The sequence below is a fragment of the Lissotriton helveticus genome, chromosome 3_1, assembly GCF_964261635.1.
Source record: "Lissotriton helveticus chromosome 3_1, aLisHel1.1, whole genome shotgun sequence".
NCBI classification, from domain to species: Eukaryota; Metazoa; Chordata; class Amphibia; order Caudata; family Salamandridae; genus Lissotriton; species Lissotriton helveticus.
In genome coordinates, this window is record NC_136061.1 from 526250759 (window position 1) to 526394937 (window position 144179).

The following is a 144179-nucleotide window of genomic DNA, read 5'->3' on the forward strand; positions in this document are numbered from 1 at the left end:
CGGAGGCCCCCGAGGGACGGTGTGATGGCGCGGACTCGGAGGGGGCGCTTGGCTCCAGCTCCCTCCCCAAGTCGTGTTCTCCTGGTGTAGCCTGAGATCGCCCCCGACATAGGTGGCCGGCTCCCGGGATCAAGCGGAACTTTTTGCCTTTTGGTAACTCTTCCATTCTTGACCTTGTCCCACAATCCGTTTCACCTAAAGACACGCTGTAGTGGGGCGCCCCTTTACCATTTCAGTTACCATTCCGCCCGCTTTTGCTACACTGTGCCTCTTCCGCTATTCAGCTGTTTACCGCCCGCTCTTTCGACTACAGCGTCTCGCTCACCATGTAGTTGAGTTGCTCCCGCTCTTGCGGTGCAGCGATAGCCGGCTGCCACAGTACTCTCAAAATGGCGGCCGGCTCTTCAGATTTGGGCGTGGTCCACTAAAATTGCCCTGCGACACCTTGGAACTCGGACGCTTGTCTGCTAGAGATTGGGCTCCATTCTCGAAAGCGTCCCCTCAGCCTTGAAGATTCTACAAAAGTCTTGGGGGCCCCCGACTCCCGCAGGCTTCTGGTGGAGAGCGGCTAGCATTATTGCTCGTCGAATGGCCACGACGGAGCTACGAAATGGTGGTGCTCTCATGCTAACGCCAGCTTCAGTCTGAAACATCCAGAAACACTGTAGACTACCAATTCGATCAGTTCCGGTAGCGCCCCAACGTGACCCGGTAGAGAAGAACTAGCCCTCCCCTCTTTCACTGATGGTTCTTGTTGCCTGTCCCTTCTGTTGTCATTTAGCAGAACTATTTAGCCTGCTGAAAGGGGTTGTGTTCCGACCGCTGGTTGGTGGAGACATTTTGACTATATTCTAGACCTGCGTTGTCGCGTAATGCGTCATATGACGCGCCGCGTTACCGCATCCGGAAGTGATCCGGGGCGCGACGCGCAGCGCGTAACGTAAGCATAACAGGTCATATGACTTGTTAATAAAACTTTTCATTGGTTCATTTTACTTTTCTTATTCTAATGATGCTTTCGAACATTATTTTTTCTTAAATATATGTTATAATGTTCCAGGCTAATGTACTTTCCCGGAAAATTTACAACTGTCCTGCAAGTAAAATATATTCCTTTTTCGAGAAAAAGGGCGTTTCTTCGTCCCATGACGGAGCCGTTGAGCAAAAGAGGGTCGGCCTGCTGTCTTAGTCGCCGATACGCCTGAATATCAGATTCTTATCGATCACTTTATGTTGCAGGAGTAGAAAACACAACAGCCCTTGACCATTTATCTTTACTGCGTTCCTGCGTATTATACCTTTTACCCTTCATGTAATTGGACTGCTTTATTTCACTTGCCTTTTACTGATTCGAAAACAGTGACTATTATTAAAAACTTTACCAATGTATATACTACTACCATGTTTTCTTTTAAAAACCTTTATTGTGAAAATGTCATTATACAAATACGGGCCTATAACCACGTGGGCTGGCCACGGAGCAAACTGTTATCGTATATGATGAGTAGACATTTACACTGTAGAGGAACGTAACGGGCGGGCCATTAGGTTGCAAGAACTAAAGTGTCTAACAGTTGCGGAATCGGTGGACGTACATTTTATAATTAAAATACGACAGGGCCACTTATAATAAAATTATCTAGATATACATTTGCGGGCAAGTACCATGGGTGACGTTAATTCGAACTTTCAATAGTACAGTAATCAATAACACATCAGAACTTAATATCAATAGGGATATCGAAATATTCAATCTATTCTCGTCCCCGCCCGCCATGTGCTTCAAAACTGCATACGTATCTCGTGATATCAAGGTTGTGCAACCAGTACACAACAAGGAGTTACGAGTCCCATTTATTCCGGCGCCATTTTGGGCGAGGACGGGCAGGTCCAGGATATAGTCAAAATGTCTCTACCAACCATCGACTATGATGATGTTCATATGCTGTATTTATTAGAGTAACACTCATCTGTCCACATGAAATTAATTTGCCACAATCTAAACATGTCATTTTAATCTTTCCAAAGTTCTTCTAAATATTTGGGACCGTTTCCTTTGCCTCTGATTCTGTCAGTGCCACTTCTTTGATGAATGTACTGGCAGGTCGGGGGTTCTCCTCCAAATCTCTCTTTTATGCAGCACTATAATTAATCGGTGCCACCTCTCCATATGACGATGCATGGTATAGTTACCATAACTATATATTTTTTTCGGTTCCTCTGGAGAGTACATCGTGGCAGATGAAGCGTGTAACGTACCGGGCATTTACCTTTTTTTGCATGTAGAGGAAAGGAAAAAAAATTCGAGCGTCCGAGTTCTAAGGTGTCCCAGGGCCATTTTAGTGGACCAGGCCCAAATCCAAAGAAAAGGCCGCCATTTTGAGAGTCCTCTTGCAGCCGCCTGTCGCTGTAGCATCAAGAGCGGCCGAAACTCAGCTGAATGGCAACTGAAACGTTAAAGGGGCGCCCCACTACAGCAGACGAGCCTCCACCTAGGAAGGCCCGTTCACGCCTTTCCCCCCCCCCCCTTCGGGCACCCCACACCGTTATTCGGAGCAGGATTGTAGGATGGCCACACCAGTACGGCAACTTGCTAGACACCACCTCGGTGCCTACCGAATCTCAGCGCCTTGTGGTGTCTTCTATTCAGAAAACATTGTTGTGCTGCCTTCGACCTATTCGCCGCAAGTGCGCACGCAACTCAGCTGCATAGCTTGCTAGACACCACCGAGGTGCTAACCGAATCTCAGCGCCTTGTGGTGTCTTCTATTCCAAAAATATTGTTGCGCTGCCTTTGGCCCCATTCGCACATCGGTCCGCTACTGACGCCATCTCACAGGCCAACGGGGCGCCCCACGCCGACTTTCAGCATTGTAGGATGGCCACACCAGTGCGACAACTTACTAGACACCACCTCGGTGCCATCCGGATCTTGGCATCTCAGCGCCTTGTGGTGTCTTCTATTCAGAAAATATTGTTGCGCTGCCTTTGGCCCCATTCGCACATCGGTCCGCTACAGACGCCATCTCACAGGCCAACGGGGCGCCCCACGCCGACTTTCAGCATTGTAGGATGGCCACACCAGTGCAACTTACTAGACACCACCTCGGTGCCATCCGGATCTTGGCATCTCAGCGCCTTGTGGTGTCTTCTATTCAGAAAATATTGTTGCGCTGCCTTTGGCCCCATTCGCACATCGGTCCGCTACTGCCGCCATCTCACAGGCCAACGGGGCGCCCCACGCCGACTTTCAGCATTGTAGGATGGCCACACCAGTGCGACAACTTGCTGGACACCACCTCGGTGCCATCCGGATCTTGGCGCGTTGTGCTGCCTTCGGCCTATTCGCACATCGGTCCGCTACTGACGCCATCTCACAGGCCAACGGGGCGCCCCACGCCGACTTTCAGCATTGTAGGATGGCCACACCAGTGCAACTTACTAGACACCACCTCGGTGCCATCCGGATCTTGGCGCATTGTGCTGCCTTCGGCCTATTCGCACATCGGTCCGCTACTGACGCCATCTCACAGGCCAACGGGGCGCCCCACGCCGACTTTCAGCATTGTAGGATGGCCACACCAGTGCAACTTACTAGACACCACCTCGGTCCCATCCGGATCTTGGCGCGTTGTGCTGCCTTCGGCCTATTCGCACATCGGTCCGCTACTGCCGCCATCTCACAGGCCAACGGGGCGCCCCACGCCGACTTTCAGCATTGTAGGATGGCCACACCAGTGCGACAACTTGCTGGACACCACCTCGGTGTCATCCGGATCTTGGCGCGTTGTGCTGCCTTCGGCCTATTCACACATCGGTCCGCTACTGACGCCATCTCACAGGCCAACGGGGCGCCCCACGCCGACTTTCAGCATTGTAGGATGGCCACACCAGTGCAACTTACTAGACACCACCTCGGTGCCATCCGGATCTTGGCGCGTTGTGCTGCTTTCGGCCTATTCGCACATCGGTCCGCTACTGACGCCATCTCACAGGCCAACGGGGCGCCCCACGCCGACTTTCAGCATTGTAGGATGGCCACACCAGTGCGACAACTTGCTGGACACCACCTCGGTGCCATCCGGATGTTGGCGCGTTGTGCTGCCTTCGGCCTATTCGCACATCGGTCCGCTACTGACGCCGCCTCACGTGCCAACGGATTTTCTACGCTTTTTATACCCTATGCCGCATAACAGGTCATGTGACTTGTTTATAAAACTTTTCCTTGGTTCATTTTACTGGCAACTGAAACGTTAAAGGGGCGCCCCACTACAGCAGACGAGGCTCCACCTGGGGAGGCCCGTTCACGCCGCCCCCCCCCCCGGGGCGCCCCACGCCGTTATTCGGAGGGCGGCAACTTACTGGACATCACCTTGGTGCCATCGTTCTGCTGCCTTGGAACTATTTGCACAACAGACCGCTACTGATGACCCACCCCCCGCGACGCCCCACGCCGGATACCGAAATCAGTGCGGCACCCAGGCAACATCACCTGGGTGCCGTCCAGAAATCTGGACGTTGTGCTGCCTTGGGACTATTCGCGCAACCGACCGCTACTTCCTTCTTTTTGCCTAAAAATGTTTAAATGTTTTTACTGTTTTTGTTTTGTTGTATATATTTATAAGTTATTAAAGTTTTATAATCCTACTACTTTGTTGGAGTGCTATATATTTTTAATGTGACACATAATTGTAAAAACTTTGATGTACAAAGAGTCATCCCTGGAATCTTCCGCTTCAGGCTCGGTCCCCTCCCCAATCACAATACAGAATGGTTTTCAGATAGTAGGAACGCGTGTGGTGTGACGGATCTCATCGGGTGTGGGCCTTGATCTACTATAACTCCTTTGAAGAGGGGTAATTCTTTACAGCTGGGGCCATAAACTACATCTGCAGGGCTAGCTGATAGCCTGGGACCGGCCTGGACAATCGGACACAGAGGAAGAGGAGTGTCAGAGGGTGCGGTAGTGAATAGGGCGAAAGGGAGGTGTCGGGCGGGCACAGGGTGTGATTCTCAGGGAAGAGCAGCGCAGATGGGGGGAGGTTTATTGCCCATGCATAAGACAGAGAGCGGGGGTGTAAAGAACCAAAGGTGTCCCAAATCAATGGACCGTATCGTCCTTTTACTGTGTCAATATTGAAAGACAGCACACCATACTATCGCCGCGTCGACCTTGTTGATTCTTCTTGTTTTCCATGCACTTTGAGTAAAATTGATCCTGTTGATTCCTCTTGTTTTATCATGTGTTTTGAGTAAAATTTTAATGAATTGTAATGCTTTTAAACTATTGTTTTTATATGTATTGTAAGTGGATGATGTAATAAATTCAACTCGAACTTTTTACCAACATATACTTTGACAAGTTTTATTATTTTTTGTTATGTTATAATTATTTGTAATGTATTAATTTATTGCAACTGTCCCTGGCTGATACTGTTTTTTGACGAGTAGGTTATAGAATTCTGCCTTTCCCTCCGATAGTATGGTGTGCTGTCTTTCAATATTGACACAGTAAAAGGACGATACGGTCCATTGATTTGGGACACCTTTGGTTCTTTACACTGCGTTTCTTCCCCCCAGTACCTATAAAATCCTGTGAGGGGTCCTCCTTCCTTTTCATTTTAGAGAGCGGGGGTGACCAGTGCCTGGGGGAGATGCTTGCGAGGGTGGGGAGCCATGCTAAGGATCGACAGCGTGCAGAGAGTGGGTCTGGTCAAGTCATCTAAAATGGCTGCCGTGCACGACAAAAGTGTGGCATTTGAAAAAAGGCAAGATGGCGCAGACAATGTTTTTCAACACTTCCTGATTTCCTTCGAATCGAACGTTAACAGACGTTGGGGCCTATTACCAAAGTTAAGCGATATTTATCCCTAACGATGCTTAGCAACGAATTTTTTACCGCTAAGCATCGTCAGAAATTATCGCAGATAAACCTTGCTATTATCAAGGTTTATCGCAAATGCGATAAAAAACAGCCGCAATGCATTAATATCGCTGAAAAGTCAGCGATATTCATGCATTACCGAGCTAATGCTCTTAGCCATGTTATCCACCTCCCATTGGATAACATGGCTAAGAACTGCTCAGGGCAGGTGTTACTTTTTGGAGATATTCGCGCTTAGCGCGAATATCTCCAAAAGTTGGTAATAGGAGATAGCGATGTTAGCGACTGTTTCCAGTCGCTAACATCTTGGCATGCCCACTTTGCATGTCATTAGTGATAAATATCACTGACATGCAAAGTGGGGCCCAAGATGGTCGCTATCTCCTACTAGCGGTCGCTAACTGGTGTTAGCGACAGCTAGGTAATACGGAGATAATTTTATCTCCGCTTTCTTGGCTTTTAAAGCCAAAAAAGCGGAGATAAACCCCCTTGATAATATGCCCCGTTATCTCTCCCACACTACCGGTCCCCCTGGGCTTAAACGCCGAGATGGTAGGGACTGCATCCCGTGAAGATAGGCCGAGACGTCACTCAGCAGAAAAAAAAGTAAAAAAAAGTCTATAAACATACAATAAGTTAAAAGTCAATCATTCTTCATTCCTTGTAGTACGCTCCCCAGTCCGCTTCCCGTTACGCTAACCGGGCGCACCCCACCCAAAAAAGATTTTTTTTTGCCCCGCGAAGCCCTTTTAAAGCCTCCACATCAAACCTATGGGGTCAGGGAGGATCTACTATGCCCCCTTATGGTCATTTGCCCCTTCGCTTTGGCCTCCTCTTGTCTCTCGATCCTACCGAGAGACAAGATGGCGGCCGCTACGGACTGTTTGGAATGTTCACAGACGCCGGAGAACCAATCACCTTCGCTTCACAAAGCTCCGTAACGCGAAAAGTACGCGAACTGGAGCGCTGCCCGTTCCGCAGTTACAGATATATATCTTTTTTTGAACGTTAATTTCTCAAAATCCACTGGAGCACATATATTGAGACCTAGCAAAGGCACATCTGGCTACCAGTCCCTACAATTTTGCCAAGTTTCGTGCAAATCCATTCAGCCGTTCGATTATTATTATTTTTATTTTTTTTTGCCCCGCGGGGCCCTTTTAAAACCTCCACATCAAACCTAGGGGGTCAGGGAGGATCTACTATGCCCCCTTATGGTCATTTTCCCCTTCGCTTTGGCCTCCTCTTGTCTCTCGATCCTACAGAGAGACAAGATGGCGGCCGCTACGGACTGTTTGGAATGTTTACAGACGCCGGAGAACCAATCAGCTTCGCTTCACAAAGCTCCGTAACGCGAAAAGTACGCGAACTGGAGCGCTGCCCGGTCCGCTGTTACAGATATATATCTTTTTTTGAACGTTAATTTCTCAAAATCCACTGGAGCACATATATTGAGACCTAGCAAAGGCACATCGGGCTACCAATTCCTACAATTTTGCTAAGTTTCGTGCAAATCCATTCAGCCGTTCGGGCTAAAAGTGAGGCCAACCGCCCTATGGAAAACTCAATGTTAAAAACACGTTTTGGGACCCCCCTTTTTTCTCGGCCCCCCCTTGACGAAACCCCCCCAAATTTTCAGGGGCTACTCAGAAACAAAATGTTCAATTTTCCTGAAAATTTCAGCCAATTCCGTCCACAAACGCCAAAGTTATTAGACATAGAATTTTCAAAAATCCCATAGAGAAAAAAATCCTAACTATATATACCTACTGGCGACCGCCAGTAGGTAATATTCACTGAAAAAACCATAGGTTATAGACCATATATAGTTAGGAATTAGCATTTACAAAACCTTGAAAATTCACTGAAAAAACCATAGGTTATAGACCATATATAGTTAGGAATTAGCATTTAAAAAAACTTTTTTTACTGACACAAAACCATTGAAATTCCATATATAGTTAGTTGTACTAACTATATATCGCGCACCCGCAATCCACTGCTGATCATGTCACATATTACATCATTCATGACATGGTCAGTGACATCACTGATGACATCACTGATGACATCTCAAATGACATCACTGATGACATCACTGATGACATCTCAAATGACATCACTGATGACATCTCAAATGACATCACTGATGACATCACTGATGACATCACTGATGACATCTCAAATGACATCACTGATGACATCACTGATGACATCTCAATTGACATCACTGATGACATCACTGATGACATCTCATTTTACATGACTGATCACATCACTGATGACATCATTCATGTGATAATACGATGAACTTCTTCAGACTCTAATATAACCTTATATACACTCAGTGTAAATAGACACTCACAGACTGTCACTCATCCATGGAGTTACTCACACACCTAGTCAGTCATGCAAAGAATCAATCACACCTCCATTTCCTCAACTATGCAGTTATACACACCTTACGTATTCAAACAGATACTAACACATATTTACTCTCTTATACAATCCCTGATACAATTTCATAATGATCCATACAGCCACTCACACATTCACTGCCTCTTATGCACAGTTATTTATATATGTCAACTCTCACATGTACTGTGTTTTACATATGTTTTTACTTTGACATGTAGCACTGAGATATACATTCACTCACCAATACACTCATGCACTCAGTCAACCACCCATAGAGCTGTTTCCACATGCACTTTTGAACCCATACATCTAGTGAAGCAACTGCTCACACATCTATGCACAGAGTCATACACCTCTCAACCATCAACACACACACTCAGTCTCCCATACAAATACTTGGGCAACCAATCAATAACCCATATAGTTACTCATATAGCTACTGATCAACACATGCGGCAGTTTACAGAACAACAGACTAAATGATGCACAAATTAAGACAGTTTAGTCACTAACCCATGCACTCAGTGAGACATATTTAATCACTCACTCATACAGTCAGTCATGCACCTACTAAATCCTTCATCCAGACACTTATACATCCACTCATTCTTCAATATGTAAGACATATTTAAACTTTACAGAAACATAAAATCACTGGATGTTGTTATCAGTGATGTCATCAGTGATGTCATTTGAGATGTCATCAGTGATGTCATCAGTGATGTCACTGACCATGTCATGAATGATGTAATATGTGACATGATCAGCAGTGGATTGCGGGTGCGCAATATATAGTTAGTACAACTAACTATATATGGAATTTCAATGGTTTTGTGTCAGTAAAAAAAGGTTTTTTAAATGCTTATTCCTAACTATATATGGTCTATAACCTATGTTTTTTTCAGTGAATTTTCAAGGTTTTGTAAATGCTAATTCCTAACTATATATGGTCTATAACCTATGGTTTTTTCAGTGAATTTCATTGGTTTTTTAAAAGCTAATATCTATAGCTGTAAAATGTATTCTTCTTTAAATCAAAAAATTTATTTTATATGTTTATTATTTTTTTTTTTTATTATTATGTTTTGGTTCGCTCCCGGTTCGCGAACCGGGAAGCTTCCCGTTAGCTCAATGTGGTGCCGCGACCCGGTCCGCGAACCAGTAAACGTTCCGTTTGCGCAACTGCCGCGTTAGAAATCAACATCGTGACGCGTCGCGGAAACGCGACGTATCGCGTTGTCGCGTAATGCGTCTTATGACGCGCCGCGTTAGCGCACCCGGAAGTGCTCCGGTACGCGAACTGCGGCGCGAAGCGCAGCTCCCCGGAAGCGATCCGGGGCGCGTTCCGCAGCGCGTAACTTAAGCGTAACAGGTCATGTGACTTGGTAATAAAACTTTTCATTGGTTCATTTCACTTTTGGTTTCCTAATGATGTAAGGCTAGGTCATGTGACCTAAAAATAACACTTTTCATTGGTTTAGACCTATTTGTTTTCCAAAATGATGAAAACCCCTCCTTCTTTCTTCACTCTGACTTTCATCTTTGTGAGAGGAAGACCCTTTGTGATCACTGAGCAATGGCTTCATTAGTAGCTTCAGCTGGTGCACCCCCACCACCACCACCACCTCCTCATAGGAAGAGAGGACCACCTCCACAGTTCATTACCAACACAGAGGAGGAAGAGGATGAAGAAGAGGAACAGGAGATACAGGAAACACCATTTTTACAAGAGGAGCCCCGGGTATCTCATCATAAAACTAGTTTCATTTGGCAGTTTTTTTCATTTCCTGAAGGACAGAAAAAAGTTAATGCTCGATATGTGACGTGCCTGATATGTAAAGAGGACTTATCTAGAGGCACAGAAAAGAAGTATAGTTACGGCAACTATACTATGCACCGTCACATGCTGAGGTGGCATCCACTAAACTACAGCCGGACAGAGATGCGTGACCTTCAGGACAATCCACCAACTCCTGTGGCCAGGACATCGTCACAGGTATCACTGTCGGGGCCAGAGGCACGGGAAACCGTGCCAAACATTCAGGACAACTTTGTCCATATGAAGATTACCTGTTTATATTGTGGTACATTGCTCTCATGTGCCAATATGAGCATTAACGTAATAAACAGAGCATTTGAAAACCACAAGTGCTCTAAACGCCCCAAAAAGTAAAACATTTTTTGCTCCTGTTGAGCCCTTTCCAATGCCTGTTTTTTGTTGTTTCCCCCCAAAAAAACCAAAAAAAACATAAAACTGTTCAAAAAAAAAAAAAAAAAACTTTGTTCAGAAAAAAAATATATATATATAAAACAACAAAAACATTAAAAAAAAAGTTCTTTTCAGAACTACCTTCCCTTTATAAAAAAAATTGCTAGAATGTTTAGCACTCTGGCAAGCTCTATTTCTTTTGGTTCGCTTTCCGGTTCGCTCGCCGGTACGCGAACCGGGAGCGAACCAAAAATTTTTTTAAAGAAGAGTAAGTATAAGGGAAGTAAACAGAGAGTAATGTTAAAACAAAGACAGCTATAGGGACTAAACCAGAGATACTGTTTAATAGATTTATTTACCGAAGAAAAGATGGAAGAGGGTATAATTGTGAAAAAGAAAATAGATAAGGAAGTGAAAGAAAAAAAGGAGAGTAGAAGAATAACAAAGAAGAGTTTCTTAGAGAATGTGAGTGAATGTTCAAAATAAGATTAAAACATGTGGAATAACAGAGAGAAAAAACAGAAAGCAGAAAAGAAGAAGTAACAGAAAAGGAATAATTGAAACAGCAAAGAAATGTAAATAACATAGGGGCATATTATCAACATAGGCAATAAAAGTTTCGCAGCTTTTATTGGCAGAAATGTGTCGCTAAAGCCGCTTTTGCAGCAGAAAACTGCCGCTACAGCCGCTTTTGCAGCAGTTTTCTGCCGATAAAAGCAGCAATAATTTTATTGGCTGTGTTCATAATATGCCCCTTAGTGTGCTTCAACTACACAGAGAAAGCATAATGAACAAGTAGTGAAAGAGTGATCAGTCAGAGACACTAAGAGTAATAGAGACGGAGTGAGTGAACAAGAGTGAGGAACTATGAGGAGAGGGACTGAGAAAAGGAGTGGAAGGAGTAGAGTAAGTAAGTAAGTAATAGAGAAAGGAATGAGGGAAGTAGCAAAGGCAGGAATGTTAGGGTTAAAGAAATGAAGCAGTGGAACTACTAGTAGTTAAATGTGATAGAAATGTAACGAAAAGAGTACAAAACATTTACCTTATAATTGTCGTTAACTTAGTCACTTGTTATTTTTATACTTTCAATCTGTGAAAGAGAGAACAAACAAACATTTGAAAAATATTAAAACATGTATTTAAAAATTAGAAAAGACAAGGGAAAAGATTGAAGGACAAACAGTTTTTCAACAACTTTGACACTTACAGAAGCGTCTGCTTCTCCAGGCCCCCTACACAGTCCTAAAGATATACATTTTAAACTAACAGTATCTTGATGCAGATGAACTGAGGCCTATCTTGGAACATGGTGCATCTTTTGCACTGCTGTTGTCTCACAAAAGTGACGCAATCGCAGCGCAAAAGAGGTGCACAATCATCATAAAACTGTTCCTAACATTTTAAATGATTGTTTCAGGATGGCAATAAGGTGTGTCCTATCCAGACGTTTGTTTCAGGTGAGGCCTACTCAGGGTTGCAGATCAAATTTAGCCTTGTTGAAGAGTACAGAGGAGATAATACATGTGCAGGGCAACCAATAAAGTTCAGACTTCCTCTGTTTCCCTGGAGAGGCCTAAACTTCATCTGCACAATTTGATTCGTAATGTTACGAAACACAGGTAATGTAACTTGATTCGGGTCGTACAGCAGCGCTTTTATTACTAGATCTTAGCGCTGCTTTCGACACTGTGTCCCACCAGATATTGATCCAACGCCTAGAGGAGGCTGGAGTCTCTGACACCGCTTTGGAGTGGTTTCGATCATTTTTGTCTGATCGAACCTTTAAGGTGGCGATATCTCCAGGCCAGTCTACCATCTATCCCCTGGAGCTTGGAGTCCCGCAGGGCTCTTCGTTGAGCCCTACAATGTTCAACCTCTATGTGAAGCCGCTAGCTGCGGTCGTCAAGCAGTGGGGTCTGGTCATGACCTCATATGCGGACGACACGCAGCTGGCGGTGACACTTAGTGGAGATCCTGAGGTGGAGGCTCCAAGATTCCGGGCGGGACTTGTGGCAGTAGCAGGCTGGCTTCGCACCAATTGCCTACAGTTGAATGCCACCAAAACTGAGGTGTTGGTATTAGGGAAGCACGCCGAGCTATGGGGAAAGCAATGGTGGCCACCAGAGTTGGGCGTCACTCCGATTCCAGCGTCCGGAGTGAAAAATCTGGGCATCTGGTTAGACCCTGGGCTCTCTTTTATGGAACATACAAAAAGGACAGCCGCCACGTGCTATGGTATCTTGCGGGGTATAAGACCAGTCTTGAAATACTTTGATCCCCCCACCAGACAGCTAGTGGTCCAGGCGTCGATTTTATCCCGACTGGACTACGGCAGTTCGTTGATGTTGGGGGTGAATCAGGCGGAGGCCTCTAGGCTCCAGAGGGTACAAAATGCTGCGGCACGAGCCATCGTAGGCCTCCCTAGACACTGTTCGGTGTCAGGTACCATCTCGGCCCTTCACTGGCTTCCGGTCAGACAGCGGATTAAATTCAAGGTGCTGTGTCTGGCCTTCAAAATCCTAAAATCCTCCTCGCCGCCGGCTCTTGCTAACCTACTCACTCCGTACATCCCTCTAAGATCATTAAGATCAGAGGCGCTGTACTTGGCAGTCTGTCCCCGCTTTAAACTGAGTAGAATGGGCGGCCGCTCATTCCGGGTGCTCGCAGCGGGGATATGGAATTCGCTTCCGGTTTCTATTCGAGCTCTTAATGACCTGTTCGCCTTTAGGCAGGCGATTAAAACTTTTCTGTTTCCTGTTTTTTAATATTCTTCCGTTTTAATATGTGTTATGTTATAGTACCTGCCAAAAGCGCCGGGACGCCCCTTTGCTGGGGCAGCTGTGCGCGATAGAAATATAATTAACATAACATAACATAACATTTGAAAAATATGCAATTTCTTTTGCTCATTTCACAATCACATCACTTGTGTTTCCTTTGGTTAGGTATCTCATTATGCAGATGTAGTCCAGCATATGAAAGAGTATGCACTGAATGCAACAACTTTGACACTTACAGAAGCCTCACCTTCTCCATGCCTCCTACACAGTTCTAAATGTACATCATAAATACAAACAGTACAGAATTAACTATACATGTTAAATGGTTTATTTTTGCTGTTCTCAGAATGTATCAAATTTCACTAAAAACAGTGACTTGAAGGTATTCATCATATAACAGCGGGGAAAAAAAAACACAATCAAAATGATTGTGTTTAAAAAACCCATATAACATAACCAATCAGAAATCAAAACTCCTCAAAAGTAACTTACTTTCCATGACGTCGAAGGATGTCCTATGAACAGCTTACACTCGGTTGTGCTGTTTTTTCAGCCCGCCACTTTCTGAAAGAAAAGCTCCATCGTTTTGAAAAATATGTTACATACAATAAATGACTTCTCGCTCTCTACCACACGTTTCCTCAAGGCCAAATCGTGTAAGAGCCATTTATAACTCTTGGAATTCTTGTAAGCAAATCCCGTCATTTTGTATTTCCGCAACTTTCAGAAAGAAAACGTTCAAGATCACTTTCACAATCCTAGACTAGTAATATCTTACCCTTTTTGCTCACTCATGTTCTACATTTTCTATGACACTGATACTGCTTACTATGAAGCAGACTTACACTACCTCTATGACTACTACAATTATTTAATTCTCTACATCACTTTTAATCACAAAGCAATATAAAACAGTAGATAAAATTATATCAACCCCTAGAATCATTATACGCCAGTTACCTACCCTAAATTCTCGTTTCTGAAAACAGAAAGTAAGAATATTTTTTAGTAAAAAGGCAACATTGTATCGTAGTCAAATGGCAATAATTTCCGAAACAGCACATTTTTTTACATTTTCAATAACCTGTGTAATAAGCGGATCTTGTCAAATAACCATCATGCAATATAATAGCTGCAGTTACAAATCTTCTTCCTAAAATCAACGACTGTGTAGCCACAACATTTGTAATTAAAGTTGAAGACTTACTTTCATCAGGTTTATATAATTGGATTTTTAAAATGACATTATAATCAAAAGTTTGGACCAATAATCTAGACAGCATTGCAGACTTACATTCCCTCTACTCCATGTTTTGATTGGCTGCTTGAATTAGCTTATAAAAAGAAACAGTTTTTCTGAACTCATTCAAAGTGCAGTTATTTTTCCATGACGTCAAGTGTTATGGTAAGAAGACCGTTTGCTTTGGGAAATACTCTGTTGTCCTTCAACTAATCTGTGCCCACCACTTTCTGTAAGAAAATCTTCTTTTTTTCCAGGAACTATTGTCTCTGTACTACACTTATCCTCAAGGCCAAATCGTGTAGGAGCCATTAGAACCTCTTGAAATTCCTCAGAGCACATCCCGAGATTCTTTCCCTAAAATTTTGGTTTTAAAAACACCAGGTAAGAATTTTTAAGGTCATACGACAATTTATTTTTGAAAGTTAAAACAGAATCGTTGCAGAATGACCAGCCATTTCTAGACTTTAAATAAGCTGTGTAATGTCCTGATGTTATTGAAGGACCGTCATGATATATAATTGCTGCAGTTACAAAAGTCCTTCCTGATATTGACAACTGCGAAGCTACAACATTTTTAATTAAAGTTGTCAATTTTGTTCCATCAGCCCTACATCGTTGGAACATTAAAATGACATACTGGCCATATGTTCGTATAAATAATGTTGACATCATTTCAGATTTACATTGGCTACACTCCATGTTGCGATCAGCTGCTTTTACTAGCTTATTAAAGGACACTGATTTACTGTCTGGCAAAGTTAAATATATAAATCTTTCTGAGTCTACACTAGTAGTACTTGATACCCTACAGTTCTCGCAGTAAATGTAAATGTAGTATACTTGTAAATGTAGTATACTTGTAAAGCGCACAGCTGCCCCAGCAACGGGGCGTCCCGGCGCTGTATAACTCTGGGGAACCCGTCCTGGCTTTCCCTGTGGGATGGTCCCTTGCTGGGAGTCCCCAAGGTGGAGCCAGGCATCCCCGAAATTGGTGGGGCCGTTGTGGAGATTAGGCAAGCTAATGCCCAGAGTTGCCGAGTGGAACCCCTGATTAGAGTAAGCACCGAAGCGAGAATTATCGAGTCCGCTGACCAAGGTCCACGACCCTGCCGCGTCGGGAATTGAACCCTGGTCCCAGGCTGACTTCTGCTCTCAGGCCTGCCGCCTCTAACCAGTGAGCCACACTACTCCACGTCATGCTGCCATTGATAAGAAAGCCCAAACAGGTGATCTACATCTACACCTTCAGCATGCAATACATCAAGCATATACATTAAAAACTCCTGACAATCTTGCTGAATATTTTGAGAGAATTGTGTTTGACCTGAACATCTGTCTAACAGATTTCGAATTTCAGACACACTTTCTATTTTTGTTCTATCAGTGCTACATTTCTCTAACACAGAATTTAACAAACTGCAAAATCTGTGATCCGAATTGACCACAATCTCTTCTTTTACATTTTCTAGAGAAAACAAAACACGAACCACTACATTAGCATAGCAGTTGACACCAGAACTGTTTTCAAATTGAAAACCAACAACATCTTCAACAGAATCCTTTTTCTTTCTGCTTATAATTTCAGGTTCATCAACTTTTCGTCTTTTTGGTACAACCTCCCTAGTATTGGTCACATTTCTTCGTTACCGGCCTACCACACGTTTCTCAAACAAAGGATATTGAGGCAAATGTGGCGCATACTCTCTTCTTAACCTGTTGTATTCCTTAACACAATCTAGATCCGCACAAATGTTTGTGACATCACACTCAATCAAGTACAATCCCGATAAAGTTCTAACTCGTGACAATGCCACATATGCCATACCCTCCTTGAACACAGAACTGCCAATATTCACCAATGCACTGTCTACACTTAAACCTTGTGATTTATGGATTGTCACCGCATATGCCAAGCAAACAGGAAACTGCTTACGGCGAACATATAAGTCTTTTACAAGCAACAATCTAGCAGAACAACGACCAATTAGCTGTACTTCCTCAATGCCATCAAATTTAATTTTTAAAAATTCAATTCCATCTCTATTTCTGTATTTCACAAAATCAACAACATTACCCATTGATCCATTTACCAGACCTCTTTCAACATGTAAATTCCTTCTTAAAATTATACGGCAATTTAAGCACACATTCAGAGTCTTTTCAAAACCTGCAGTTTTAGATATAGTCTTCTCTAATGAATCCAATTTTGTTTTCAAATTCTCAGACAAAATAATTGTTGATCCCATATGCTCTACTCTGTCAATAGCTTCCAGTTTCACAATCTCTTGGTTTTCTAAATACAACATTTTGTTGTTGAAGATGGCACATTCTGCAAGAGTTGGCATCAAACATATTCCAGATTTCTTCTCAGTAATTTTCTGAAAAATATTCTCAGGCACAACGTCTTGTTCTGGATATAAATTTGACAGTAAACGTGCATGTAAAGCTTGTTTCCCATGCTCGGTCACTTTTCCAATTCTAACATCTTGTAGAATATTCTTGTAAACTTCATCCTTTGCCTGACGCATATTTTCATGCAGTTCAGCATAATTGAAGTTTAACCATATATTGACGTTGCCAATGCTCCCTAGGCACTTCCTGGTATCTTCATGCGTGAGCATTTTGAACACAGGTTGTCCTTTCACTGGTGTCAGCTGCAGAAGATCTCCGAAAACAATGATGTGTTTGCCACCAAATAACACATCATACTCTGTTTTAAGAACTTCTTGCATTCTCAAATGCACAAAGGCAAGCATGACATTGGAAACCATGCTTACTTCGTCAATGATAAGAAGTTTCATTTTCCTCAAGACTCTTGAAACTTCACAACAAGCATCTCCAGATAACTTGTGGTATTGTAATTTGTTATCATGCTCCACTGGCAGCATCAGTAGACGATGCAAAGTAATACCTTCAATGTTATGTGCTGCCAGTCCAGTTGGAGCGGTGACAACACAAGACAGCGATGACTCAGTCCTTTCCTTCAAATAACATGAAATTGCTTTAATGAGGAAACTCTTTCCAGTTCCCGCTTCTCCACTCACGTACAGTCGGACAGGCTTCAACGATGTACATGAGCACTCTTTCTTCTCATGACTTAATCCATGATCAATTTGCTTGGTAACTTCGTCATATATTTTCCTCTGCTCAACGTTGAGTTGTCTTTCCAAGTCTTCTAAGTTAACCGCATCCTCCTGAGCATGTGCCATGGCTCTTTCCACTTCATTCATGGCAGTGGCAGCTTCATTTTCGATAACAGGTCCTCCTAGTGGATCCTGACTCAATGAAACAGAACTCTGACTGTCCTGAGAACTGTCTCTGGCAATCTCGGCTGCAATCGTTGCTTCCTGCTCGATTTCCGCATTCAACATTTCTACATATTTGGGAAAAGCAGGACATTCTATGGTCTCCTTGGCGGCAGTGAAAGAGTCTTCATAACAGAGGAAATCTCCAAGCAGTTCCTCTTCTGCACGCCAAGGCTTGAAAAGTTGCAAAAGTGCTAAATAGAAAAACTCCTTTTTTTCAGGAGATTCGCCACTCAATTTTCGATGGTTTACCAAGTGGCATTTTCTTTGCTTGACCAGACATCCCTCACTTCCAATTACAGCATACACTCTTTTATCAATATCTTCTTTGATGTTCCTCTTGAATATGTAATTTTGTAGAACCTCATACAGACAAACATTCTCGAGGTGACTGCTTTGATTTGGATAATATGTATCCAACATGTTGGTCTTCAAAATGTCGGTACTGTTTGGCTCCTTTTCCGCCAAATACTCAATTTCCCGCACAGGTTTCAGAACTCGATTACGCGTTGCAGCAAGACCAAGACTCGCTCAAACGATACTCCTAGATTTGGCATAGAGACTTGCTGAAGACAACCGGTCAGAACATTCGTAAGCTCCGATTTCTCGATGCGACAACATCTTCAGACTGAAACTGTACAACTTCTTACTGAGGCTCTTTTCATGGGAAATGTCCTCCCACATATCCTTCAATTCTGTCTTTTCTTTTTTGGTGATGTAAGATGTCACATACCGAGCCACAGCCATACAGTTATCAGCCACAAACTGTATATCCATGTTAGCATTCCACATGGACAAAATCACTGGGTTGTAGTCGTTGATGTACTTGGACTCTTCGTTCCTCTTCAAATTGTATGTGTTTTTAGGTGATTTCCTTGTCACATTATGTCGCAGTGAAGACATCAAACTGTTCACTCTTCCTTTAGAAATCACCGGTCGTGGAAAGGCGAAACGACATTTGGTGTAGAACTTGTCCTTGTTTCTGAATTTACGACGACAGTACTTTCCGCAACGATGGCTTTGGAAGCGTAGAACTTGTTCTCTTAGGCTTTTGTCCTCCTTTGCGTTTGGAACAGCACATGTAGAATACTGTTCTATGAAACTCATCACTAAGTCATCCGGATCTGTTCCAAAATTGGGTGCATCTTTGATCCACAGCAGCATATGTATATGAGGAGCACCTCTTGCTTGGTACTCCTTTCTCCAGAAGAAATCCAACACCTCTCCAAGAGGTGGATTTTTCTTGTTCATGATGAAAGATATCATAGCTTCAAATCTATGATTGAAGTACCTGCATAAATTCACTGGATCCAAAGAGCACAGTTCTCCGGGTGTCTTGAATTCGATGTTTTCGATGTTTCCATTTGCCTCTCGTAGAAATTCAAGTAAGTCTTCCCAGCCATACTCGGCATAGCTCAGAGTGAGGAACCATGTGGGAGTTCCTAAGTTCCTCAGCATACATTTTAAATCACCATGACGACGGTACCAGTACTCATTAGTACCACGCTGACACGCCATGAGATTAATCAGGTGACAATCCAAAATACTGTCTTGGACATTGACTTTATCCATAAAGTCACTTGCCGAGATGTTTTGCATCTGTATACCACTTTTCAAGATGTGGTTCACTGCATATGACAGTCCAGACAGATCGCTTTCAAACAGGAGATGAAAACAAATAGGGAATGCATTGTCGAAACCTAGCATCTTCTGCATACAATCGTAAAGACCGGAATTCAGAAGCAGGAATTTGATGAGGTCGCTCATCATATCTTCCTCCTTGACCTGTTGGAAATAGCTGTGGGAAACCCCGATCTTCCAAACTTTCCTCCCAGACACTAATGGGACTCCCTTTGGCTTGTTTCATTTGAAACAACTCAATAGCATTCCCCATGACTTCCTTGGAATGCAAAGGATGAACACTATAATGTTCATATATTTCTTCACTTTTAGAGGGTTCTACTTTCTCAATTTGACCAGCACACAAATCGCTATCCTCTTCCTCACTTACTTCCTCTTCTGCAAAATATACATTCTTATAGTACTTATTATTTTTTTTCAAATACAATGTTGCCTTTTTGAGTTTCCTAACATCCACTAAATCTTGCCATATTTTTTTATTCTTTGTCGGAACCCCATTAACTAAGATAACCAGAGGTTCCTCTTCCACTTTTTCTACTCCAATTGTGTTAATGTTTTTCTTCAAATCTAGAGGCAAATAAACAACTCTTCCCTTTAATCCTCTCTGTAAATCTGATGGAGGCAATTTCCCTGTCTTTGGCTCCATTCTTACAATAGCCCGAAAGGGATGGATACTTTGAATCAAAATAGATTCATAAGTATTTAAATCCTTCAATTCAGAAGGAATCTCAACCAATTCCAGATTATTATGAACCGCTCTAGCAGGCATCTGGTTTTGATTTAATTTATTACAACAATAAGTACACACACGTTGATCCGATCCCAAATCAAAACAATTTTCTACCATCAAGTATGTAGCGAAATCCTTCCATTCACTATTATTTTCCCTTTCACTTTTTGCATATAAATCCACTAACTTAGTCTGATTCTTATAATAAGTGCGTCGACAACACACACAAGTGAAATTAGGCCTCTCACTTGATTTCACCTGAAACGTGGCAATTTCCTACTGAAAATTATCTGTATTGGAAACCTGTACACTATCTTCCACATTACCCTCTTCTTCTGGGTCAATTTCAACATTCTCCTCTTTACTTCCAAAGTAACAAAACTCGATTTCTTCACACATATTCTTCACATCTATTTCAGAACCATGCAAAAGAGAAGCGCATAATTGTTTAAGCATAACTGCTGGACTCTTAGCATAATACAACATTCTAACTAATTTCCTCACTTTATTATGATGCACTGCTAGCATCCTGAAATGATGAAAAACACTCTGGCATACTCTCCTGGAAAGACAAGCCAGTGAATGGCCATGCAAACCTGTCACTTCTCTCACTCTGCAAGGATCTAATTCTTGCAACAACTTCATTTTCTGCTTCAAACTTTTCTTATTAAATGTCCGTACAAAATCACAAAGCAAATTGATGGAATCCTGTCGCACACTGCAAATACTACTACACTTCCAGGTGTACACAGGTCCCTTAGGACGTCTTCCTAAAACCTCATTACCTAACATCTCTTCTGCCTCTGTTGTCACAAGTTTTTCTTTTTCAACTGGACAACCATCTTTCACCTCATAAGCTCGACCGCTGGTGTCAACTGCATGCACCAAATCATTATCCTGGAAATAACTCTCCTCATTGAAAAATGCCTCACAACTTGAACTATGCATCCATTCTCCGGAAAAAACTTCACAAAAATTACTACGATTAACTATTCTCTTCCATCTATTATTTCTTTTGAAATCATAAATTGCCTTGTTTAGCTTCCTAATTCTATTGATTATCAAAATAAATAACTTTCGTTTAATTTCAAATGCCTGATCAATAACTTTCTCAACTTTTTTTTTTCTCTTATAAAAAAACACTTTCTGTTGACCTTTCTTAATATTTTATTAACAAATTGCCAATTATCCTGTTGCGGAACATTCGTTTACGAATGTCCCTAAACTGTTGTTTCCTTCTACTATCATGCACAGAGTTATCTCTTGCTCTAGCAGTAACATTTTTGATTGGCCTTTCCTTTCCGTTTAAATTGCTTCTCTTTTTCTGGACAAAAACATTTTCTGTAGTACTACTTTTTTTTCTAGAAATGTTTCTTATGAATGTTTTCGTGGTCTTACCCGGTGCTTTCTTGGTGACTTGACGATTTTTTATTGTAGAGGACTGCTGCTGTAAATGATGGACCTGCTGTCTTTGACGTTTTGTAGCCTTTCTCATTCTCTCTTTAGTTGGCATTCTCAAAATTTGAAATGATCTGCAGTTGAATCTGTGGTAAAATATAATAAAAAATGTTATTAACCACTATTACCAAACACTAAATCAATAACAGTCATCAAAAACTTAACACACTACTTAACATTTTTACATATAATATTTTTTAGTGCTTTGGCAAATTTAGAATACAGAAATAGCAGAAAAGAAATGGAATTCTTCTTCATTTTACCTGTCTTGTTTTATATGTGAATCTGATCTAATTTTATGAGCATATTTTAATATTTTATTGAAGACACTACACATAACCTGTTTTTGAAGGTGTGTTTAATTTAAAATTAAACAGTTTACATTTTTACTTTTCATTTATTGTAAATTTTAAAAATAAATGTTTATAGTTCCATAGGCTCAAGCAGGTCAGCTTCCCACCCTATGTCATACAATTCTGACAAATCGGCATCCTCATCATATTCTTCATCATCCTCAGGATTTAAATCATCCAAGGGATCTACTTCCACTGACGTTTCAATTACAAGTTCAATGATGAGGTCGAGATCAACTGATTGCTGATTGTCACTCATGTTGATGTTGTCGTTATCTTTAAAGAAAGAGAACAACAATGAGATGTTGCAGAGTAAGAGACAAATCTCAGAGATTATAATAGTAAATTTGTTTAACAAGAGTAACATTTTGCAGCTATTATTTAGCCATGTCCAGCGATGCTGAGGAGGTGAGGCCTATGTCCAAGTTTTCAGTGAACAGGACTCATCTCTTCTTAACCTTGGATAAGCCTCACCGACTCTGTGTCCCCTGCTCATACTTAAATGTACAGGGGCAGATTTATGCTAAGTGGTGCATCCCCACGGATGCACCAGTTAATGTGCACCGCTGCTCTGCCACCCATAGTGTGCCGTATTTACAATGTGGAGCACCATTGAGCAAAAACAGCACAGATGCGTCACGCATCTGTGCCGCAAAAGCAGCACATTGCAGGAATCACGTCATAAGCGCGTCATGTCTACTGCAATGCACAGGAGGAAGCCTCACATTGCATGGTGCATCACTTCTTATGCCTGTTTCAAACAGGCGTAAGGATTTGATTCAACAATGCTATAAAGCTGACTCAGTGAAATCTTCTAAATTTCACTGTGTTAGTTTTACAGGGCTTTCATGCAAATTAATGCATACCTTGCAACAAAACACTCATATGAAAACTGACGCAGGTTTCATGTGGCACAGGACTTAACAGCATGACACATCTGCCTAGATGCATCAAGTTGTAAATATGTCGCCACATAGCAAATGTTTTGCACCGCCGCTGTGTCACAAAAGTGACGCACAGTGACGCAAAAGAGACATACACCTATCATAAATCTGTCCCTAACATTTTAAATGATTGATTCAAGATTACGATAAAGTGTGGCCTATCCAGAGGTTTGTTTGAGGTGAGGCCTATTCAGAGTTGCAGATGAAATTTACGCTTGCTGAAGAGTACAGAGGAGATAATACATGTGAAGGCCTACCAATGAAGTAAGTCATATCCACTTCACTCTTGAACAAAGGCCAGACCTTTTCTGTGTCCATGGACAGACCTAAACTTCATCTGCACAATGTCATTCGTAAACTTAGGAAACACAGGTGATGTAATTGAGAAATGTGGAGTTTCTTTTCCTCATTTCACAATCACATCACCTGTGTTTCCTTTGCTTAGGTATCTCATAGTGCAGATGGACTCTAGCATATCAAAGAGTACACATAAGTTGAGCAGTGTATACAACAAATTTGACATTTACAGAAGATTCAGCTTCTTATCTTGTTGGAGATGAAATGAGGCCTGTCTTGCAACATGGTGCATCTTTTGCATCACTCCTGCATCGGTTTCATGTGGCACGGGACTTTACAGCATGACACATCTGCCTAGATGCATCAAGTTGTAAATATGTCACCACATAGCAAATCTTTTGCACTGCCGCTGCGTCACAAAAGTGACGCACAGTGACGCAAAAGAGGCATACACCTATCATAAATCTGTCCCTAACATTTTAAATGATTGATTCAGGATGACGATAAGGTGTGACCTATCCAGAGGTTTGTTTAAGGTGAAGCCTACTCAGGGTTGCAGATGAAATTTACGCTTGTTGAAGAGTACAGAGGAGATAATACATGTGAAAGCCTACCAATGAAGTAAGTCATGTGCACTTCACTCTTGAACAAAGGCCAGACCTCTTCTGTGTCCGTGGACAGGCCTAAACCTCATCTGCACAATGTCATTCGTAAACTTAGGAAACACAGGTGATGTAATTGAAAAATGTGGAGTTTCTTTTCCTCATTTCACAATCACATCACCTGTGTTTCCTTTGCTTAGGTATCTCATAGTGCAGATGGACTCTAGTATATGAAAGAGTACACATAAGCTGAGCAGTGTATACAACAATTTTGACATTTACAGAACATTCAGCTTCTTATCTTGTTGGAGATGAAATGAGGCCTGTCTTGTAACATGGTGCATCTTTTCCATCACTGCTGCATCGGTTTCATGTGGCACGGGACTTTACAGCATGACACATCTGCCTAGATGCATCAAGTTGTAAATATGTCACCACATAGCAAATCTTTTGCACCGCCGCTGCGTCACAAAAGTGACGCACAGTGACGCAAAAGAGGCATACACCTATCATAAATCTGTCCCTAATATTTTAAATGATTGATTCAGGATGACGATAAGGTGTGCCCTATCCAGAGGTTTGTTTGAGGTGAGGCCTACTCAGGGTTGCAGATGAAATTTACGCTTTTTGAAGAGTACAGAGGAGATAATACATGTGAAGCCCTACCAACGAAGTAAGTCATGTCCACTTCACTCTTGAACAAAGGCCAGACCTTTTCTGTGTCCGTGGACAGACCTAAACCTCATCTGCACAATGTCATTCATAAACTTAGGAAACACATGTGATGTAATTGAAAAATGTGGAGTTTCTTTTCCTCATTTCACAATCACATCACCTGTGTTTCCTTTGCTTAGGTATCTCATAGTGCAGATGGAGTCTAGCATATCAAAGACTACGCAGAAGGTTACAACTGTATGGAACATGGCTATGTAAGTCAAAAAATCAAAATCTAAATTTGCCAAGCACACATGGGGGCGTATTTACAAGGACCTTGCACCACAGGGAAAGGTCTTAAATTAAAATGGGAAAAATAACATCAGAGAGACTCAAAGGCCTTATAAATATGCCCCAAGCAACCTATGAAGCTCTAGCATTACATATCAAGAAACCTAATTGATTTCAAAAATTGTTTTTAAACACATCATCGAAATAAATTATATACCTACATTCATCAGGAAGTGACTTAAAATGCCCTAAGACACATGAAAGCGTTTTTTTAAGCCCTTGCTCCATTTTTAGATCACTTTTAACATGGCTATGTAAGTCAAATAATCAAGATCTAAATTTGCCAAGCACAGATGGGGGCGTATTTACAAGGACTTTGCACCACAGGGAAAGGTCTTAAATTAAAATGGGAAAAATAACATCAGAGAGACACAAAGGCCTTATAAATATGCCCCAAGCAACCTATGAAGCTCTAGCAGTACATATCAAGAAACCTAATTGATTTCAAAAATCGTTTTTAAACACATCAACTAAATCAATTAGATACCTACATTCAAGGGGAAATGACTTAAAATGGCCTAAGACACATGAAAGCGTTTTTTTTAAGGCCCTTGCAACATTTTTGGGTCACTTTTAACATGGCTATGTTAGTCAAAGAATTAAAATCTAAATTTGCCAAGCACAGATGGGGGCATATTTACAAGGACCTTGCACCACAGGGAAAGGTCTTAAATTAAAATGGGAAAAATTACATCAAAGGAAGTCAAAAGCCTGGAAAATATGCCCCAAGCAACCTATGAAACTCTAGCAGTACATATCAAGAAACCTAATTGATTTTTAAAAACGTTTTTAAACACATCTTGTAAAGAAATTATATTCATACATTCATGGGGAAGTGAGTTAAAATACCCTAAGACACATGAAAGCATTTTTGTAAGACCCTTGCACTTTTTTTGCATCACTTTTAACATGGCTATGTAACACAAAGAAACAAAATCTATTTGTAAAACACTTGACACAAAGCAACATTTTAAATACACAACTTTCTTCATAATTTTCTCCCTAAACCATACTATTCGCTACCTAAATGAAATGAATCTTTTCTCACCTTAGCAAATACTTTATGAGTTTCAAAACAGTCTCAGAAACACACCAAATTGTCTTTAGCAGAGCAAAAGGTATGCACTCCAGAGTCTGCAGCTATGAAAAGCACAGAAATGCTGTAACTCATCACACATATCTCTCATGTCACCCAATCAAAACTCTTCCCTCACTTTTTTCAAATCAACACCCTTCCCCCCTCTGGCCTTTCTGCCTTTTTTGCATAGCAACCACCTCCTGAAAGACCTCTCATGTTTGCAAGTTCACACAACAATGTTTCAATTGAACTCTGAACTCTCAGTGCACCTGCGTATCCAGTGCAATCTTCCATTAAATGATTTTTTCTTGACCATTCAAATTACACCTTTCAAACAACACATCCATGCACCCTAACTTTCTGTTTTCAGCAATCAAAATCCACCAATCACTGCTACTGCTTCCTTAACACAGAAACTCCACAGTTTTTTTCATTTTAAACTCTTATTTTTTCAACTCCCATTTCATTGCCACACTTCATCTGACTGCAGCAGAACCTCCTCTCACCATGTTTTCTGTCTGGATTGTTGGACATAGTTACATCTACTGGGCTCAAAGGTATGCTGAGAACAGAAATTTACCTAACCTCAATTTACAAGATGTGGAAATTAAGTGGTTTGGCCACAGAGGATTAAAATGTCACCAATTGATACCATTGGTGAAAACCTTTATGCATTTGCCTAAACCTGACCTGTTAATTGTGCACTGTGGAGGAAATGACTTGGGCACTTTGACTGGTGTAGGTCTGGAAATGCTTTTAAAGGACACCTTTGAGCAATTGATGGCACTTTTTCCTCAAACTGCCTTGGTATATTCAAATATATGCCAAAGACAGAAATGGAGGTGGTCGAACCAATTTTGTCCACAAATTGAGAAGTCGAGGAAGCATGTAAACAAATCTGTTTCAGCTTACATGAGAGACCATGGAATGGGCTCCATGTACAACAATAACTTGCGTTACTACATGCAAGATATCTACAGAGGAGATGGAGTTCACTTCTCAGATGAGGGCAACAGAGTTTTCATTTTGAATTTAAGACTGTGCATTGGTACCTACTTATAAGTACCTAAATGTACCATAAACCCAAAAGCTCTTCTCAGAGCTACCCTACATCTGATCACTCACAATTATTATTTTACTTTAACTTTTTTCACAAATTTTCAACAAAGTACGCTCCCCGGAGCGCTACCCGGTACGCGAACCGGAAGCTAACCAAGGGAAATTTTTTTAAAATTTTTTTTTTCCCGCACATATGGGCCTCCTCAGCCACCCTCAGAAAACCTAGGGGGTCAAGATACGTCTACCGTGCCCCCTTCTACCCATTCTGAACATTATTTGCCCTCCATCTTGTATCTTAATTCGACCGAAACACAAAATGGTGGACTCCCGTAACGCTGCCGGTTCGCGTACCGGGGCGCTCACCGGGAAGCGCTCCATCAAAAAAAGTGGGAAAGTAATTTACAGAAGAAACCCTGGAGACACTTTCACCAAATATAGATTAGCTCATACTACATACCAATCCCTACCATTTTCACAAATTTGGTTGGAATTCCATTTAGCCATTTAGCCTGTAGACCTCTCTAAATACCCTGAGGTAAATTACTTCACAAAACACATCTGAAGTGTTGGAATTGACAACCAATTAAAATGTTACTTTCATTTTCTATTTTTTTTTACCTGACATTTGATTGGTTATGTACCTAAAAATATATAAAGGAAGAGAAGGAAACACAGCCATTTTGACTACTACTTCCTGGTGTACATTTCAATAGGATTTTCACTAATAACTTCAACTTCTTTTGAAAGGTAAGTTGTTATTTTAAAAACTGAAGTATATTGTGCACTTTAAGTTAATATGGTAAACTTTTTCTGATAGTTATATACTATCCCTCTGTAGTAGTTATAGATTTAGATAGACTTCTCTGTTATAGTTATGGATGGACTTAGGCTTCTCTTGTATAATTAGGAATTTACTTACGTTAAATAACATACACTTTTTTATATTCCTACTTCCACTCTGATACTATACACTGCCCAAAGATAAATTCACTGTTAAAAACTGCCTATCTAAAATTAATCCCAACAGTGCCCTATCTCTACTAATATATATTTTTTTATGCAAATTTCAGACAAAATGGAAGGCGAACAGAAAGTTTCATTTGAAATTGTCCTTGCAGAGACCAACCAAGAAATCATTGATCCAAATGACATTAAATTTATGGATGAAACTCGGGACCAAGAACTACTGCAATGTGTGCAATCAGTAGATGTCCTCCTTGAAAATGAGGACATTATACACACTCAAAAATTACAAGCTATGTTCAATGAAAATAACGACATTTCAGACAGTGAAATGTTAGACATTTTATTAAATTTTGAAACACAATCACAATAATAAATAATTGCTTAAAAAATAAAGAAATAAAAAAAAATCAACAAAACAAACAATCAATTAACATACAATATTTGAAAAGTCTATCATTCTTTTTTCCTTATAGTACGCTCCCCAGAGCGCTTCCCGGTGCGCGTACGGGGCGCTCCCCACGCAAAAAAAACAAAACATTTGTAAATTTTTTTTTGCCCCGCGGGGCCCTTTTAAAGCCTCCACATCAAACCTAGGGGGTCAGGGAGGATCTACTATGCACCCTTATGGTCATTTCCCCCTTTGTTTTTGCCTCCTCTTGTCTCTCGATCCTACCGAGAGACAAGATGGCGCCGCTCCGGACTGTTTAGAATGTTGACAGACACCGGAGAGCCAATCAGCTTCGCTACGCGAAGTTCCGTTACGCGTCAGGTACGCGAACCGGAGCGCTGCCCGGAGCGCGCTTACAGATATATATCTTTTTTTGAACGTTAATTTCTCAAAATCCACTGGATCACATATATTGAGACCTAGCAAAGGCACATCGGGCTACCAGTCCCTACAATTTTGCCAAGTTTCGTGCAAATCCATTCAGCTGTTCAGGCTAAAAGTGAGGCCAACCACCCTATGGAAATTAACATGGGAAAAACGCGTTTTGGGACCCCCCTTTTTTCTCGGCCCCCCCTTGACAAACCCCCCCAAATTTTCAGTATCTGCTCAGAAACAAAATGTTCAATTTTCCTGAAAATTTCAGCCAATTCCGTCCACAAACGCCAAAGTTATTAGACATAGAATTTTCAAAAATCCCATAGAGAAAAAATCCTAACTATATATACCTACTGGCGACCGCCAGTAGCTAATATATATATAATATTTTGTGCCATAGTAGGTTAGCAGTGTGCGGCTAAATTACATATCATGTGTATTGACGTTATGCAACCCACTGAGTTATCCTTGTAATGTGTAAGCTTTAGTTAGTGAGTGTTACTCCCTTTTGTATTTTGCAATCCCTATTAGGCTGTGTCCAAACTAGGCCCTGTTATTCGTTTTGCTTGCTTCAGCCGAAGACTGTATTTAGTTATTATTTTCTCTTCTGTACAAGGTTGCCTTCTGATTTACTAATAAATAGGCCTTTCAGCCCTTGCATACCTATCCTTGTGTGTAGCTCTGCTCCCACGTTAGGAGATGCTGAGACACGGCACAGAGACCTTGAAATCATGATAGTGTGTACCCATATAGCAGATGGTAGTTCATCCTTCTGTGCCTCCTTTGTTCACGTCTGGCCTAAGCTTGTAACTTTCCACTTTGGGAGTGGTTGGGGGTTCTTGGAGGAATGGTTACGTGGTACAAGCTGTTGGGGGCCAGTCACTCGGCAGACATTTTAGGGTGCAGTTCAGATTGGACTCCTCTGCAGAGTATTGCTAATAAACACCTGTTTGTATTCTGTACTGTCTGACTGACTCTTCATTGTTTTGGAAGGCATATTAGATTGTTCTCAGCAACCTGGATACCTTCCTTGAGTTTGCTATTTTTTTTATTTTTCCCTGATATATTTACTTGTGCTCGTGGCTGATAGTAGTAAAGTGTATTGGTTTTTAATCATGATTTGATTTTTATTCTGCCTCCCTGGTGGGCCACTCACTAGTAATTATTTTATTTATTTTTTGGCTGACTCTCATAGAGTTCCTGTAGGCCAGGAATCTTCAAACCTAATGTCAAGCCCCTCTGTGCAAAATATGTAGGGGCCAGGCACCCCTACCATCCTTCCGCAGAGGTGGATCAATCTGATGATTAAGAGACTTGGGGCCTTATTTATGAGGTCTTGTGACAAATTTGCGCTTCCGTTGAGTCACTTTTTGAGATGCATCGGCGGCGTAAAACACGCCTCTTGTTGCGCCCTATTTACAAAGTGATGCTTCTAAGCAGATACATCCTTTGTAACCCCCTGCGCTACATTATACCTGCATCAAGTATAATGTATGCAGGGTGGATGTTCCCACGTAAGCCTCGTAGAAATGAAGCAGTGAAATCTACGAGATTTCACTGCGCCACTTTTAGGGTACAAACGCGTCAATATCTTACACCTGCATCACAGCAGGTATAAGACTGATGCAGGCCCCATGTGAAAGGACACTGCTGGAGTTGCGTCACTTTTGTGACACACTCCAGCAATGCGTCACTTTTGTGCCTACATATACGTCAGAAATAATGCCGTATCTGTAACTCCTTGCAACATGATGCGTCATACAGTAAATATGACGCATCCATCATGTGGCAAGGAGGACCGCTGCTTTCATGCAGCGATGCATCACTTCTCATAAATGAGGCCCTCACTATCCAACCCATCCAGGCCCCCTCATGAAAATGGTATCCAGAACTCCTCTGCTATTCTGAACTTCCTGTACAAAGTCTGTAATGAACGCTGCAAAATCACATGCAAGATCAAGCCGAAAATATCTCACCTAGAAAACACTACAAAACTGCATTCGGATTCTTTGCAATCTATCTCCATTTCCTCTGCTAAATATCATCCACACCCCACCTGCAAATGCCTAGCTAGGTTCACTTTTACAGAGCACTCTGCAACCCATCATTTACACCACCACTTTAGTGCGTCATCCACAGCCATTTTACAAATCCACATCAAGATCTCCTGTTAACAGCCCCTTCTAAAAGGTCCTCTGTTGCTGGTGAATAAAACAGGGTAGGAAGACACCCCTTTCATGTTCAAAGTGACTGACCTCTGAACACCATAATTTCCACTCCTTTTCTGAGTCACCCAAAGCTTAGCTCCATCTCGCTGATGCAGAGTTGTTAGTGGGAGGATGGATTTTTGGTGCATGGGGGCAGGGGACGAGAGGGATATGGAAGTGGGAAGAACAGGGTTTAAGGAAAAATAATGACAGGGCCTTCAGCATGTAACAAATGATTACAAGCAGTTTAAAGAAGAGTGAAGTGAGAGGGGTGCTGCTGTTTGCAGGATCTCATCACAGACCTGTCCATGTGCCCCTTTTAAAGTTGGTTCCCTTCTCTAAAAGCTCACATCTAGTCCTTGCTTTCTGAAATCTCATTCATTTTTCCCTCAGAGAACAAAGCTTAGTGCTGTTTAGAAAAGCTGCTCATGTGAGATTGCTGAAAGAAAAGCTCAGTACCCCCTCTTTACAGGTCTGTATCCCATTAGAAATCCACATTCAATTGTGAACAATCACTCTATGTGCACTCTTGAAATTGCCACCCATTCCCATTAAAAGTCTTATTCAATACCTTCATTTAAAGCCATTGCCAATGCCACCTCTTCAGATCCATAATTGATAAGTGTTCCAAGCCGATTTACAACTAGCTCAGACATGCCAATGCACCCAATTCAGATGGGTGACGTCTGATTTCTGGAGCCAAAAATGGCTTTCTTCTGGCTGGCACCTAACTGAAATTGCCTCTGCTTCAATAGAAATCAAATGGAAGAAATACATTCTCCAGATTATTACCTTTATTTTCTTTAAGTCTTCCACTTTCCTCTTCTAAAATGTTGACATGTATGCTCTTTTCTGTAGGGATTACAAGGTGCTTGGTTCTTCTTCGGAAGCTAAGGCCATTTTGGAGCATAGTTCAATCCGGCCACCAGCACCCTCCAATCCACCCATCTGCCCCCCAGAGTGACACAGACTTAGACGCCATGGCCTCAGTATCCGAGCTGTCTTGTATTTACGCAGCTCCTATCCTACAAGACGACAATGTTCCTGTCACGGAAGACAAAATCAATGCCATGATTAAGGCAGCAGAAATGTTGGTGGAACCTTTAGGCCTGGTCTCTTTGCAAAGGCTCTTGCTAACATTGACATCAGAAGCCTGATCTGCAATGTAAGAGATGGTGGTGGAGGTGTCCCGGCAGCTGGTGCTACAGCTGCTGCAACAACTGCTGCTTCTCCTGCTGAGGAAAAGAAGGAAAAGTCTGTAAAAACTGATGATGACATGGGCTTTGGGCTTTTTGACTAAACGGACATTAATAAGACCTTTAATAAAGTATGCTAGCAGACCCCAGTCCACCAGATTTTTCATCTGCGTCCTTGCACTTGTAGTCCTTGTTTTATAATTAACTAAACAAGACTACAAGTCGCAGAATGCAGAGAATACACTTTTCAACAGTTATCATGCATGGGGTTGGCAAGCTTGATATTGCCCATCTTCGCATTTTATTTGTTGCTTTGCTTGCTGGTGCTACAGAAGACACACACTGTATTGAGTTTCCTGAAGGAACCAGCTGACAGTAGTCCTCTACTACTAAGTGCTTCTGCTACTAGTGCAAAGTGCTGACTGTTAGTACTAAGAAGAAGGCCCCCAAAGCAGGAGGTTCTCCAGGAAAGAGACCAATGGAGAGGAGAAGAAGCAAATTGCCAATTCCACCACTAACATCCTTTATCAGGAAATGTGACATAACTGCTGCAGCCTCCTCTCAGAAGAAAGATGCTAAAATTGCTGCATCTATGGCAACACCACCAAATCCTAAGACCATGTCTCTCAGGGCTGCAGTGACTGTAGTAATGGAGATCAGTGAATCTGAATTGGGATTGTCTCAGCCACAAACTGCATCATCACAGGAAATTAGACAGCAGAAGCTGCAGTCAGCACCAGTTCTACTGGATTTAGAAGCAGAAAAGGTGAGTGAGGTTGTTGCTGAGCAAGATATTTTTAGCACGACTACTCTATCCTCAACAGCTTTAAAATCTCCAGCAAGGTAAAGAAAGAGTACTCCTGTGTCGTCTCCAAGCCCCCTTCTGATGATCTGGATATGGGTTGGACACCAGATGAGTCTGAGAAATAAGGGGGAAAAAAGCTATCTTAAAACCTGGAAAGTGAAGAATTTGTTGATGATTACGATAAGCTGGTGATTATCAGTGTGTAGAGTGGTACAGTGGATGTACAAGTCACCTCTGTTCAACCTACTCAGGTTCATGTTGTTCCAGCAACACCACCAGCTCTCATATATCGCCCTAGCCACCGTCCCACGCTATCACAGGACCAGAGCAGGTGGAAGATCCTTCTCCTACCTAGCAGCCAAGCCCTGGGTCTAACTCCCACTTCACCCCCGACGGAGCATAATACTGCACCAGTTCAGGAAGAACCTGAAGACCTGGCTCTTTGGCTGACCACAACTCAGCTGCCCATCCCCTCCCCTAGCACTTTGAGACTCTCATGCATGAGTAGTGCACTTCATAGACACTGACTGATTGATTGATTTACAGGAACCCAGAAGCCTGGAGTGCCCACCACCCCTACCACAACTGCAACATGCCAAACAACAACAGCATACCAAACTAGCTTCACCTTTAGTTTTTCAGTATTTGGCATAATACAAAAGCTCTCATCTCCGGTTTGGGACTTATGTATGATTATCCCACATGAGGATAACATTGCAACATGCTCTGTTTGCCATAAGACTTTTTTGTGGTAAGCCAGGGGGTAAAGCGGTGGACTTTGGTGAGGTTAAATTTACTATTCCAACTCCAATCCGTGGAACAGTAGAAAATGTGTTGCAGATCAGAGGGGTTACATTTACTATTCCCACTCTAGTCTGTGCAACAGTAGGGAAAGCACTGAACTCCAGTCATGTTAACAGTCGGGAAAGTGTTGGATTTCGGAGTGGTTACATTTACTCTTACCACTCCAGTCGGAGCAGCAGTTGTGAAAGGGTTGGACTTCAGAGGGGTAAAATGTACTATTTCCCTCTACAGTCTGTGCAACAGTGGGGAATGCATTGGAGAGGTAAGAATTACTATTCCCAATCCAATCTGTGCAACAGTAGAGAAAGCGTTAGACTTCGAAGAGGTTGCATTTACTATCCCATTTACTATCCCAGTCTATGCAACTTTAGGGAAAGTACTTCACTTCAAACACATTATTACTTTATTAACTTCCTAGCATATGCCCCTACAAACCCAGCAGCCATCACCATATTACTACAAATATTAGTACACAATTTACATCATTACTAATCAATTAAATAATTATTAATACATTAGTTAATTATCATTACTCAATTATTACTTAATTACCCCCAACCACATACCTCTACAAACCTAGCAGCCAGCATCTAACATATAACTACAAAATATAAGTATTACCCAATTTGTGTAATCAATAATGAATTAAACAATTAATAATACATTAATTAATGTGTTCATACATTTTTACTTAAGTAACTTCTCATCCTGTGTTCCTACAAATCCTGCACCTAAACTATAGCAATACATATAATTATTACACACTTTACATAATTCATAATGAATTAAATAATTAATAATGTTTTAAAAATGAATTGTTAACTATTACTTAATTAACTTTCCATCCTATACCACTACAAACCCAGCAGCCGACACCCAAAATATAACACAAAAATATAATTACACAATTTACATATTTAATCATTTATTAATGCATTTTTATGACTTATTTCACTCCCCACCCTATACACCTACTGCCATGCTGCTCACCTGCTTCTTCTCCACGAAGATGATGTTGGGCCACCTATCTCTAGGGTGGCACCTGATCAAGGAACTAAAACCTTAAAGCCAACACCAGGTGGGTAGCAAAAAAATAAAGAGAGACCTAACGCGTCTTCAGGGGCAGCTATTGTCTTCTTGGAGAGACTGTGTACATCTCTTCAGTTCTGGAAAACGTGTTCATGGTGTGTGGATAGTTGTACAGCATGGTGAGTTGGACTGCAAATTATAAATGGAAATGTTATACAACTTGGCCATTCAACATCCCTTCAAAATTATGAAATAATTATGAGGGAGCACTTGCATGCTAATGCTCTGTTGCCGCACAGACCTCACAATAAACTACAGTGCCTCTTGGAGCTACAGCACTCCCAGGAATTCACAGATACCATGTATTGCCAGGAAACGATACCCTTTGTTATTATACAGTTTTACCTAACTATAAATATGTCATTTCACACAGATCAATGTTGGAAAGTACAGAAAAGCACATAACACCAGTCGCATGTAGTTTCTGCTCATTAATTTTATGTAAATATATCATGAATTGAATGTCTATCATTGCGCTTCAATTTGCATCATTAACATCCTTGAGAGGGAAAACGATCACAGGACGCAATAAAACACATCCCCAGCATGTTACAAAGACACTATCAACAATGTCTCAGTATGAGCCAAAAATTCAAACAATGTCTAGAAATTTAGCAGAACAATATTCGGCCTTGTAATTGCACAATACCTAAGAAATACCCATGTATTTGTAGAGCCTGGTTGTCTGTTTTGTTAGTTTGAGCTTTTGTTAGTGCACTAACATCATGTACGGTACATAACCATATCCTTTCTTTCTCTTTGCAGGTACAGCAATCATCGTTTCAGGAACAAGAGACCACTGTGTTGAGAAAAGACATTGCTGGTATCACAGGAGGCAGAATCGGGAGTCACAGGTGAGTTGCAGGTGAGTTGCGGTGCTGGAAAAACTCCACAGGATACTCAAAGGTATCCGGGAGGTTCAGGTGAGTGGAAAACAGAAGAACACTCTGTTGTCTTCAGCCAGTAAGTAGACCAAGCACTGGCTATCCCTTTGGGTGCAGTATAAATACCTAAAATACAGTGAGAGGGGCCCCACAGAACCCAAAGGGGACAGGGCACCACATTTGACACAATGTCATGTGTATAATTCACTTTGGGTGCATAAATGAAAAACATTCCACATCTACTCACATACATCCAACGAGAAGCATCAGGTGCAGAAATTGACAGGATGTTTTCCGCTTACATGACTTGCTTTGTAAAGTCGAATAAAGCTACCTTTGACAGGATATCAAAACACTTTTAGATTCAAATTAATAAAAAAGTTCCTTATCACAAGTACATCAAATTAAGAATTGCTTAACTCTTGGAGCATGCAAAATTCATAGTCTAAACATATACAAACTGGAAAGGACTTTAAAGAGATCTCATTTGTCATCAATGCATTAATTTGTAAAAATACATGAACTCAACTTAATACAAACAATCTATTCTTTGTCACAATGTAGTTATAAACACTACAGTACAGTACAAATTTAACAACAAAACAAGGCGTTGACTCGTTTTGGTGGGTTTTACAAAAATGTAACCACCTTCTTCCGGACAAACACTAATATTTTCTCCTTTCCAAATTTTAATCGTAAAACCGGTCAAAAACTCGATGATGCGCTGTTTTTGATCAGGCGTGAATTAGCCGCGAAAATCACTATGATCTGTTTCAGAAGTTTCTGGAGGACAATTTTTTATTGATTGTAAAGTGATATATATAGATGTAAAATGTCTTCCGCGCCTTATCCTGCAGTTCTCAGTAGTCTTGTTTTTTAAATCAAAGCCTGCTATTAAAACTTGTTCAGGGAGTTAAACAACTTCCCACAGTAACTTAAGTTCGGCTGGGGACTTGTGACCGTTAGTCATTCGGAATGGCCCTTCGCTTTTGGGTCCGCATGTGTATGTGGTTGACTGGATACTGCGAACAAAAACTATTTATATTGCTTACATGCAAAAAAACTTGTCCTCTAGAATCACACGAAACAGGTCATAGGTGATTTTGCGGCTAATTCACACCAGATAAAAAACGGTGCCTCATCGAGTTTTTGACAGTTTTTACAATTAAAATAGGAGAGAAGATATAAGTGTTTGTCCTGAAGAAGGTGGTTCTGTTGTTTTAAACCCACCGAAACGCATCACCGCCTTGTTTTATTGTTAAATTTGTACTGTACGAAACCACATTTTGACAAATTAATGCATTATGTTGAGTTTATGTATTTTTACAAATCTTCGAAGTCCTTTCCGATTTTTATAGTTTTTATATTATGAGTTTTGCATGCTCCATGTTTTTAGCAATTCTTAATTTGATGTACTGGTGAAAAATAACTTTTATATTAAATTGAATCTATAAGTGTTTTGATATCCTGTCAATGTGTGCACCTGTTGGTTCTGGTTGCATGTATGGGAGCAGATGTGGAGTGTTTGTTGATTTATACACCAAAAAGGATTTATACACTTGACATGCAGTATAAATACCACTTCAATTCCCAAGATGGCTAACATACACTTGTGCTCCAAAATCGAACAAGATTTGGTGTGGCACGCTGCAGCAACATGTGTCACAAGCCTGGCCCCTAGGGGAAGCATGTGTAAATGTATGCATCATGATTTCCTTACCTAAATGAGGTAGTAGCCAGCCTGGGGAGTATACACCAACATAATAATGCCATGTTCAGTGACTAAATGGCCTAAAGGACTCAGGGGATTTCACCAATTATTTTAAGAGTCCCCTCAGGGCCCATTGAGAATTAAGTTGCCATGAACAGCCATGGAGGCATACTGATATGTGCTCAGTCTTGAAAGCCCACAGCACACAGGGCAACACGTAACAATTAACAATTATACACATAGTAATAGATACAATTAAAATATGAACTAAAGCACATTGCGGTAGTTCAAAAACAATATTGTTTACAACTATAATATTGAAAATGAAATTAACAACAACAATATTCTTAACAATGATATTTCTTACCTGGAAAAAACAATATTCTTGACAACTATATGTCTGCACAATTATATTTTTTCTGATATTTCTGTGTTTTGATATTTACAACTTGATATATTTTGTCCAAATACTATATAAGCTGTACAAATCTATTAATGATTATGTAATTCAAAGGCAAGGAGCTGTAACTGCTAAAGCCATGGCAATAGAGGTTGACAATAGGGGGCTACTAGAGTACCGGATACAAATGCTATCTCCATTTGAGAATATGACACCTGAAGTCAGCAAAAAATATAGTACCAGAAGCCAAGCAATCCCATTGTTCCACCTGCTACAAGAACAGTTGAAACATTTATAGCACATGTTCACCAATGTGAATGAAGAAGCAGCTTCTTTGATGAATAGATTAATCCTTCAATTGGACACTGCTCAGAGGCTGCAAAAAGAGATTGTATTCTCCAAAAAGTACATCTGTGCCACAATACTAGTTCTATGATACAAAACACAGCTGGCCTTTTTCATTCCCTCTTACTGAAATGGATGTCTTAGTTTACAAGACTTTGATCATTAGTAAAGCAATTGGGATAGAAGAAGAATTACTGCAAATTGTAGGGTTGGGCAGGATTTCTGAAGTACAGCTTTAAAACTCAATACAGTGCAGTGCTGGTGGCTCTTAGTCTCAGCAGCAGCCAGCACCATTGGCAGTTGCTCCAAAAACTACAGCAACAATTTAACAGCACATTTCTGCAATGAGTTGGTTTTGTTCAGCAAGACTTAAGTCAAGTATAGAGGTTCAGGCACAGCAAGTGGCGGCACCGATGACAGTTCAGAAGATGATGAGCCAACACAGGTGTGCCTGGAAAAAAACATTGATCTATTGGTATGGCAAAAAGGCACAGTGGAAAGAGCTCAGTAGGTTTGCACTAAATTATCTTCCACATACACTAGCCAGTGTTTCATAAGAGCGAGAAGGACCAGTCCGGCACCTGTTCATGTCAAACGTTTATAGTGCTCCAAAAACAATAAAGGATGACAATGGCAACTGGTCTGACATATTAAGTTTGACCAGTTAGTATCCTCTGGACAAACTATATCTTCTAGACTAATACATCAGAATTTGAATATGAGGGCTGGTTGAAAAAATGCATATAGATGTATAATAGGGAAGGGCAGTAAACTCCACTCCACTGGCGGAGTTAGTGGAGTTCTGCCACTCCGCTTGGAACACAGAGTTTGGCAAAACTCCGCCATCCTGCCAGTGGAGTGGAGTTTACCCTAGTATCAGCAATCCTGCTGTGAGGGACGTGCTTCTGGCAACAATAGGCGTTTTGTCCCCAACAACTCTCTGCAGCCAAGGGGAGTTCATCCCCTAACCAGTAGTGCACCAGAAGACTCCTTTTCAGAGTGGTTGAGGAAGGGGGCAGGCCTCCAATGATGTCTCAGAGATAACACTTGTGGGTACAGTAAGGGTTATTGGCCGCCAATGACCCTCAGCAGCAAAGGGGACTTCCTCTCCCACCCTTCAGTGTGCCATGAGGACCCTTTCCAGAGTGGTCGAGAAAAGGGATGGGGTCTATGATGAGGTCTCACCTCAGCAACTCCCCAATCACAGTGGGGGTGACTTAATTGTGGCAACAATAGGGGTTCTTGGCCCCCAACGACCCTCAGCAGCCAAAGAGATTTCCTTCCCTAAAACAGTAGTACCCCAGGAGGCCCCTTTGCAGAGGGGTTGGGAAAGGGAGCGAGCCTCCGATGATGGATCTGCAACCGCACTGTGGAGGACTTACTTGTGGCAACAATAGGGGTTCTTGGCCCCCAATAGCCCTAAACAGCCAAGGGGACGTCATCCCCCAACCAGTAGTGCGCCTGGCGGCCGCTTTGCAGAGTTGTTGAGAAAGGGGGCAGGGCCTCCGATGACGTCTCAGCAATCCTGCTCTAGGGGAATTACTTCTGGCTTCAATACAATAGGGAGCAACAGAGGGAAAATGCAGACTAGGCAGCACTCCACTCAAAATTATAAATATCAGCAATGAGACCTAGTCTGCTAAGGCAATTATTTTCTTAACTTCATGAGTCGGACTGAAGAGTATATTTTCTTCCTCCACAACAACCCTTTTCCTTTTATTGGTACTGTCCCAGCTCAGAGTAGACTTACATTTTTCATTTAAAAGAACCAACCTCTGAATTACCAGTCACCGTGTTCAAAGGAAATACCCCATACTGTCACAGGTGTATATGTCACTCAAATATACACCCTTACCAGTTGTGTGCCATGAGGCCCATTTGCAGAGTGGTTGAGAAAGGGGGTGGGGCATCTGATGAGGTCTCAGCTCAGCAATCCCACTATGGGGTGCTTACTTTTGACAATAGTGGTTCTTGGCCCCCAACGACCCTCAGCATCAGCCGGACTTCTTACCCCAACCAAGAGTGCACCAGCTGCTCCTTTGCAGAGTGGTGGAAAAAGGGGGTGGGACCTTCAACAACGTCTTAGCAACTCCACTGCAGGGGACTTACTTGAGGCAACAATAGGTTTTTTTGGCCCCCCAAAGACCCTTAGTAGCCAAGGAGACTTCATTAGAAGTGGCGAATCAATACTCCATCCGCTCACGGAACTCCACAAAATTTGGCAGGTTTTACAGCAACTCTGCAGAATTCCATGGAGTCAAACTTACACAGAAAGCATATTGCAAATAATAATTGAAATAGTGTTGCCTAGGATCCGTGGCACAGACAGTCAAACAAGGAGGGCATTGCAAATATTAGGCCCTGGCTCTCTGAGCGGTGAGAGCTGAGGAAGACTGATTTAATCTTCTGTTCAACCATTGACTTTAAAATTAGTAAATAGTGACTGTCAGCTGAAATGGAAAGACTCAGTATATTAAAGATGAAATTAAAGAACAATGTCTTTTATTTTTGCACACCACAGTCCATCTTGTCGGTACAAATTTTGTTCTGTTGTGCTACAGCTTTTCGTTGAATCCTGCTCCCAAGATAGACAGCGTTTTTTTAACTGTGTTGGTCCTCCCTCCTACATTTTGTAAGCCGTGAGTAACACAAATTGATTAGATAACTTGGAAGTCTGGGGGCTGAAGGACTGTTTTGCTTTTGCTAACTGAATTGTCATTTTCCTTCCACAACAGATGTGATGGGCTCATAAAATTGATGAATGTTGTGTTTGTCTTTCTCACATTTCCCTACTTCCCCCTACCCATCCATTCATAAAAAACCCTAACCCTTTTACCCAAGGTTGTGGGATCAGTTGAGTTTTGTATTAATCTCGACCATCAACACATTTTCACACTTGGTGGGACAGGAGTGGGTAAAGAGATGCCAACTATTTCAGGAGGTGGTAGTACCAAAATTGACGTTTCCCCATACCATCTACTCCTACCCAGGAATAACAGAGACTTCATACTGATGTAGAAATAATTTCTGTAATGTCCACGGATAGGAAGTGTACACTTTCCCACAAACTACATGCCATGAATGTGTACTCTAGTGAAGTAATTTTCTACTGAGCACTCCTAACTCTTTCTGAGACATGAGGCATTCATAAATAAAGCTTACTTTAGTAAGTAACTCAGCACTCGGAGTCTCATTTATGAGTTTTTGCCATCGGGCAGCTCCGCAGACCTTCAAGCAGCGCTGCCCAAAGCCAAAAGGAAAAAGGCAGATATGGCACTTCCTATTCCTTTCCCCTGCCCTGGTGTACAATGGACTGCTGTACGCCAATGCAGGCACTTTTGCACCATGGTGCAAGGGTGCCTGTGTTGCGGGATGATTATTTTTGTACAGGAATGGAAACCTACCTGCACAAAAACAATCACAAGAGGCTTTTTTCTCTTTCTATGTGTACTGCATAATGCCACACATATAAAAAGGAACAATTAGGAGAAATAAAGAAATTTCTACTCATTGTGCCTCCCTCTTGCCTTCCCTGGGGAGGTGAATGTTTTTGACGCTGCCTCAGAGGTATGTTATCTCGTAAATCTGGGGCAGTGTCAAAAGTCATGGATGTTACTGGGCACTCTCTCAGCAAAACCCATTGCATGCCAATTTAAAACATAAAACTTTGTTAAAAGGAATGATATTCACAAGGCAACATTAAGCCAAAACAAAGGGGCCTAGTGCTGTTTGGTAAATATGGTGGTCGCGGGCTATGAGTCTCCAGGCAGTGGCTGCGGGGCTGAGGATAAGAGGGGCTATTGGAATATTGAAGCCAAGCGGGTAGGGCAAGGGCAGTAGTAGTTATTACTGGCACACGGAGGGTAGGTGCTTCTCAGCATCATCAAGCAATGGTGGGAAGGTTGTGTTTGATGAGGTCACTCATATTATTATAACATTGTTTGCATGGGGGTTCTGGACTGGATGAGGTAAGGTAAGTAGAGTAGTTACCAACACTTTGAAAGAACGTTCAGATAGGAAAATATTACAATCTTAAAAGAGGGAGGTGATGGACAAAGAGGAACAATTGGTTTCCAATGGGGCAGGTGTGGAGAAGAACACCCTACGTAAGGTGGTGAGCCTCAGCAAGGCCTACCAGTGCTAAGGGTTCTCCCTTCTCTGCACAGAGTCCTCAGACCAATAGAAATAAGTTGGCACAGAAGCTGGAATAGAAAAGACAGAGTTTATTAAACCTCATGAGGTGGAACTACATTCACACAACACTCTTCGGTAGTGTATGAGGTAGCACACTGACTGGAAGGAGCTTGGTCCTTTTATACCCACAAAGGGGCTCAAATGAGGGTGGTACGAGGTACAGAATGCTGGTTTCAAATACATAGAGAGAGTGTGCTGGCAACAAGTGGGAGGGGCTGACAGTTAGCTAATTCTTGTGGACACATCCTGACAGTTACAAGTTGGGGACAGCTGCAAGCTCAACTGAGCATGTGCAAAGCAGAAGAGGCTAAATATATCTAATCTATAGGCAGATTTCAAGAGCAGTTGACAGGAAGGTAGGACAGAGCACATTGCGAGCACATGGTAAACAAAATGGCTGCCAGAAATACAAAATGGATTCCACACAACTGACAAGATAGTCTCTAAATACAAGATGTCTTCTGCTAATGCTTAACCTAACCGCTGCTAAATTACAACATATGTAATCGCTGAGTTGGTGGCGCTTCCTCTTTAACTGTGTGTAAGATTACTTAATCTAACGCAAAGACATATACTCAACATAAAGAAAAACCCATTGACTTAAGTTAACAAAATTAAATGAGTAGAAGAACCAACAATAGACCCACGCCATCACCCAAACTCAAAGTATCCCAACTGTCCTTCCTAGCCTACCCTCCCACAATCACCCCTCTTAAAAATTGGTTTCCTGAGTTTCCACCCAGCGGAATAGCTCTGCTGGCCATGCTTTAGTACACTCAGGACATGCACAATCCTATTGAGGATGACAAAGTCAATGGTGGTGGAGGTTGGGTGGGCTGGTTTTGGTGGCTGGGGACCTCAGGTGCCTGTGGTGGAGGTGATTTTTGAACAAAAGGGGAGTGTGGCCCTGTGGACAGAAGTGGGGAAGGGCCCAACTATGCTTTTCAAAAAAGAACAACCCACACTTCAAAATATTTCCAAAAAGTATTATTCTGATTGAAAGGATACACAAAAACTAATATGTTTATCTTGGCAATTAATTGCACTTTTTATTCATGTTTTTTTAGAAAAATACTGTTTTTTTGCGAGAAAGGACAATATCCTTCACAAACATAGCCAGACAATCTTGCTGTCTTAGTTGTACTCAAACATATATACAAAAAGTGAAAAACATACAATCACGAATAATTACATTTCACAAAACATAACATTCAAAAAGAACGAAACAGGTGAGAAATATCAAGTTCTGTCCAAATACCATCATAGAAGTATTGAAAAATAAATACAGTGAAATAAATTCTGATTATTATCAAAGAATAAGATTTGTTCCCCTTTATCTGAGGAGCGTTTCAAGAGGACTTAATCCCATTTGCCGACGCGTTTCGAGTGTGGGTTCCTTGTACCCCAACTCTCATCAGGGCCAACTTAATTCTTTTCTCAACCTTTATCCTATTGATAAAAAAGACAAAAATAATTTTTCGTACTTATTAAAATTGCTTCCATCAACCTTAACAGGCTCTACGTTTTATTACAACTTAGCCTCAGAGGTCCTACCTCAAAGCCGTGGAGGTCGAGGTCACTCTTCAAACTTGTAAATGCGGCTGTGTGCACGGTTCTAAAATGAGAATCGTGATGCGTGTGTCAATGCAACACATTCTACATTTGTTTCTCATAAGATTCAAAGGGGGCAAAAGCAGGACGATCATACCTGCATGTCCGTCCCACAAAACACGGGTATGTGTAATGTTCGTCAAAAACGAATTTCAGGGCACCACTCGTATAATTCAATTATGTTTCTTTCTGTGAAAAGAGTAACCGGGTGACACCATTACGGTTCTCCTTACACAATTTTTGAACAATCAACTCTAGTTGTCCCAGCATATTACCGCCACACTCACCGTGAGCTGACTCACGTTGGTCGCAGTGTCTCGTGCTAATCCAGGGAGTCCCTGTGAGTTCACCACTTGCTGTGAATCTAAAATGTTGAAAACATCGCGTTAGGAACGCTCTACCGATGGAAAGGCTTGCAAGCGTTTCTATCCTGGACTGTATCTAACGCTTACCGCTGTATTCCATATGCATTTGTCCAAAAGCACTCTTCCTTTGTGGTTCACCAGTCGTGATCAGGCAGACTGTTGTCTGTCACGTACTTCAAATTTCCTTAACCAATCAAAGACGGTGTATCCAGGGAAGTGCATTCTGGAACTTGTAGTGACTTGGACAGCTCGTATAAGCTTCTCATTAGAGTCTGTTCAGCTCACTCATGGAATTGAGTCCTTGACTAATACTGTCAAATTTCATTATTAGATATGCTTCCTTGCGAAGCAAAGCTTGTTCAACATTTGGTGATCTATGTCTTGGATCTATGCTTGCAAGAATAGTGCATGTGAAGTCAGTTTCTTTATGGTTTTGGGCCACAAAGTGTTCAACCATGGGAGCATTAGGTACTCTTTTCTTCAATCTTGACCGGTGCTGAGTGATTGCCAAGATAAACATATTAGTTTTTGTTTATCCTTTCAATCAGAATAATACTTTTTGGAAATATTTTGAAGTGTGGGTTGTTCTTTTTTGAAAAGTGTGGTGGAGGTGATGGCATTGCCAGTGACCCTCCGGCTGGTGGCCCAAAGAAGCCTCCTCCTGCTCGAGTGCCACTATATAGTGGAACTCCATCACAATTGCTTTAAAATTTGGAGGTGCAGGCAAGTGACCATGTCTCGCCAGGAGAGTGGCTACAGGGCAGGTCCTCTGACTCATCTGGCAGTATTATCTAGATTATATAAAGAAGAACATTAATTGCAGTACTCAATCCATTGTAAATTAGTCACAGCAAAGCTGTTGCCGTAGGGCCATTGATATTTTTGAGATGTGATTCTTCGTCATAGCAGTGGGTATATGTTTCCCACAAAGCTCCCAATTACAAGTACATATTGGCATTGATGAGTAGGTCACATTTAATAAATGCTGCACAATGTACTTGACTAATTGTAACATGCAACATTTTATGAGACATCCTGGAGGCATAGCATATTTTTTGGGGACAGCTATTGGTGTATCATCTCAAATTCCAATAGCCCTGGTCATATTCTTCCTACTATAGCTTGTTGCCAACCCTGAAAACGACTCCAGAATGAATTCCACACTACACCCTCCACCAAAATAATGCTCTACAATACTATTTCCATTGTTTATGGGACATGTAAGTAGGGTAAGGTTAGATAGCACAAGCACCAGGCCTTTGGACAGGTTTATGTATGTTTTGGTATGGACTGACTGGTTGACATATACTAGTGGGCTTATTTGTATATTTACTGGCGGGTAGACAATGGATCATTAATGAAGCCAGAAAAAAAAGTAGCCTAGGCAAAAACTGTGGGATAATATTTGGCACACACCGAGATTGGAAATCAAATTATGAGCTGGGTGATAGGAAGAACTGGCTGGATAATAGGGGAGAGGTCACTGACCACTGCACCTTTTCTTCAATCAGAAAGGTAGGAAGGATGAAGTGGGATGTTTTATCAAAGGATAGCTAAGTGAGCTTTGAAAAAAGGGAGGAATACCTAAACGAATGCTGTAGTTGTCATTGAGAACGGAAAGGGATTTACCGCTTGACCCAGCAGACACACCTTACACCTATACTTGGTGGTGGTCTCTGCCTTCCATAGTAGAAGCCTAGTGTACTTCTGGTCCCCTAGATAAAAGCGAACATATTGAATATATTTATGTACCTGCTGTACGTAACCATCACATTATTTTTACAAGTTACGAAAGCCTATATCACTAAAGTTGGGTAATTAATTACCTCATATCTACTAATATAAAGTATTACTTTGAAAGATTTAATGGACCAAGTAAGAAGTCAACCATTCAATGCCATAAAATATTTTTCTTTCGTAATGTTGGTTGGGACATGGGTCAAAAATGATCAAAAAAACAAAGGTCAGGATATGATGGAAATGGAAAGGACGTATGGTGGTATGCATCTTGCCATACTGTGCTGTTGTGGAACCTTGTATGACAAGACATCTTGTTGGGGGCCAGGATATTGAAAATAAACGGAGCTCCATAGTGGGTGCTTCTAAATGGTATTCACTAAATGATGGTAATTAGGATATTGAATGGTTTTATTTTTAATTAAAAATACCTGCTGGGTAGGAATGCTATGCTTTATTACGTCCTCCAGACTGCATGATTAAAAAGAGAAGAAATGTACAGCGTATGTGTGCATTTATTGACCCTTCTTTCTACATGGTCCTCATGTTTCAAGCCACCATTCCCTGTGGCTTTCATCAGGACCAAGAATTACATTAGCTGATACCACTCCTAGTTAGACTATCAAAAAACAATGTGTAGCATCTTATACTGCAAATACACTTTTCACCTACTTGATACACGTTTCACCTACTTGATACTATTTTGTATTTTGTAATATATAATGAGAGAATTAGCATGTCATATTATATAGCACATTTATGTGAAACAATATGTTTCACAACAGTATGAGAGGCATGGAAGGTCATGCCTTTTGCCTAAAAAACCTAGCGATAGGTAGGAAAAACGTAATAAAGTGTTTATGTGAGCACATTGATTAAAACAGTGATGACCGTGTGATTGGGACCTCAATTGCAACTGACACACTACACAATACAATATATGGATGGAAGACATTTTATATATCAAACATTTTGGCCAATAGGTCCTCAGGTGGCAAGCCTGTAGTCACACTCAGTAAAGACAGAGCAGTCAGCACTAGCAGGAGAAAGGGAAGAACCCCATGATGAAGCATGCCACCATGGGGTAACCCTGGTTGGTGAGGGTTATGCAAAAAAAAACATGCACTTTTTTCCCTGTGGGAGATTTAGCACATAATACAGAGTAGGGATTCAGTTTTTTTATATATATATATATATAAAACTACGAGGATGGGCCCACCCAGGATATTATTATGTATTTCTTTGATGTTGTTCATGGTAACCATCTTTGGTATGCATCGTTACTATGGGCTGTTTGCTAAATAATGCCTTCAGTCAACCTTCATAGTGTGTAAAAAGTATACTTAGGCCTGTGTTCCTCTACATATTACCAACAATCTTCTGTTGCCACAAGAAGACATTTAAAAGAGGGGTGAGAGAGGTTATTAAAAAGGCTGGAAAAGGAATGCACAGACAGGAGGAAGTTAGAAGCTACAACTGGGGGAATATAAAAGAAAACACACGGAATGAGGTTTTTGTGCTTAAAGCAGAGACTATTATAGATAGGGATAAGTTAGAGTATACAGAAGACCCTAACGCATACTTGTTTCGCGACAAAAATATTCAATCAATCAATGAGTATTTGTAAATCACGGCTTATCTCCTGTGAGGGTATCCAGGTGCTGGGTGCTAGGCCTAGTCAAAAAGCCAGGTCTTGAGTCTCTTCCTGAAGCTCAGGGAAGAGGTGTGGCGCCGCGGCTAGGGCGACTGACTCCGGAACCTGGGGGCTCATGGTTAAATCCCCGGAACCGGCGGCAGATTAGCCTAGCACCATGTGACTCTGGGCAATAGCTTGCTTAATCTTCCCGTCGGCCCCCCGCGCCTGGAGACCCTTACGGGTGATTGTGCGCTTTACAAATTTGGATTTATTTATTATTATTAAAAAGCCAGGTCTTGAGTCTCTTCCTGAAGCTCATCAGAAAGGGCAGTGATCGGAGGTGGAGAGGGAGGGTGTTCTATGGCTTGGTGGAGAGGTGGAAGATTGAGTAACCGCCATTGTGGCTATGGCGCATGCACAGTGTCTGTGAGGCAGGTGGAACAAAGGGTCCTAGATGGCTAGTAGAAGTTAAGGCAGTGTCGCATGTATACTGGTACTTGGTCATTTAGGATTTTGTAGACATGCGTTAGTACCTTGAATTTATATCTATTCCGGACAGGAAGTCAGTGGAGGTTTCTTATTCTCAGGTGTTGCGTGATGTTGGTCCATTTGAGCAGGTTGAGGATCAGTCTGGCCACTGAGTTCTGTGTTGTCTGAATCCTTTTCATGTGTTCCGTGGTGGTTCATGCATACAATGCATTGTCACAGTCCAGCTGGCTGTTGATTAGGGCTTTTGTAGCTGTTTTTCTTGAGCTTTTGGGAAGCCATTTGAAGATTAATTCTGGAGGACAATAGATCAAGGGGTAATGCATCTGGCCATTGCAACCCAGTACTTTCTATAATTTTTGCCAAAATGTAAGTTTGAGAGTACCATTGTATTTCTCAAATAAACCTGCTGAATGAGGAAGATTTGCTGCATGAAATTCTTGCTTGATGTGCAGACCATCGCACTCCAATTGGATCACCTTTGCTCTAAAGTGATTTACGTTGTCACTCCAAATCAAATGAGGCACCCCGTAGTGCGGGAAAAACTGATTAATAAGCCTTCGCCGTCGCCATGGATGTGTTTTCTTTCTTTGGATAGGCCTCAATCCAATTACTAAATGCACAAACAACCACTAGCACATTTTTCAAATTATTAACTTGTTGCATCTCAATATAATCCTTCTGGATTACCTCGAAAGGGAGGGACGGTAGTGCAAAATTACCAGGAGGTGTAGGGGTATCTTTTCTAGGAATGTGCTTCAAACAAATCATAAAGTGTTTCACCAAATGGGCAGCAACCCTTGGGATAATGCCATTTTTCCACACAGGATCCAATAACCTACAAATTCCCTTGTGCTAATATGAGCCAGACCATGTGCCATCGTAACTACAGGATATACATATGTATCGGGTAACATCCATCTCTGCTTCTCGGATTTGCAGCCAGCACCCTTCGTCATCTAAACGCTCTGTACTCTGCTGCCACACTGCCAACTCCTCAACTGTTGCCTCACTCTGTATTACACTCTCTAGCGAATTTACAAACATAGTAACATCTGGTACCCATTTATTAGGCCCTGCCAAAAACATTTTTGTCATTTTTGATTTGGCTGTCTCTTTTGCTATCTGATCCGCAAAAGGATTCCCCCTTCCCACATCATCAGTAATTGCTTTATCGGCACTACACTTCTCTATTGCCAATTGTCTGGGAAGGGTCAAGGCTGTCAAAAGCCTTTCTACCAATGGACCTTTCTGAATCTCAGTGCCATGTGAAGTCAAGAATCCTCTCTCTGCCCAGAGGCATCCAACATTATGGGCCACCTCGAAGGAATACTGGCTGTAAGTGTAAATATTGACAGTCAGCCCGTCACTCAATTCACATGCTATCAAAAGGGTTATCAGCTCTGCAGCTGGCGTGGATTGGTAAAGCATTTATAGTGTCTTAACTACAGTGTGCAGCGTGGTAATAGCATACGCTGCTGTAGTGGTGCCATCTGACAATTTGAAACAAGAACCATCGACATATATTTCCCGTTGTGTATCAGTTAAGGGAACATCAGTCAAGTCTACCCATTCCTTTATCTGTTCTTCAATACGAAAGAACCAATCATGAACATCTCTGTCTTCATTTTCTATAGGGAGGGGTAGTAACATGGCTGGGTTCAGAATGGCACATCTTTTGGTAGAAATATGAGGTGCAAATAGAGTCAATTCATAGCCAGTCAGGTGAGCACTGGTAAGGTGCTGCATCATTGTCTTGTTCAAACGTACATCCACGGCATGGGTTACCATTACTGTGAGATCATGATTAAGAACGAGCTCTGCCGGTTGCCGAATAGAGACTGCAACAGCCACCGCAGTTCTTAAACAACTCAGGAGGGCTCTGGCGACAGGGTTAAAAATGGCAGAAAAGTAAGCACACAGCCTCAGCTTACCTCCAAAGGCTTGTGTTAACACAGAAAGTGCACATCCAGTCATTGCGTGTTCGTACACCACAAAAGGCTACTTATAATCAGGCGTACCTAGCATAGGTGCAGAGCAAAGCACAACTTTTAATTGTTCAAAAGCATGCTGACATTCATGCATCCAGGGCAAGGCTTCATGCACTTCTTTAGTTGTTAGGTGAATCAAGTGCTGTATTAATAAATAATAAGCAGGTATCCAATGTCGACAATACGAGGTGATGCCTATGATAGCATGCACATGCCTCTAAGTCACAGGCACTGGCATCTTAACAATGGCAACAACTCATGCAGGTGTCAGCCTCTGACCCTCCTTCGATAGTGGTGACCTAAATAGGTGACCTGCTGTTGAAAATATTGGAATTTAAAAAGGGACACTTTATGTCCTTTGTTTGCCAAATGCTTTAATAATTTAACTGAAGCACCCCGACAACCCTCTTTGGCATTGGAGGCTATCAAAATGTCATGCACATACTGCAATTATACATTACCTGCAAGGAGAAAGAGAGAGTCGAATTGACTTTCTAAAGCCTGGCTATAAATACTGGGACTTTCAGTATACCCCTGAGGAACTTTACAGAATTGGAAGCTCCTACCAACCAGTGCAAATCCAAAAAGATACCTACAGTCTGGATGAATAGGAATACTAAAGAAAGCATATTTCAAATCAATCACAGAAAAGACTTTGGCGTGGAAGGAATCATCATCAAGAGAACAGTAATGTCTGGAACCACCGGGAACTGTTTATGAACCTCCTGCAGATCAATCACAAAGCGATAGACATCCGGATACGCTTCAGGGGAATCCAAAGGTGCCTTCTTAAGAATAGGGAGAATGGGGCTATTGCATACATTCGCTACTGTCCCCTCAACCACCCCCGAGTTGATCAGGTCCTGTATAATCTGCATTAAAGTCTGTTCCCCAGCATGTGATATTTTGTACTGGGGAATACGAGGGAACACAGGGTTATCCTTGACCTTCATAGAAACTGGTGATATCTGTAACAACCCCACATCCGTATCCCCTGCAGCCCATAATGAGGATGCCACATACTTAGATTCAACAGGAAGTTGTGCATTCTTTGCCAACCACTATTTTGCACTAACCACATTAGGTCCAAGAGACATGTAAACACCACCCAGGGAACAATAAATGGTAGCATGCAGCTTTTTCCACAAATCCTATCATATTAGATTTTCACGCCAAATTTACCTTCAACAAAAATGGGGAGTGCACAGTAAAAGGTCTAACAGGCAAAGCAAGAGGTTTGGAAATGGGGCTACCTACCGAAACATTATTAATGCCAGACCAGGCTGCCCTGCGGACTAGCAAAAGAGAAACAGAGCTATTCATTGTATCCACCTAATATTTCTGGACGGAACAATGCAAATCTCCTGTGACATAAGGACCATGCCAAAGTACAGGAATTTGGACTGGTCCCTTTCCCTGTCCCTGGCTGTCCCACCATAGGACATCCCTGCAGCTTCATTCATTTTATAATCATCATGATAGTACTGCCTTCCCCGGGGTCATCAAAATAGTTATGATCAGAATGACCTCTTGAAGATGCACCTGTGTGAACCTCATCCCGATAAAATTCACCATGGCACCTCCCACTTGAACCACGCCCTCAAGGTGCTGCAATTTTCTGTAACAACTCTGGACACTCGCTTCGCCAATGTCCCTCCTTTTTGCATGCACACTGATTCTGCCCTTTGGGTGTACCACCTCTACCGGCACCGTGCGACCTCTGAGCTGGACCAGTGCCTCGTCCCCTACCAGACCCTCTTATGACCTGCTGCAGCAACACCCTTGTTTTCAAATCCTTACTCTTCTTTTCAACCTTGTCCTTTTCCTCATTTGGTCGATGCTCATAGTACTAGGCCATACTCTATATCATCGAAGGGGAGATGGTAGTCCAATTGTTCTCCGAAGCTTGCAACTTTGTCACAATCACCGGAATCAAATTCATAACAAACCTGTTAACAAACAATCTAACAACACCTTCGACTGACAAATCCTGCCCACTGAAATTCAAGAACACCCCTTTAAATGCGAGTAAAAAAAATCAGACACACTCTCCTCTTTCTTTTGATGACATGCCATCAGCTTATCCCAATCTACTTGTCTGGGTGGGATAAGAGAATGCATATAAGTGATGATACGATTTGGCAAAGCCAGAATCTCAGTCCTAGATTTTTCACCGGGTTTCGCTCCTTATCCCATGCCTTCATCTCATCGCATGTGCTTCCCAATTTCACCCTGTGATCCTATGTATGCACCTGCTGCCATATATCCTGCGGCACCAACAGCCAGAAAAACATCTCAATAACTGCTAGGGTCAGAACTGACAAGGATACATCCTCTTTTAACTCTTTATAATACTCCGTAGGGTTTTTCCTAGGATCTGGTAACAGACTCTTAAGAGCTAGCACCTCACTTCTCTTCCACGGGGTATAGACCCACTGTTCCTGAAAATGAGCCACTACCCGTTGTTGAACCACATCTTCTCTCTGGTTACGCTGCTCTGGAATCTCAGGATGAAATCTTTCATCACACTCTGTATATTCTCAACACTATAAATCGGACTCCAAGCCCATTGTGCTGCCTGATTTGTAACCATCCTTTTTTCCTCTTCACTCACATCAGATCGATTCAATACCCGCTCCATTCGCTCCTGTGCTTCCACCAAATTCCCTCCATCCGAGAGATACAGATGTAGGTGACAGTGTCAGCAATGGCTGTGTGGTAGGTGTAGGTAAAGGAGGAGAAACATCAGTGGAAATAGCAGACACTGCGAGGGTGCCTGCAGTCACCACAATCGCAGGTTTCAAAACCGGAGGGGAGACAGATAGGGCTGGAGCCGAAGCTCTGGAGTCTGCAGAAATACCAGAGGAAGGTGTAGGAGCAATTTGGATCTGAGATGATGGAACAGCAGGATATATTCTCTACGGGGCATAGGGAGGTGGGGGATGAGGTTCCAGCAAATCCTCCACAAAAGGATCCTCATCCACTCTAACAAAATAAGACTTATTACATTTTAATCAAAATTTCCTATCTGCACACTCAATTCCCTTTTCGGTTAGTTCTCTATCATAAGCTACAGCTTTCTGAACCACTGTTTGCATTGCCTTCTTCAAGACTCCTTCTCGGCTTGTATACACCTCTGCTTAGTTTCCTTCTGCCATACCTACAAAGTATCAAACATCGGCTGCCATAATGTACAAAACAAAATAGGGCAACTACTGTGCTTCATATACATCTCAAAACTCGGAGTACCTTCTGGAGGAGCAGGCTGCCTTTCCTCCAGCCATTGCTCAGCAGAGCAACAGCGGCACCCTAAGCACAACACTTTACTCCAACAAGGCATCCTAGCATCAGACACTTTCACTGTCCACGCAATCAACACACACACGCAATAAAAACACACAAGAACAAAGAGCTCTCAAAACAGTCTTCAGACTGCTCCAAGACAAGTCAGTCCTCAGACTGCACCAAGACAAGTCAGTCCTCAGACTGCACCAATACAAGATAGGATCTAGCCCGAGGCCTGTTCAAGAATAAACCAAATTCAACAAGTGGCCTAGAAGAGCGCTCAAAAATGCTCAGTATCACAAGGGTCCAGAGCCCCACCAAGGTATTCATGACGGGGTCGCTGTAACCAAAAATCAAGATGAACTCACCTGGTACACACAGATCAAACAAGATTATTTTACACTGCCGACTCTTCAGAACAAACAGTCAGATCAAAGGATTTTGCCTTTTCAGGACCTCAGTCGAGATGTCCACTAGACAAGTAGCTGCCCGATCAGACAAGCAGGGCAGCCACGAGAACCAGGGTCAATCATATGGGTATCCCCGATCCGCCCATCTGACTGGACGCAATCCCAACCCCACATCTCGATGACGGTCGGGATGGGCAACCTGGTGGAGTCCCTGATTGGGTGCCGACTGAAGGAACTGACCCAACTAGGGCCACTCGGGTCACTGTTGACCTCCTCTAGCCTTCCAAGAATGAAGAGTTGATGACGCAGTAGAGAATACAAGCAAACTAGTTTATTCACAAAGTACACTGCAGTGGAGTCCAATCTGACAAGCCTCCTATGATGGCTGACGTGGGACTGGCTCTAACAAGCATAACATTACAATTTGTATGTTGCGGAGACCAGAAAGACCCGCCTACTATGGAAAACTACTGGTAGATGTCGTAATACAATGGGGATACAGAACATAAGTTTCGATTCCACAGCCTTGTAGAAGTTATCTAATGCCCAAGGTTGTCTGGTTTATCCTCCCAACTAGAAAGGTGGGAGAAGGCCTCCATGTTACAGAAAAGGCTTGCATTAATGAGCAAGATTCAGCCTTTAAGAAACAAAACTTACCAAGGACCATTTATCGTGAATGATCAAGTAACACTTTTGATTATAATACAAAAGGGTATCTTCGAAAGCTAAAATGATGGCACGGATGTCAACCCAACTAACGTAACATCTGTACTTATTAGTTTCATACGCATACAGCGAGAATATATTATGAAATAGCTACATAAATGCTAACATAATATCAGGCAAAATATGAGTAATATGGCAGTAGTATATTTCAATTCAAACTGCGTATGTATAACTGCTCACGGGCAACAACATGTCCCCATGTCCCCGAGAGCCCACTGGCCCCCCAAATGGCAGTCCCAACACCTCTGCCCTCTCTACCTGGACTATCGAGTAGTTCTATGGAGACTCCTTGCCCCACCAAGACTCGGGGCCTCCGTCGAGGTTCCACCCCCGGTTAATGAGCCCGATCAATCGGTCCCCTGCATGGCTTCTCCAAAGATGCAGAGAAAAGGAAAATGCCCCCAAAAGTGGGGCGGTGGGGCCAACGGTCACTCCAGCAACTGCCCACTACCTTCCAGGGCAGCTGTTACCCTGGCCACATGCAGTGACACTGACTGGGCTCCTCACCTTACTTCTTTACTCTCCTATGGGTGAGGGGGAGCACTCCTTCACCCCTGTGGATCGACAAAAGAAGCTCCTGCTCACATCATTGCAGCGTGTCTGGGATCCTTTTGGTTTCCCAAGACTTCTGTGTCCTGGCCCCAACAGGAAAGACTCAGGTGCCTCTTCAGCCACATGGACAACACGCTGAATGCCTCTCCTCCTGCAATGCAACACGTTCTGGCGATGGGCACATCCTGACCTATGGTTCTGCTCTCCCTGCACGGGCCCCGCCGACGGTCAGGCAGAGTCTCCGCTTGAGTACTGGCCTGCAGCTGATCACGGAGCAACTGCAGCTCCCAGTCTTGAGCCCACCATGCAATACACAACAGGCAGGCACAAAGACACATAGCAAACACAAATGCCAACTTCTAAAAGTGGGATTTCTGAAATAGTGATAATAAATCTGCGCACACCACCATGCAGCATTTATCACCACTATTTCAAACATACCAAACTTGATCACGCTACTCCTCTGAAATCAGGAATTACCACTGAAACATATATCAGGGAGTCCCCAATGCATTCCTATCAGAGGGCAGCCTCACAGTAGTGAGAAACCAAAAAGGCTGTAGGTCACTATCAGGACATGCCATACAGTTATGGCACATGTCCGACCTTTTACAAAGACTGCACCCTGCCCATAGGGTAGCTAGGGCCTACCTTAGGGATGACTGATATGTAGTTAAAATAGAGTCACAGATGTGGCACACACTTTGTGTGCTTCTTCATAGCGGCAGTAAACTGCGTGCGCAGGCCCTTCAATGGCAGAGGCCTGAGAAAGGTTTAAAAGGTTACTTTGGTGGGTGGAGCATGCAGTGCTGCAAGCCCACCAGTAGCATTTAATTTACAGGCCCCGGGTATATGAGATGCCACTTTACAAGGGACTGATATGTAAATAAAATATGTCAAACAGATGTAGACCAATCTTACCACGTTAACCATAGAGAGCACATGCACTTTAACACTGAACAGCAGTGATAAAGTGCCCTCAGTCCTAGAACCATCAACACCAGACCTGAAAAAATACCAGTTGGTAGGCAAAAAGTTCAGAGATGACCCTGCAAAAAGGGGCAAATCCAACACAATCCCCTTTCAGCCTAAAGCCATGGTAGACCAATCAATACCTTGATGGGCTTCCTTGCTTGGGGCGATAGAACACAGACGTAGTGCTGCAACTACAATGGCACACTCCATTTCTACGCCAATCTGAACCCATGTGGGTCCCTCTGTGTAAGCTCTCGGGACCAACTAAACTACCCCACTGGGACTTCTGAGCTGTCCACGACAAGGTCCTAGGCTATCCAGATGTATCAGGTCCTTGCCATCTCAGAGAGTGGGAGGCAGTAGCCCCAGGTACATAGTATCCATTCTTCACTCTACCTCTCATCAATGTAGTTCTAAATTTGCCACTGATCCTCCAACCCAGAGTCTATACCGTGAGGCTCTCCTTCCCCTAACCCTCCTTCTGGGGTTCTACACTCTCCTCCTATGAGAGGTACCCTCAGAACCTAAAAATGTCAGGAAGCTGGAATCAGCCCTCACACATAATTCTCCCACCAGTTCTGAACTTCTGCCCTGCAACTGGTCTATCAACCTAGGATCATCATCTAAACTAGGGGTGGGCGTAGTGTGGGTAGTGGGGCTACGCGAAGCTACGCAAAGTGGGCGAGAAACTACGCCCACCTGCGCACTTCGCGTAGCCCCACTACGCGATGCATGCCCCCCTCCCCTACATAGCTAAATTTAATTAAATGGGCCCATATAAATAAATAAAATACACTTACCTTGTCCGCGGCGTCCCGGGGCTCCCTCTGCTCGTTCACGGCGCCATCTTCTAACCAATGTGCATGCGCGGGCGGCCGCGCATGCGCATTTCTCGCGAGAAATTTATATGGGCCCATTTAATTAAATTTAGATATGTTCGGGAGGGCGGGAGGGAGGCTGGTGGCGGGCAACTTCGCTAGGCCCAAGGAGTGGGCGTAGTGTTGCCTACTTCGCCTACTTTGCAAAGGGCGAAGTAGGTGACACTACGCCCACTTCGAAGTTGCCCGCCCAGGGTTAATCTAAACCCTCAGGTTGAACGGGGGTCTGAGGTGAGGTTTCCTACTCTTGCTTTCGAGAAGCAAAGCAGTGTTTGCTATGGCAGGCAACAGATGCTCTCCCGCCATGCCATAGCAAGTGGCAGGGGCACCGCGGGGACATTGCAGGAGCCGGCCCCGGGTGATGGTGGTCCCCAGGGAATATCTAGGGCTCCAGGAGGGGGGCCACATGGCCCCCATCTCAACTGATTAAAGCCCCAGGGAGGTATTGGTTCCCAGGGGTCCACAACGGACCCCCGCATTTCAAACAACAGTGCTCCGGGGAGGTGGTTGTCACCAGGGCAGTGTGAGGGGCTCAAGCCCCCTCACACTTTGTTTTTGAAAGGAGTGGCAGTCCCCAGGGCTGCAGGGGGGGCAGTGTGGCCCCCTCATTTAAATCATGTAACCCAGGAGAGGTGGTTGTCTCTGGGAGTTGGGGGTCCCCACAAGGGCCCGTCGACCAAAATAATTGAAAGCAGCCCCCTGGGTTTGAGGGGTCCATGAGGCCCCTGCCCTAAAATTCCATTCAGCAGTTCGGGCTTTAGCCGCAACAAATGTTTTAATGGAAATTAACAGGGAGAAAATGTGCTTTGGGACCCCCCTTTTTGTCGACCCCCACTTTACAAAACTTTCAAGAAATGAGCTGACTGGAGCCAACCATTAGTTTTGACAACTTTGCAAAGATTTGTCAAATTATGCCAAAGATGTTGGCAAATGGAAAAACTTTTCCAATGGAAACCATGGTCCTAACTATAACTACCTACTGGTGACTTCCCGTAGGGAATATATATATATATATCTAGATATATATCTATATATCTAGATATATATATATTCACAGAAAAAACCATAGGTTATAGACCATATATAGTTAGGAATTAGCATTTACAAAACCTTGAAAATTCACTGAAAAAACCATAGGTTATAGACCATATATAGTTAGGAATTAGCATTTAGAAAACCTTATTTTACTCACACAAAACCATTGAAATTCCATATATAGTTAGTTGCACTAACTATATATCGCGCACCCGCAATCCACTGCTGATGATGTCACATATTACATCATTCATGACATGGTCAGTGACATCCTGATGACATCACTGATGACATCTCAAATGACATCACTGATGACATCACTGATGACATCTCATTTGACATCATTCTTGTGCTAATACGATAAACCTCTTCAGACTCTAATATAACCTTAGATACACTCAGTGTATACAGACACTCACACACTGTCACTCATCCATGGAGTTACTCACACACCTAGTCAGTCATGCAAAGAAACAATCTCACCTCCATTTCCTCAACTATACAGTTATACACACCTTACTTATTCAAACATATACTAACACATATTTACTCTCTTATACAATCCCTGATACAAGTTCACAATGATCCATACAGCCACTCACACATTCAGTGGCTCTCATGCACAGTTATTTATATATGCCAACTCTCACATGTACTGTGTTTTACATATGTACTTACTATGACATGTAGCATTGAGATATCCATTCACTCATCAATACACTCATGCACACAGTCAACCGCCCATGTAGCTTTTTCCACATGCACTCTTGTACTCATACACCTAGTGAATCAACTGCTCACACATCTATGCACAGAGTCACACACCTCCCAGCCACCCCCACACAAACTCAATCTCCCATAGAAATACTTGGGCAACCAATTAATAACACATATAGCCTCTCGTATAGCTAATGATCAACACATGCAGCAGTTTACATCACAACAGACATAATGATGCACAAATTAAGACAGTTTAGTCACTAACCCATGCATTCAGTGAGACACATTTAATCACTCACTCATACAGTCAGTCACGCACCTACTAAATCCTTCATCCAGACACTTATACATCCACTCATTCTTCAATATCTAAGACATATTTTAACTTTACAGAAACATACAGTCACTGGATGTTGTCATCAGTGAAGTCATTTGAGATGTCATCAGTGATGTCATCAGTGATGTCACTGACCATGTCATGAATGATGTAATATGTGACATCATCAGCAGTGGATTGCGGGTGCGCGATATATAGTTAGTGCAACTAACTATATATGGAATTTCAATGGTTTTGTGTGAGTAAAATAAGGTTTTCTAAATGCTAATTCCTAACTATATATGGTCTATAACCTATGGTTTTTTCAGTGAATTTTCAAGGTTTTGTAAATGCTAATTCCTAACTATATATGGTCTATAACCTATGGTTTTTTCTGTGAATTTCATTGGTTTTTTAACAGCTAATATCTGTAGCTGTAAAATGTATTCTTATTTAAATCCAAAAATATATTTTATATGTTTATGAATAATTTTTTTTTAAATATTTTTTTTTCTTCGTTCCCGCTTCGCGAATCGGGAAGCTTCCCGTTAGCTGACCTTGATGCCGCGAAATAGACCGCGAGCCGGTAAACGTTTCTTTACCGCAAGTGCCGCGTTAGAAAACAACATCGTGACGCCTCCCGTCCGCATGACGTTTCACGTTGTCGCGTGATACGTCATATGACGTGCTACGTTAGCGAACTGTTACGCGAAGCGAGTGCCAAAGCGCAGGTTTCTGGAAGCAAACCGGGAGGCCCTGCAAAGCGCTTAACGTAAACACAGCAAGTCATGTGACTTGGTAATAACACTTTTCATTGGTTCATTTCACTTTTGGTTTCCTAATGATGTAAGACTAGGTCATATAATCTAAAATGAACACTTTTGATTGGTTGAGAACTCTTGTTTTTCCCAAATGATGAAAATCCCTCCTTCTTTCCTCACTCTGACTTTCATCATTGTGAGAGAAAGACCCTTTGTGATCACTGAGCAATGGCTTCTTTAGTAGCTTCAGCTGGTGCTTCCCCACCACCTCCACCACATCCAAGGAAGAGTGGACCATCTGCTCAAGTTGTAATTCAACAAGAAGAAGAAGAAGAGGAACAGGAGGACGAGCACGAAGAGAGGCAGTTTTTGCCTGAGCAGCCCAAGACGTCTCACCGGAAAGAAAACTTCATTTGGCAATTTTTTTAAATTCCCAAAGGTCAGAAAAAAGTAAATGCAAGATACGTAACTTGCCTTATATGTCAAGATAGACTGTCCAGAGGGACCGACAAAAAATACAGTTTCGGAAACTACACAATGCATCGCCATATGACTAGGTGGCATCCTAACAACTACAGTGCTGCACAGTTTCGGAACGACCTAGATAATCTCCCTATTATGGCCAGAAGATCTGTTGTACCGGAAGTAACGGGACCAGAGGGCAGGGAGATGGTGCCAAATATACAAATGAGATTTGGTGAAGTAAAACACACCTGCGTATTTTGCGATGGATTCATTTCCTACGGAGAAAGAAGCATCACTCTGATCAACAGAGCTATTGACTATCATATGCAAGTTTGTCCGAAACGCCCAAAATAATAAATACTTCTTTTTTTTGTTTTGTTGCTCCTGTTGAGCCCTTTACAATGAATCGTTTTCATTGCCCCCTCCAAGAAAAACCCCAAAAAATATAAAACTGTTCCGAAAAATTCAAAAACAGTAAAAAAATGTTCAGAAAAATAAAAAAAAAAGTTATTTTCAGAACTACCTCCCCGTTATTAAAAAATTGGTACAATATTTGGAACTGTGCCAACCTCTATTTCTCTTAGTTCGCTTCCTAGTTCGCTCGCTGGTACGCGAACTGGAAGTGAACCAAAAACAGTAAGTATAAGGGAAGGAAACACACACTTATGTTAAAAGAAAGACAGCTATAGGGGAGTAAACTAGAGATACTATTACCCATAATCCACTGCTGATGATGTCACATATTACATCATTCATGACATGCTCAGTGACATCATCAGCAGAGGATTGCGGGTTTTTTGGCAACATGCCTTATCCACGGTTTAATAACGCTGCCTTTTGCTTTATATAAGTTTTCAAATTGTATGAAATATATACCAATAGGTCTTTATGAACCTTTAGGTAGTGCTTTTGTTCATGAGGTCTGGTCGCTTCCATACACATACAGATGTTTCAAAGATGATCAAGAAGTTTATCTGAATGGAGAGGAATGCACTGAGACGCCAGATCATTCACTAATGTGTAGGCACATACAGTTACACGATTCATGCAACAAACACCGACCAAATATGGCTTGCGTGTTGCAAGGCACGCCAGTTCCTGCTATCATCCCCACGTTCAAGTTGTTGGAAAATGGTAGTTATTTGATGCTCAATAATGAAGATTGTTCTGAGTTAATTAAAAGTATTCCTTTTATCGTAACAGTAAGTGAACGGGTTATTTGCTGCAGAAATGTTCTATTTCCTCCCACACATGAACATAGGGAGTTTTCAATCTGGCCACAAATACCAACCTTGGGACACGTTTCAACGGCATGGCAAGAATAAGAGCTCTTTTGTCTCAGAGAGAGGTGGCCTTGAGTTCGGCCCGTGAAACTTTCGTACTTCACATAGCGAACACCCGTACACAGGTTTGCCTTTCAATTTCAGCAACATGTTTCCGACTATCTTTAACGCATCCTCCACAAAATCCCTGGCACACTTTTTTAAAGTTGTTACCAGTGGTCTCGTGACTTCATTTGAGAAAATCTTTGGAGTCATCCCTGCTCCCTTTCATTGTATTTTCTGCACTCCGGTTCGTGGATTGGCATTTTTACTTGCATTACCAGCGGACGCTCTTGTGCTTTTTTACATTTTTAAATATGGATGTCCCTCCTATGCAACCTCCGACCCTGCAGCTGCTGACACTGTTCCGCAATCGCATGCTAGAATATTATGGCACAATGCCGTTGGCGATATTAAGCACGGCATATGGATTATCTTTTCGGTTCTCCTACTTCACCTGTGTCCAGCCTGTATTTCACTGCCTGACCTGTGATTTCGATTGGGCCATTGATTTGTGTCTCTGCGGAGCGGTTTCTCCTGACGTCGACTTTAATCAGCTGATGACTCCTATCATTACTCACGAGTTGATTTGTCCTGGCGAAAGGATTATGGCTGTGGCATTGATGCATGGACTACTTGGTCCCTGGAATTTACTGGCGGCAGCACAGTCTTTCTTGGAACACAGCTTTCTTGAAAACCCACCGAGCTGTCCTCTGATGGTGATAGAGGATCCGGTGCTGGGAGAGCACGTATGTTCTTTTCCGCTTTTAAATTGGATGGCTGAACTGTTTTCGGATGAAGACGGTGACTTCCTATTGGAGGCTGTTGCAGCTTATTTTGCATACACAGTTATGTCATAGACCTTTTTCATGTTTGATATGCTGAGTACTAGCATTTCATTGACAATTCATTGACTTATTTGTCAAGTTTTTATTATTTACCTTGCCTATTGGCTTAAGACTCGATAAAGTACTTGGCTGTTTTATTTTTCTTTAGCATTGAATTTTCCTAGTTTTTAATGCTTTACCTTGCGGACCGTCCACATATAAACTTGCAATCTGCTCTCATGAGATGGCACTTCTATTATCTTATTCAGTTCGTTTCCGGATCATGAGGAGGTGTCATCTAGGTCCTGGATATCTTTACACCGTGTTAAGTTAGCATGGGCTCATTACCGGTTTAAACGCCATTTTTCCTTTTTTGCAACTTCTGCACACGACACTTAGTTGTTGCTTTAGCTTTCCACCTAGTAGTTCATCGTGGTTTACATGAGAATAATATGTTATTGGTCTACTATCTGCTTTACTTGTTAAACTATATCTGTACAGCGAGTGCTAAAGTTTCAAGAACAACACGATACAGAATTGTTATGAGGTCTGATCTCCACGACTTCATACTCATAACATAAGTGCAACTTCTGCCAATTCTGGGCATGAGGCGGGTTTTATATTGCTTTGCCGAACACACATACACAACAGTTGATGCGGTTCACATGAAGAGAGAGCTGGTGTATGCTGATGTGATTCCTTCAAATCTAAGACACTAAAGTATGGGCACGCCCTAAACCAACACAAAGAGACCTTCTTAGCAAATAATATAATATGTGTATTAGGGAGGGTGAGATATAAGCAGCCGCGGGCCGTGGAGGGAGTTACGATGGGGCAGGGAGGCGGGGAGGGGGAGAAGCAGGGTGGAGCCCTCTCTACCTTGCCCCTCCCCCTCCCCGCCTCCCTGCCCCACCGTAACTCCCTCCACGGCCCGCGGCTGCTTATAAGTGTTGCTAACTCTTATTCATTTACAGCATGTTAACATACTGTCACCATTCGCTTTTTATGTACTAGTAACTATGCTGGTAATTTTGCTACTGATAATATGTGTACTTGTATTCTCCACCCTGCTTCTCCCCCTCCCCGCCTCCCTGCCTCACCGTAACTCCCTCCACGGCCCGCGGCTGCTTATAAGTGTTGCTAACTCTTATTCATTTACAGCATGTTAACATACTATCACCATTCACTTTTTATGTACTAGTAACTATGCTGGTAATTTTGCTACTGATAATATGTGTACTTTTATTATCTAAGGTACTACGCCTGAGAAGACGGCATTAGTAAATAAACATTTCAAATACACATCTGTTCTTCTTAACTCCATGTTCTGGTTTCTAAGAAATCTATAACGACCGACTGTTCATGAGTTCCACGTATCCTGAGGTACTATAAGTTCATATTCTGGATTGTCTAAACATTGAGAGTTTGTTATATCCAATGTGACACTGTACCTAGCTTGCTAAATAGTTTTTGATTACTAACGTGAGTTTTGGGACACCCTAATTCGCCGAGGTTCCAATCCTCTGTCCACAGTTCTGTGTGAGAACAGAAACCCTGCGACAGGGGCACCCCCGACCCTTGCTGGAACTTCATCACACTTGCGATACAACTCCAGCAATGCGCCACCTTTACGGCACAGATACATCACGCATCTGTGCTGTTTTTGCCCCATGATGCGCCGCATTGTAAATGCAGCACACCATAGGTGACGGAACAGCGGCACAGAATGACTAACACATCCCTGGTGATGCGCCAGTCATCATAAATCTATCCCTATGCTTCTTATCTTGTTAGAGATGAACCGCCATATGTATCATCAAAGTTATTTGCATTTCCTAAATAGCGAACTTTAAGGAATAAATAGCGGTTCTTTACCATTCCTAGTTTGCGATGAGCTATTTGCTAATTAGCCGAATGTAGCCCAATGAAGCCCAATGTAGCCCAATGTAGCCCAAAGATGGCCGCCAGACACACAAAAAAACAAATGTAGCCCAAATATCAGCCAGATGTAGCCCAACTATAGCCCAGTGACAGAATGACCAATCAGCTTCGCAAACCTCCGTTACGCGAAGCGGAGCGCTGTTACAGATATATATCTTTTTTTGAACGTTAATTTCTCAAAATCCACTGGAGCACATATATTGAGACCTAGCAAAGGCACATCGGGCTACCAGTCCCTAATATTTTGCCAAGTTTCGTGCAAATCCATTCAGCCGTTCAATTATTATTTTTATTATTTTTTTTTGCCCCGCGGGGCCCTTTTAAAACCTCCACATCAAACCTAGGGGGTCAGCGAGGATCTACTATGCCCCCTTATAGTTATTTCCCCCTTTGTTTTGACCTCCTCTTGTCTCTCGATCCTACCGAGAGACAAGATGGCGGCCGCTACGGACTGTTTGGAATGTTGACAGACGCCGGAGAACCAATCAGCTTCGCTTCACAAAGCTCCGTTGCGCGAAAAGTCCGCGAACCAGAGCGCTGCCTGGTCCGCGCTTACAGATATATATCTTTTTTTAAACGTTAATTTCTCAAAATCCACTGGAGCACATATATTGAGACCTACAAAAGGCACATCGGGCTACCAGTCCCTACAATTTTGCCAAGTTTCGTGCAAATCCATTCAGCCGTTCGGGCTAAAAGTGAGGCCAACCGCCCTATGGAAAACTCAATGTTAAAAACACGTTTTGGGACCCCCCTTTTTTCTCGGCCCCCCCTGGACGAACCCCCCCCAAATTTTCAAGGGCTGCTCAGAAACAAAATGTGCCATTTTCCTGAAAATTTCAGCCAATTCCGTCCACAAACGCCAAAGTTATTAGACATAGAATTTTCAAAAAACCCATAGAGAAAAAATCCTAACTATATATACCTACTGGCGACCGCCAGTAGGTAATATATCTATTTATTACCTACTGGCGGTCGCCAGTAGGTATATATAGTTAGGATTTTTTCTCTATGGGATTTTTGAAAATTCTATGTCTAATAACTTTGGCGTTTGTGGACGGAATTGGCTGAAATTTTCAGGAAAATGGAACATTTTGTTTCTGAGCAGATACTGAAAATTTGGGGGGGGTTGTCAAGGGGGGGCTGAGAAAAAAGGGGGTCCCAAAACGTGTTTTTCCCATGTTAATTTCCATAGGGCGGTTGGCCTCACTTTTAGCCCGAACGGCTGAATGGATTTGCACAAAACTTGGCAAAATTGTAGGGACTGGTAGCCCGATGTGCCTTTGCTAGGTCTCAATATATGTGATCCAGTGGATTTTGAGAAATTAACGTTCAAAAAAAGATATATATCTGTAAGCGCGCTCCGGGCAGCGCTCCGGTTCGCGTACCTGACGCGTAACGGAACTTCGCGTAGCGAAGCTGATTGGCTCTCCGGTGTCTGTCAACATTCTAAACAGTCCGGAGCGGCCGCTATCTTGTCTCTAGGTAGGATCGAGAGACAAGAGGAGGCAAAAACAAAGGGGGAAATGACCATAAGGGGGCATAGTAGATCCTCCCTGACCTCCTAGGTTTGATGTGGAGGCTTTAAAAGGGCCCCAAGGGGCAAAAAAAATAAATAAAAAAAATTGTTTTTTTTGCGTGGAGAGCGCCCGGTACGCGCCCCGGGAAGCGCTCTGGGGAGCGTACTATAAGGAAAAAAGAATGATAGACTTTTCAAATATTGTATGTTAATTGATTGTTTGTTTTGTTGATTTTTTTTTTATTTCTTTATTTTTTAAGCAATTATTTATTATTGTCATTGTGTTTCAAAATTTAATAAAATGTCTAACATTTCACTGTCTGAAATGTCGTTATTTTCATTGAACATAGCTTGTAATTTTTGAGTGTGTAAAATGTCCTCATTTTCAAGGAGGACATCTACTGATTGCACACATTGCAGTAGTTCTTGGTCCCAAGTTTCATCCATAAATTCAATGTCATTTGGATCAATGATTTCTTGGTTGGTCTCTGCAAGGACAATTTCAAATGAAACTTTCTGTTCGCCTTCCATTTTGTCTGAAATTTGCATAAAAAAATATATATTAGTAGAGATAGGGCACTGTTGGGATTAATTTTAGATAGGCAGTTTTTAACAGTGAATTTATCTTTGGGCAGTGTATAGTATCAACGTGGAAGTAGGAATATAAAAAAGTGTATGTGATTTAACGTAAGTAAATTCATAATTATACAAGAGAAGCCTAAGTCCATCCATAACTATAACAGAGAAGTCTATCTAAATCTATAACTACTACAGAGGGATAGTATATAACTATCAGAAAAAGTTTACCATATTAACTTAAAGTGCACAATATACTTCAGTTTTTAAAATAACAACTTACCTTTAAAAAGAAGTTGAAGTTATTAGTGAAAATCCTATTGAAATGTACACCAGGAAGTAGTAGTCAAAATGGCTGTGTTTCCTTCTCTTCCTTTATATATATTCAGGTACATAACCAATCAAATGTCAGGTAAAAAAAATAGAAAATGAAAGTAACATTTTAATTGGTTGTCAATTCCAACACTTCAGATGTGTTCTGTGAAGTAATTTACCTCAGGTTATTTAGATAGGTCTACAGGCTAAATGGCTAAATGGAATTCCAACCAAATTTTTGAAAATGGTAGGGATTGGTATGTAGTATGAGCTAATCTATATTTGGTGAAAGTGTCTCCAGGGTTTCTTCTGTAAAATACTTTCCCACCTTTTTTGATGGAGCGCTTCCCGGTGAGCGCCCCGGTACGCGAACCGGCAGCGTTACGGGAGTGTTTCGGTCAAATTAAGATACAATATGGAGGGCAAATAATGTTCAGAATGGGTAGAAGGGGGCACGGTAGACGTATCTTGACCCCCTAGGTTTTCTGAGGGTGGCTGAGGAGGCCCATATGTGCGGAAAAAAAACATTTTTTTTTAAAATTTCGCGGTTCGCGTACCGGGTAGCGCTCCGGGGAGCGTACTTTGTTGAAAATTTGTGGAAAAAGTTAGAGTAAAATAATAATTGTGAGTGATCAGATGTAGGGTAGCTCTGAGAAGAGCTTTTGGGTTTATGGTACATTTAGGTACTTATAAGTAGGTACCAATGCACAGTCTTAAATTCAAAATGAAAACTCTGTTGCCCTCATCTGAGAAGTGAACTCCATCTCCTCTGTAGGTATCTTGCATGTAGTAACGCAAGTTATTGTTGTACATGGAGCCCATTCCATGGTCTCTCATGTAAGCTGAAACAGATTTGTTTACATGCTTCCTCGACTTCTCAATTTGTGGACAAAATTGGTTCGACCACCTCCATTTCTGTCTTTGGCATATATTTGAATATACCAAGGCAGTTTGAGGAAAAAGTGCTATCAATTGCTCAAAGGTGTCCTTTAAAAGCATTTCCAGACCTACACCAGTCAAAGTGCCCAAGTCATTTCCTCCACAGTGCACAATTAACAGGTCAGGTTTAGGCAAATGCATAAAGGTTTTCACCAATGGTACCAATTGGTGACATTTTAATCCTCTGTGGCCAAACCACTTAATTTCCACATCTTGTAAATTGAGGTTAGGTAAATTTCTGTTCTCAGCATACCTTTGAGCCCAGTAGATGTAACTATGTCCAACAATCCAGACAGAAAACATGGCGAGAGGAGGTTCTGCTGCAATCAGATGAAGTGTGGCAATGAAATGGGAGTTGAAAAAATAAGAGTTTAAAATGAAAAAAACTGTTGAGTTTCTGTGTTAAGGAAGCAGTAGCAGTGATTGGTGGATTTTGATTGCTGACAACAGAAAGTTAGGGTGCATGGATGTGTTGTTTGAAAGATGTAATTTGAATGGTCAAGAAAAAATCATTTAATGAAAGATTGCACTGGATACGCAGGTGCACTGAGAGTTCAGAGTTCAATTGAAACATTGTTGTGTGAACTTGCAAACATGAGAGGTCTTTCAGGAGGTGGTTGCTATGCAAAAAAGGCAGAAAGGCCAGAGGGGGGAAGGGTGTTGATTTGAAAAAAGTGAGGGAAGAGTTTTGATTGGGTGACATGAGAGATATGTGTGATGAGTTACAGCATTTCTGTGCTTTTCATAGCTGCAGACTCTGGAGTGCATACCTTTTGCTCTGCTAAAGACAATTTGGTGTGTTTCTGAGACTGTTTTGAAACTCATAAAGTATTTGCTAAGGTGAGAAAAGATTCATTTAATTTAGGTAGAGAATAGTATTGTTTAGGGAGAAAATTATGAAGAAGGTTGTGTATTTAAAATGTTGCTTTGTGTCAAGTGTTTTACAAATAGATTTTGTTTCTTTGTGTTACATAGCCATGTTAAAAGTGATGCAAAAAAAGTGCAAGGGTCTTACAAAAATGCTTTCATGTGTTTTAGGGTATTTTAACTCACTTCCCCATGTATGTATGAATATAATTGATTTACAAGATGTGTTTAAAAACGTTTTTTGAAATCAATTAGGTTTCTTGATATGTACTGCTAGAGTTTCATAGGTTGCTTGGGGCATATTTTCAAGGCTTTTGACTTCCTTTGATGTAATTTTTCCCATTTTAATTTAAGATCTTTCCCCGTGGTGCAAGGTCCTTGTAAATATGCCCCCATCTGTGCTTGGCAAATTTAGATTTTAATTCTTTGACTAACATAGCCATGTTAAAAGTGACCCAAAAATGTTGCAAGGGACTTAAAAAAAATGCTTTCATGTGTCTTACGCCATTTTAAGTCATTTCCCCTTGAATGTAGGTATCTAATTGATTTAGTTGATGTGTTTAAAAACGATTTATGAAAAAAATTTGGTTTCTTGATATGTACTGCTAGAGCTTCATAGGTTGCTTGGGGCATATTTATAAGGCCTTTGTGTCTCTCTGATGTTATTTTTCCCATTTTAATTTAAGACCTTTCCCTGTGGTGCAAGGTCCTTGTAAATACGCCCCCATCTGTGCTTGGCAAATTTAGATCTTGATTATTTGACTTTCATAGCCATGTTAAAAGTGATCTAAAAATGGAACAAGGGCTTAAAAAAAACGCTTTCATGTGTCTTAGGGCATTTTAAGTCACTTCCTGATGAATGTAGGTATATAATTTATTTAGATGATGTGTTTAAAAACGATTTTTGAAATCAATTAGGTTTCTTGATATGTAATGCTAGAGCTTCATAGGTTGCTTGGGGCATATTTATAAGGCCTTTGAGTCTCTCTGATGTTATTTTTCCCATTTTAATTTAAGACCTTTCCCTGTGGTGCAAGGTCCTTGTAAATACGCCCCCATGTGTGCTTGGCAAATTTAGATTTTGATTTTTTGACTTACATAGCCATGTTCCATACAGTTGTAACCTTCTGCGTAGTCTTTGATATGCTAGACTCCATCTGCACTATGAGATACCTAAGCAAAGGAAACACAGGTGATGTGATTGTGAAATGAGGAAAAGAAACTCCACATTTTTCAATTACATCACATGTGTTTCCTAAGTTTACGAATGACATTGTGCAGATGAGGTTTAGGTCTGTCCACGGACACAGAAAAGGTCTGGCCTTTGTTCAAGAGTGAAGTGGACATGACTTACTTCATTGGTAGGCCTTCACATGTATTATCTCCTCTGTACTCTTCAAAAAGCGTAAATTTCATCTGCAACCCTGAGTAGGCCTCACCTCAAACAAACCTCTGGATAGGCCACACTTTATCGTCATCCTGAATCAATCATTTAAAATGTTAGGGACAGATTTATGATAGGTGTAAGCTTATTTTGCGTCACTGTGCGTGACTTTTGTGACGCAGCGGCGGTGCAAAAGATTTGCTATGTGGCGACATATTTACAACTTGATGCATCTAGGCAGATGTGTCATGCTGTAAAGTCCCGTGCCACATGAAACCGATGCAGCAGTGATGCAAAAGATGCACCATGTTGCAAGACAGGCCTCATTTCATCTCCAACAAGATAAGAAGCTGAATCTTCTGTAAATGTGAAAATTGTTGTATACACTACTCAACTTATGTGTACTCTTTGATATGCTAGAGTCCATCTGCACTATGAGATACCTAAGCAAAGGAAACACAGGTGATGTGATTGTGAAATGAGGAAAAGAAACTCCACATTTTTCAATTACATCACCTGTGTTTCCTAAGTTTACGAATGACATTGTGCAGATGAGGTTTAGGCCTGTCCACGGACACAGAAGAGGTCTGGCCTTTGTTCAAGAGTGAAGTGGACATGACTTACTTCATTGGTAGGTCTTCACATGTATTATATCCTCTATACTCTTCAACAAGCGTAAATTTAATCTGCAACCCTGAGTAGGCCTTACCTTAAACAAACCTCTGGATAGGCCACACCTTAATGTCATCCTGAATTAATCATTTAACATGTTAGGGACAGATTTATGATAGGTGTATGACTCTTTTGCGTCACTGTGCGTCACTTTTGTGACGCAGTGGCGGTGCAAAAGATTTGCTATGTGGCGACATATTTAAAAATTGATGCATCTAGGCAGATGTGTCATGTTGTAAAGTCCTGTGCCACATGAAACCGATGCAGCAGTGATGGAAAAGATGCACCATGTTGCAAGACAGGCCTCATTTCATCTCCAACAAGATAAGAAGCTGAATCTTATGTAAATATCAAAATTGTTGTATACACTGCTCAGCTTATGTGTACTCTTTGATATGCTAGAGTCCATCTGCAGTATGAGATACCTAAGCAAAGGAAACACAGGTGATGTGATTGTGAAATGAGGAAAAGAAACTCCACATTTTTCAATTACATCACCTGTGTTTCCTAAGTTTACGAATGACATTGTGCAGATGAGGTTTAGGTCTGTCCACGGACACAGAAGAGGTCTGGCCTTTGTTCAAGAGTGAAGTGCACATGACTTACTTCATTGGTAGGCCTTTACATATATTATCTCCTCTGTACTCTTCAACAAGTGTAAATCTCATCTGCAACCCTGAGTAGGCCTCACCTCAAACAAACCTCTGGATAGGCCACACCTTATCGTCATCCTGAATCAATCATTTAAAATGTTAGGGACAGATTTATGATAGGTGTGTGTCTCTTTTGCGCCGCTGTGCGTCACTTTTGTGACGCAGCGGCGGTGCAAAAGATTTGCTATGTGGCGACATATTTACAACTTGATGCATCTAGGCAGATGTGTCATGCTGTAAAGTCCTGTGCCACATGAAACCTGCGTCAGTTTTCATATAGGTGTTTTGTTGCAAGGTATGCATTCATTTGCATGAAAGCCATGTAAAACTAACACAGTGAAATTTAGAAGATTTCACTGAGTCAGCTTTATAGCATTGCTGAATCAAATCCTTACGCCTGTTTGAAACAGGCATAAGAAGTGATGCACCATGCAATGTGAGGCTTCCTCCTGTGCATTGCAGTAGACATGTCGCGCTTATGACGTGATTCCTGCAATGTGCTGCTTTTGCGGCACAGATGCGTGACGCATCTGTGCTGTTTTTGCTCAATGGTGCTCCACATTGTAAATGCGGCACACTATGGGTGGCAGAGCAGCGGTGCACATTAACTGGTGCATCCGTGGGGATGCGACACTTAGCATAAATCTGCCCCTGTACATTTAAGTATGAGCAGGGGACACAGAGTCGGTGAGGCTTATCCAAGGTTAAGAAGAGATGAGTCCTGTTCACTGAAAACTTGGACATAGGCCTCACCTCCTCAGCATCGCTGGACATGGCTAAATAATAGCTGCAAAATGTTACTCTTGTTAAACAAATTTACTATTATAATCTCTGAGATTTGTCTCTTACTCTGCAACATCTCATTGTTGTTCTCTTTCTTTAAAGATAACAACAACATCAACATGAGTGACAATCAGCAATCAGTTGATCTCGACCTCATCATTGAACTTGTAATTGAAACGTCAGTGGAAGTAGATCCCTTGGATGATTTAAATCCTGAGGATGATGAAGAACATGATGAGGATGCTGATTTGTCAGAATTGTATGACATAGGGTGGGAAGCTGACCTGCTTGAGCCTATGGAACTATAAACATTTATTTTTAAAATTTACAATAAATGAAAAGTAAAAATGTAAACTGTTTAATTTTAAATTAAACACACCTTCAAAAACAGGTTATGTGTAGTGTGACAGGTAAAATGAAGAAGAATTCCATTTCTTTTCTGCTATTTCTGTATTCTAATTTTGCCAAAGCACTAAAAAATATTATATGTAAAAATGTCAAGTAGTGTGTTAAGTTTTTGATGACTGTTATTGATTTACTGTTTGGTAATAGTGGTTAATAACATTTTTTATTATATTTTACCACAGATTCAACTGCAGATCATTTCAAATTTTGAGAATGCCAACTAAGGATAGAATGAGAAAGGCTACAAAACGTCAAAGACAGCAGGTCCATCATTTACTGCAGCAGTCCTCTACAATAAAAAATCGTCAAGTCACCAAGAAAGCACCGGGTAAGACCACGAAAACATTCATAAGAAACATTTCTAGAAAAAAAAGTAGTACTACAAAAAATGTTTTTGTCCAGAAAAAGAGAAGCAATTTAAACGGAAAGGAAAGGCCAATCAAAAATGTTACTGCTAGAGCAAGAGATAACTCTGTGCATGATAGTAGAAGGAAACAACAGTTTAGGGACATTCGTAAACGAATGTTCCGCAACAGGATAATTGGCAATTTGTTAAAAAATATTAAGAAAGGTCAACAGAAAGTGGTTTTTTGTAAGAGAAAAAAAAAGTTGAGAAAGTTATTGATCAGGCATTTGAAATTAAACGAAAGTTATTTATTTTGATAATCAATAGAATTAGGAAGCTAAACAAGGCTATTTATGATTTCAATAGAAATAGTAGATGGAAGAGAATAGTTAATCGTAGCACTTTTTGTGAAGTTTTTTCCGGAGAATGGATGCATAGTTCAAGTTGTGAGGCATTTTTCAATGAGGAGAGTTATTTCCAGGATAATGATTTGGTGCATGCAGTTGACACCAGCGGCCGAGCTTATGAGGTGAAAGATGGTTGTCCAGTTGAAAAAGAAAAACTTGTGACAACAGAGGCAGAAGAGATGTTAGGTAATGAGGTTTTAGGAAGACGTCCTAAGGGACCTGTGTACATCTGGAAGTGTAGTAGTATTTGCAGTGTGCGACAGGATTCCATCAATTGGCTTTGTGATTTTGTACGGACATTTAATAAGAAAAGTTTGAAGCAGAAAATGAAGTTGTTGCAAGAATTAGATCCTTGCAGAGTGAGAGAAGTGACAGGTTTGCATGGTCATTCACTGGCTTGTCTTTTCAGGAGAGTATGCCAGAGTGTTTTTCATCATTTCAGGATGCTAGCAGTGCATCATAATAAAGTGAGGAAATTAGTTAGAATGTTGTATTATGCTAAGAGTCCAGCAGTTATGCTTAAACAATTATGCGCTGCTCTTTTGCATGGTTCTGAAATAGATGTGAAGAATATGTGTGAAGAAATCGAGTTTTGTTACTTTGGAAGTAAAGAGGAGAATGTTGAAATTGACCCAGAAGAAGAGGGTAATGTGGAAGATAGTGTACAGGTTTCCAATACAGATAATTTTCAGTAGGAAATTGCCACGTTTCAGGTGAAATCAAGTGAGAGGCCTAATTTCACTTGTGTGTGTTGTCGACGCACTTATTATAAGAATCAGACTAAGTTAGTGGATTTATATGCAAAAAGTGAAAGGGAAAATAATAGTGAATGGAAGGATTTCGCTACATACTTGATGGTAGAAAATTGTTTTGATTTGGGATCGGATCAACGTGTGTGTACTTATTGTTGTAATAAATTAAATCAAAACCAGATGCCTGCTAGAGCGGTTCATAATAATCTGGAATTGGTTGAGATTCCTTCTGAATTGAAGGATTTAAATACTTATGAATCTATTTTGATTCAAAGTATCCATCCCTTTCAGGCTATTGTAAGAATGGAGCCAAAGACAGGGAAATTGCCTCCATCAGATTTACAGAGAGGATTAAAGGGAAGAGTTGTTTATTTGCCTCTAGATTTGAAGAAAAACATTAACACAATTGGAGTAGAAAAAGTGGAAGAGGAACCTCTGGTTATCTTAGTTAATGGGGTTCCGACAAAGAATAAAAAAATATGGCAAGATTTAGTGGATGTTAGGAAACTCAAAAAGGCAACATTGTATTTGAAAAAAAATAATAAGTACTATAAGAATGTATATTTTGCAGAAGAGGAAGTAAGTGAGGAAGAGGATAGCGATTTGTGTGCTGGTCAAATTGAGAAAGTAGAACCCTCTAAAAGTGAAGAAATATATGAACATTATAGTGTTCATCCTTTGCATTCCAAGGAAGTCATGGGGAATGCTATTGAGTTGTTTCAAATGAAACAAGCCAAAGGGAGTCCCATTAGTGTCTGGGAGGAAAGTTTGGAAGCTCGGTGTTTCCCACAGCTATTTCCAACAGGTCAAGGAGGAAGATATGATGAGCGACCTCATCAAATTCCTGCTTCTGAATTCCGGACTTTACGATTGTATGCAGAAGATGCTAGGTTTCGACAATGCATTCCCTATTTGTTTTCATCTCCTGTTTGAAAGCGATCTGTCTGGACTGTCATATGCAGTGAACCACATCTTGAAAAGTGGTATACAGATGCAAAACATCTCGGCAAGTGACTTTATGGATAAAGTCAATGTCCAAGACAGTATTTTGGATTGTCACCTGATTAATCTCATGGCGTGTCAGCGTGGTACTAATGAGTACTGGTACCGTCGTCATGGTGATTTAAAATGTATGCTGAGGAACTTAGGAACTCCCACATGGTTCCTCACTCTGAGCTATGCCGAGTATGGCTGGGAAGACTTACTTGAATTTCTACGAGAGGCAAATGGAAACATCGAAAACATCGAATTCAAGACACCCGGAGAACTGTGCTCTTTGGATCCAGTGAATGTATGCAGGTACTTCAATCATAGATTTGAAGCTATGATATCTTTCATCATGAACAAGAAAAATCCACCTCTTGGAGAGGTGTTGGATTTCTTCTGGAGAAAGGAGTACCAAGCAAGAGGTGCTCCTCATATACATATGCTGCTGTGGATCAAAGATGCACCCAATTTTGGAACAGATCCGGATGACTTAGTGATGAGTTTCATAGAACAGTATTCTACATGTGCTGTTCCAAACGCAAAGGAGGACAAAAGCCTAAGAGAACAAGTTCTACGCTTCCAAAGCCATCGTTGCGGAAAGTACTGTCGTCGTAAATTCAGAAACAAGGTTCTACACCAAATGTCGTTTCGCCTTTCCACGACCGGTGATTTCTAAAGGAAGAGTGAACAGTTTGATGTCTTCGCTGCGACATAATGTGACAAGGAAATCACCTAAAAACACATACAATTTGAAGAGGAACGAAGAGTCCAAGTACATCAACGACTACAACCCAGTGATTTTGTCCATGTGGAATGCTAACATGGATATACAGTTTGTGGCTGATAACTGTATGGCTGTGGCTCGGTATGTGACATCTTACATCACCAAAAAAGAAAAGACAGAATTGAAGGATATGTGGGAGGACATTTCCCATGAAAAGAGCCTCAGTAAGAAGTTGTACAGTTTCAGTCTGAAGATGTTGTCGCATCGAGAAATCGGAGCTTACGAATGTTCTGACCGGTTGTCTTCAGCAAGTCTCTATGCCAAATCTAGGAGTATCGTTTGGGCGAGTCTTGGTCTTGCTGCAACGCGTAATCGAGTTCTGAAACCTGTGCGGGAAATTGAGTATTTGGCGGAAAAGGAGCCAAACAGTACTGACATTATGAAGACCAACATGTTGGATACATATTATCCAAATCGAAGCAGTCACCTTGAGAATGTTTGTCTGTATGAGGTTCTACAAAATTACATATTCAAGAGGAACATCAAAGAAGATATTGATAAAGGAGTGTATGCTGTAATTGGAAGTGAGGGATGTCTGGTCAAGCAAAGAAAATGCCACTTGGTAAACCATCGAAAATTGAGTGGCGAATTTCCTGAAAAAAAGGAGTTTTTCTATTTAGCACTTTTGCAACTTTTCAAGCCTTGGCGTGCAGAAGAGGAACTGCTTGGAGATTTCCTCTGTTACGAAGACTCTTTCACTGCCGCCAAGGAGACCATAGAATGTCCTGCTTTTCCCAAATATGTAGAAATGTTGAATGCGGAAATCGAGCAGGAAGCAACGATTGCAGCCGAGATTGCAAGAGACAGTTCTCAGGACAGTCAGAGTTCTGTTTCATTGAGTCAGGATCCACTAGGAGGACCTGTTATCGAAAATGAAGCTGCCACTGCCATGAATGAAGTGGAAAGAGCCATGGCACATGCTCAGGAGGATGCGGTTAACTTAGAAGACTTGGAAAGACAACTCAACGTTGAGCAGAGGAAAATATATGACGAAGTTACCAAGCAAATTGATCATGGATTAAGTCATGAGAAGAAAGAGTGCTCATGTACGTCGTTGAAGCCTGTCCGACTGTACGTGAGTGGAGAAGCGGGAACTGGAAAGAGTTTCCTCATTAAAGCAATTTCATGTTATTTAAAGGAAAGGACTGAGTCATCGCTGTCTTGTGTTGTCACCGCTCCAACTGGACTGGCAGCACATAACATTAAAGGTATTACTTTGCATCGTCTACTGATGCTGCCAGTGGAGCATGATAACAAATTACAATACCACAAGTTATCTGGAGATGCTTGTTGTGAAGTTTCAAGAGTCTTGAGGAAAATGAAACTTCTTATCATTGACGAAGTAAGCATGGTTTCCAATGTCATGCTTGCCTTTGTGCATTTGAGAATGCAAGAAGTTCTTAAAACAGAGTATGATGTGTTATTTGGTGGCAAACACATCATTGTTTTCGGAGATCTTCTGCAGCTGACACCAGTGAAAGGACAACCTGTGTTCAAAATGCTCACGCATGAAGATACCAGGAAGTGCCTAGGGAGCATTGGCAACGTCAATATATGGTTAAACTTCAATTATGCTGAACTGCATGAAAATATGCGTCAGGCGAAGGATGAAGTTTACAAGAATATTCTACAAGATGTTAGAATTGGAAAAGTGACCGAGCATGGGAAACAAGCTTTACATGCACGATTACTGTCAAATTTATATCCAGAACAAGACGTTGTGCCTGAGAATATTTTTCAGAAAATTACTGAGAAGAAATCTGGAATATGTTTGATGCCAACTCTTGCAGAATGTGCCATCTTCAACAACAAAATGTTGTATTTAGAAAACCAAGAGATTGTGAAACTGGAAGCTATTGACAGAGTAGAGCATATGGGATCAACAATTATTTTGTCTGAGAATTTGAAAACAAAATTGGATTCATTAGAGAAGACTATATCTAAAACTGCAGGTTTTGAAAAGACTCTGAATGTGTGCTTAAATTGCCGTATAATTTTAAGAAGGAATTTACATGTTGAAAGAGGTCTGGTAAATGGATCAATGGGTAACGTTGTTGATTTTGTGAAATACAGAAATAGAGATGGAATTGAATTTTTAAAAATTAAATTTGATGGCATTGAGGAAGTACAGCTAATTGGTCGTTGTTCTGCTAGATTTTTGCTTGTAAAAGACTTATATGTTCGCCGTAAGCAGTTTCCTGTTTGCTTGGCATATGCGGTGACAATCCATAAATCACAAGGTTTAAGTGTAGACAGTGCATTGGTGAATATTGGCAGTTCTGTGTTCAAGGAGGGTATGGCATATGTGGCATTGTCACGAGTTAGAACTTTATCGGGATTGTACTTGATTGAGTGTGATGTCACAAACATTTGTGCGTATCTAGATTGTGTTAAGGAATACAACAGGTTAAGAAGAGAGTATGCGCCACATTTGCCTCAATATCCTTTGTTTGAGAAACGTGTGGTAGGCCGGAAACGAAGAAATGTGACCAATACTAGGGAGGTTGTACCAAAAAGACGAAAAGTTGATGAACCTGAAATTATAAGCAGAAAGAAAAAGGATTCTGTTGAAGATGTTGTTGGTTTTCAATTTGAAAACAGTTCTGGTGTCAACTGCTATGCTAATGTAGTGGTTAATGTTTTGTTTTCTCTAGAAAATGTAAAAGAAGAGATTGTGGTCAATTCGGATCACAGATTTTGCAGTTTGTTAAATTCTGTGTTAGAGAAATGTAGCACTGATAGAACAAAAATAGAAAGTGTGTCTGAAATTCGAAATCTGTTAGACAGATGTTCAGGTCAAACACAATTCTCTCAAAATATTCAGCAAGATTGTCAGGAGTTTTTAATGTATATGCTTGATGTATTGCATGCTGAAGGTGTAGATGTAGATCACCTGTTTGGGCTTTCTTATCAATGGCAGCATGACTGCGAGAACTGTAGGGTATCAAGTACTACTAGTGTAGACTCAGAAAGGTTTATATATTTAACTTTGCCAGACAGTAAATCAGTGTCCTTTAATAAGCTACTAAAAGCAGCTGATCACAACATGGAGTGTAGCCAATGGAAATCTGAAATGATGTCAACATTATTTATACGAACATATGGCCAGTATGTCATTTTAATGTTCCAACGATGTAGGGCTGATGGAACAAAATTGACAACTTTAATAAAAAAATTTGTAGCTTCGCAGTTGTCAATATCAGGAAGGACTTTTGTAACTACCGGCCAATTTCCCTGCTCCCTTTTCCGGTTAAAATCATGGAAAAACTGGTCACCCGTGCTTTGTCCAGCTTCCTAGAAGGGAACAGCTGGTTGGATGAGACGCAATTCGGTTTCCGCCCAGCGCATGGGACCGAATCTGCGTTGGTGACCGTGCTAGACAATCTGCGGGCGCGAGTCGACAGTGGTCGGGCAGCATTCTTGGTGCTGCTCGACATGTCGGCCGCGTTCGACACGGTCAGCCATCCCACCCTGATTTCTAGGCTGGAGGAATGCGGGGTCAGGGATAAGGCCAGGGAGTGGTTAATCTCCTACTTGGACTGCCGTCAGCAACGGGTTTCGTTACCCCCCTTCAGTTCAGAGGAGCGGAGAGTGGGACAAGGAGTACCGCAGGGCTCGGCCATCAGCCCCATACTCTTTAATGTCTACCTCCGCCCCCTAGTCCAGCTCATTAAAACCTTTGGTATCTCTGCATGCAATTATGCAGATGATACCCAGCTGGTCTTCTCTCTGGAGGGACAGGACGCAGTCACACTGGAGACTTTCCATCGGTGCATGCAGGCGACAGCAGACTGGCTCCGGTTGAACTCGTTACAGTTCAACGGAACCAAGACGGAGGTTTTACACTGTTCCACTGATCGAGTTCCTCGTGACCTCCCAGTAGACTTCTGGCCTCCGTCCTTTTCAGAGACGGTGTCTGCGGCACAATCAGCGCGCAATTTAGGCGTCATTTTTGGGCCTAACCTGCAGTTGGATCTACATGTGAATAAGATCTCTTCAACATGTATGATGCTGATTCGTATGCTGCGCAAGGTCCTTCCTCTCCTCCCTGTGCAAGCCAGACCAGAAGTAGTGCGTTGTACCATCCTAAGTCGACTTGACTATTGTAACGCACTACTTCTGGAGGCCCCGGTAACACTCTTGGGCAAGCTGCAAAGGGTGCAAAACATCACTGCTAAACTCGCCCTTTCTCGCCCCTACCACAGCTCTTCCACGGCAGCACTGCGAGAACTTCATTGGCTGCCAGTTCATCTACGGGTGCGCTACAAAGCAGCGTGTATCGTGTTTAGGGCCATTCATGACCTGGGCCCCATTCCTTTGCGGCGAATGTTTGCCTGGTATTGTCCTTCTAGAGCGTTACGCTCCTCGTCATCCAGACTATTGGTAGTCCCAAGATTCCAGAGAGTGAGGATGGGGGGCCGCTCTTTTAGAGTAGCGGCAGCCAAACTCTGGAACTCTCTGCCTATATCCTTGAGAAGCCTTGGAGATCTCCTTTCTTTTAGAAAGGCTCTGAAAACTCATCTTTTCCCAGGATAGGCTGAGCTACTGTTTTCACTGAGTATGGGTCAAAGCGCCAGGATGCCCTTGGTGGTGACAGGTTGCGCTATATAAGTATGCCACAATAACAATAACAATAACTGCAGCAATTATATATCATGACGGTCCTTCAATAACATCAGAACATTACACAGCTTATTTAAAGTCTAGAAACGGCTGGTCATTCTGCAACGATTCTGTTTTAATTTTCAAAAAAAAATTGCCGTATGACCTTAAAAATTCTTACCTGGTGTTTTTAAAACCAAGATTTTAGGGAAAGAATCTCGGGATGTGCTCTGAGGAATTTCAAGAGGTTCTAATGGCTCCTACACGATTTGGCCTTGAGGATAAGTGTAGTACAGAGACAATAGTTCCTGGAAAAAAAGAAGATTTTCTTACAGAAAGTGGTGGGCACAGATTAGTTGAAGGACAACAGAGTATTTCCCAAAGCAAACGGTCTTCTTACCATAACACTTGACGTCATGGAAAAATAACTGCACTTTGAATGAGTTCAGAAAAACTGTTTCTTTTTATAAGCTAATTCAAGCAGCCAATCAAAACATGGAGTAGAGGGAATGTAAGTCTGCAATGCTGTCTAGATTATTGGTCTAAACTTTTGATTATAATGTCATTTTAAAAATCCAATTATATAAACCTGATGAAAGTAAGTCTTCAACTTTAATTACAAATGTTGTGGCTACACAGTCGTTGATTTTAGGAAGAAGATTTGTAACTGCAGCTATTATATTGCATGATGGTCATTTGACAAGATCCGCTTATTACACAGGTTATTGAAAATGTAAAAAAATTTGCTGTTTCGGAAATTATTGCCATTTGACTACGATACAGTGTTGCCTTTTTACTAAAAAATATTCTTACTTTCTGTTTTCAGAAAAGAGAATTTAGGGTAGGTAACTGGCGTATAATGATTCTAGGGGTTGATATCATTTTATCTACTGTTTTATATTGCTTTGTGATTAAAAGTGATGTAGAGAATTAAATAATTGTAGTAGTCATAGAGGTAGTGTAAGTCTGCTTCATAGTAAGCAGTATCAGTGTCATAGGAAATGTAGAACATGAGTGAGCAAAAAGGGTAAGATATTACTAGTCTAGGATTGTGAAAGTGATCTTGAACGTTTTCTTTCTGAAAGTTGCGGAAATACAAAATGACGGGATTTGCTTACAAGAATTCCAAGAGTTATAAATGGCTCTTACACGATTTGGCCTTGAGGAAACGTGTGGTAGAGAGCGAGAAGTCATTTATTGTATGTAACATATTTTTCAAAACGATGGAGCTTTTCTTTCAGAAAGTGGCGGGCTGAAAAAACAGCACAACCGAGTGTAAGCTGTTCATAGGACATCCTTCGACGTCATGGAAAGTAAGTTACTTTTGAGGAGTTTTGATTTCTGATTGGTTATGTTATATGGGTTTTTTAAACACAATCATTTTGATTGTGTTTTTTTTCCCCGCTGTTATATGATGAATACCTTCAAGTCACTGTTTTTAGTGAAATTTGATACATTCTGAGAACAGCAAAAATAAACCATTTAACATGTATAGTTAATTCTGTACTGTTTGTATTTATGATGTACATTTAGAACTGTGTAGGAGGCATGGAGAAGGTGTGGCTTCTGTAAGTGTCAAAGTTGTTGCATTCAGTGCGTACTCTTTCATATGCTGGACTACATCTGCACAATGAGATACCTAACCAAAGGAAACACAAGTGATGTGATTGTGAAATGAGCAAAAGAAATTGCATATTTTTCAAATACATTACCTGTGTTTCGTAACATTATGAATCAAATTGTGCAGATGAAATTTAGGCCTCTCCAGGGAAACAGAGGAAGTCTGAACTTTATTGGTTGCCCTGCACATGTATTATCTCCTCTGTACTCTTCAACAAGGCTAAATTTGATCTGCAACCCTGAGTAGGCCTCACCTGAAACAAACGTCTGGATAGGACACACCTTATTGCCATCCTGAAACAATCATTTAAAATGTTAGGAACAGTTTTATGATGATTGTGCACCTCTTTTGCGCTGCCATTGCGTCACTTTTGTGAGACAACAGCAGTGCAAAAGATGCACCATGTTCCAAGATAGGCCTCAGTTCATCTGCATCAAGATACTGTTAGTTTAAAATGTATATCTTTAGGACTGTGTAGGGGGCCTGGAGAAGCAGAAGCTTCTGTAAGTGTCAAAGTTGTTGAAAAACTGTTTGTCCTTCAATCTTTTCCCTTGTCTTTTCTAATTTTTAAATACATGTTTTAATATTTTTCAAATGTTTGTTCTCTCTTTCACAGATTGAAAGTATAAAAATAACAAGTGACTAAGTTAACGACAATTATAAGGTAAATGTTTTGTACTCTTTTCGTTACATTTCTATCACATTTAACTACTATTAGTTCCATTGCTTCATTTCTTTAACCCTAACTTTCCTGCCTTTGCTACTTCCCTCATTCCTTTCTCTATTACTTACTTACTTACTCTACTCCTTCCACTCCTTTTCTCAGTCCCTCTCCTCATAGTTCCTCACTCTTGTTCACTCACTCCGTCTCTATTACTCTTAGTGTCTCTGACTGATCACTCTTTCACTACTTGTTCATTATGCTTTCTCTGTGTAGTTGAAGCACACTAAGGGGCATATTATGAACACAGCCAATAAAATGATTGCTGCTTTTATCGGCAGAAAACTGCTGCAAAAGCGGCTGTAGTGGCAGTTTTCTGCCGCAAAAGCGGCTTTAGCGACACATTTCTGGCAATAAAAGCTGCGAAACTTTTATTGCCTATGTTGATAATATGCCCCTATGTTATTTACATTTCTTTGCTGTTTCAATTATTCCTTTTCTGTTACTTCTTCTTTTCTGCTTTCTGTTTTTTCTCTCTGTTATTCCACATGTTTTAATCTTATTTTGAACATTCACTCACATTCTCTAAGAAACTCTTCTTTGTTATTCTTCTACTCTCCTTTTTTTCTTTCACTTCCTTATCTATTTTGTTTTTCACAATTATACCCTCTTCCATCTTTTCTTCGGTAAATAAATCTATTAAACAGTATCTCTGGTTTAGTCCCTATAGCTGTCTTTGTTTTAACATTACTCTCTGTTTACTTCCCTTATACTTACTTTTGGTTCGCTCCCGGTTCGCGTACCGGCGAGCGAACCGGGAAGCGAACCAAAAGAAATAGAGCTTGCCAGAGTGCTAAACATTCTAGCAATTTTTTTATAAAGGGGAGGTAGTTCTGAAAATAACTTTTTTTAATGTTTTTGTTGTTTTATATTTTTTTTTATTTTTCTGAACATTTTTTTATTTTTTGTATTTTTTGAACAGTTTTATGTTTTTTTTGTTTTTTTTGGAGGGGAAACAACAAAAAACAGGCATTGGAAAGGGCTCAACAGGAGCAAAAAAAAAATTTAATTTTTGGGGCGTTTAGAGCACTTGTGGTTTTCAAATGCTCTGTTTATTAAGTTAATGCTCATATTGGCACATGAGAGCAATGTACCACAATATAAACAGGTAATCTTCATATGGACAAAGTTGTCCTGAATGTTTGGCACGGTTTCCCGTGCCTCTGGCCCCGACAGAGATACCTGTGACGATGTCCTGGCTACAGGAGTTGGTGGATTGTCCTGAAGGTCACGCATCTCTGCCCGGCTGTAGTTTAGTGGATGCCACCTCAGCATGTGACGGTGCATAGTATAGTTGCCGTAACTATACTTCTTTTCTGTGCCTCTAGATAAGTCCTCTTTACATATCAGGTACGTCACATATCGAGCATTAACTTTTTTCTGTCCTTCAGGAAATGAAAAAAACTGCCAAATGAAACTAGTTTTATGATGAGATACCCGGGGCCCTCTTGTAAAAACTGTGTTTCCTGTATCTCCTGTTCCTCTTCTTCATCCTCTTCCTCCTCTGTGTTGGTAATGAACTGTGGAGGTGGTCCTCTCTTCCTATGAGGAGGTGGTGGTGGTGGTGGGGGTGCACCAGCTGAAGCTACTAATGAAGCCATTGCTCAGTGATCACAAAGGGTCTTCCTCTCACAGAGATGAAAGTCAGAGTGAAGAAAGAAGGAGGGGTTTTCATCATTTTTGAAAAAAAATTGGTCTAAACCAATGAAAAGTGTTATTTTTAGGTCACATGACCTAGCCTTACATCATTAGGAAACCAAAAGTGAAATGAACCAATGAAAAGTTTTATTAACAAGTCACATGACCTGTTACGCTTATGTTACACGCTGCGGAACGCGCCCCGGATCGCTTCCGGGGAGCTGCGCTTCGCGTCTCGGTTTGCGCTCCGGAGCACTTCCGGGTGCGCTAACGCGGCGCGCCATAAGACGCATTACGCGGCAACGCGATACGTCGCGCTTTCGCGACGCGCCCCGGATCGCTTCCGGGGAGCTGCGCTTCGCGCCGCGGTTCGCGTACCGGAGCACTTCCGGGTGCGCTAACGCGGCGCGTCATAAGACGCATTACGCGACAACGCGATATGTCGCGCTTCCGCGACGCGTCACGATGTTGATTTCTAACGCGGCAGTTGCGCAAACGGAACGTTTACTGGTTCGCGGACCGGGTCGAGGCACCACATTGAGCTAACGGGAAGCTTCCCGGTTCGCGAACCGGGAGCGAACCAAAAGATAATATTAAAAAAAAATTATAATAAACATATAAAATAAATGTTTTGATTTAAAGAAGAATACATTTTACAGCTATAGATATTAGCTTTTAAAAAACCAATGAAATTCACTGAAAAAACCATAGGTTATAGACCATATATAGTTAGGAATTAGCATTTACAAAACCTTGAAAATTCACTGAAAAAAACCATAGGTTATAGACCATATATAGTTAGGAATTAGCATTTAAAAAACCTTTTTTTACTGACACAAAACCATTGAAATTCCATATATAGTTAGTTGTACTAACTATATATCGCGCACCCGCAATCCACTGCTGATCATGTCACATATTACATCATTCATGACATGGTCAGTGACATCACTGATGACATCACTGATGACATCTCAAATGACATCACTGATGACAACATCCAGTGACTGTATGTTTCTGTAAAGTTAAAATATGTCTTACATATTGAAGAATGAGTGGATTTATAAGTGTCTGGATGAAGGATTTATTAGGTGCATGACTGACTGAATGAGTGACTGATTAAATATGTCTCACTGAGTGCATGGGTTAGTGACTAAACTGTCTTAATTTGTGCATCATTATGTCTGTTGTTCTGTAAACTGCTGCATGTGTTGATCAGTAGCTATATGAGTAACTATATGGGTTATTGGTTGATTGCCTAAGTATTTGTATGGGAGACAGAACAACAGACATAATGATGCACAAATTAAGACAGTTTCGTCACTAACCCATGCACTCAGTGAGACACATTTAATCACTCACTCATACAGTCAGTCAAGCACCTAATAAATCCTTCATCCAGACACTTATACCTCCACTCATTCTTCAATATGTAAGACATATTTTAACTTTACAGAAACATACAGTCACTGGATGTAGTCATCAGTGATGTCATCAGTGATGTCATTTGAGATGTCATCAGTGATGTCATTTGAGATGTCATCAGTGATGTCATCAGTGATGTCATTTGAGATGTCATCAGTGATGTCATCAGTGATGTCATTTGAGATGTCATCAGTGATGTCATCAGTGATGTCACTGACCATGTCATGAATGATGTAATATGTGACATGATCAGCAGTGGATTGCGGGTGCGCGATATATAGTTAGTACAACTAACTATATATGGAATTTCAATGGTTTTGTGTCAGTAAAAAAAGGTTTTTTAAAAGCTAATTCCTAACTATATATGGTCTATAACCTATGGTTTTTTCAGTGAATTTTCAAGGTTTTGTAAATGCTAATTCCTAACTATATATGGTCTATAACCTATGGGTTTTTCAGTGAATATATATATATATATATATATATATATAGATATATATATATATATATATATATAGATATATATTACCTACTAGGTAGTTATAGTTAGGACCTATTATCCATAGGAAATCCGCAACATTCTATTCCCAATACCTTTGGATCTAGTCCGCTCCTATCCTGAAAGTTTCACAGTGATTCATCAAGTGGGGGCTGAGAAAAAATGGGTGTCCCAAAACGTGCAAAACATAGAAAGAGGAGAGGGTAGAAATAATTTTACCCTCTAGACCTGCTTAGGGGGTCCCACAACTTTTTTTTTTTAAAAGACCCGGCAGCTGCGTGTAGGATGCGCGGACTCTGCCGTAAAATAAATAAAATAAAACAGAGCTTTTTTATAATTAGCCCCCGGGGGGGCTAAATAGCGAGGGCAAAATGATTACATTTTATGGGGGGCCAAGAAGCGGCCCCGCAGACCCAGGGATCGTCACCCTCTGGGGCATGAAAAAAAAATGGTGGTGGGAGGGGTCCAAGGTCACAGGAACCACCAGGCCCGGGGCGTTATGTATTGTGAGAGGGGGACTGCGTAGCCCCCCTCCTGGAGCACTCGTGGGCCTCATTACCCCGCGGGGCTACAAAATAAAAGGTATGGGGGGCTTCAAGTTCTCCAAAGCCCCAGAGACCACCACTCCCTGAGGCTTTATGTATTGTGGGAGGGCCGGTTCCTGCAGTGTCCTGGGGTGTCCATCCCACCCTCCCACAGCAAGGAAATCTGTTCTCTCTTTCAAAATCTAAATCAGATTGCTTTTCCACATGGGGAGCTGCTTGTTAGTAGCTCCCCATGTGGAAAAGCAATTCCGGCTCCCAAACGCATAGAAGTTGTGCACCAAAGGTGCTGGAGTCGCGCACCCTACAGATTATGAGTCATGCATCCAGCACATGCATACCAGGGGCCGCACTCAGCGCTGCGCTGTGTGCGTGACTTTTTATTTTACCGTAAAAAAATAGCCCCTATCAGTAATTTTTAATATCCCTGGAGACCCTATCCCCCGGGTCTTTTTAAAAATGTTGGGGGCCGTGGGGGGGAGCCACAATGCCCCCACGGTCCCGCCGGCTACCTGCGTCCTTCGCGAGCCGGCATTGCTTTTCCAAATGGGGAGATGCTAACTTGCATGTGGAAAAGCAATCTGGTTTGGATTTTGAAAGTGAGAATAGATTTCACTGCTGTGTCTTTCAAAATCCAAACTATGTTTGCTATAGGAGGGCGGGAGCAGCGAGACTCCCGCCTTCTCATAGCAAGCAGCAGTGTCCCAAGGGTAGGCACCCCGGGACACTGCAGGAACTGGCCCTGGGGCGTGGCAGTCCCCAGGGCCCTCAAGTGCTCCAGGCAGAGGGCTATACAGTCTGCCTCCCACAATACACAAATACCTGGGGGTGGTGGTTCCCTGGGCTTGAGGGGGGTCATTGCGGTCCCCACACTTCTAATTTTGCCTTAATAAGGCCACGTGGCGATTATTTATGGTGTACTGAGTTAGTGTTACGTTTGGTGCTTGGTGTGTGCTCAGCCTGCGATGATGGGTGGTTCGAGCGGTCTGTACTCAAAATACTGCATGAATTTTGAGGATAAAAAAACTACCATCAATGGTTATCAATTGCTATGCAAACTATGTCTACTGATTGCTCTCCATAGGAAATTAAGCGATTGCATTTCACGCAGTGCATTCTAACTTTCTCAAAATGGGGACGTATGTTTGGTTGCGATGTTAAAGGTGATACCCCAGAGGTACTTGGTAGTACCAGTGGTGGAGGTACATTTTGGCGCTGTATTGTAATTTTTATGTAAACATAGTTCACGGGATGTAGGGATTAAAGGTGCTTGTGCATACTACCAGTGCTACAGGAGTATTTTTTGTGTGTGCCTTAAATAAATCAAGGCTAAATTCTCTACTGTTTGTAGAGTAGATACAAAGCTGAATTGAAGTTGTAAACCCTGTTGTCCTCAGTGTAGATCTTAGAGTTGACTGCATCATCTGTAATCATGATTGAAATAAAAGATAGAACATCTATGCAGCTTACATTTTATTATTCAACTAAATCTATAAGTGATATAAAATAAGTATTTCAAGGGCGTATATTAAAGGGATATTGTGTAGGGTTTGATAGGTGTTTGGTTTGCACTGAGTTAGTGGTATCTAAAACAACCAGGTTCTGTGGAGCCTGCGATGATGATTTGTCCAGGCAGGCCGCACAGATAGTAATGTTTTTTGTGTTGTGAATGCTACCTTAGTAAGGCCACATGATAATCATTTTTGGTGTACTGAGTTACTAGTACCTTTGGTGCTAGTGTGCTGTTGAGGGGATATATTATTTTGGGAAGGTCTGTTGTCCTGTTTTGCGCTGCGTCTGAGGTAGTAGAGAGGGAGCGGTCAGGAGGGCTGGTTCTTTTGGTGGTGGTGCTAAGTGTTGTTATTTTGTTGGGTGTTGGAAGTGTACAATTAGTACCTCTATTACATATTTGTCTTTAGATATGGGTGTGAGTTGGATGTAATTTACACAGTACATAGTCGACGTGCTTACACTAGTTAAATGTTGATATTAATTTGTTAGTGGTAAATGGAACTATCGCCTTTTTTTTAGGATAGCATTGTAGATTTTGTTTGTTTTTGAAAGTTTGGGATGTTAATTAGAAAAAACAGATATGCTTATTGAACATTATAAATAAGGATTATCATTTAAAAAACCTTACAAATTCACTGAAAAAACCATAGGTTTCAGGCAGGTCATACTAAGGAATTAGCATTTAAAAAACCTTAGAAATTCACTGCAGAAAACGTATGTTTCAGATGTCATTAGTGATGTCATGAGTGTTGTCACTGACCATGTCATGAGTGATGTAATATGTGACGTCATCAGCATTGCATTGCAGGCGCGTGAGTTATAGTTAGCTGAACTAACTATAACAGAGGAATTTCAATGGTTTTGTATGAGAGAAATGTCCAGCTAACTATGTGTGAAACCTGTTTTTTTCAGTGAATTCTAAGGTTTTTTAAATGCTAATTCCTAACTATTACATGTGTGAAACCTATGGCTATTTCAGTGAATTTCAAAGGTTTTGTAAATGATAATTTTTAAATGTAATAATTATTATATTTCTTTACTTTTATACTAATTTCAAAAAAATGTATTCTAAATATTTATATTTATTTTATTTTTTAAATTATATTTCATATTCTTAATGTAAAATAATAACAAAACGAAATTATAATTTTTTTATGAATTATTTTTTTTCCAAAATATTAAAATTAAATTCTATATAATTCCTTTTTCATTTTTTTTTGGGTAATCGTACTGTACAGTGATCGCACCGTCCTTTGTACGGTAAATCGTCCTCTGCGTGTGCCCGTGCACACGTTACGGATTCCGCGTGACGTCATGTACGGAGCCCTGTATGCGTACGGTGCAAAAGGTTCTAATTGTACAAACACATATATTTATGTATTTAATGTACATATTAAGGGAAGACATTATCTGAGATAATCATGAAAATATTTTTTTTTTACTTTTAACAAGCATATATGACTTTTAAAAGCAATTACGCAAATTGCGGAGGTACGTCGTACATACTCGTAGCGTAAGAGCACCGTCAGCGCACGGTAAGCATACGCAAAGCCATGTGACTTAAAAAGAAGAGATTTGATTGGTTTATAACACTTCCTATTCCAACTGTTGAAAGACCCCTCCCATTTAATAATTCTACTTTGACTTTCTAAGAAGAAGCATCTCTTCTCTGAAGCCTGTCAAATTAGAAGGAAGACAACCATGACAACACCTATGGACTCATCTTCCAGCCATTCATCTGATGGAGAATTAGTTGCAGAAGAACCTCAGAAGAAGAAAAAAGAGGCACTTATTTGGAAGTTTTTTTTACTTTCCCTGAAGGGGAAAAAAGGTTAATGCTCCACTTGTAACGTGCAAAATATGCCAAACAACGCTTTCCAGGTTCAAGGCTGCAAAAAATATTCATTTGGCACTGCAAGTATGGTGCGGCACGTGAAAACCTTGCACCCCAGCAACTTTGCGAGAGCTGCAACACGGAGGTTGCAAGAGAACCCACCTGCTGCTGTACCAAGTACATCAAGTGCACCACCACCACCTTTGGGAAGCAGTCCACACCCACAGATTGAACATGATTTTGGTGAACTTAAAATCCTTTGCATTTATTGCGACAAACTTTTGTGTTACGGGGAACAGTCTATAGACCTGATAAAACGCAGGAAGCGCGAGCATCGCTGTCCTCGTAATTAGTTTTTTTTTTCATTCTTTTGTTCCTGTTGCACACTTTTTGGGTTCCAGTTCCATTTTTTGGGTTTAAAAATGTATAAATAATAAAATTAAACAAAACTTGTTGAAAAAATACAAAAAAATGGAAAACTAAAAACACAAAAAATACAGGTCTTTTTAGAACTACCTTCACTGGTCAAAGAAAGACCTATATTTCTATGTTAGTGTGTAAACGTTTGTCAGAATGAATGTGTAGTTCATAAATGAATTAATGAATACATTACTAGTGTATGGTGAATGTGAAAGTTCAGAACTATAAGGAAGTGCTGCAGCATAAACCTATAAGGTATTTACCTATAGTATACTGTAGTACCTCCGAGGCATTTGAATGTAACATATGCATATAAATATGTTTCAAATCTATGCTTCAATTTGCACTGCTGGTGAACCTGCCTGGGTGAATTTGTATTTGTTAGGAGCAGATTTACAACCCCCTTGTGCCTCTTTTACACATATGTTGCGTGACTTTTCTGATGCAGCGGTGGTGCAAAAGATGTGCCATGCTGTGTGGTATTTACAATGTGATGCATATGGAAGGTGCATCACATTGTAAAGCCATGCGCCAAAAGGAGACTTTCCTGTGCAGGGGGGAGGGCGGGGGTGTTCTGGTGCAGGAACGCCTCCTAAAAGTGACTGAGTGAAATCTATAACATTTCATTCAGTCACTTTTAGGCTTATGCTGCGTCAAAACCCTGCATCTGCTTGAAACAGGTGTAAGGATTGACACAGCATTGTAAGCATACGGCCCCAAGAGCATTGCTGGAGCTGCGTTGCGCTTGCAACGCAAGTCAAGCAATGCGCCACCTTTAGAACACAAATGCATCACATATCCGTGCCGTTTTTGCCCCATAATACACCACATTGTAAATATGGTGCATCCATTGTGGTGATATCACAGTGCACAATAACTGGCATATCTCTGGGAATGTACCACTTATTGTACATCTGCTGATTACTGTTTGAATGTAGTGAATGGATTACTACACACTGATCAATGAGTCACTACAAAATTATAACAGGAATGACAGAGTGTTTGGTGGAAGTGTTAGGATCGAGACTGGAGAATTTAACATATAAAAGGTACATTTGCATGTGCATAGAACAGTGCATGCATAGTCTATAGTACTTTGAAGCAGTCCATGCCCTAAGGCCCACTTTGCACCATGTGTACTTGGGTACTGGCTGAATGATTACAATTCTGCAAGGAGAGTGTGTGGCTGAATGTATAGCAGCTTTACTTTTAGAACCGTGTATAGATAAGCACATACTGCTGTATGGTTCACTACAATACTGAAACAGTAGTGTGAGAGTGTTTGGTGAATGTGTAACGATACAGACTGGGCAATTGAAGGTATAAAAGGCTCCAGGTCTTTTCAGGCGGGAAGCTGTTTTCTTTGCTTCTTTACTTTGCCTGTGACCACTGCCATTGTTGCCTGGTGGAGGACTCTATGACCCAGAACCCAGACCGCAACTAGGAGGGTGGATCCTGCCCTTCATTAAGCTCTTTAAAAAGCGCCAACAGGAATGCAGCTTGGGACGCTGTTTTCTTTGCTTCTTTACTTTGCCTGTGACCACTGCCAATGTTGCCTGGTGGGGGACTCTAAGACCCAGAACCCTGACCGTAACCAGGAGGGAAGAGCCTGCACTTCATTAAGTGCTTTGAAAAGCGCCAACGGTAACACAGTGTGGGCCCTTTCTGCGCCTGTCATCAACAGGAAGAGGCAGGGCAGGACCACCCCCCTTGGTCCCATTCTTTTGACATGATTCGAGGAGCTGGAGCGGTTTGTGTTGAACTTGTTACTAAGTAAGTATAAGTGTCACCTGGCTGTTCCATTCCAACGGAACTATTCAAGACTCATTGGGTGTTTCTTTTGCCACTGACTTTGGGCTTCTATGTTTTTGTTGCAGCCAAATTATTGTTTTATCCGTTAACACGGTGCCGTTCTTACCTTTGAAAATGGGTAAAAGGAAACACTCACAAGTGGGGCTGCTAAATCCCAGAATAATGTACATCCTCCTTCTTCTATCCTGAATTATATTACAGGAGCCATGGGGCTTTGGAAAAATAAATTCTAAGTGTGGAGGAGTCCTTATCATGTTGTTCTAATAATGTTTCAGGTTTAACCCCTTCTGGCACAGCTATAATTGCCAGTGAATATCCTGCTACTAACCCCAGTTCTGACTGTGTTGCTAGTTTGCAGGTGACTGGGTAGAGGGAAGGTCGAAGGGACCCTGAAAAATTGTCTTGTACTGTCCCCCAAGATATTTAACCTGCTAATCAACGTCCTACTAAACGGTGTAAAACCCCGTCCATTGCACCGCCAGTCCCACTACCTCAATCTAGTGAAAGAATAGGAAGAGTAGGTGGGAGTAGTCAACACACTAAGAATACTCATAAGCAACCCCTGGCAAAAAAAGCATAAGAAATATGAAGGACCACAGCAGCATGTTGTATATGTTGCCCTGTTTGCCTTAATTCAATCTCTAAGAGAATCGGTAAGGGCTGCTTTTAGTTCACTTACTGAGCAACTAAAGGGGATACAGAAGAACATCTACTCTAAAATAGATTTGCGGTTAATTAACCAGCATATGCCGGCTAACTACCAGCACCTTCCACAAAGTACTGGTAAGAGTGCCAGTGTGCAACCCTCTTCTTGCATTAACAGCCAAGCTATAACTTAACCCTATCATATGGTGGGTGGCAGTTTGAGGGATCCAACAAAGACTGATTTAAGTACCAATACGACTCAGGGTGGTCTCCTACCTTCCCTTCAACCCTCGTTCTCTCGACCTGGGTTGAACAGTGGTCCTACGATTCCATCTGTTCCCCCACATACTTCAACTCATACTGGTGCTAATTACCGTGGCTGACAGGCGCAACTACCCGGTAACAAAATTGAACTGTTTAAAGCTTCCACCTGCAGCCACCCCTTATGTGGTAATCCTAGCAAATGTTCCGGTTCTCATTAACTGTGCACATGAGTAATGGGATTCCCTCAGGAATAAATCCCTAAACTGGCTCAACGCAAGGGTAGTGTTTTGGGGGGAGGGGCAATGTTTGCCAATTTAAAAATGATTAGGAGAGTAAGTTGGGTGGGTACAGGTATTAATAGTTTAGAGGGTGATTGTGTTGTGCGTTCATTCACTTCCCCCAACTTGGTGAGTCACATTCTTGAGAGTGCGAGTCTCCTCTCTCATGTACCTAACCAGATATTGGTCCTACCACTTGGTTTCTTCTATCATCCCCTGGCCCACTTAGAACAGCTGCCATTTGAAGTAGAGTTAACTTACCAGGGGTTTGGCTAAAGTACCTAAATCTAATTGAAACCGATAACAGGTTTGATTGTCTCTCCACTTTAAATGGTGTGGATTCACTAATGAAACCTGTGGAATCAAAAAGGAAGAATCAGTCTGGCTCTGGGATTGCTACATCATACAAGAGGGGGTCAATGGCAGATCTAGATGAGGACTTAGTGCTCATAAGCTCTCTATCAAGCACCATGTGGCCAGCTTCTATGGGCCCTGTTCCCAAGACAGAGATAAGAAATCCGGGAATCTGGCTAGACCTCACTTTCAAAGTAAAGACGAGGAAGACTGCTGCTTCATGTTATGGCCTGCTTAGAATGGCTTGCAAAATACTCCCCCTCCTACCTTTCCAAGCAAAAGTATTACTGATGCAGGCCCTAATGTTGTCTAGGATAGACTATGGAAATGCCTTATACCTAGGGACCCCGAACTCAGTGGTCGCGAAACTACAGGTCATACAAAATTGTGCAACAAGGCTGCTTACTGAGACCCCCAACCTAAGATCAGCAAGGCCTGTGCTACACTCTCTTAACTGGCTCCCGGTGCAAGGGAAAGTCACCTTTAAGGCCCTCTGCATTGCCCATTAGTCACTGGATGGGAGTGGTCCTCCTATTAACAAAGCCATGATTCACCCCTACAGTGCGAACAGAAAACTCCGCTCAGAAGAACTTCACCTCTCTGTGGTCCCAAAGGATCAAGAAGACCTTAAGTGGCAGCCGGCTTTTTTCATTCAATGTCCCCAGACTCTGGAATTCCCTTCCACTGCACCTCCGTAGGGAACCCAATTACCTGACTTTCCAGAAACAGCTAAAGACCTGGCTTTTCCCTTAGGGCATTTGTCCCCTAGTTACGGATACCGCGCTAGGATGCCCCTGGGCAGCCATGCGCTATATAAATGCTAATTCAATTCAATTAAATTACATGGGAAACCTGATTTCAAGGAGAAGTACATAAGCTAAATCAATATAACATGGTTTCTAATCATGAACAGGGGGTTTCACCAGTCTGGTATTTTGTATTAGGGCAATTCCTGATCAAAACATGCGTATCAGTCATCCCATAGTCAGAGCTAGTGTAATATATCTTACATGGTCAGACGTGGCTTCAACTGTATCCATTTTTATGATTAAGTTGTGGGTGCAACATGACAGATCAGTTGGTTTGAAATAGCGATGCACAAAAGTGTGCCGATATCCTTAACCCATTAAACAAAAAAGGGCAAACTAATAACCCCTTGGGAGCTTGGGTATCTAACCATAGTAAGGTAACCTGCTGACAAGGGAATCATTCAAACAAAAATATTACAAAATGATTTTTTCAGCTGGAGTTAAACCAACATTTTTTTACAATACTAAAATACAACAGGCATATATATTAATTAAATCATGAAGAAAATGTATTCACAAACTACAAGTTAAGGGTTCAGGACATCAAGAGGCGCCATTTTGTGTAGTACACACCCGTCACTCCCAAGCACCAGGAGGCGCTTGTTTAAATTTGCCAACTGCCTCCTGCAGCGCGGGACACCCAACATCTGCTGTTGGTACCATCGGACTGGAGGGGGGCTGGACTCACTGCCCGTGTGCACTGCAACATCCCATCACTCCCAACACTAGGAGATGCTTGTTTAAATTTGCCAGCTGCCTCCTGCAGCGCGGGATGCCCAACATCTGCTGCTGATACCATCGGACCGGAGGGGGGATGGACTCACTGCCCCAGTGTGCACCGGAACATCCCGTCACTACCAAGCGCCAGGAGGCGCTTGTTTGAATTTGCCTACTGCTTCCGCGAAGCCCAGGCTAAGGGTGGGCCCGTCCTTGCCCATCAGCGCCTGGAAGAGGCTGGGCTGGGCCACCCCCCTGTCATTCGCCCCCCGATTCCAAGCAACTTTGGTGGTAATCCTCCCGTCACAGAGGTACTGAGTATCCTTTGCTTACACCCCCCCCCCTGTTTGCACCGGTGAGATGGACTGAGTAGGATTTTGCTTGTCTAAACTGAACCTTTTCCACTAAGGTCTGCTATATAATTAATCTATCGCATTTTACCTAATTGCAAGTGAAAGACTTTGCCCCAGTTCTGGTGTTTGTTTTCTAAATTGAATACCTGTTCTTTTAATATATTGCTTTCCCCACTAAGATCTATGAGCAAAAGAAAGACCATGGAGGGTAGTGTGGGGGTAGTGTGGGTTGAGGCAAAGAGGGTAGCAGTGGTAGACCCCGCCAGGGGAATAAAGCTAGAAAGTCATCTAAACAAGCAGGAAATCCCTGTGTTATGGAGAGAATTGACACAATCATTGAGGAGTGTGAGGATCTATTAGTAGCAGAAACTAAAGTGAGAGTGGGTATGAATAAAGCTACACCTGGACTGACGCAAACCAGTAGCGAGCACTCTAGCCAACATGTTGCTATCCCAAACATGTTTCTCAAATCACATAAAATAGGGCCCACTTTGAAAACAAAAGAGTTGGAACAGAACCGGGGCAGATGGGTGATTCCTGTTCTTGCAATTTCTCCCCTAGTCCCGTAATCTCAGATGCAGATACAATTCTTCCTTGCTCTCCCGTTGTGACAGCAGATAGCAACTGCCAGCACATTGATCCCATAATTGTATGTACAAATAGGTACGCGGTGCTATCTAACAACACAGAGGAAGGGATACCCCGGGAACCCAGACACTAGTAAACATAGCAAGTCTGGCAAAGACTCCCACCGTAGACAACCAGGAAACAACAGCCTTGGTGCAGCTGTTAAGGTCGGAAATAGGGGTCATGAAGGTGGCAATTACGGATTTGTCCCTAATGGTTAGGAAGCTAACAAAAAGGAACTTCTGTTGCCTAAATTGCACCAATAATCTATCTAACTATCCTCTACAACCAAGACAAATAACCGCCGCAGAGGGAGAAATTTCAAGGCCCCTAAATGGTGGAGTAAAACCAGGGGAAGGGCTGAACTCTATGGTGGCGAAGTTCAAAAAATCATTACCATCACTTCCCAAACCATCACGCACCTTTAGGCAGGTACACAACAAAAAACATCAGTACCTCAGCCGATCATTCTGCAAACCCAAGCATCATGAGAGAGCTTAATAATCACCCTTTGGGCGGTAGAGGGTCTCACTCCCTGAAACCTAATCTAAAGCAGGGAAACACCCACACGAGATGGGGGGGACAGATTGTTGATCAAGATCACAGTACACATACAATCTATATGACTAATGTCCCCATATTAGATATGGGCAGAAGTAGGGAACATGCGGATTCTTTAACAAATAAAGCCGTAACTTGGAATAGGCATGTCAGCGGCTGTAGCTCTGTGATTAGGGAAGATATCATCAGGGCGAGCAGACTCTCCTTCCCTAATCCATCGAAAGATTGTATTGAGCTGACCTTTGCTGGGAAAGATCTAGACGTCAACCTCTTTGCACTAGAGTTCCGTACTTGCCCCCAAGAGTCCTCAAGTATACAGTTTAGACAAGCCCCCCGTGGATACTCAGCTGGACCCTAAGGGCCAGTTGCTAACACTGTTGGAGGCATGCTCTTCACTAGAGAACATTGATTGACTAGGAGCCCTGCCTTTAACAAGTCCAGGTGACATGGGAGATTTCCCAACTATAAGAGATGGCCCGCAACCTATATATATGATAGGCATTGACAGTGAAGGGCATAACAGGTCTTTAGTAAGGAACATTTCATCCCCATGTTTACAGGAGAGCCACAGGGAACGTAGTTGTATATATGCTGTGGCCACAACGGGCTTGCCACTGTCTTGTATTAGTGATAAACAGGGCACACTTTCATGATGGAACATAGCAGGGTTGGGCTCAAACCTTCCTTCCCAGGAGTGGCACGCCTTCATGGAAGGCTATGATGTCTGCCTATTCCAAGAAACTTGGCTCATGGCCCCCAATTTTGTGTAGGATATCTAAATGATCATATCCTTGCTGCGAGAGGGAACAAAGGTCGGCCATCAGGGGGTTTGACAATTTGGATGCAACAGGATCTAGGCATTATATTTAAGGAGCTCCCGACTATGAATAATAACATCCAGGCTTTATGCCTGAAATCAGATCTTAGGGAGCATGTAGATATTTCATAATGTATACGCGAGAGGTACAAGAGGGAGGAAGTCTGATGTAATAGCGGTGCTTGATGACTTCCTCGATAAACACTCAACAGATTCCAATGTTATTATTGCTGGTGATTTCAACGCCATCTTTGGGCCCCTTGATGGAGGGGAAAGTAAGGTGGAAGAAGATGAGCAGTGGGCCATACCAAAGCTAGACCTTGCACCTATCAAAAAATGGTCAGATGTGGCCTTACAGATTTACTCCATTTGTCTAGGAAAGAGCGTTCGCACGGCTAATGGTAGGACATCATCGGATAGATTAGGGGACAATACCTTTAACAATGGAGCAGTGGCCAGTCATATTGACAATATACTGATTAGCTTGAATCTATGGCACACCCTTGTTGACATGGAAGTCAGGAAATGGTTGGAAAGCGACTATAACCCTTTGTGTGCAAGCCCGGACTTGTGCCGACAGCGGATACCCACAGTGAAAAGGTGTGATCTTTATCCTTGCGATGTAGTTCCTACCAATGATATGAGGCATTTAAAAAGGGCATGCTTAGTAGAAAAACCTGAAACATTAGCCAACATTGCAAAGGAATTGGATAAGGCTGTGATAGAGCTAAATCCATCATAGACACAAATGCAGCGCCAGAGCTTACCATCGAGATCCATAATTACTTTTTTATCCAACTGCGCACATACTTCATGAAGCGCTGCAACCCAAAAAAAGCTATAAAGAAGAAAGTTAATTCCTGGTTCAATAAAGAATGTAGAAATGCTATAGCCCGCTATAGTTCGAGCGGCTAGGAAGGCTTATAAGAGAACACAGAAAAAAGCTACAAAACTATGGGATGAGGCAAGATAGGGAGGCATGCTCTCGGAAAGACAGCAAAACGTTCTGGAGTATAGTCAAGTGGGATAGCGGAGGTGAGCAGGAAGATCACCACAATCATGTTGTAGAGGAAGACTGGGTAAAATTCTTCAAACCACAGTATGCCCACCCTGATAGTGAGCCAAATCCGAAGGATTCCACCTATGCACTATATGAAGAAGATGCATTTAATCATACCGATATTAGTGTAGCATTGGGTTCAGTAGTAGGAGGGAGGGTTCCCGGTCTTGAGGGTGTTCCTGCAGACATGAGTTTCTTTCATAAACTAAGATGAGTAGGTACATTCTGTTGCTGGCTAACTCGGTTGCAAAAGGTGCCCCAATACCAGATTCATGGAAAGGGGCAGAACTAATTCCCATATATAAGAAGGGAGACAAAACACAACCCGGCAACTACAGGCCAATTAGCCTGATAGACTCCCTTCGGAAAATAATGGGCAGACTAATTCTCAGCAAGATCCAGAAGAGGATTGATGAGAACTGTATTTTATCCCCCCTGCAGGCAGGCTTTCGAGCTTACACCAGTACCATTGACCAGGTGTTCCGCTTCACCTTGTTGTATTGGAAATTGGTGGTCCTGGCCAATGGTAGCTTGTACGCCGCCTTTGTTGATTTAAAATCAGCATTTGATCTTCTTCCATGCCACAAACTATGGGTAATTCTGCATGAGATGGGGATCCCTCCTAAGTTACTCACAATACTTGAGAGATTGCATGAACAAAACTATGCTAAAATTCATTGGGGTTCCCAGGGCATGGTTACCGGCCCATTCCCAGTAGAGCGAGGGGTGGGCCTAGGTTGTGTGCTTGCGCTGACATTATTCTCCCTATTAATCAATGGTATTGCTGACTACGTGGAAGCTGAGTCCACCGATGCACTGGTACTAGCTGGCAGTAAAATTCTGATTTTAATGTTCGCAGACGACACGTTGATTATCTTAAAGACCCCGAGTGGTTTGCAGAAGGCCCTGAACATCTTTGAGGAGTTCTGCAACACTCAGGGTCTGGAAGTCAACGTGTCAAAAACAAAATTCATGTCTTTTAATCCTTACAGAACTTTTAAAATTAAAATTGTAATAAATAATCGCCCACTGGAGCAATTAAAAGCATTTAATTATTCGGGGGTCATTATCCAAAGTGATTTAAAATGGAAACAGCAAATTGACCTAGCAACACTCAAGTATCGACAACTCTCTGGAGTACTAAATAGGGAGTTCAATACCTCACTGACCAAACCAATCAGCACTGTGCTCCAGGTTTACAATATGAAGGTGGTCAATTCGGTACTCTATGGAGCAGAGATTTGGGGGTACGAAAACCTTGCCAATCTCACGACCACTGAAAATAGGTTCATGCGTAGCATCACATTGCTACCACAAAGTAGACCAGTATGTCCGCTACTTCATGAGATAGGAAGAAGGCCCCTGGCTGAGGTGGCCAAACTGCGCCCTTTACTATACTGGCGTAGGCTTTGGACCACACCAGAACTAAATCATTATGCTGTGGGCTTTCTGGACATCATCAGGGCTGAGACATTCCATAAAATAAGTTGGTTGAGAGGAATTAGGCACGCCCAAGTAAGTATAGGCATGAGAACACTAAGGGAAGATCCAGACACAGCTAGCTTCCCTTCAAAAAAGATCCTGAAAGAAAAATACTGAGATATGATTACACAAAAAACACTTAGCAGCAGTGTGTCTACTACCCTAACAGGAAACTTTTTGGATGCTAAGTTGTCACCGAATTTTGAAGCTTTTTGGGACATAATAGCAAAACCATATGATAGGAAATTTTATTTCTAGTTTCGGGTGGGTTCATTGCCCATCAAAGCCTTTACTGCTAGATGGTCCGAATCACATGACAATATGTGTTCGCTATGCCAGACTAGAGAGGAGTCGGTGGCACACTTTTTATTTGCTTGCCCAGCCTATGCCGCTCCTCGTCGAGTATGGCTAGTCCCAATTTACAAACTACCTGGAACTGGAAGGAGCAATGAAGCAGGAAGAATTCTACACACAAACACTTCTATTCCAATCATTACAGCTGTAGCAAAATTCCTAAGTTGGGCCTGGATGATAAGGTCACATTCCCTTCCCACCTAACAATTGCTCTTTTTTTTGCACCAGTATATGAAGTTCCATAATAAAGCTTTGACCAAAAGTACTAGCCCCAGAATCGTGGCTCCATCAGCTAGGACAAAAAAATGTTTAATTTCCCTTTACCTGAGTCTTTTAACAGTGTTTGTCTTTTAATGGTTGTTTTTTTTATGTAAGATATCAATGCTATTTTATCACTGTTTTATGGCCTTTAAAGACAATGTAATGAAGATAAATCTGCATTCTAAGGAAGTCTCTCAATCATGCTTAATTATTCTGTTTATTGATATTGAAATATTTTTCCAGTAATATGTTTTGTATTTCGCTTTTATGACAAATTGTCGAATAAAGCTTGTTTGACTGACTGACTGACTTAAGGAGAAGCGCTGCACAGACACAGTAAGGTCTCCTTTTCTATTCTGCAAGATTCTGTGCTCATGTTATGCTAGCTTTTAATCTTTTTTTAAAACTGTGAACCCCTGGTCACTTAATGCCAGTGCTTGCACTCAAATCTGATCTGAATTGACTTTTAAGGGCTCCAGGGAGGTGGGAGCAGCTAAAACTGCATAACATTTGCCAGCAGATCTATGCAATGCTCTAGAAGCAGGCCCCCCTCTCAGTCTGGAGATTGAGAATTATAGCTGAGCGCACTGATGACTGGATTCCTGGATTCTCAACAATATCAATGACCTTGCCCATCTTATCGCAACACGATCCCTTAGAACTAAATGGTCAGCACCTTGGTTCAATGAAAACGGTAGGCACTTGAAGGAAACAAGCTAAAGTCTTACCCTTACTTAAAAAACCTACAGCCGATCCCAAAGTTCAAGCCAACTATAGGCCAATCTTCCTTCTTCCAGCATTTTCAAAAATCTTTAAAAAAACATCTTAACTCACACATCTCGAGTTAGCTTTAAAATAATGGCTTCTCCCTAGTCAATCGGGCTTCAGAGCCAACTGTAGTACTGCAGCAGTACGGTTAGAAATAATCAACCACATCAAAGGTATGCTGGATAATGAGGGCAAAGCCGTTTTGATTTTATTAGACCAATTGGCAGCTTTTGACACTGTCCCCCACAAAATACTATTAGCCATCCTATGGCTATTGGGATTGAAGGCATAGTGCTGATGTGGTTGACCACCTTTCTAAACAATAAAAGTAAAGAAGTGTGGATTCCTCCAGGCTCATCCCCAATTCCTGAATTGGCTGTAGGAGTCCCTCAGGGGTCAGCACTGAGTTTTCCATTATTCAATGCATATCTCAGACCCCTAGCCGTGTTGGCTGAGGTTCTGGGGGTGAAAGTAATATCATACATAGATGACACTCAGTTGCTTTTTACCTGTTAACCCCTTCCATGCTGATGTAGGCCCCAAGCCGTCATGCATCACGGCGGGCGTGTGCTGATGACGGCTGGGGGCCGTCATGAACCCGCCCACTCATTAAAATAGCCGCACAGGCGCAGAATCGCGGCCGCGCCCAAGTGGTTAAAAGGGGAGGTATTCGATGGAAGGGCCATTAAGTCCTGTCTTTCCAATGTGTTTAATTGGCTATCATTTGACTAACTAAAACGCTGACTAATGACTGACTAAAAACGGAGATTGTGTTTTTTGGTAACTCCGCACCTGAGGTGTGGAGGAATTTGGGGCTGCAAGACATTCCCCCTCCAGGTACACAACAAAAATCCTGGGAATTAAAATTGACAGCATCCTGTCCCTCCAACCCCAAATTCAGACACTGGTGGGAACCTGTTTTAGGATCCTACGCTGTCTGAAAAAATCCTTTCCTTTTCTGTCAGTGGAAACTAGGAATGCAGTAGTCCAATCCCTGATCACTTCAAAGCTTGCCTATGGGAATGCTCTTTATCTAGGCCTCCCAGACTATCTCCTCAGCCATTTACAGGTAGTCCAGAATACAACAGCCAGAATAATTCTCAATCTTGCTCCAAGGACACACAGAACCTCATACTTGAATGTGCTTCACTGGCTGCCCAATTAAAAAGAGAATTATTTTTAATACATTGGTCCTGGAACATGAAGCCCTCCATGAGAAGGGATCTGAGTAAGAAAATATGTGCTTATGCACCCCCCCCCCCCCAGAGATTTAAGGTCTGCACACAGTTACTTAGCCAGGATCCCTAAAATTCTCCGGGCCAGAACTGGTGGAAGCTCTTTCACATTTCTTGGTGCAAAGGCATGGAAATACCTCCTAGGGAACTCCATACCATTTCTGAGCTACCTTTTCTCATGAAAAAATAAAAACCTGGCTGTTCCAACAAACAGAATGAGATGATCACATATTCCAGCTGGCAGGCTTTCCTGCGTTCAGTGCCAGGGCATTCCCTGGAGTATGCGTGCGCTATTCAAATGCCATTTTATTTAATTATAGATAGTATCTAAACATATATTGACAATGCATTATCCGAATTAGACTACAAATTCCATGATTCCATCTATCAATGTAGAGAAAAAGCTCAAAACCCACTTTCCAAAAGGTCAATGCAAATGTCTACTTTTTTACAGAGACCAAACTCATCATTGATAGTGAAATCAAAATAGAACACAGAGATGGGCTTGTCATCGATGTTTCAGCCTCACGTGGTATTAATCCGCGAGGCCATACTCAAGACCAATATGATTTATGCAAAGATACAAGAATGACTCAACCAGGAACTAATCCAAATTAAAAAAAAACAGCAATATCAAATTTTAAAGGAAATATGCTTGTCTACAGCATGATTCACCTGTCGTGATGATAGTAAACACCACTCCGAACATGGTGCACAATCAAGTGATAAAACTGAGAAGGAAGTAAAACCAAATCACCAGAAGTGTAACTTGAATTCATACCCGTGCACACAAACCAGGGCATTACTAATCAACAAACACAATAAAGGTCAAACTATAGCTCTAGGGTGTTAAAACCGAACTAGCGACTCACAATTGTAGGATTCGAGGTGGATGTTATTTGAATGCGTGCTAATATCAAAGAAATATCATCCTAATGATATACGAAACAGACTCACCAAAAACACTTTATTGAACGGTAGCACTGAAAAGCACATAGTACAATGCGATAATTTCTGCTGAGTCGCTTTGTACAACTAAGAAGAGGCCTAACTGGTCTAGCCGCCAATCGAGTGAACTTACTTGGAGTGCTGACTCAATCACTAACTGGCTTCCAGGTTTGACAAGACGTTTCTGCCTCTCCTATATGTATTCTATGTGCGCGTGATGTCGGACAACGAATGGTCACAGCTGGGGCCTGTCATGTGGGAAGACCAGTCTAAATTTTCAACAACTACACCACAAAAAGCGGCGGCAATCACATGTAACATAAAAAAACATTCACGTTAGAGGTAACATAATGTATTACGACGATCTGTTACAAAGATACAACGTTTTACAAACATTCCATAGTGTTGCTGGTGGTGCATGGATCATCTGCATTTTAGAATATTCTAGGAGGAGTGAAACATCCACTATGACCGCGATGTTTCATTGCCTTAACAACATACTTAAAAAAAGATTACAATATCAGTTACTTGAGCTGATCAATACAATCCTTCAAACACATTTCTTTGATGACTTTGGTGGAGCAAGACAATGGCAGAAAGTTCAGCTTCCACCTCCGCTGGTGTGCTTTCCACCCAAAAACGCATGCACGAAAATAAACCACCAAAGTGGGAGTACATTGACATTGCTGATATCTCCTGTCTCCCAGATTGCAGGGAAGTGTTTACTTGTAGGCTGGGTTACTGCTTTCCTTTTCTTGAAAAGTATATCCTAACTTCTATAGTAACATTTCACTTATTACCCCTGCGACACATATTGGTTAACTAATCACCATATACTAGTCAACTGTTTCTACACCAGAAATGGCAAGGACGCTGAGGATTCTATCCCTGCAACATATTCTTCTCCTGAAGTACACCACATGCATGCAGCAAGAAATCTGATATTTTTTGCTAGATTATCTATTTGCTCCTTTCTCTAACTCAAGTCATTACTATTAAATAAGAAACAAATGGCTGAGCTACCGTTATTATCCTACAAAAATAATTAGTAATTTATAATACTCTACTATGCCAGTTTCAAACGTCAGCTGCAGCGAAATTTCGAGCGTACTGTAAACGCTTGTGAACTATATTCCATTGCTCTTGCATGATCAATGTAATGTTTCAATAAGCAAAAAGATTCTTTGATTGTTATTGGTATGTTCTTAAATAACCAATCATATATTTGACTTTAAAATATCACCTCATGACGCAGTTTGTAATATATTTATATGGGTATGACAGCCTGCTTCATGCAATTACGTTTACAATCGACGAATAGCGAAATATTTCACAGTATTTTCTGTTTTAAACCCTTCAGGTTAGTTTTCATGGATAGTGTGGCCTTTATCTGTTGATGCATTTCTTCATTGAAATTGCTTTCCTTTAACTTTTATTATCTTGCTGATAAAGAAACCTCATTGCTTTAAATCGTATACAATTACTCGGTCAGCCTGACCAGTACGTTTTCAGTTAGTTTCATATCATCTTTGCCATCTGTCATTCTCCCACTCTATAAGTGAACCTGCTTATCTGTGATTCCATCTTGGTGTCTTTTGTTAAAGCTTCTCGGTAGAAATAAAAGCTGCCCTTTCTCTCATTCTCTTCTTAACGTTGTCTTTTTGTAATCCCTTTCTATATTTTTTCCTTTCATAGATCCTCTTAATCCCATTCCTCCTACATTTTATATCTCACTAATCCCCTATCAGTTTTCTATCAACTTCCATTATTGTGAGAGCAGGACAATTATACTCAAGCTGGCTTTTTGCAGCATCTTACTTTAGTGAGGGGCATGTGCCTGTCGCACTCTGCCTGTGTCAACCTTCCAGCGTTCTTATGGACAAGCAAGAGCGCGACCATTGATCTCACTATTAGATTGCGTTGCCTGCTTCTCTCTGGTCATGGAATGTATACACTTCTAATTATCAGCAAAATACAAATAAGGTCATTTAAAATGTAACTACCTTCCAAACAATGATTGCATTACTTTCCCTTTAAATGTTTAGGAAGTTCGTGGAGTTCATGTCCAAGTTTGCAGACCTCAGATTTTTTTTGATAGATTTTGTTAATCATAAATGTATATTATAAAGACCAATTTCACTCCAAGCACTTTCAATCCACTTCAAGAAAATTGCCAAAAGAAGCTCACATTTACAATCGTGTCATACAATGCAATACAACATCCAAATCTGCTGCCATGCATTGCATGATAGGGAAAGTACAGTCACCATGTCTATTAACATTACCCTAAAGGTGGTGTCATCAGCTGCCCTGGCACTCGGAAGTACTGGCTTGCATGAGGCACAACCTTACATCATGGTGTAGAGGAATGTGTGCACTGGCTTGCAAATGATTTGTCCTGGAGACAGACCTTTGCAGTACAAACACCTATGTGCAGCCAATGGCAGAAGGGGCCACACTCATTGGATGTAGGCTGTGCATTACAGCAGGTCAGCAATGCGTTGGTTTCTGAGGGAATGTATTGCATTCCCCTTTCATTGTACCTACTGATATTAGGGGCCCTATTTTGATGTCAGTCAGAAAGCCTCCAACCTGACAGCTTTGGTTTCGCTTTCAACAGCCACCCTAAGGATGGCATTTCCACCATCCGAATTATGCTGTTGGTTTAAGACAGGCTTTCTAAGTAGGGCTTTCTTACATGGAAAGCCAGGTAGATAGTCACTTTGGGGGTTCCTAGCAGGGTCCCCATTATTCCATGGCCTCCAGTTGTGGGCCAAAGGCGCACCTACTGTGCCCCTTCTGTTAATCTCTGCACCGTGTGGCAGGCCACTTGAGGTCCCTGCAATGCATTGCATGGATTAGCAAAATCTCCAATTTCTACATGGGAGCTTGTGCTACATCCGCTTTAGAGCTGCAGGACAAGCTCCCATAGATAAATGGGAGTATGCAACCACACCATGTTCGGTCGCATTGTAATGACGGTGTCGGGACCGCCGACCGGACGTCCATCCTGAGACCACAGCAATCACGTCCAACCGACCACATAATCAGGCCCTAGGTGTCGATGCAAGGTCTGCTATGGCTATCTTAGTTGATCAAAATTATGGGCAAAGCAGAACTAAGTATTTTTGGCACTGTGAAAAGGACAATGTTTCTATGCAAAAAAAACTTTACACTGGAAAGTAAATCAGAGCTGCCATTTTGATCTATTTTCTTTCACTTTGCGTAATGGTAGCACTGGAACAAAGCATTAATAAATCTGGGCCAAGATGTATATCTATAAAAAATGAAGCTCATGTACTCACACTGAAAGTGTATAACCTCTAAACAGGATGTGTCCACACCGCCTTCCTTACCAGCCTTGCATAAAGACTCGGAAGGGTTACATATGCCTTTGCTCTGCCCAAGTTGAAGGGAAAATATTGTATTTTTTCTTATTTTTTAAACCAATTGTTAGAAATGGGGGTCTCTAGTTGGATGAGGTACGTACCTTAGTCCAAGTAGGGTCCCTTGCTTCTAGTCAGGGAAAGGAGGGACACACTCCTAGATAACCCCTGCTCAACTCCTGGTAGCTTGGCACGAGCAGACCGGCTTATCTCAAGGCAATGTGTAAGGTATTTGCAACCACACTCCCAGTAACACAGTGATAACTTCACAAATGGACACTAGATTGATTTAGGAAAAAAGCGGTATCTTTATCAAGAAGAAATACTATAAGACCAAACGATAAGAATATCCAGTGAATGCGTATTCGTAATATTTCACTGGGCTGGTTATTAGGCCAACAATCACTTGTAGGTTCTTGTGGTATCAATGAGAAGTTCACAATGATCTAATGCAGTCCTAAAGCAATGCTATGCAGTTCATAATGTAGAAAAAGACAGTCCTTAATGCAAGTACTAATGGGGTTGGTAAAACAAGTAATAATGCAGTTCGTAATGTAAGTACTAATGCGGATCGTAAATGCAAGTAATAATGCAGTTTGTAGTGCAAGTACTAATGCGGATCATAAAAGCAAGTAATAATTCAGTCCATAATGCAAATACTAATGCAGATCGTAAAAGCAAGTAATGATGTCATTCGTAATGCAAGGACTAATGCGGATCATAAAACCAATTCGGCGCAGATCGCAGTGCTAGTGAATATCTCTATGCCACTCTTGGCTGACTCGCGGTTAGCGACTGCCAAAATATGCCCCCAACAAGTTTATGAAGCAAACAAAGTTCAGCTCCACAATCAGACCCCGGGACTGCAACTCCTCGGCGAGTACGAGCGACAATACTGACTTGAGCGGAGGATTGCACTGTAAAGATGGGAAAGGCCGAGAGCCGTCCCTTGTAGCACACACTCCGCTCCAGGCGGCGACACATGCTTGCTCGCTGAGCATTACCTGGGGGGGTGCAGTCTCTCTCTCCTCTCCTTGCGGCTTGTGCGTCACGCTCTGCGGCTTCCGGTTGACGGGGGCTGCTCCATGCCGTGAGAATCGGGCTACCAGGTGACAGCCTCGCAGCTGATCGGCTCCCGGCGTAACTGCGTTGATCTTGGGCAAAGGACCTGGGACCAACAATGGTGATGGTTCACAGGTCTCTCCATGGCAAAGGCAGGCTCGGGCCGGTGGTGGTGATTTCTCATGGCTCCCTCGTGGGATTATGGTCCGGGCCAATGGCGATACTGGTCACAGCAATTCTGGTCATGCTTTCGATCGAAGCAAAGGGCAAGACTGCTCCGGGGCACACGTCAAGGGGCAATTCTCAGGAACGTCTCAGGCTGCAAAAAGCACACGCACACAGTTTCGCTGAGACACACTTGGAAACTTTGATGTTCCTGAGTTTCAACAACAGGGAGCCAGCTCCTCTCGGGCCCTTGGAAATAAGTTACTTCAGGACATAGCACACAGGAAAGTCCTTTAAATCAGGGGGACACAGCACACAGCAAAGTCCCTTGTCCTCTTCTTAGTCAAATCAGCAAACTGCAGGCCAGCCCCAGAACATACAGCAAGGGCAGTCCTTCACTTCAGTCTCTTCAGCTGTTCTTCTTTGGCATTGGTTTCTCTTGATCACAAGGTAGTTTCAATCCTTTTTCAGGCTTGAATACAGTCTTGAGTTCAGGGGTTTCAGCTCTCACATTTATACCCCTAAATGCATTTGAAGTTGTTGTGTTCAGGGGGCTCTGAGCCTAGTACCAAACCAGACCTGGGTGTCTTCCTGCCAGTGCACACCTTCCTTCTTTGATAGTGAGGTTCTGGGCCCCAGATGCTCCGCAGGAGTTGGAGCCATTCTTTTTTGGCAGCAGCACAGCCCCCTTAGCATCAAAGAGGCTACTTCTTCCATCACACCAAATGCAGGCCAGCCTGTTGCTGTCACACCTACTCCTCACTGGTGTCAGGACACTCCCCAGACCCTGTCACATCCAAACCCAGACAGTCAATACACAACCAGGCAGAGGCACGCAGGATGGTTAGGACAAGAAACCAGCCACTTCTAAAAACGTGATTTCTAAACACATAATTTAAAAACCATCTTCACAAAAAGATGTGTTATTAAATTCTGAGTACAGGCACACTAAACTCCATCTCTCAATCTTATGCCTAAGGGAAGATATGCCGGAAAAATCTGACACAGCATTCCCCATTCTGTCCTATGGGCAAGATGGCCTTGCAACAGTGAAAAACGAATTTGGCAGTATTTCACTGTCAGGACATGGTAAACACCTCAGTACATGTCCTACCTTTCACATACACTGCACCCTGCCCAGGGGGGTAACTTGGGCCTAGCATAGGGGTGTCTGATGTGCAGAAAAAGGAAAGGGTAAGGCCTGGCAAGTTGGTGCACTTGTCAGGACAACACGGCAGTTAACAAACTGTGCGCAGGTACTGTAGAGGCAGGCTGAGATCTCTTGTTGGGGCTACTTGTGTGGGTGGCACAATTAGTGCTGCAGGCCCACTATTAGCATTTGCATTACCATCCCTGGCATGCATAGTGCACTTTACTAGGCACTTTACTAGTAAGACAAACATACCAAATATGGACAACCAATTACCATCACACTTTATACAGTAAGAACTTGCACTTTGACACTGATCAGAAGTGGCAAAGTGCCCAAAGCATCTAAGCCAGCAAAGCAAAATCCATCACAGCATCAAAAATAGAAAAGGTAGAGGCAAAAAGTCTGGGGTAACCATGCCAAGAAATGCCAGGTCTAACACGTGTCCCCTTCAGCTGAAAAGTGGGGAAAACTGCCCACCCTCATGGGAGTTCTCATCACTAAGGCGGATAATTCTGGACAGACCATCAGCATTGGCGTGTTCTGTTCCAGTGCAGTGTTCCACCATAAAGTCCATTCCCTGTAGGGAGATGGGCCACCTCAATAGTTTTGGGTTCTCACCCCTCATCTGCATCAACCATCTGACGGGCCTGTGGTCTGTCTGAACCAGGACGTGAGTCCCAAACAAGTAGGGCCTCAGCTTCTTCAGCACCCAGACCACAGCAAAAGCTTCCCTTTCAATTGCACTCCACCTCTGTTTTCTGTGAAGTAGCCTCCTGCTAATGAAAGCTATGGGTTGGTACAAGCCCTTGTCATTCAATTGTGAGAGTACTGCTCCCACACCATGCTCTGAAGCATCTATCTGCACCACAAACTCTTTGGAGAAATCAGGCGCCTTGAGCACAGGAGCTGTGCACATAGCAGTTTTCAATGCATCAAAAGCGGTCTGGCAGACATCAGTCCAGATCACCTTCTAGGGCTGTTTCTTTGAAGTCAGTTCTGTCAAGGGGGCAACAATGGTGCCAGACCACTTCACAAACTGTCTGTAATACCCCGTGAGTCCTAAAAATGCTTTCACCTCTGTCTGGGTCTTGGGGGTTCCCAATCCAGAATGGTATACATTTTTACCTGTAGGGGTGCCACCTGGCCACTCCCTACCTGGTGTCCTAAGTACACCACAGAACCCTGCCCTAGTTGACACTTACTTGCCTTTATAGTGAGGCCTGCCCTCTGCAGGGCCTTCAACACTGAAAAGAGGTGTTGCAAATGTTCCTCCCAACTGGAGCTGAACACAGCAATGTCATCCAGGTAGGCAGCACTGAATTCCTCCAGCCCACACAGCACCTGGTTAACCAGTCTCTGGAAGGTGGCAGGGGCTTTATTCAACCCAAAGGGCATAACCCTGAATTGGTAGTGCCCCTATGGCGTTGAAAACTCTGACCTTTCTTTGGCCCCCTCGGCCATGGCAATCTCCAAGTACCCAGACTTCAAGTCAAATGTACTGAGGTTCCGGCATCCGGGTTAGCCCAGGGGCTGCGGGATGGCTCAATTACCCCTCGCGCCAGTATCTTGGAAACCTCTTGCTTGATGCTGGCCTTGACTTTATCAGCTACACTTTAAAATGTTTGTTTGTTTTACAGGCAGGCTGTCTCCAGGGTCCACATCATGGACACACCAATGGATGACTCCTGGGGTCAGGAAAAACAGGGAGGCAAACTGACCCAATACATGGTGACAGTCCCTCTGCTTTCTGGAGTCAGGTTAGGCAAGAGGTTCACCCCATCCACTGACCATCCTTTTTTCTGGCTGATAGGAGGTCAGGAAGAGGTCCACTCTCCTCTTCCGCCCTATCATCTGTAGCCAAGAGCATGCTCACATCAGACCTCTCAAAGTGGGGCTTGAGGCGGTTCCCATGGAGGACCCTCAGAGGATTCCTAGGAGACTGTAAGTCAAACAGGTAGGTCACTTCGCTCCTGCGCTCCACCACCTCATAAGACCCAATCCACTTATCCTGGAGCGCACAGGGCTCACCCACACTTTTTGCCCAGGTTGAAACTTGAGTGGCATTCTGTTCGTACCACCATTTCATCTCTTCCTGGCTGGCTTCCAGAGTCACCTGAGCAAGTTGCCTGAAATGCCAAATTTGGTTCCTGAAGGTCAGCATGTAGCTATGTACATCCTGGGGGTTTTACTAGGATCCTTCTCAGCCCTCTTTTACCAACCTCAAGGATTCTCTTACACGGTGACCATACAGTAGCTCAAAGGGACTGAACCCTAAGGACTTATATAGCACCTCTCCGTAAGCAAACAGAAGTCATGCGAAGAGGAGGTCCCACTTACACCTGATCGGTTCCTCAATAACCCATTATCATGCCCTTGGGGGTCCGGTTAAATATCTCAACAGCCTGTTACCTTGGGGGTGGTAACGCGTGCTAAACTTATAGGTTACACCACACTCCTTCCACAGAGATTTCATATACCTAGATATGAAATTAGTATCACGGTCTGACACCACCTCTCTGGGTAATCCCACTTGGGAGCATATCCCCATCAGTGCACGGCCCAACATGGGGTATATAATCGCCCGGAGAGGGATGGCTTCCAGGCACCGGGTGGCATGGTCCACCAAGACCAGGACAAACCTGTTGCCCATGGCTGTCTTGGGATCCAAAAGCCCCATGATGTCAAGCCCAGCCTCGCAAAGGGGGTGCTGATTACAGGGAAAGGTTGGAGAGGAGCCTTGTGCTTCCTCCCACTCTTACCACTTGCCTGGCACGTCTGACAGGTCCTGCAATGAGTATCAGAACTCTTAAACATTTGAAGTGGGTGACAAACCTCTCAAAGGTCTTGTCCTGCCCTAAATGTCCTGCTAAAGGTACATCATGAGAAAACCCCAGTAGGAAGGCTCTGAAGCGCTAGGGTACCACCTGACCAAAGTTCATCAACCGACTTAGGCACGCTATATAGGAGATCATTCTCCCAGTAAATCAAATGTGACCCGGACTGATCACCTGCTGCCTGGTTTACTGCCTGTTGCTACAAACCTACAAGAGAAGGGCACTTTTTCTGCTCCTCACAGAATTGTTCCCTGGAGGGCTCTCCCTCCTGCTGCCATTGGGTCAGCTCAGGTAGGTTCCCCAGTTCAGCTACTTGCTCCGCCGTCGGCTCCAGGGCATCTCCCTCAAGGTTTACCTCTTCCTGGACAGTGGGAACTTTGGGGGCCGGTTCCCTGTGCCCCCTGTGTCCTCTCTTTAAGGCAGGCACCTGGTCTTCTGTTTCAGGCTCCAGGTCCTCTTGAACATCCTTTCTGGCTGCCATAGACCGAGTGGTCACACAAGCCCACTCAGGCAGACCCAACATCTCCAAATGTGCCTGAGGCTCCACCTCCTACCAGGGGAACTCTCCAGGTCATTCCCTAGCAGACAGTCTACGGGCATGGATGGACTTACAAGGACCTTCAAGGAACCTGAGACCCCCCACTCAAAGGTAACTAGCGCCACTTTGCAGAGGCACATGGAGTTGTCTGCTGTGACTACAGGTTAAAATACATTGGGAATTACCTGCTCCTCCGACACCTACTGACACCTGGCAGACGTCACACTGGCTCCTGTGTTACTCAGAGCCTCCACCCTACTTCCATTGATGGTGACCCACTGCCTGAACTTCTTAATGTTCTCAGGCAGAAATGTTTCCCGGACCATTTCTCGATCTCCTAATGAGACCAGGGTCATAACTGCTTGCTCTTCCTCATCCCAAGTACTCAATTCCTCCCCCATTGCTACACACACTAAACCCGGTGTTGGAACACCAGTGGGTGCAGGTGGTTTCTTGGGGCATTTAGGGGCAATGTGATCCACGGCTATACAAAAACAACAAGTATGAAGACCTCGGTTGTCCCGCTTGCCCTTAGGGGGCCAGGACCTCTTAGCCTTGGGGGACTGGGACCCTTTTACCTGGGAACTACTTTGGGGCCCCTTAGAGAATTCCTGTTGTTACTCTTGTCCTCCCCCACCTTCTGCTGGGTACCCTGTACACCCTTGGAAGTAGTACCCCCAATCCCCTTGTGGACCCTGGTGTTGATCCGGCGGTCCATTTCCTCAGCAAGCTTACCGGGATCAGTCTTAGTCTAAAAGATGCTGGTGCAGCTGTGGAACACACAGACGACTCAAGTGCTACCAACTACTTAAATTGCATAAGCCTTTAAAATCAGTTACCTTGCAGCCCATCATCCAACCATCCAGTGCACGTGTGTACGCATTCACACATTCCACCCAAGTACTGGATTCAAGTTTCTTGAAGTTTCTGAATTTCTGCCTGTACTGTTCAGGAGTGAGCCCCTAACTGAGCGATAAAGGCTCCTTCATGTTGGCATAGGTCAGTGTTCCCGCCCTCTCTAAAGATGGTAAAACATCCCTCCCAGAAGCCTCAAAGTGTTTCCATAGATCCGCCCCTTAATGCTTCTCAGGCACCTCATTCATCCTCAGTGCGATCTCATATGCCATGTACCATGCATAAATATCATCACCCCTTTGGTAATCTCGCACTAAGGGCCATATGTATCATCAACCTGATTTGCGATTATGAAATAGCGATTTTTTAGAAATCACTATTTCCGAATCGCAAATAGAGATGTATGTACAAATTCTCAATTTTTTAAAAATTCTTAGTATTCCTTAATTGAGATTAGCAAATTGCGAATCGCAATTAAGGAATACTTTCCCATTCATTTCTATGGGCCAGGAGGCCATAGGAATGAATGGGAAGTTATTCTCAATTTGGGATTCGCAATTTGAGAATCGCAAATTGAGAATCATTTCAAGGGTGCAGGGGTGTCCAAAGGACACCCTGTTGAACCCCTGAAATAAGCACAGGTGCACATGTGGTGCATATACATCACATGGCACTTAGAAAAACGCAAACATTTTCATTTTTCAAGGAATTCGCAAATTACCACCAACTTGAAGTTGGTGGTCATTTGCGATTCCTTAAGGACAATTAGCATTTTTTTTTGCTTCATACATTGCATTTAAGGAATCACTAAATTTGCGATTCCTTAAATGCAATTGCAAAATACGGAATCGCAAATTTTGCGATTCCTTGTTTTGCCCCAGATTTTCCTTAATACATACCATTTGGCAAATTCGCATTCGCAAACGCCGAAATTGCTTAATAAATATGGCCCTAAGTCTTTTGGGATGTACAACTTACCCGCTGGTACAGAGGTGCGCTGCCACCATTCGAACTGGAGTCCATATGTTTAGCCTTAATGTCCAGTTCCCTCATGCTTAACTCGTGGGCTAAGAGAAACTTCTTCTCTTCTTCAAGGGGACAGCGTTCTTTCTCTCCTCTGCTTGCTTTTCACTTTCAATGAGCAGCTTTTTCTCCTCTGCTTGAGCCTTAAGTTTTAAAACCTCCAAATCATGCTCTCTGACCCTTTGGTATTCCTCCAGCACCTCTGGGGAAAAGCTCCTCCCTGAATGGTTACTATCAATCAATCAATCAATCATGACATTTGTATAGCGCATTACTCACCCGGAGGGTCTCAAGGCGCTTGGGGGGAGGGGGGTCCGTTACTGCTCGAACAGCCAGGTCTTGAGTTGCTACCTGAAGGAGAGGTGGTCTTGGGTACGACGGAGGTGGATGGGGAGGGAGTTCCACGTCTTGGCTGTCAGGAAGGAGAAGGATCTTCCCCCCATGGTGGCTCTTCGAATGCGTGGGACGGCGGCGAGGGCGTGGCTGGTCGACCGTAGCTGGAGGGTGGGCGTGTAAAAGGTCAGGCGGTTGTTGAGGTACTTGGGGCCCAGGTCGTGGAGGGCCTTGTGTGCATGGATGAGAAGTCTGAACATGATCCTCTTGCTGACGGGGAGCCAGTGCAGGTCTTTCAGGTGTCCGGAGATGTGGCTGTGTCGGGGGATGTCTAGGATGAGTCGTGCGGAGGCGTTATGGATGCGTTGAAGTCTTTTCTGCAGTTTGGCTGTTGTTCTGGTGTAGAGGTTGTTTCCGTAGTCCAGTCGGCTGGTGACGAGTGCCTGGGTGACCGTCTTTCTGGTTTCGGTGGGGATCCATCGGAATATCTTTCGGAGCATGCGGAGGATGTTGAAACATGATGATGAGACGGCGTTGACTTGTCTGGTCATCGAGAGGGAGGAGTCTAGGATGAAGCCCAGGTTGCGTGCGTGGTCCGTTGGTTTGGGTGCGCTGCCCAGGGCGGGGGGCCACCAGGAGTCATCCCAGGCAGATGGTGATGATCCCAGGATGAGGACTTCCGTCTTGTCTGAGTTCAGCTTCAGGCGGCTGGTCTTCATCCACTCGGCTACGTCTTTCATCCCTTCATGTAGGTTGGTTCTGGCGGTGGCTGGGTCGCTGGTGAGGGAGAGGATCAGCTGGGTGTCGTCTGCGTAGGAGATGATGTTGAGGTTGTGTTGGCGTGCGATGGCTGCGAGGGGGCTCATGTAGACGTTGAAGAGGGTCGGGCTGAGAGATGAGCCTTGTGGTACGCCGCAGATGACTTCCGTGGCCCCGGATCTGAACGGGGGGAGGCGGACTCTCTGGGTTCTTCCGGCGAGGAACGAGGTGATCCAGTCCAGTGCCTTCGCCTGGATTCCGACGTTGCTGAGGCGTTGTACTAGGGTGCGGTGGCAGACAGTATCGAATGCTGCGGAGAGGTCCAGGAGGATGAGGGCCGCTGTTTCCCCATTGTCGAGCAGGGTATGGATGTCGTCAGTGGCTGCGATGAGGGCGGTTTCGGTGCTGTGGTTGGCTTGGAAGCCTGACTGTGAGTGGTCGAGGGATCCGTTTGTCTCGAGGAAGGCGGCAAGCTGATTGGTGACGGTCTTCTCGATGACTTTGGCGGGGAACGCGAGGAGCGAGAGCGAGAGGGGCGGTAGTTCTTGAGGTCGGTGGGGTCTGCCGAGGGTTTCTCCAGGAGGGCGCTAAGTTCGGATGGCTTCCAGCTCTCCGGGAAGGTGGCGGTGTTGAAGGAGCAGTTGATGATGTCCCGGAGTTGGGGTGCGATGATGGAGTCGGCTTTGTTGAAGACGTGGTGGAGGCATGGGTCGATTGGTGATCCGAAGTGGATGGTGTTCATCGTGTGGATCGTGTCTTCGGTGCTGACTGGGGCCCAGGCACGGAGTATGCTGGTGGGGGGTGTTGGCTCGGTGGTTGGGTGCGTGGTCTGTGGTCCAAAGCTGTTGTGTATGTCTGCGATCTTGCTGTGGAAGAACGAGGCGAGTGAGTCGCAGAGGTCTTGTGAGGGGGTGATGCAGTTGGTTCCGGCGCTGGGGTTGGAGAGCTCTTTGACGATGCTGAAGAGTTCCTTGCTGTTGTGTGCGTTGTTGTCTAGCCGATCCTTGAATGCTGACTTCTTGGTGGTGTGGATCAGCTGGTGGTGTTTGCGGGTGGCGTGCTTGAGGGCGGTCATGTTGTCTGTAGTCGGGTTTTTTCACCAGGTTTTCTCGAGGGTACAGCAGTTTTTCTTGGAGTTCTTGAGATCGTCGTTGAACCAGGGGGCTTTCTTGCTTCCGGGTCTGTTGGGATGGTTTTTCAGAGGTGCGAGGTCATCAGCGCAGTTGGTGATCCACTGTGTGAGGTTGTTGGCTGCTTGGGTGGGGTCCGTTGATCTGGCGGGAGGGTTCTTGTTCAGGGATGTGGTGAGCTGGTCGGAGGTGATCTTGTTCCAGCTCCTGCGGGGAACCTGTTGCGGGTGGTGGTGAGTTGTGGTCCTTCTGTAGGTGAAGTGGACGCAGCTGTGGTCTGTCCAGTGGAGTCCGGTGGCGTGGCTGAAGGAGACGTACTTGCTGGAGGAGAAGAGTGGGTCAAGTGTGTGTCTGGCATAGTGGGTGGGGGTGTTCACCAGTTGCTTGAGTCCGAGGTTGGCGAGGTTGTCCAGTAGGGTAGTGGTGTTGTTGTTGTTGTTGTTCTCCAGGTGGAAGTTGAGGTCCCCTAGGAGGATGTAGTCGGCGGAGGCGAGGGCGTGTGGGCTGATGAAGTCTGCGAATCCTCCCACTGGCAAATCCTGTGGACCAAATCCATTGCCTAGGTCATCCTCATCCACCTCGGCAGCACCTGTCTCCTGAGCCTCTCTGGCTTCCCACCAGGCCCTCAAGGCCGTTTGCAGCACCCCCTTCTTGGCACTACTTTTCATGGGACATTACAAAGCTCTGCAGAATTGCCTCAATTGATCAAATTTGTAAGTAAGCAATTATGCAACCTCACTGGCTACTTGACTCCTGCAAATACAAGTTCAAATCCCAACCGCTGACCACTAATGCTAGAACTGGGGGTCTCTAGTTGGCTGAGGTAGGTACCTTAGTCCAAGTAGGGACCATTGCTTCTAGTCAGGGAAAGGAAGGACACACTCTTACATAACCCCTGCTTGGTACAAGCAGCCCAGCTTATCTCCAAGGCAATATGTAAAGTATTTGCAACCACACTCACAGTAACATAGTGATAACAACACAAATGGACACCATACTGATTTAGGAAAAAAGTGGTATCTTTATAAAGAAGAAATACTATGAGACCAAACGATAAGAATATCCAGCATATGCTTATTCGTAATCTTTCACTGGGCCGGTTATTAGGCTAACAATCCCTTGTAGGTTCTTGCGGTATTAATGAGCAGTTCACGATGATCTAATGGAGTCCTAATGCAATGCTCTGCAGTTTGTAATGCAGTTTGTAATGTAGAAATAAGACAGTTCTTTATGCAAGTACTAATGTGGTTTGTAAAGCAAGTAATACTGCAGTTCTTAGTGTAAGTACTCCTGAGTGTAGGGTGTTCATCAGGGTGGTGGTAGTTGGTGAGCCATCGTTCAGCAAGATCTTGAAGAAACTGGTTAACAAGCAACTTTCTGCTTACATTGTACAGAATGTACTTCTTCATCCTACTCAATCGGGCTTCCAACTTGGCTTTAGTACAGAAACCACACTTTTAACATTTTCTGACATAATAATCCTAGCGGTGGATCAGGGGAAGCTGACAGCACTGATTCTCCTTGATCTATCTGCAGGTAATGACATAGTATTCCGTTCAATAATTCTGCAGCGCCTACAGGCCATAGGTGTCTGCAATTCTGCCTTGCCTTGGCTCCATTCCTTCTTGACAGATAGGTCTCATTCAGCCTGGATTGCCTAATTTGCCTCTGACTCTAAACTATTGTGTTATTGGGGCCCCAGTGGTCTTCACATTGTTTCATTTGTGCATGTTCCCCTTGGCTACTCTGATGGAATGTTTTGGGGTACATACTATTTCTTATGGAAGTGATATTCAGTTGCTTCTTACTCTTGGTAAAAATTCACCCAATGCACTGCCTAACTTTCAGGACTGTCTGACGTCTATATGATAGCGGATACGCAATAGCGCCCTCCGATGCAATACTAATAAGACAGAAATTCTGCTCTTCGGGTTCTCCGCTAATCTGGGACAATGCCCATTGGCCCCTGGACGTTCTACTGCCTCCTCCCCCTACTACAGTAGTTTGCAATCTTGGGGTAAAGTGTAATATCATGGCTTCCTTCGCTCCCCTGGTTGTGGGTGTAGTAGGCACCTGCTTTGGCCTGCTAATTTTTTTTTTAAAGTTTCTCTCCCTCCTGCCCCTCCCACAGCAGAAAACGATGATTCAGGACTTAATTACATCAAGGCTGGACTATGCCAACTCTCTGTACTGGGGCCTACCTGCCTACCTCCTGAAGAGATTACAGATGTACCAAATGATGCCGCCAGGCTTTTATTGCACCTCCCCAGGAGAGCCCACATGCAACCAGGTCTAAAGGAACTACACTGGTTACCTATGAAAGGATTGTAAGACAAAATATCGAAAGACAGAAAATCGACCTACAAAAATATCGACACAGAAATATCGACGTCAAAAATATCGAAGTCCTATCTATATAAAGGTTAAAAAAATATTGCTGTAAAAAATATGAATGTTAAAAATATAATTTTTTGAAATGTTTTAATAATAATATAAAAATAAGTAAAACATTTATATAATTTACAAATCATAGATATAAACATTAAAACATATTTAAAAAATAATAATAATAACTAATACATATAATTTTAAAATTAATTAAACATCTATATATAAATTAATATATATACTTACTCCACATATCGCAACAGTGGGGAAAGCGTTGGATAGCAAAGGGGTAAAAATTACTATTCCCACTCCCAATAGCGCAACAGTAGGTAAAGCGCTGGATAGCGTAGGGGTAAAAATTATTATTCCCACTCCTGGGAATGCAACAGTAGGGAAAGCGTTGGATAACGTGTGGGTAAAAATTACTATTCCCACTCCAGTGAGTGCAACAGTAGGGAAAGCGATGGATAGCGTAAGGGTTAAATTAACAAACTTATCAATTATATATATATATTTTTTAAATAACGTATTAAAAATTAGTTTACAAAAAAATGATTAATAAATACCAATACATAAAAATTTATATTTACTTAAATAACAATAAATTAGATCCCACACTATTCCCCTTTAACACACAACACACAGCACACTACACATACAAAAACACAATTAATTTAGCTATCAATTAATATAATCATAAATTAACTAATTAATACATATTAATCACAATAAATACACAATCACAAATTAATTATTAATTAACAATAAATTAATTAGCAATAACAATACATAATAATTAATAGTACATTAATTATAATTGATATAATTAAATAATTAATAAAAAATTATTACCAATTAATGAGTAATTAACAATTAATTAATAATAAATACCAATAAATACAATCTCATTAATTAATTTCCGACCCTATTTCCCTATAAACCCACAATCCACTACACATAAAAACCTCACATAATTAATGTAATTATCAATTAATCACTTAATTAAAATTAATCACCAATGAATTAATATTTAACAATAAATTAATTAACAATAACAATAAATAATAATTATTCATTAATTAATTATAGTTAAATTACTTCCCACCCTATTCCCCTATATAACCAAAACCCGTAGTGTTACTAATACGCAAAATTTACTTTTACAAAATTACTAATTTCTAAACATTTATTTTAAAATTTATAAAAATACATTAAAAAAATGTTTAACATACATATGAAATACATACTAAAATACATAACACTAAAAAACCATAGATATTATTAACAACAATATTTTTGCTAACGATATTACTTTCTTCGATATTACTTACTTCAATATTTAAAAAATCGATATGACTTACCTTGGAGTCGATATTCTGGTCAGCGATATTCTTGACTTCTATATTCTGTCCCTACAATATTACAAACTCGATATTAATGTAGGTCGATATTTTAAATTCGATATTCTGACCACCCACCCTATCAAAGAACATGTGAGATTCTGAGGTTTCGTCCTTGCACACAAAGATTTTTATCACAAAGAACCTCAGAATCTCTCTGGTAGATTTATTTGTGTGGTTGTATTGACATTTCCAAGTATGCACGATAGTGACCAAGGTGTAACCTTTTTATTTCTTGATATTGCCTTATCGCTACGACACCCCTCTTTTTGTAGCACACGTCAATCTGACATACTACAATTCTCATCTGGCCTGCAGAGCGTCCGGGATCGGGGCGTGTGCGCTGTGGCTGACGGGGAATAGTATTCTCTTTCTCGCGCATGCGCAGATGCGAGATTCGCTCTCTCGAGCCTTATGACATAGGATTCACGTGTTGCCAATCATCCAATCAACAGACTTATTTTAGGAGACTCTACCTGCCGCCTGGTTACCTCCCATTCGGCTTGGTTCCTGCCAGGGGTACCAACGGACAGGTGCGTTATTGAGGGTCTCCATGTTTGTTTGTTTATTCTGGTTTGACTCACCGCTGTCACTTGTTTGTATTACTGACCCTGCCTATCTCAAGAGCCACTTAGAACAAAGCGCTATAGTGTTTCTTCAAATCATGGCAGTGCCTATTGATAATATATATGAGCATTAAGAAGTGCATAACTTTTACATGTTATGACATAGTAAAGAGGTTCTCTTGAATGGGGTCTGAAAGGGTTTTCCCTGTATGAAGCTGAGTCCTTTTCTATTAATTTTGGGCCTTCGCTGTGGGCTTATGGTCAGTTTATATTTGTGTCAACATCAAGGTTTTTAATTTATGTAAAATGGGAAATGGGCACATGATGTTTTCATTCCTGTGTGTTCTTTTGTACCCATGATACAGGACGGGGCCTCATCTACCGAGCAGTTGCCGGGTGAGGTAAGTCGTACTCCCACACAAAGCTGGGTGAGTATCTATTAACATATTTACTGAGTTCCTAGAGTGTACCATTTTTTAGCCACAGACTGGGCTAACTACTGTTGCGAATTTATCCAAGACAGTATTTGAAAAGAGATTGATTAGTGTGTACCAGAGCATAATACTAATCACCTTAACATTTGTCGTTTTAGGAAAGAAATTGCACCTCCACAGTAGCGGTCGGCAGTAGGAGTTACTGCAGGGCGGTGACGTGGGCAGGAGGAGGGGCAGGGTGGGGCGTAGTAATGTATGGATTACGGAGTTTTACAGGTAAGTAAACATTTAAATAAATGAAACAAATGTTGTTGCGCGCACTGCATCACATTTGGTGATGCAGTGCATGCAACGAAATTTGTTTTATTTATTTAAATGTTTAATTACCTGTAAAACTCCGTAATCCATACATTACTACCCACCACCCTGCGCCTCCCCCTGTCCACATCACCGCTCTGCAGTAACTCCTACTGCCGACCGCTACTGCACCTCCAGTGAAAATGAACACTAATGTGCATCTGTGAAAAACAGGTTCTGGTAGGGTGTATTGTAACAACAATTTCAATAGTTTCCAATTATACTTATGATATTTTCTCACGTAATTTTGTAGTATTTTTGCAGTAGCGTAAACACTTTTTGGTCCTCCCGAAAGCCAGGGTGCCACCTACAAGGCTGAAACATGTCGACCTATGTCCTATTGCTATAGATAGTTATTTTTTCAAACTATCAGCTCGTGTTTTTAATCTTGACACTAGGATAGCTTCTATTAAATCTGCTTTTGTGTCCCAGTAGTCATTTTAAAAATGTTCACATTCACTTTCTCTTGCAAGGCAAATCATCAGCACCAGTGATTGAGATTTTATTTTGGTCAGATCGATGACTGGTGCAGTTTGGTTCCCCCTGGAGAGGTGTGGGCTGTACCAATTCGTATAATGTATGCTTATTCCCAGATGACGATGCTCCGCCATTGTGGTGGGCTGATGGGATTCATCTCAACACAGTGAGGCTGAATCTGAATTGCTCTGAGTCCCACGACTTTCAATCCAATCTCTCTTGTCTCTATGTTTGTTGACCGGCAATCCCCTCTTTTGTTGTTTCAGTGGTAGTTGGGGACCGGAGACTACTGGGTCTTTAAAAATTATTTCCCTAGGACCCTCTTTTGTAAATATGTGTTTTGGAGACATAGTTTAACCAATGAATAGAGCAGAGTTGTCCAGGTTCATAAAGTCTTGCAAGATCAATCTATTGAGGCCTAGCTCCCCCTTTGACAGACTGACAGCCAAAGAAGCAGGGGGCAGAGCCGGATATACTCAATCACATGGCCCATGCCCAACTCTGCATGGATCACCTCTGTAGGTGTACTTTGTGGGACCCCTAAGAGGCCTTTGAGGATTTTATTTTCCAATATTTGAATTGGAGTAACTTGTCCCTATCCTCAAATGCTGCACCCATAACTAGCTATTGGGATGCACTAGGCCTTGAATTTCTCCAGAACTGCTTTTACATGGGTGCACCCCAGCTGCAGGGAGAAGTCTCATATACTAAACATTGCCCTGTTAAAAGCCGCCACATTATGACTTACTAACAAGTGCCAATTAAGACCAGAGTCTAATTGGACATCCAAATAACTAAACTTATCAACCTAGCTAATATGGTGTCCTTCTACTATGAATCTCATGCATAAAGCATGAGATTCATAGTCATAGTCTTGTACGGGCCAAACTTCATCATGTGTGATTTGGAAAATTAGTAGACAGATCAAGGGCATTAAAACATTGATATATAGATCGAAATGTTTCTGTAGCCCCCTTGCAGTCCAATCAATTAATAGTGTGTCATCTGCATTAGGCAGAGAAGGTATCAGATGGCCTATAGCCCTAGGGACGTCCAGGTGAAAATCTGTAGGAACTGATTTTAATTGATTGATATAAAAAATAAAAAAACATTGCGCTAATATGCTTCCCTGGTGAACCCCACACTTTAAAGTGCGATGTGTTGGGGCCATATCTAATAGATGCCAAAATGGTCCCTTTGCAAATCATGACAAATATAAACTAGGGTGGGCTATATACCCCTCTGAGCCATCATGGACCACAGTTTGGAGTGGTTAACTCTATAGAAAGCTGAACAGAGGTACACAAAGGCCAGACAGATTGCCTCCCTCTTGGCTTTAGTATAATTACAGATCAGCAAATAGAGGTTCAAATTTTGCTCAACGGTAATCCGTCCCAACCTGAACCCATATTCCAGGTCAGACAAGATACTGTCCTCCTCTGCCCAATTAGAGTCTCACTCCAACAGGTCCCGGCCAATAATTTTACCCTCTGAATCAATGAGGAATATGGGCCTGTAAGAGGCCGGCTCTGACCTATTTCCCTTTTTAAAATTGGGACTATAACTGATTGAAGCGAAGTCAGTGGAAGGGGACCTCTGATGGCTGCATTCAAGTTAATAAAGGAACCCAGAGAGCAGTAGAGAATTTGAAAAGTTCACCCAAGGACTCCGTCATGCATTGGGGCCTTGTCAGGGGAAGATTGGAGATCACTGTGGTGTCAATATATTATTAGTGTGTCAGTGGGGGTATATTTACTTCTTTATTCATATTCCTCGTAAGACATATTGAATACAAAGGCATGTATGCACCCTTAATTAATGGTGGGAGCACTAAAATGCATTTAATGCAGTGCATTCACCAGGGATTAGTGGGAATTATTTATATACGTCTTAATTTTTTTTCATTATGAATTGTGACCAGTTGTCATTTTTGCGGTTATGAAGTCTATTACATGCCACTACTGCGATAGGCTGGGGCATTGGAAGCGAGAATGGTGTCTTAATCCCACAAATCAAGGTCAAAATCCAGGGTTTGTGACACCTTAGAACAGTAATTACATGCAGCAACAAAGTGTACCCAGACCTAGACCACAGAATTTTAAGTGTTCCACAAGCCTCAGTGATGCAGGTTCCTCAACCTCTGATGCCACAGCAAGCTGGAAATGTGCCCAGATTGTCTTCAAATAAGGTCCCAATTTTGAATCAGAACGCGTTCCAGGATAATAATCCTTGCCAACAATTTCCTATGTTTGAGACAAGTGAAAATCTTGGCATCGATCAGTCCTCCTGATAGTCCCTGAGGGGGAGGAAGATTGTGTGCTTTGCACTGTCTTGGAGGTAGACCAAATTGGCCCATATATAAATGGTGAGCTACATGGCTACAATGCATCATTTTTGGTTGATACTGGTGCTACTTGTTCTACTGTGAGATCAAGGGAAGTCCCAAACCTACCCATCTCAGGAAGAACTATCCAAGTTGTTGGAGTTGCTAATCAGCAAATGAAGAATCCCATTATTGATGTTGTCCTTGTAAAGGTAGGATGTTTTGAGGATAACCATCAATTTGTGGTTTGTGATTAAATTCCTGTGATTTTGTTAGGACAGGATTTGTTGTGCAAACTGAATTGTACCATATATTGTACCCTAAAAAGGAATAGAGCAACAAACTCATGATAAGGACATTGTTTTTGAATTGGCAAATCGGAATTCAATTATTGTAATGTATCCAATGATGACAACATATGATTTGCCTTTTTATCTCAGAGATTCAGTGAAACCAGAAATTTGGGATTTTTCAGGAAAGGACATTGGACTCATTAAAGGACATTGGACAGATTAAAAGAGTTGAGCCTGTCTGTATACAAATAAAACCAAATGTGGAATATCCAAAACACTGCAGTTTAATTTGACCTCTGAAAGGATTGCTGGAATAATTCAAGCAATCGAGACGATGATTCAACAAGCAGTACTGAACGAAATCATGGGTAGTCCATGTAATTCTTCCATTGTGGGCCTGCAAAAGCCTGGTGGTATATACCGCATAGTGCAGGCGGTTAACAAGATCACTAATTTGTGATCCCTTGTTGTCCATGGTACAAAATCCTGCTGTAAAACTGTTCAAAACAGCTGTAGCTCATGCATGTTAGAGTGGTGGGGCTGGGTGGGGCAGGGAATTACGACAGACGACAACAATGGAAAATACATTAGTTATTACATTTCATTCATTTCAATCTTTATTTCGATCTATTTGGATCATAAAAGAGTTACAGACAGTATGAAATCAATTTAAAATGATACCAAATAAGACAAAGATTAAAGAGCATTACAATAAGCCTGTTAAAATCATTTACAGTTACATTTAAAAATCATGAGTACATTTCAATTATCGCGAATCTATCTCTGACTTCATGTAGCGGGTACGGGTGTGCCACATCGCTGTTAAAAATGTTGCCACCCCAAACACAATCGGGGGTAATAGATCCGTCTTTAAAATTCTGTAAGCTGGGAGGTTGTGCCTGAAACCTAGATTTTGAAGAAGAGGAACGAGCCAATATTTCCTCGATCTTTGATAAGCATTACAGAAGAATATGATATGCAAATAATTTTCCTGATGGTATGGCCATAACGGGCACTGTTCTCTAGACGATGACTGGGCCCAGCGGTTAGTGAATGCCCTGATGGGTAGTGTACCGTATCGCCACTGCATAAATAATTTTCTGGTCAGAACAGGAATAATACCATCGAGAACATGCTCTAGATAGTATAAATCTTTAGATTTGATAAACAGATTTGTAAGGGACCCCTCCCGTGTACTCCCTATTAAAGCCAGTAACTTTAGCTCATAAAAATCCCTCGAGAGGAGTTTGCGTGGGATCCTACTGCATGCATTTGCTGGGTCTAGCCATAATTCTGGTCTTCCTAGGCTCTCGCATGTTTGTTTTATGTATCTCAGCCATGGGATTTGTGATGCATTGGGTAGGCGTAGGATCTCTTGGAAGCTCAGTCCTATAATTCGTAAGTTCTGGCATGCTCCAGATATGGCGCCAAAAGGTTATTGGTTTTAGGCCCAACTCTTCTGTAATTGGTCTAAGACCCAGGTCCAGTCTCATCGGGAGGAGCGGGGTGCTTAGGGGTAAGGCCGCCAACTGCCTGATGAATTTGTTTTCAGTGATCAACAGGTTTTGGGCAGGTGTGTGACCCCACAGTTCCCCTCCATATGTGACTGCCCCTCTTGCCTGCATTTTATAAATTTGAAGCACGGGACCAAAAGGTTTATAGGTCGACCTAATTGCCATCCTACAGATGCCACCCGTTAGCTGGACCAATTTCATATTGGCCTTGGTCCGGTGCGTGTCCCAGGTCATATCCTGGTTGATAGTTACCCCCAGGTATTCAAAAGTAAGAACCCTCTCTAGTCTCAGTGCGCCTATGGTAGGGTTGGGGCGTGTTGAGGAGGGGGGGTTGAGAATCATGTATTTGGTTTTCAAGGCGTTGATCTCAAGCCCCCGCTCCACACAAAAAGCTGAAAACCCGTCCAAGACCCGTTGTATTCCCATGGGGGACTTGGAGAGCAGCAGGGTGTTGTCCGCAAACATAATAGCGGGCACCCTGCTGCCATTGAGCTTGGGAGCATCAATGTCACCCAACTTGGTCAAATGGGCGATTACCCCGTTGACAAAGAGGCAGAACAGGGTCGGTGCAAGCACACAACCCTGTCTCACCCCCCTGTCAACGGGGAACCTACCAGAAAGTGCCCCATTTCTACCGCACCTGACACGTGCAAAGTTCCCCTGGTGTAATCTTATCAGAATGGTCAAGATGTCAGCCGGAATACCCAACTCCGCCAGTACGATCCAAAGTCTGTCTCATGGCACTAAATCGAAGGTGGCTCGCAAGTCCACAAATACTGTATACAAACTGCCGCCCTCGATTACCGCGGTCTTCCAGAACAGAAGATTCAGACCGAAGATCTGGTCCGTGGTTGAGACCCTCCTTCTGAATCCCGCCTGGTAGGGACTAAGGATGGTGAATTCCTCTATCCAATTTTGGAGGCGGTCGAGTATCAGCCTGCCAAATAATTTCTGGGGTACATCTATGAGGCTGGTGGGCCTGTAGTTGGCTGGGAGCAGAGGTGATCCCTTCTTGAATATGGGAGCAATCTCTGCGCCCAGCCAAGTACAGGGGACCTCCATATCCCTCAGGACAGCGTTAAATATCATCACCAAGTAAGGGGCCCATACATCAGGCTCCTGTTTTAATAAATCGCCCAGCAGGCCATCCAATGCAGGCGCTTTGCTTGATGTCAGCCCTGCAATGGCTGCTCGTACCTCCATCTCTGTGAAGAGATCCCCTTCCACTAGTGCGCTGGTGGTAGGTGGAGGGTTGTTAGAGGCCTCGTCAACAACCCTGTAAAGGGACTGGAAGTGATCTTGCCAGGCCTTGGCTGAGATATTAGGTTTGATCGCCGAGGCTAGCTCCTCGGACCCCGAGTTGACAATACGCCAAAATTTACGAGAGTCCCTGCTAGCTAGTGATATAGTGAGGTTTTCCCATTTTTCCTGTTCCCATTCGCTTTTGGCATGGGTAATCAGGCGCTTATAGTCCCTTCTCCTGGCCTGTATCGCAGATCTGTCTGTGCCTTCCTTAATCGAAGTCAAGAGGTCTAATTTGGCCTTGCGGCATACAGCATTATACCTAGTGGGGCGGTTGTAACGACCACCGCCAGTCTTTCCTGTGGAAAAAAGGACTTCGGCCACAGACTTGATGAGGTCCTCGTGCACCGACCACAATTGCTTGTGTGTGCCCTGGGAGGTGGGATGCTCCATTATTGCACACACCTTTTCAAGAGTGGGGATGAGCCGGGCGAAAAGCCCAGAAACCTTCTCTGGATTCGAGGCTAACTTCTCCCACCTCACTCTCCGTCTATTATTCGTCAGCACCAGCCCTGGGGAGGCGGCGTCTGCCTCAGCCCCTCTATCTTCTAGGCCGGGAAGGGCGTATTCCAGTTTGAGCACATTGTGGTCGCTGTCTTCTCTAGGTATCACCCGGAAGTCAATAATATGCGACCACAAGGAGAGTTGGACCAGAATGTAATCCAGTCTAGACTCCCTGCCCTCTCTATTGTATGTGCATTTGGGGGAGACATCGGAACTTATGCGTTCATTGCAAGCCCGCACGCCGTGTTTCAGAGTTAAGGCTGTAATTTGGACAGCTAGAGGAGTCCAAGCTCTTGAGGGGGGGCTACCGAAGGGGGTACTGACCACGCTGCATCCTCCTCCTGGGATAATCCGTCCAATAAACCTAAGAGGGGCTCAAAGTGGCAGTTGAGATCACCTCCTACCAAAAAGGGTGTACCCTGTGGGATGTCACTGAGAAAGACTGGAAGTTCCTCGATGGTGTTTGACTCTTGTGTGATGTTTACCGGCCTAGAGTAAACATTTACCACTAGCAGTCTACTCAAGTTCGGCCACTCCAATAAAACGCCAAGAATGTCCTCTGAGGCTGAGGGGAGTAATGTGGCCTCACAACCCAGGTCGGCAGCCACCCAGGTTGCGAAGGACGCCCCTTACCCCCCCACTACACAGGAATGCAGAATACCGCGAAACCTGAACGTGAGACAACCTCTCTTGCCCAGTTTTCTTGGAACAGGCATATGTCTTTGGCCTCAATTAGTGAACTCCAGTCCGGGCAATTCAATTTATTCCCCAGGCCAGCCACATTCCAGGATAATATCTTAAAGGAGGGTGGTCTGGGGTTCGAGATAGAAGGAGGAGGAGTGACCGTATCAGTTAGACTCGTCGGTGATTTAACAATGTGCGGTCGTTCCCCTAGTTCGGCTATGGGTTCCCTCGGACTAGATGGGGATCCTGTAGTGTACGACTGAGCCACTTTTGTATTGTTTAGCTCCTCGCAATGGGCCTTCTCCTGGGTTTTGGCAAGACATTCAATAGGGGGAGTAATTTTTCCTTCCTTTGGGCCCCTGTGTAAGCCACCAGCCTCCCCCCTCCTGACCCAGTTCTGTCAATCCACCATGTCCAGACAGTTATACCTATTGAAAGTTGGAAAATAGGCAGGCTGCTGGAATCTGGGACGGTGGAAGTCTCCTCTCTCTCTATCGCCCCAGCCTCCCCTCCTCCTGGAGATTGTTTCCCATCCCTCCTCCTCACATGCATGGAACGGTGGTGGGTAGAAGAAAGATAGGGGTAGGGACTGGATAGATGTCCCCTTCTCATGGTGCGACCATCTACATATGTGGGAAACGGTCCTAGGATCCCTAAAGTTAGTTAGGACACAATCTCCGTTGATTGATTTCCTTGTGTTACCTGCCATGGTACTCTCCTTACCATAAGAACCTCGCTCGATATTCCAGAGGGTAGAGGTCTATTATGGTAAGCCAATTAGCCACCTTGTTTTTCAGAGCAGAGACAGGTTCTTTGGAATCGGATTTCAGCTCTGGTACACCAGCTAGAATGACTGTGTATGGGCTTGCCTCCGGCGGCAAGTTCACTGGCCTAGGTTTTTTGAAGATGACATGTGCTCCCTGTGTGCCTATATCTTTATTTTCAGGGTGACTGGGTAATGCAGCACAATCAGTCGGCTGAAGGGATGCAGTGTGTGGTGTGGGCGGCTGTGTTTGTGATGTCTTGGGAGTTAAACCAGCATCCTTCGCTATGGGCGCTTGTGTAACCTTCTTGTTCCTGAGCTCTACCCCGCCTCTAACTACATTGTTGTTTGTTTTAAAAGTGTCCGAAAATTGCACAGTTGTTTTTTCTATAGTCACTAGCCTGGCTACGATCTTGAGTAGGCATGCTTTAGAGGGCTTAATAATGTCTTAAGAAGTGCGTCAATGTTGTAAAGAGTAACGTCGATGATGCCAGTGGTTACACTGGGAGAAGAAATTATCGTGTCTGTTGTCCGTGGAGGTTGATTCACAGTAGGTGATACAGTGATTTTATCCAGTGGTGTGCGTCCTTTTTTACTTGGTCCTTGTCTGTTACCCTCCACTATGCAGTTGGGCTTTGCAACTTTAGCCTTTCGCCCCCCAGGATTTTGTGCCCCTCTTTTCCTTTTTGCTATAGCTCCTTCCCTTTCCCCCAGCGTTGGGCGGCTAACTCTATCATTGGTGTCATCCGTGTTGGCCGTAGTGGCTATGGGTAGGGAGAGGATGGGCTGTGCTTGAGTCTGGGGTAGGGGTAAAAGACTGAACTCTTCAGGGGCACTAGTATCATTGTCAATGTTATAAGAGGTAGAATTGGTTAAGTCAGACAGGGCTGGCGTCCCGCTGACCACATTTTCCCCCTTGTCTGAGACTATGAGATCCAATCTGTTTTCCGGGGTCCTTGCGTGCGCTATGGGACCCATAGAGGATCTTTTTACCCATTCTATTTCTTGGGATATACGCCTTTCAAGTATCGTAATTTCATCAATCAAAAGAGACCTTGCATTAGCAAAATAGGTGTCCAGAGTACCTTTTGCTGGACCAGCGGCCAGCGTGCTCTTGCTCCTTGTCTCTCTGGTGGCCATAGTTCACGAATTTAAGCAGAAGAAATAGAACTCCAAAAAATGACAGCAAGAAGCAAGGGGGATGGCCCGGTCCCAGTCTTGACCATTCTCGAATGGCCTCAAACGGCCCGCCCTTTGCCCGGGCTTCGCCCCGAGCTTCGTCCCGCGCCCGCGTCCCGCATAGGGGACAGGAGAGTTTCCTAAATAGGAGCAGGAAGAGGAGGGGCGGGAAGAGTCACCAGGTGCGCGATGTTAGCTAAGCGCAAGGTCCTCTGGTACTCGCAGTACCGTCCTCCCCGTTGGGTCCGCTAAACTGGCAATGCTCCTCCAGAAGTTCACAGCAGGCTCCTACCTTCCGTCCCGCAGCAGTTCCACGTTCGGCTACCAGCGATTGTAGACTTATAATCCACAAGGCTTCTGTGTCAGCACATCCACGACTACGAGCGGCACCCCATTTTCCTTCATCGTCAATAGAAATCCCTCACACACAGCCACACTGCCTCACCGCTCTTACCTGCACGAGAAGTGGCTGCTTCTAAAATCCATGTGAGGCTGAGCGGTTTACAATCATTAGTTTGTGTCAGTCGTCCTTTTCCATCCCTTTGCATGAGGACAGTCAGTTCCTCTGTGCATTTTGGCACAGGATCTCTGTTTTGGCATGGCTCTGAGTCCCCCATGTGTATATGGAGAGTCCTTTTAATTTTAACCAGACCCTCCCCTTTGGTAATCACCCTTTCTGCAATATTCCTGTCTTAGATCTTTAAGGGATAGTAGCATGTACAAGTGAGATGGGGAGTGAAGAGAAAGAGAATATATGTAGAGTTAGAAGGAGATCTGAGCAGATATTATGATGATATGAAGCATCTAGAGGAGTCTAGACGAAAGATGCTCAAGAACACTAGGTTTTGATTGGTTTAACCTGATAACGATCTGATTGCAACTTGTGATGGCTTGATTGCCATCAGAGGGGGGATTGGAGTAGCATAATTTTGGCTCCATCCTTCTACATGTGGCTAGGAAACATACATGTATTTACATTTGGCCTTATGTACTTCTGTGACACAATAACACTAAAGAGATATGGTGCACTGAAGGTTAGGTACGCTGGTACAATGTTGTGGAGGCATGCATACATGGCCCTCCACAACATCGGACCAGCATACCTAAACAACCTCCTCTCCTTCCATGAGAAACCGCTGATCAGCTGACCTCTCCCCTGCCACCATCAGGGCCGGACTGGGAACCGAAACCGACCCTGGCAAAGTGCTCGGCCGCCCCCCCCCTGCCACCACACTCTTTGCCAGGGCCGGTTTTCGGCCGATTTTGTTACAGGGCCGTTTTTGCAGCTATGCTGCAAATATGGCGCTGTAACAAAAACGGCCCCTGGGGCCCAAAACCGGCCCCCACCCATGCGGCCGACCGGGGGATTGCCCGGTGCCTGCAACGGCCAGTCCGGGCCTGGCCACCATGCCATGCATCTACAACACCAGAAAACTCCTCTCCTATCTTGCCGTCAAGACCTAGAACGACCTCCGGCAAAGCCCTACACTGCTACAGTTCAGGAAGGACCTCAAGACATGGCTCTTCAGATGTCCACAGCACCCAACGGAGCCAAACCCCCAGCACTTTGAGACCCTTATGTGTAAGTAGCTGTGCTATACAAAACCTATGATTGATTGATAAAAGTACACCTATTGTACGTTTTGATATATATGTGTGTGCATTTAAACGCTTTCATTTTCAGAACCATCTGGACTGCTAATTTTAATCTTTTATAGGTTGATATTGTAAGGTGGTGCGCTAACAGGCATTAATGCAATGTATTCCCCAGGGACTAGTGAGCATGACCAATTATATGTGTGTTAATGTTTTCCTTATAAATTGTGACCAATTGTCATAATAAAATGTATTAGTTATTGTGCCATATATAAGAATACTGCACGGTATAGCTTGATTCAATATTACATATTTCAATTTATTGGATTATGTGTAGGTTGTACAACTAATATGTTTTAAAGGGAAAGTAGCCTGATTATGGGCCTTAAGCTTGCAATCGAGACTTTTAACCTTAATGTGAAAGTTGTTTTTTTTGCAAATTTTTCTCATTCTCAGGTGCAGACCAAAGGCATTTGTAAAGTAGAGAAAAGCACATTGTATTTCAGAGACAGAGAGGTGAGGAAGAGCAGGCAAGGTCAAATGATTTTAATGAAGACCAAAGGGAGTGTTACCAGTTGATACTATCAGACAAAGTGAAGAACTAAGGGCACTTTGGAAGTAGGGACTGGAATATGGAAGTAATGTTCAAGGCACCATGTTCTTTCTGGGAACTGAAAAACATATTAGGCACCATTACGATGACTGTCGGACGAGTGTCCAACCAGCATCGTGTCAGAAACAGGACCGCTTTACAAGGCATCGGTTGTCCCGCTTCCCTAATTAGGATGCAACCGACTTCATTGCAGTCGGAAAGTGCATATTTCCTTTTGCGGCTTGTGCTGCGGGGAGCAAAAGGATAAATTTACTTTTTAAATAACAATGCAATGTGTGGCAAGCATCATGTGGTGCCTGCAACACGATGCAGGGATATTTAGGGAGCACCACTGGTGCCTCGCAGGCCCCAGAGGAGAGGGCCAGGGGGAAGGAGGCCCTGCTAGGGGCCCCCAAAGACCTTCTTCTGCCTGCCTTTTCATGCAGGCTGGACTGCCATTAAAGGCCAAGCGAAAAGCAAATTCCTAATTCCAACGGCGGAGCCAAGGCTGGCTCAGCTGCCATTTGAACACCACCCCGAAGGGCTCTGTGAGTCCATCGGAAGCAGAGCAAAATTCCTCGTGGATTTCTCTCTGGACGCCAGGATCGTATTGGAGGGTCAGACAGAAACCTCTGATGTCGGGTGGAAAACCTCAGACAAGCTGTCTGATGGCTTTCCGCCCGACATCATAATGATGTATCAAGTCATATTTTCTTGAATGCTCTTTGTGCATTTTGATTAGTGTACCCAACTTGGGTTTAGTCAGATTCCTTTGAGAAGTGGAGAGGCACAGACCTCTCTTGACATTTTTGCTTGGGTGGCTTCATGCTGCACATGATTCTTTGATTATTGAACTTCTACAGAGGTTTTGATGCTGACAGCTCGCTTCAATATGGCATTCCCTATCCTTAGATCAGTGTAGGGTTTAATAGACGCTGCAAATCCTTTCCATGAATGGAGAGAAGGATCAAAAACATTTGACAAGTCACCAACTTGTTTTTCTTATTTTCTTTATTGCGGCTAATGACATACTTCTGTCTTCTTTACTATTGAGGACCAATATTGTAAGATGATATGTCTCCCTTTGGTTAATCTATACTTTTATACTAGGTTTTTGTGATTTATTTATATTAGCCTGACTTTGAGTTTGTAATAAAGCTTTTAATATCAAGTTACTGACTCAGCCTTTTATTGTGTGGTCCTAATGATCACACTGTACTTTTAGATTCAAATTTCGTTAATCCCTTAGACTACTGCTAAGGTTTAGTAACCAGAGGTGAATTGGCAGAAGCGGCCCAGACTGGTTTCAACTATATGCAGTTTCTTTAGGACCAGATGTCATAAAATAGGTGCATTTTCTCACAGAACCTCTCAGGTTTGGTTGTATGTGCTACTTATTGCAAACCACTGAGCATTTTTATTCTATACCACAGCTTCTAGAAAAAATTATTTTGGAATTGTAGTGCCTCCACATTTGTGGTGTCATTATCACATAGGTTGTGCACTTTCCACTATATTAAAACTTCTAAATTAAAAGGAATATTGATGGGTGTGCTGCTTCGTCAGAAGGTTTACTCTGTGAAAATCATAGCTCTTCAAAGTAGCCTTCAAAAGTAGACAGCATATGTCCCACAAATATGTAGTTCTTCCCTTGGAAAAGGGGACGACTTGTGGATAGAATGGCACATCCATTGTCACCCCCTCTGCTGGCACTCAAAGCAAGGCAGCCTGACACGATCCACAGCCTTGTGCCATTCTGCACTCGAAGCATACCTGTCCTTCACAAATTGCTATGTGTAGATATACTCAGAAGGCTCCCACATATTGGATGTGTTTTGTGCACTTCAATACACATGCAACATGGCATTTTCTTTTAGAAATAAACACATTCCTCCTTGATTGCACCTGATTAAATAGGTGGTCGTTTTCGACACAAAGCCCGTATAAAAGTCGAATCTTGTGTCAAAACAGCCTCAATAATACCGCCTTGATGGAAAGTGATGCAAAGCGGTGCAAAATGGTTTTAGAGCTACGAAAAATGCATCTTTCCAGTCAAAAACACACTTTGCACTGAATTATAAGTAGCACGCACCATTTTGCGTCGCTCTATGCCCAGGCAAAGCCTTTGTCACTGTCGGTCACCTTATCAGGCATACAAGTCTAGTCAAAATCAAAATGGTGTACTATAAACCCAGGCGTGGAAATCTTAAAATAAGTATTTCAGACAGCAACTAAGCAAATCGAAATTGTCTTCATCCCCTTCCTTCTGTGAGAAAGTTATTAAGAAAGAAAACCATGGCGCTGTTCATAAAATTATTCAGCAACAGCAAATGGTAATTTTTCAAGTCTCAGTAATTACTTTAGCCATCACACCATTACTGATTTAATGCGAAGGTAATAAGCCGAATAATTAGATGCACTAGGTCACAGTTTCCACCCTAATTCCAGAAAGATAGATGAAAACTGGACATTTTAATATTAGGCATATGCCAGAACAAGCAACGTGTGAAAGGTTAATGGAGAAACGGAGAGCATGGAGTGAGAGAGAGACCCACACAGAGAGCGAGAGTGGGGAGATGAAAATGTTATAAAGAGAGAAAAATAGTTATTGTTCTTTCGCTTCAAAGTTATTTGTACTGATTTACATTCTGGTTTTGATGAAGGTCATTTCAGATATTTAATTACATGCTGATGGTCAAATGCGCTTGACTGGCTGGTTGGCTGCCTGCAAGAATTTTGTCTGAGAGCATTTGATTTAACTGTCGGTGCTCAAAGTTAGTACTTTTCCAATTAGCCCTCTCGTTTTTTCTTAATTGATGCTTAGCATTGTGATGAATGATAACTAGTTTGTAGGGAGAATACACTCTTCTATTAAAAACATTTCAGAAAAGCAAGTGGCAAATTAAGAATTCAAAAGGATTTCCATTCAAAGAACCAAAGTCCACATCAGTCTCAAGAGGTAAATGGTGGGATGCAATATGTTGTCACTGTGATAAGAACAGCTTACTGTTGACGTGGAGATATTTTTACATAAATGCTTCAGTTTTCATTGGTCCTGTAGAAGGGCTCAAATTATTTTTCCAGGTTCACTTTATGATTTCTCATTGCAAAGGACAGCTGCTACACATTGGTTATCTTAGGTATTAGATCAATCCGGTTGGCACCTTCCACACCCTCAAATCTTTTACCATTTAAATTGTGTTATGTTTCTGTGACCCGAGAGAACTGTTTTATATTTATATATTTTTTATTCGCAGTATTTTATCGGTTGGACCATACCACACGGAGGTCAGAGGAATGTTGTGTGCTGTACACAACTTGCAATTCTGGGAAAGTACCAAATTACTGTGACGTAAATGTGAACAAAAAAAACATTAGTACAGTGTCCCAATTACACTGGCAGAAATAAAACATGTAGAATGCACGAAGGACATCTTAGTGGTTGGGGTTCTGTATCAGGTATGGAGGAACGTAAATACCCCAACAGCTTGTACATATCTATCAAAATAAATGTGAAATAAAGAAAATAAATACGTATATAGGGGGAAATTACGTTCTGTATTTTTGCAGAACTCCTTCGGGAGATTGCTATAGTGTTGCAAACACCACAATGATCAAATGACTCCTGGAGTGTAATATTTTGAGCCAATTATTTCAACGGTTCCAGAGTGGAGAGCTTTATAAACATTACAGCTCAACTAGAAAATATTAAGGGTGGGTGGAATGTTTCATTTCACCCACAGAATTGGCAGAATTTGGCAACTCTGCTCATTACATTTGTAACGTAGAGTTCCGGGCAAATTCAGCCAATCGGGGAGTTGCCGAATTTTTTCATGCGAGGCTCCAGAAATGCAAGTGAAATTTGGCATCCCCAAGCACCATTTTCTTTTTTTTTATTTTGTTTAAGAAGGTTTTATTAATTTTCAGGAACAACAAGAACTAGGTAATTGAAATCGAGACTGCAATTCATCAAAAGGGATAACAGAGTTTTGATGGATTAATTGATGCAAATATATAATTCCCTTCTCCTTCCAGTATTTGTAATAGAACGATTTACCTTTATATTTGAGAAACTTGTTATACCAGATGGTGGAGTATAAAAAACATTGATAAGGAGTTAAACCATTGGTGAAAGTATTGTATAATATATTCTGGGAATATTTTAAAATCGGGTTATTAAATGTAAAAGTACAATTTGACATATATATGACATTCTGAAATGAAAAATCTTTTAGCAAGGAACGCTCAAAAGCAATCCATTTGGGGATAAGACTGTCAGCAAAATCATAAATAAGGCAAATGATTGTTAAATTAAGAAGGCCGAATGGTAAGCTTAAAAATTAGGAAAACGTACACCACCTTCAGATTTAGGACGCATAAGTTTTGCGAGGGGAATACGGGGTGCTTCTTGTTCCACAAAAATTGTGAACAAATAGAATTCATTTTAGAGAAATAAGATAAGGGAATGCGAATACTTAACATAGAAACTGTATATAAAACAAGTGGTAACATCATATCATCATTTTGATGGTATCTAACCCACCCCACCATGAAAGAAATAGTGGAGACCAAGTAAAAAGGAGTGATTGGATTTTAGTGATTAGTGTATTGAAGGTAGGTTTGATTGTGTTAGCCAGGGAGGCAGAAAGCAAAATACCAAGATATTTGAGTTTAGTAGGGCACCAAGCAAAATTAGTATCGGAAAACATATACTGGTAACATAGAGAATTTAGAGGTGAGACTTCTGTCTTAGAGAGGTTTAGCTTATATCCAGAAATGCTGGAGTACAACCGAACCTCATCCATAAAAGGAGGTAAGGAAGTAAGAGCATTAGACATATAGACCAATATATCATCAGCATATACCGACATTTTTGTTTTAATAGAGTTATATGAAAAACCAGAAATATGAGTATTGATTCGTATGCGTTCAAGAAAAGGTTCAAGACATAAAACAAAGAACAAGGGAGATAGGGGACAACATTGCCCCGTACCTCCAGATAAGGAAAATAATCTAGAGAAGCAGTTATTCACAAAAATACTAGCTCGAGGGAAAGATTATAATAGTTTGACATAGGAAATAAATGTAGGTCCAAAGCCAAACCATTGGAGAGTTCTGAACATAAATTGCCAATTAATACGGTCAAAAGCCTTTTCAGCATCCAAAGATAACGCCGCAAGGGGGGATTTTGATTTCTTTGCATAGGAGATTATATTTGCAAACATTCTGGCATTGTCCGAAGCTAACCGGCCCTTTACAAATCCAACTTGATCAGTCTTTATTAACAATGGAATAATATGCTTGAGACGAGAAGCCAGAATTTCTAATTTCTAATTTAAAATGCTTGTAAAGCGCAGCATACACCTTGCGGTTTCTTGGCGCTGAAGGTTCAGTGGCTGAGGGGAGGGAAGACCGGGGAGAAAATTTAGGCGGGGAAAGCCTGGCTAAATAGGAAAGTTTTCAAGTCTCCACGGAAAGAAAGGTACTGAGTTGCGGAACGGAGGTTATCAGGGAGAGAGTTCCAAAAGGAAGGGGCCAGAGTAGAGAAATTGGATCCACCCCATTTTTTGCGCGAGAAACGGGGGATCAGGAGAAGGGACTTGGAGGAGGACCGGAGGTTTCTTGCAGGGACGTAGGGTTTGATAAGTGAAGTGATGAAAGCAGGGGCAGTGCCCTGACGGGCCTGGAAAACCATGCACCCGATTTTGAAGAGGGAACGTTGTTTCACGGGGAGCCAGTGGAGTTTCTTTAGGAGGGGGGTGGAGTGGTGATAACGTGGGAGGCCAAATATCAGTCTGGCCGCCTGGTTCTGGATGGCTTGGAGTCTACGCAAACTATAGGCAGGGATGCCATGGAAAAGAGCGTTGGCGTAGTCCAAACGCGAGATTACCAGGGCGGCCATGATGGTCTTGAGGGCCTGAGGGGTGAAGAAGCGGGAGACAGAGCGGATGGTTCGAAGAGTGAGGAAACAGGAGGAGACCACGGAGCTGATGTGTGAGTGAAGAGTGAGCTGATTGTTCATTTTTACACCCAGTGTTTTGACAGTGGTGGAGGGGGAGGGTGCAGGGCCGAGAGAGGGGGGCCAGAAAAGAGAGTTCCAGGGACTGGACGAACCACCAGTGAGAACCAGCTCAGTTTTATCAGGGTTCAGTTTAAGGTGGTTGTGATTCATCCAGTCCCTGATGAATGTCATAGTAGACTGGAAATTGGAGACCGAGAGAGAAGAGGGGGACAGATCAAAGATGAGCTGGAGGTCATCCGCGTAGTTGAAGACGGTGACCTCCAGCTGCTGGAGAGCAAAGATGAGAGGAAAGATATAGAGATTGAAGAGAAGGGGGGAGAGGGAGGAACCCTGGGGAACACCGCAAGTGACAGGGAGGGGAGTGGAGGTGAAGTCGCCTAGACGGACCGCCTGGGTGCGGTCCCTCAGAAAGGAGGAGAGCCAGACAAGGGCTGATCCCCCGATGCCAGCCGCCTTGACACGGGTGAGTAGGATGGTATGGTCCACCGTGTCAAAGGCGGCGGAAAGATCGAGGAGGACCAGTGCCTGTCAGCGCCAATCTTAGCAAACATTTTACAATCATAGTTAATCAATGATATAGGTCTGTAATTTTTACAGAGTGAGTGATCTTTATCAGGTTTGGGGATGAGGATTATTAAAGCATCCATAAATGATCCAGAGGCTCTAGTATCTGCAATAAAAGAATTAAAAAGTTGTAGGAGTTTGGGAACAAAGATAGAGGCAAAGGTAGAGTAAAATTCAACAGAAAGCCCATCAGGTCCTGGTGCTTTTGATTTTTTCAGTAAGGTAATGGTATTAGTAATTTCTTGGGACGTAACTTTACTCTCTAATAAACGGAATTCATCTGGTAAGGATGGAGGAGAAGGGATACCCATGAAAAAAGTATCCACATTTTGATTAGAGGGATGTGTGTCATCAGTATAAAGTAGTTGATAGTAGTCATGAAAAACTTGAGCAATATCGTCATCAGAAGTCATCAAGGTATTAGCAGATTCATTCAAGATGGGTCCAATGTTTCAGTTTCCAACGGCTGAATTTTGGGGAATTAATGGATAAGTCTAACATAGTATGAACCGGTGCATGGTCAGAAATGAAAATAGACCCTATTTTGAAGGAATGAACAGATGGGAGTAAGGATTTGCTAACCAAAATATAGTCAATCCTGGACCGAGTTTGATGAACATTAGGAAAAAAAGTATACTCAAGAGAATCAGGGTTACAGGTTTTCCATACATCATATAATGATCGAGAGGTAATGGCCGACTGGAATGCTTTATGGGATTTGTCAGGATAAAATTTACATTTAGATTGTCTATCAGAGAAGGGGTCAATCCATTGATTAAAATCACCTGCAATAATAATGGTAGGGCAATCAATAGAGGATAGTAAAACTTTAATATCATTCCAAAATGCAGGATCTGGTCCTACTGGGCCATAAATATACAGCAAAACCAGAGTTTTGTTTGTGAAACAACTTTGGCCATTACCCAACGTCCATCATCATCATTTTGTGTAGACAAAATTTGAACCGATAGTTACTTATGAAACCATATAGCAACACCCCCTTGTTTGCTAGAAGAAGGTGAATAAACAACTTGGCCCACCCATTGTCTTTTCAATTTGAGCGATTCCGCATCAGTACAATGTGTCTCTTGATGAAAGGATATCTGATAATTAAGTTTGGATAAGTGAGAGAGTACCTTTTGTCTCTTGACAGGATGGTCAAGGCCACGTACGTTCCACGTTACAAACTTACACATGAAGGAAGGATGGGAGGGTTATATATAAAGGTTGATACACATCAGGGATAAATCTAAAAAGGAAATGACACCTCATATAAGAATCAAATAGGAAATACATTGCATATGGGAAAACAAAACTGAAATGTACATGCACCACATTAAATAAGTGAAAGAAAAAGAAATAGAGATGGAAAAACATAAAAAAGGGAAGGATAGGAAAGAAAAAGGAAGCAGACACAGAAAGAAGAAGAGATAGATCAAGGAACAAATTCCAGATCTATGAAAAAGCGATGGAAACAAATGCATGGGCCGTAACTGCGTGAAACAAGAGAAGGAGTGACGTGAAAAGAAATAAAAAAATGATAAAAGAACAAACAGCCATAACAAGTGAAAAATACGAACAAGGCAACAAGAGTACAAAAAGTATAGGAAGAACCAGCAGTAGAACGAAGTTACAATAGTAACGACAAAAAATAAAGCGACAAAGAAAAAGAAGTAAGTGTTAGAGTGAGAAAAAAACCCTAAAAACATAATGGGAAAAAACAGGAAGCAACATCAACAGGAACCATATAGATTATAAGAAGAAGGACCAGAACATTATGGATTAGAAGAAGAACTTGCTGCAAAAGTAGTGGAAATACTTTGAAAAAAAGATTTCAATTTTAGAGGGTCCGCAAATGAGCTTGTGGAGCCATTGTGAGTAATTTATACAAGCACAGATGCAGGATACCGTATCGAATATTCAATTGTCTCATCTGGGGATGTAGGGCCAAAAACTCCTTCATTCTGGCATTAATAGCATTAGATAAATCCTGAGAGATGAAGATGTTGTGACCTGACCATTTGAGATGAAGTCTTGCGTTGGCTTTAGAGAGGACATGCATTAAATCTGTAAACTCCAAAAATAACATAATGATTCCTCCAGGTTTGGAGGCATGAGGTTGTAGACGACCAAGTCTATGGGCACGTTGAATATTTAAAGCAGTCTCAGATGGTAGGTCCAAAAGTTCTGACAAGAATTTCTTCAAGAATGACAGCATATCGGGGCCTTCAATATTTTCTGGCAGACCATAAAGATGTAGGTTATTCCGTCTATTTCGATTTTCAAGGTCCTCTGTCTGGAGTTTAATCGTTGGATCTCTTGTTCCAGAACTGGAATTTTAACAGAAACATCATGTAAATCACCGATGCATTGCTCCATGTCCAACACCTTAGCATCCATACCAATCCATCGGTCTTCTATTTGTTGAAGTTTTTCATTAGTCGTGGTCATAAAATATTTAAGACCTCTAATTCCATCAAAGATAATATCAAGGACAGGATTTTGAGAGGATAGAATAGGTGAGGGAGGATCATTCTTGGCTCTTTTGGACATGGTACCAGTTGAAGAGGCTTTGACAGATATTGCGGATTCACTTGCCATCTTGAAATGTTGAGGTGGGCGAGAGGTAATTTTTAATAAAGTTTTCAATCTACCAATATGCCCAAAAATAAAAAAATAAAAAGTACTACAAGGCTGGATAGGAAACCAGTGCAAAGAGATATATAAAAAAGGGATAATGTCACCCTCCTGTCAGCACTCAAATAATTGCTATTATACGATATATCAGTAGCGATACGGCAAGTAGTAAATCACAAGCCAAATTGTCATAAGGCTAAGGGGTGTGATCAAATGCAGTACAAAAAAATTAGACTGATTAATGCTTAAATAATATTGCCATATACTTCAAGATCGTCAAAAGCACAAGGCATTCAAATATATTCCACTTCTCATAAGGTTGTAGAATAAAGAACATGAAATAATAGCGAAAGAAAGAACACAAACTGCATATTAGTGCTTGCATGTCAAGAGAAAAAGCATGTTGGTTATAATTATTGGCAAAGTAATTTTCAGGATAACTTTAACAGCATCTGTCACTGTAAATACACATTTGACGGGGAGCTGAGAAGTGTACGTTGCCACGCGTTATCAATATGAACGCCGGTTACCTCAGAATGTAGCTGGCAACAAAGTAAATGTGGTTTCTGACAAGATTGAATATCAGGCAAGCACAGTAATCTGTCCCGTAAAATCTTGAATGCCAAGAACTTCACATTCAGCCAAATTAGTGTGGAAGATACTTCAAAAGCACTGCTGAAAGACAATCATAAGTACCTCACGTGACTAAAATGCAGGCAATGAAGTGACTGAGGAAATCAAATGCAGCCCAAGCCTTGAAGCACCACATAGAATATTATGCGAGGTACTGTCATTTTAAAAGAAGTTTGGTTCCTGACATAGTCTCTGCTCCGAGATATGAGAAAAACGAGTTGTGCAATAATTCGAGAGCGCTGGTTACCTTAACCCATGGGTACTCACAAACTTTCTATCGGGGGCCAAATTTACATTTTGAATTGTGTCCGAGGGCCGCATCGGTGGGGGGGTGGGGTCAGTGGGGGAGGGGGGAGGGGCTAGAGCAAGAACATAAAACTGAACATGAGGTTGATCATAGGTCCCTGCAGTGGACGCCTTCGTCCACTGAGCCGTCCCGGCATACACACATCTCTCTCTCTCTTTCTCTCTTGGTCTCCCTCCCTCTCTCTAGCTCTCCCTCCCTCTCACCCTCCCTCTCTCCTGTCTTCCTCTGTCTCACTCTGACTGTCTCACTCCCTCTCTTTCACTCCCTCTCTCTCTCTCACTCCCTCTCCGTCTCCCTCCCTTTCCCTCCCTCTCACTCACTCTCTGTCTCACCCCCTTTTGCTCCCTTTCCCTCTCTCTCCCTCCATTTCCCTTCCTTTCCCTCCCTCT

The 144179-nt window shown here is 42.5% G+C and overlaps 1 pseudogene; it reads left to right on the forward strand.

Annotated features, from left to right (window-relative positions):
* The first annotated feature begins 31982 nt into the window (after positions 1 to 31982).
* LOC144824650 (large ribosomal subunit protein P1 pseudogene) lies at positions 31983 to 32302 on the forward strand (annotated as a pseudogene).
* The last annotated feature ends 111877 nt before the right edge of the window (positions 32303 to 144179 follow it).